This window comes from Equus asinus, chromosome 3 (genome assembly GCF_041296235.1).
Source record: "Equus asinus isolate D_3611 breed Donkey chromosome 3, EquAss-T2T_v2, whole genome shotgun sequence".
Classification (NCBI taxonomy): domain Eukaryota; kingdom Metazoa; phylum Chordata; class Mammalia; order Perissodactyla; family Equidae; genus Equus; species Equus asinus.
Genome location: NC_091792.1, coordinates 125712119 through 125856297, shown reverse-complemented (window position 1 = coordinate 125856297; position 144179 = coordinate 125712119). Strand labels below are relative to the sequence as shown.

At 35.8% G+C, this 144179-nt stretch overlaps 1 long non-coding RNA gene across 2 annotated transcripts; it reads left to right on the top strand.

Annotated features, from left to right (window-relative positions):
- Positions 1–64926: 64926 nt before the first annotated feature.
- LOC123284347 (uncharacterized) lies at positions 64927–120514 on the top strand. Of its 2 annotated transcripts, XR_006525202.2 has the most exons (4): positions 64927–65054; positions 65255–65362; positions 119961–120064; positions 120387–120514. It is a non-coding gene; the product is annotated as an uncharacterized lncRNA (long non-coding RNA). The 2 variants fall into 2 exon arrangements; XR_006526110.2 differs by lacking the exons at positions 119961–120064; positions 120387–120514 and adding an exon at positions 103989–104124.
- The last annotated feature ends 23665 nt before the right edge of the window (positions 120515–144179 follow it).

Here is a 144179-nt window from a genome sequence, read left to right as displayed (position 1 = left end):
GATGAAATCGATATCTATCTCATTGGGTTGTTGTGAGAATTAAATTTATAAATATCTATAGACTGTTTAAAAAGTTCCTGTCACTAGAGTAAGTGCTTAATACATGCTACGTGTCATTTTCTTAATCTCCCTCTAGCTCCTTCTGATTTGTCTCTCTCTCTTGCTTTCTCTGTGTTCTTCCTGAAAGTACGTTACAGAATGTAAATGTAAAGAAAAAACGGGACAGAGAAGCAAAAGTGAAAGTTGAGATACTAGCTAGGAGCTTATTTCAATTATTCATGCAGTGACAAAGAAAAGCTTTATCTAAGTAAAGTGTGAGGATGGAAAGCAAGGGCTCATGATAAGAGCTGACATTGATCGAGCATTTACAGTGTGCTGGGCACTGTTTTAAGTGGTTTCTTAAATTTATTCTGCCACAGATTTTGTTCTAGGTACATCTGTCAACTATTAAGGACACTGGAGTTTACTGAGGTAAAATAATTTCACATTTATTAATCAGTGGCAGATTTGGAATTTTCATCAAGGTGTTTGAGAATCCCACACCTGTGGCCTTCACTGCTATACACTGTTTCTCTCCAGGGCAAATATGTATCCAAGTATTTGACCTGAAGGAATCAAGAAAGGCCAATCAATATGGCTTGAGCTATTTGAAAAAGCTGTCAGAGATTACATTTTAACTTTTTGTCTTACTGTTTCAATAGCCAGAATGAAGGCTTTCATCAGAAGCAGCTTCCTTTTTGATCTCAAAAAACCATAGAAGTCTTATCAACAACAGAACACCCAGACAGAAATAAAGGAGGATTCATTAGCCCTATCTCTGTAGATGGGCTCAACCACCAGCTACCTGGAGTTGTCTCTTACTATTTTATCTAGTAAATAGGAAAACTGCTCTTCAAAAATAACCCTTTTCCCATAACTCTTTTTCAACCTTTCTGCTTCCTGGTCAGTAGTATCTGAGGAAATTAAATTAAGCCTACCACCTTTTGCTCTAAAGGAGAAGCAATGACAGATACCTTTTATAAACAATCCTCTTCTTTGCACAAAAGAAATGTCACATCTTAACAAAATGTATAGCAACTCTTACTATTTATTTCTCTGAATTTGCACATTAGTCCAATCAATCAGGGAATTCACACCCCAGGGGCTGAGGATAAACTTGAATTTTGGTTGATCTAATTCTTCTTGATTACAGATATTGGAAAGAGAATTAGTTTGGCAAGTAAATATCTCTAAATAGATTTCTATTTTATGAGCACCATATAACATATTATACTCAAAGGTTTAAGAGGAAAACCCAAAACATTTTTATACCTGCAAGCACAGACATTACACATGTATAAAAATATAGAGGTTCATATATGCAGCTTTGTTAAATTGCGTTTGTGAATTTTGGATAAATTCAACAATCTGTAACATTTTATAAAATGTCAAGTTCTTATAAGGGAATTTTCTTTAATTATCAACTCTTTCCAATGCAATGCATGTTTCTCTTTTCCCTATAGATTTGGTAAGTTTCTCCCCATGCTCAATATAGAAGATTCACTTTTAAAAGTATCCATAGTTCAGTCATTTCTGATAAATAAACAATATTTTATATTTTTATATTATATAAGCTATAATATATTATTATAAGATTATATTAATTATGAATATAATTGATTATATTAATATTAATAATTTTAACATAATAATATAAGCTTTTATAAGATTTTATATTCTATAACTTTTATTCCATAAATATGTATCAAAGGCCAAATATGTGCACTCTTCTACTCACTGTAAAGAAAGCAATGAGGAAAACAAAGTCTCTGTGCCATTGGATGTTGCATTCTGGTGGAGAAAGACAGGCAATAAATAGGCAAACAAATATGTCATGGTGCTAAGTGTTATGACAAACAATGAAGTCAGACAAGGGTAATAGTTATCAGGCTTCTATTATACACTGGGGATCTGTGGTTAAAAAAGTCTTCCCTGAGAAAATTCTTCACCTATCTATGAAAGAACAAGCATTGTTGTCTAAGACACCACTCTTTTCAAAAGAAGACATTTCACAAAGGAGGCAACAGAAAGTAAACCAACACCTAATCATTAATGGAGCTTGGACACAAGGCCCATGTCTACCGAGATCAGTAGAGGTCTATTTTTGCCTAGGTACAAGTTCCAAGTGGACCATTTTACACAAGGCCAAAATACTTCATAGGATTTACAATTCCAATTGCGTTAAAAAAACCAAACCAAAGTGTCTGAGGAAACAGAATGAATAGGAAGAGTAAGCTTGCCACTGATAGCTAGAGCAAAAGCCAAACAGCTCAGGAGCTTTGGTAAGGGATAGTTGTTTCCCACAGTTGTGGAAAAAAGAAAGTGCAAAATGAATAGAAATATAGCAGAGGGCACTTGTGTTGGTGTGCTTGTTTCTTCTTCTTCAGCTGCATTGGAGTATTCGACAATTGCTTAGATCTTTAATTCCATTTGAAAAATCTATCTCCAGAAAACAGTTCCTAAGCACTGTCTTCAGAGGTGATTACACAAGCATTTCTGAAATGTTGAACTAAGTCCCTCCAAAAACCCACACTTCCATAAAAGCAATGAAAACAGTGGCAAAAATTTCCAAAATTGACTATTTCAGAACTCTCTCTGGAAATTAAGCAAATACTTGTAACAATATGAGGAAACATGTATTTTTAAAAAATGGATGAATCTTAGTAAGAATGGTGAACTTTTTAGCATTTTAACTTGCTCTATCCCCGTCTTCTTCTCCCCGGGTCCTCAGTAGCCTTGAAAACAGCAATTTTACAACCACAGTAACTGTGAAAACCAGGAGCCTGCAAGCCACTGGAAGAGGCAGACAGTTTTTGGAGATCCCCACAAGTCCCATTCTCAGAGATTTATCATTCTTTGGCAGCACTCTGGAAAAACACCAGTCACAGGGCTTGCCTTTATTTGATCTAATGCAGCACTCACTTATTGAGAAAAGATCTGTCCTCAGGAGGGTTTGTTTAAAAAAATCAGTGATATTGTTTAACATTGCAGTTGCCAGAGCTGTGATAACAAGATTGGGTATAACAAGAGACTGGCAAAAAATCTCAAAACAAAAATCTGGGGAATTAGATGTACATAGGAGGCTCTAAAAAGTTTTGGCATATTTCTGGGGGGTCTAGTAAGTTGTTCTCATGCATAGAGCTGTGTGCATGCTTAGGAAATATTTAATCGGGCCCAAATCGTTCATCACTAGATCACCTTGAGACTGTATGCAAGTGGGAAGTAAAGATTCAGGTAGATTTGTAAAATACTGAAAGGTTAAAGGCATCCTCTAATACACAGATCCCGAGAACAAAGACTGAGAGACTTATTGGTTTGAGGCATTTAAAGAAATCCCTGTCAATCATTAGCAGACCATTAAGCAAACCAAGCAGAGACTTCAGTGGTCACACACAACAAAGAATACAGACTTTACGGAATTAACTTAGGAAAGTCACTAAACAAGCAAAAAGAAACAGCAGCAGCAGCAGCGATAACAACAACAACAAACAGCAGTAACAACAAATCCTAAGCAGGAGGAGGAATCTGATTTCTAGAGCTGCCACATTATCTTACTTAAAATGTCCAATTTTCAACAAAATTTACAAGGACCCACAAAGGAACAGGAAAGTATGGCCAATATACAGGAAAAACTCCAAAGCAGTCAGTATAAACTCTCCTTGAGGTAGCCCAGATGTTGGACTTACAAGACAAAGATTTTAGATCAACTGTTATAAATATGTTTTAAAAAAGAGAAAGAGAATCATCTCTAAAAATTAAAGGAAAATGCATCACTAAATAAAGATATCAAAAAACTGATAGAAGTTTTTAAAGAACCAAATAGAAGTTTGGAAGTTGAAAAGTACAATAGTGGAAGTGGACATTTCTCTAGAGGAGAACAGAATCAGTTTGAGCAGGTAGAAGTAAGAATCATCCAACTTGAGAAGAGGTCAATTGAGATTATCTAGGCTGAGGGTCAAGATACAAAAAAGAATGAAAAAAAGTGAACAGAGCCTTGGGGACCTCTGTGACATCATCTGGCACACCAACATGGATATTATTGTTGTCCCAGAAGGAGAGGAGAGAGAAAAAGGGGCAGAAAGAATATTTGAAGAAATAGTGGCTGAAATTTCCAAAACTAAATGAAAAACATTAAAGTATGCATCCAAGTAGCTCAATGAGATCTAGGTAGAATAAACTCAAAGAGATACACACCTAATCAGGTTATAATCAAACTGTTGAAAGCCAAAGCCGAAGAGAGAATCTTGAAAGGACATCCGGATATCCAAATGCAAAAGAAGGAATTTGACCCTTACCTCGTATTATATACAAATATTAACTAAAAATGGATTGTAGACTTAAATGTAAGAGCTGAAAACCTAAAAATCTTACAAGAAAACATAGGATAACATAGGAGTAAATCTTCATGATCCTGGTGAGGAAATTGTTTATCTGTCACCAAAAACACTAGCAATTGAAGAAAATATGGGTAAAATGGGCTTCATCCAAAGTAAAAAAAAATGTGCTTCAAAGGTTACCATCAAGAAAGTGAAAAGACAAGCTACAAAATGGGAGAAAATATTTGTGAATTATATATCTGATAAGGATTTGTATCCAGAATACATTAAAAAAAAATCTTATAACTCAACCATAAAAAGACAATTCAATTAACATATGGGCAATGGCTTTTGAATGGGCGTTTACCCAAATAATACATGTAGATGGCCAATAGGCACATGAAAAGATGTTCAATATCATTATTTACTAGGTAAATATTCAAAACCAAAATCAGAGACCTCTTCACACCCACCAGAATGGCTAAAAGACAGATAAAAAAAGTGTTGGCCAGGATGTGGAAAAGTTGGTACTCTCATTCAATGCTGGTGGGATTGTAAAATGTTCAGCTACTTTGGAAAACAGTTTGGTAGTTGCTCAAACATTAAATATAGAGTTATCCTGTGATACAGCAATTTTAATTTTTACATATATATATATATATATATATCTCCAAGAGAATTGAAAATATATGCCCATACCAAACTTGTATGTGAATGTTCATAGCAGAATTATTCATATTAGCCTAAATATGGAAGCAACGCAAAAGTCCATCAACAGAAGAATGGATAAACAAATGTGGTATATCTATACAATGCAATGTTATTAGGCAAGAAATAGGAATGGAATACTGATACACGCTACATCACGGCTGAACTTTGAAACATTATGCTAAGTGAAAGAAGCCAGTCACAAAAGGCCACATATTATATGACTCCATTTATAGAAAATGTCCAGCATAGGAAAATCTGTAGGGACGAAGAGCAGATTAGTGGCTTTCTAGGGCCAGGGAATTGGGGTGGGTTTTGATGGGGAGCAACTGCTAATGGGCATGAATTTTCATTTGGGTGCAAGATTTTGGTTGACTATTAAAATGTCTTAAAATTAGAGAATAGCAGTGTTTGCACAGCTCTGTGAATAGACTAAAAACCGATGATTTGTACAGTTTAAAAAGGCAAATTTTATGGTATGTAAATTATGTCAATAAAGCTTTTATTGAAAAAAATGATGTTTACAACATTTATCAATATTAAATTCATCTGGACTTGTAAAAGCAACCAAAAGGTATTAATTTAGAATGAACTGAAGTATCAATATATCAGTATAATTAGTCTTTGTCTTAACTGATCTTCCGGCCTCATTGTACTTGTTCATCTGTCTCTTCCTGCACCTCGAAGCGCTCTATGGACCGTGGTGATCACTCTGCTGGATTAGTTATCTCCTGTGTTAGTGTTGGCAAAACGATTACTGGACGATTTTAGTCCATGTCTAATACACATACTTCCTCACCTGCATTTCTATTACCTTGACTGTTTGTTTCTGTTCACTAATACCCAGATCCTGTGATTAAGAACATTTACTCTATTCCAATGTACACTTGCCAGAATTGCTTGTTTGTAGTCATATGAAATGCTCTTGTCTCTCTATAGTGCATTGGTGGTAAAAATTATATAGGTACTCCTGTATTTTAATAAGAAAATAACAACTATGTTTGAATGCTTCCTGAAAAAGTTTTATCGTGATAGGAGTTTATGTTTACTCATTTTGTTGTGTCATTTTACATGGCACATTCCCACCTCATTTTCCTTTGTTATTTTCTTATCAACTGTAGCAAGTCCATTAATGAGTATATTAGTTCTCCAGGGAAACAGAACCAATAGGAGATATATATAATATATTATATATATATATTATATATATGAGGAGATTTGTATAGGAATTGGCTCATGTGGTTATGGAGGCTGAGGATTCCCACAATCTGCTGTCTGTAACCTGGAGAACCAGAAAGCCAGTGATATAATTCAGTCCAAGTCAGAAGGGCCAGTAGTATAAGTTCTATAGTCCAAAGCAAGAGAACCAGGAGCTCTGATGTCTGACGGCAGAAGATGGACATCCTAGCTCAAGAAGAGAGAGAGAATTCACCTTTCCTCTGCCTTTTTGTTCAATTCAAGCCCTCGGCAGATTGAGTAAGGCTTGCCCGTGTTGGTGAGGGTGGATCTTCTTTACTTAGTCCACTGATGCAAACGCTAATTTCTTCCAGAAATGCTTTCTTGGATGCACCCAGAAATAATGTTTTACCAGCTGCCTGGGCATCCCTTAGTCCAGTCAAGTTGATGTATAATATTAACTATCACAATAGGTGATTGTTACACAAAATGGACAAAATAATTATATCTCTAATGTAGGACTGAAACAGAGATATTGTTACTGGAAGTAGATAGGCAAGTATGTGTGCATTCTCTACTTTACATATATCTCATAGAGTAGTATTATGTTGCTATTAGACTTCTTTAAACTTTTTTGTGTTTCTGTTGAATATAGGGCATGGCAAATGCAACAGATGACTCGAGATTGGGCTCAAAGAAATTTACAGATGCAGGGCTGGTAATGCATGAGTCTCTCTTGAGTGAGGTGGGGCTATACACTCCATAGGTTTTGCTCTAGAAGAAAACCTGGTTTCCGTGCTACTTCTCATATTGGAGGAGGTTTGGAAGAGGGCAAGGATCATCCTAACTGGAATACTTTGAATTTAGTAATCTTGGTTTTGGCCTTGCAGGCATGAAAACTTACTGTGCTCTGATGTCTCTTTGCTTATCAGCACCGAGCTTAGCTGGAGGCCTTGCCACTCCCTACCTCTCAGCCCAGAGAGCTGATTCCTAGGCTCCCTGGGGAATTACTGCTGGGGTCATCCAGGGAACCAACTGTTTTTCACTTTCTCTGTCTTGCATACTATCTTGAAGATTATCTAAAGTCCCCTCCTAAAATTTGTCAGCATTTTGTATAGACTTAGTCTCTAAATTTGTTTCCCAAATGTTTTATCCCAACATGAGGTTACTAATGCACTGAGTATCGGCGAATAAGAGTTATATAATTCTGGCTTTGCCTGAATTTCAAAACTTCAGTCAAATAATTTCTATGAGATTCATTTAATCACTAGTAAGATGCGGAAGTAAAACAAGATTAAGGTGGTCTGTCATCTTTTATAAATCTGTGATTTGGTAACAACAACCAGTATTGGATACATTTACTAAAGGAAATAACTCAATTTCTATGTGTCTACACAGCATCTCTTTACAACTTTTTCTTTGAAAATATCTCTCTTTATTCCAGACTTCTATTTACATTATCATCCCTGTCTTTCAGAAACTGTAAGGTAACAAAGCAAGAGATTGGTATCTCTTGGTTTGGAAGATAATACGTTAAATTTCTCGAGCTATATTTTAAATTCACTAAATCCAAATGTCTTTACCATAATTGCATCTCCAAAGTTCTCAGCACTGCTGTCGTACAGTCTTTTCTCTCTTAATGGATATAAAATTGGCTACCAGAAAAAAACCCACTTTGTAACACTTTATATATACCGAGACCAAATCAAATGTCATTTGTGTAGCTATCACCAGTAAAATGATCATATAGTATAGTTAGCACCATATCATGTGAGTTCTGCCTGCTCTTAGGAAACAAACTTCTTAATGCACCTAATAAATGACTAAAAATCACCTCATGTTAGATGACGTCAGTAAAACGACCATGTCTATTTTTCTTCCTTTAGCATCTGTTTATTGGACTTAAGTGAATCATTGAGTACTATAAGACGTTTATTCTTCATCAATAAACATAAAATGAACTAGGCAATAGGAGTGTCTTTTAAGTACAAATTAGTTTATACCATAGAAACAATTCTTTTCAGAATAAGTATGAAGTACTGATAACATTTCAATAAAAAATTTCTCAAGATATTTTTTTCAATCATAGTGTATTTTTACAGGGGCCCAGGATGAACCATACTTATTTCAAAGAGTTTGCCATTATTTTAACTTAGGGAAATGCAAATCAATGTAAAAGAGATTTCTGAATCTGAGTTTAACTGTGTGTGAAATTCTTTTTAGAAATAAGTGGTGTTGGCAGCTCCTTTAGCCTCAGAGTGGGAACTTTAGAACTGAAGTTTCCGTTCTTCAGGGCAAGTGAGAGTAGAAACATCCTTACACTGAGTCTCTGCTGAGAATATCTGTAAAATGTTACAAAGGCATGACATGAAAAAATTTAATGGGTAAACTGTAATTCTAAATGGACAACTATAGATTTTTCTAGGCCTGGGTTTCTCAACTTCAGCACTTCTGACATTTGGGGCCAGACAATTCTTTGCTGTGGGGGGCTGTCTTGTGCATTGTAGAATGTTTAGGAGCACTCTACTCACTAGAGGACAGCACCTTTGTAGTTGTGACAACCAAACATGTCTCCAGACAGGATCAAAGGTGTCCTGAAGGGCAAAATTGCTCCTCCTTCCTCTGCTCCCTTGAAAATCACTGCTTTAGGCAAAGTGATGATATAACATGTTTTCTCTGATTTGGGTGCTGCTGCATGGTTCTGATAGGGGCTCTATTGTGGAAAAAAACACTTGGGATGAATTGTGAGTTCTTTAAATATTTTGGATGTTAACCCCTTGTCAAATATATGATTTGCAAATATTTTCTCCCAGCGATGACCGATAGTCTGGTGTGCATAGAGGGACGGTCAGGCTTATTGGTATTTCTGTACAGGTCCCAGGGAGCTGGGGTTGGTCCTTGATAGCTGTAAAGAGTTCTACAGTCTCTTTATCTAGGTTTTCTGAAGTGTATACTATCACTTCTAGAAAGTTGGATTATGGTCCCTCCATTGGCAATTTCTGAAAAGGCCGTTAGGTTTCCATTATTTATCTCTTCAAAGCTCCACAGAAGTCACTAACACTCCCTTCAAAGTCCTTCCAGCTTCTGCCTGCTTCCTGGGTACTCTCCCCTCTTCAAAGCTACTCCCCCATTTTCTTTTGTTTTTGTCACAGAGGCACTCCATTTCAAGATAACAAAATGTTTGGTTATCTATTGTTACATAACAAATTACTCCAAAACTTAGTGGCTTAAAACAATAATAAACTTTCGGAATCTCACACAATAGTGATAGTTAGAAATTAGGAACTACTTAGCTGAATGGTTCTAACTTGGTACTTTTTGTGAGGTTGCAGTCAAGACATCAGCCAGGACTACAGTCTTACGAACCTTTGGCTGGAACCAGAGGATCCATTTCCGAGATAGCTCTCCTAAAGCGGTGAGCAGGACTCTTCAGTCCCTTGCTGGCTGTTGGCAGGAGGCTTTACATGAACTTCCATGAGGCTGCTTGGGAATCCTCATGACATGGCAGCTGGCTTCCCCCAGAGTGGATGATCCAAGAAGCAATAAGGTAGAAGCTATAAATAGTCTTTTATGACTTAATCTTAGAAGTCACACTTGTTATTTCTGCTGTAATCAATTGATTACAAAGTCGGCCCCCTTCAGCATGAGAGAGGACTACACAAGGATGAAATACCAGGAGGCAGGCATCATTGGGGACCATCTTGGTAGCTGGCTACCACAATCTCTGAGTTTGTCTCTGTTGTTTGGTTTTCTCTTGATTATCAGTCACACTTTCTCCCTTTTTGTACGTCTAGTAATATTCAATCGGGTGATGGCCTTCGTGTTTAAAGAGACATCGTGTTGATGTTCCAAATGACATTATCTTTTACCTGAAAGGCAGATAGGGTGAGGGGCTCATTACCTCAATCTAGTTATGGAGTGGGTTGGATCAGGGCTTGATTGCAGTTTTGTTAAGACTCTACCTATCTTTGAATTTTCCTTCCCCTGATGTGTCCTGTCTAGGCTTTTTATCGAGAACCTGGAGAGTCACCATGTCCTCCATGAAAGATAACAAATATACCATGGGGAAAGTCTAATTCCATGTTTAGGGTTCCTAGCATTTCCAAATTATTACACAAGTGCTGCATGACTGTCAAAAGCTTTTCTGATTTCTCTTTCCCCCAGTACAGTACCTCTTTGTGGGACGAGCCATCCTTAGCTTGCACCCAGAATTGGCAAATGTCCCCACAGAATGGGGTTGCTTGGAAACCCTGCTACAGAGGAAAATGTCCAGTAACAGATTGCTCCCTCACAGAGGCTCTCCTCTTTCTGATATTATGACATTTCAGTTCATTGTTCCTCTTTTCTACAGCTCTCATGAATGTTTTGGCATATATACAAGTAGGTGCAGTGGGAGCACAGTCTGCCATGGAACCTAATATTGTTACAGCCTAGTTGGAACTAGAAGTCTCTACAGTTCATTATTTGGGAGAAGAAAAGATAAGGGGGGTTATATTTTTATGTCTATAAAAAAATTCTCTGGTTTTCTCATCTGTATAATCCAACAAGTAGGATTGCTGTGCATGTATGCTTGTGCTAGTATGGTGTGTGTGTGTGTTTGTTTTTTCCACTCTTTCCCACTTTGGAAAGCAAAGTCTTAGATTTCTTTGGTAATGTTGTTTACAGCCCTTATCAATAACTCTAAGGCCTGACACCCTGTAAGGATCTTCTGTAGCCCTTGCAGAAGTTCCCTTTTTAGGCTTGTACATCATAAGGATCATATGGCCCTGTGACATGAGATTTATGTGCTCTGCTCCTTATTTTAGCTCTAATGATGGCATGTGTAAAATTATGGTGCTCGATTGTAATGAGAGCAAACTGACTAGTATGGAGCAAATATTGAACAACTTTTCCAGTGTGAGCATCCTGCAAGTTAGGCAGCATCACAATCACAAACAGGATACTTTATGCTCACCGTGTCTGCAGATGTGTTTAGGACATACTTTTTAAAATTTGATTGTATTCTTACTAAATTTATCCTTGAAAACTAAATTTATTTACTAGGGCTCAAATGATGAAATTGGTCTTCGAAATTAGTGGTATATACTTGTCATTACTCCCAACAAATTCCAGCAGTTATGCTAATTAGAAGTCTCCTAAGGCTCTTGGGTTGACATTTGAGGTTAAGTAGCTGTATTTAATTAGAAATTAGGTATTTATAAATCCAAATGGGTCACTAAGGCCAAACCATAAGAATAGAGTATTGCTCATTAATTGCACACAATGAAATATGTGTTGTACATTCTAAGATGTGCAATTGCTATTCTTCTTTCAAGGGAATCACAGAATCAAAGAACTGGAACAGATTTCAGGGATAACCTAAGAAGAATTCTATTCACTAGAAGTCACCTACTTGTTCTGCCACTGTAAGCCCTGTGAGATCCTGATGGTTGGTGTGCCTCTTTTCATTCGTGCCCTCACACCTTTCTTCCCACCATTGTCACTATCTTCAACTGTATCAACTCTGTTAAACTAAAATCAGTCCCTTCTTCCCTTCCCTTCCTTTTCTCTCTTCTACCATGTTTTGTGGGAACTCATATTTAAATCACCAAATTTCTTTCTTTTCCTGATATACTTCCTCTACCTCTTGATGTTAACTGAATCCTAGCATTTCTCTTGAGACAATTTACGCTTACAGTTCTCTTTAAGGCTTGGTTTTTATTTTTTATTTACATTAATACTAGACTTCTCAGGTCCTTCACATTTCTTGTTCCTTCTACTGAGGACCCTCTTCTGCTTGCTAAGATCTAGGAGGACCGAAATCATATGGCTGTCTACCTCTGAGGAGTGGACACCTTAGATAGACATCTGCCATAGTGCTGGGAATAGTGTGTATAGTAGGCCCTCATATTTGTTGAATTAACTGGTCAGTGAGTGAGTGAGTTAATAATAAACTAATTAAAAAATGTGGCCCATATTTACTGTTTATATTTTTCCACTTTCTTTCTCTCTACAAACTTTTTAATATTGCCTGTCCCTTCCAGGGGAATGATTGTCTCAAAAGATTGAAAATGACCTTTAGACCATCAAATTTCTGAATCCCACAGTCCCTTTTTATAACTCATCCTACTAATTTCTCTTTCTCTTCACCTTGTTTTACCATTGCATCCTTTAAAGGAAAAGAATGCTTCCATTAACTCTTACCTTTTTTTTTCATTGTTGGAACAAAGTGATTCCTAAAACTCTTTTGACAGAGTTGTATGCTTTACTTTGGTAAGTTAACATTATGTTAGCTTGTGGTAATTATAGTTTTATATCTATTCTTATTTTCCCTGTTAGGTTATGGATTCCTTGTGGATATTAATAATGGCTAATATTTACAGACCAGTGAGAGGCATTATTCTAAGTGCTATGTAAACAATAACTTAGTCTTCATAACTCCATAAATAAGGTATATTATTATCATTATTTCCACTTTACAGAGGAGGAAACTCAACCAAGAGAGATTGAGTAAGTGCCCAAGGTCATGTAGCTAGTAAACAGCAGAACCGGGAGTAGAACACACACAGTTTGGCTCAATAGTCTGTGTGCTTACCCGCTACTATACATCGGCCTTTCACAACATGGCCTGTGTTTTGTTTCTTTTTATATGCTCAACTACTAGCTCAGTGCATAAGATATAGTCTGTATGTAATAAATTTTGGGGGGATGAAATTATATTGAATTATATGTGTCAATCCATTTATTTTACTTCTTTGAGAGTCACATAAAATTATACTGTAGAATCAGAATTAAAAGTAAGATCTCTCATCACCTTCTTCAGAGCTCTTTCCACTGTCTCTAGAACATTATAGAAGCACAAGGTATTATTGTATTATCAATAACCTTTACTTGATGTGAGCCTATTGACAAATCTTTGATACATTATACTTCAATACACCTTTTCATAATTCCAATTTTAATTCTAATCACATATGTCTCCAAGTTAAATTGGGTTAAGGTTTGATTTCTGGTTGCAGCTCTGTCACTAATTAGCTGAGTGACCTGAACAAGTCTCTTGACCTTTCAAAGTCTAGTATACTAAGCATACAAATTAGATTAAAATGATCTTTAAATTTCTTCCAGCTAAAATTCTTATTTTTTTATCTTGTGTTCTTAGCAACCTAATACTGATTCCTTAATGGAATAATTCATTTAACAAACATTTATTGAAGCCTACTAGGTACAAGAGATTGTATACCATCTTCAAAGAGAGGAAGATAAAAGTACATATCCTTTTGTATTATCAGGCTGCATGTTTTTCTCAGAATATTCCTTGATATTCATTTGAAAAAAATAGAGCCCAGTTTTCTTTTCTGCAGCCCACGGACATATCTGTGATTTTAGATCCCCCTGGGGTTTAGATATTTCTGACTTTAATTATTTTTCCAAATAGATTCATCCCTTTGTCTAATTCAACATTTTTTTTCTGATAAGAATCATTTTAGTAAGTGTTCTGTATATACAATTGTCTTAATAGTATATCCAATTTGGTGTCATCTAGGGAATCATATAGCTTTATATTTAAAAAGGAGCTGCAGGTGTTGTAGGGAGAGAAGCCCAGTGGGAATGGGCCCAAAGAGCATGTCTGCAGAGCTGGGGTATCTGCAATGCAATGAGTTCCAGTAATTGCCATTACAGTGAGGGCTCTGTCAGTAATATTACTACTTAAGTAGTAATATTAAGTAGCAATATAAACTGCTATTTATTGAATATATAATTATACACCAGCTGGTGTTCTAAGTACTTTATAAATATTACTGCATTTAATTCTCACAAGTCTGTAAGGTGGATTTTGTTATCATTCTGATTTTTCTTATGAAGAGTGTTAAGCAGCTTCCCTAAGGTCATATAGCTAGCAGCAAGAAATAGAGCAGGAATTTTTATCCCAGTATGACTAACTTCAATCTGCTATTAGCCTTTATTGTAACTACTGAGTACCATTTTAACTCTTAATTATATATTATTCACTAATTCTCTCCATATAAATCTTGTTTTCTTTCACTGACTAAAGTAGACCCTCTATTTAAACCAGCTTTGTGAATCTACATTCCATTTATTATTTAAGATATGTATAATTTTATATGTGAAATCTAAAAGTTTTTAAAGAACCATATTAAAATATATATGTCAAAGTCAATGTTATTTCATTCCAAAATTTAACTTGGGTGTCTAAGTACTTATATATGGGAAATACAGCCATTTCTCAAAATGGTTTTGGAACAAATTTTCCCTTGGGAACACTTTTTTGGTATTCATTTTCCTGTTTAGGCACAGAAAGATAAAATGCTCTCATTTATGCACAGATAATTACAGTATTCACATAACCTTTAGAAGTCTTTATTATTATTTTCTTTCCCTTCAGAGTTTCTGTATTTACTGAATTTTATATCAGCCTAAGCACAGGGAATTCTTCCAGCTTGCACTTAAACTAATTTTTGAGAGAAAGCAGCATAATTTGTACCTTATATTGCATAGTACTTATGAAGCTGCATTTATTAAAGCTTTGCAGAAAAACGTGTTCAGGGCTTGGCATTTTTTCCTGGTTTGGATCGATTATTCAGTGCTGATTTATGGCATCTTCCCTCTTCACATCTCTGGGTATTTCTCCGCTAGTAATGAGGAAAATCACGTAAGTACAACATTTATTGTAGAAATATGATTTCTCAGCCTCTCTTTTATATAACAAGTTTAGGGATCTCTTTTTTTCTCTTAACATATTATTTATTAGAACAATTTGTAGCTTTTCTATGTCTTCTTTCTGTGTTCTGTCAATTAATATGCAAAACAGAATAATTCCTTCCTATTACCTACTCCAGGATGTTCAAAGAGTCAGTATAGAGCAGTGTGTAGAGATGGGCTATGGAGTCAAAATACCTGATTTAAATCCTACTTTTACATTTCAAAATTGTATGACCTTCATGTTAACTAACTTCCCTGAGCCTCAGTTTTCTCATCTGTAAAGTGGGACTAATGCAAATAAGAGCTAACGTTAATTGAGCACTTTTGTATGTGAAGCATTATTTTTAAAGCTTTACATTCATTAACATACTCACAACGATGCTATGTGGAAGTGCAATTATCATCTCCATTTTACAGAGAACTAAATTAAGGCACAGAGAGGTTAAGTAGTTTGCTGAAATTCTCATGGGATTGCTGAGAGGATTAAAAACTTGTCAAATAACTAACAGAGTGCTGAACAAACAGAAGACACTGAAGAAAGGTATTTTCTCAAGCAGTCAGCGAGAGCTCTTGCTCACATATTTATGTACCTTTAATAATAAATCAAAGGAGTATAGGCTGTTCTCTGGTCTCTACATGAGAACTTGATTGTCTAGGTTAAAGCTTCTGGAAATTTGACGGAGACCAGTCATCTCATTTTATATGTGAAGAAGTAGAGACTTTGTCAGGTTACGTGACTTGGTTAAGGTTTCAGAGAAAATAGGTTGCAGTTCAAAGACTAGAACCCAGATTTTCTGTCTTACCCATGGAAAGCGCTCATAAGCCTGATGAGATAGCTCCTCACATTGCTATCAACTTGTTATTGGCAATTCATTTTTTAGTTAGAAATATCCAGGGTCAAAGAGATATGCTTGTCATGTCCTTCTACTTTCCAGGAAATAGTGGAGACACATTACCTTGGTACCAGAGTTACAAACTTTTGGCAAGAAAGAAAAGTGATTTATATTTTTACTTGGTTCCCAATAACCACAATTTATGTTTGGATAAAAGAATGTAAAATACTTTCTTTCGTTGCCTTTCTCTATTGTGAGAGTGTGGAAGGTCTATTTCATTAATCTTTCGTATTGTCTTATTAATAAATCAACATTTTTATTTAGTACTTTCTCTCTGTAGGGCACTATGTAGGAAACCTAAATGTCAGATAATGGCTGTAAAGTAAAGGGTCAGACAAAGCAGATAACGATTAATATATTATGTGCAAAGTTTTCTAAAGGTAAGAGAAATCTAGGATTCATTTTATTGGTTGTGATTTGCTTTATGGTTTTGAAGTGAAGATAGCAATAGCACTTCAAAACTAAAAAGAAAACGAACTCCAGAAATTTAGGCTTGTGAGGAGCATTCCTATACACTCAAGTCCAAAGTTATTACTCAACCTTTGGATATCACCAAACTGTCCCAGAAATGGTGAATGTCATGGTTAACCTGACAACCGGTCTTTGTGTGTATGGTATGTCCTCAGAATTCTCCAAGTCCCAAAGGCAACTGAATTGATGGATTTATTTTAACTTTTCACATAAACACAAGCTTACATTGAATTGGAACTTTTTCTTTCCCTTTATGTTCTTTTCGATTCTCTGGTTGAGAGTGATCTTTCTCTTTACTGTTACTTTCTCAGTATGCCCAGATGTAGATATTCATAGTCTAAATCAGATCGTCAGAGGTGCTATAAGAGAGGGAGTTTCTAAGTGAGATTAAATTAATTCAGTCAAAATTGATTCTTACTCCACTACAATATATAAAAACCAAGTTGCCTGGACTTTGAGGATTTTTATACTACTTTTATCTGACTCTTTCCCCTGGCATTTAAAAATCTAACAATTTTATCAAATACAAAAACATTCATTTAGTTTTTTGTGGATATTATAATTGAATAGATATTTGTCAAATATGTGGGCAAAATGACATAATCTTGGTGGTTAAGTATTCGAGCTCTTAGGAGGCCCCATCTCCAAATACAGCCCTGTATTTGGAGGGGGTTAGGGCTTTAACATATGCATTTGGGGAGACACAAACATTCAGTCCATAAAAGTTATGAAAGCTTAAAAAAAAATGAAAAACTGTTCCATATTAAAAGAAGTTAAAGAAACATGATAACTAAATGTAATATGTGCTCCTAGATACGATATTATCTAAGCAATTGGAAAAACTTAAGTAAGGCCTAAAGAATAAATATTAATACTGAATCAATGTTAATTCCCTGGTTTTGATAATTTCATTGTAGTTATAAAAGAGAATGTCTTTGTTTTCAGGTAATGAACATTGAAGTATTTACTTGTAAAGGGGCATCACGTATGCAACTTACTCTCAAATGGTTCATATATGTATATATGTGGCTTGCACATACACAGAGGAAAGGCCATGGGACGACACAGGGAGATGGTGGCCATCTGCGATCCAGGAAGAGAGCCCTCACTAGAAACCAACCCTGCTTGACCTTGATCACAGACTTTTAGCCTCCAGAACTGTGAGAAAATAAGTTTTTGTTGTTTAAGCCACCAGTCTATGGTATTTTGTTATGGCAGCCAGAGCTGACTAATGTGATGACCTTGACATTTTTTAATAACGCAGACCAGTTAAAGTGCTTAGTCTTCAGATTTAACATCCACCAAATCTATGATCAGCTAAGAGGCTACTGCAATTATACAGGCAATACATGATGGTGGATTGGTCTAAGATGCTGGCAATGACATGGGGAGATGGTTCATATTCAGGATGTATTTGATATTAAATCCAACAGCTTTCCTAATGCATTGATTATGAGGCATGAGGGAAAGACAGGACACCTAGTTTAAGCAAACATAATAAAGATCATACCTCCAAATGGGTATCAGATCTACGATCGTTTATATATTTTAACAAAGCCATTTCTATTTTGAAATAATTTTCAGTCCTGGTGGCATAATATTTTTTACAGATGTCCTATGTAAGTTTATTGAATGAAAGATGGTTGGTTGGGTGAATAAATAACTTTATTCATAGCAAATCTCTATTTCAGAGTAAATTTCACTTTAGGAATAATCCAAAAGCCATAGGGAAAATAATTTAGATGACCACTTTAAGCAATAACATTTGCAGCCAAAAAGATAAGTAATAACTCTGGTTTCTTTGCTTGTTCTTAACCTGATTTTGAAAGCACTTCCAAGGGAGAATTTTCAAAAAAGCTTTTAAGCAATAATAGCATCATTAGCAAAAGTGGCTATATGTTAATGATTGTTTTTCTCTGGTGTGGTAATTAGAGAAATACCTATACCTAACCTATACCTTTATTATCTACATTTATATACATGTACCTCCATATGTATGACTATTATGAAGAGGCCTTTCTTTTTCATCTGATAATTGCTGCTGCATTGTTTACTAATTTCCTTTAGACTCATGAATCTGGAAAGAATTTAGAAGTCATCTACTCAAACATTCTAATCTAGTACATGAGGAAACTGATTTTTTTTTTCCCAAATAGAACATTAACTAGGATTCCATTTAGGTTAAGAACCCAGGTTTCCTCTCTCCTGGTGGAGTGCTCTTTCTAATCTATTAGAATGAAAGTTAGGATACTATTAAAAGAAGGAAAATTATTCCTAGTGTTGTAACTTAGTTTAAGAGTTTGGGGTACACTGACTTCTACTTCAGATATTTTGAGAAATCCCTGGTCAGTATCGTAACTCCAAAGGGTCCACAAAAGGTCAGAGTTACAAAAGATAATCCATTGCTGTAAAGCCAGTGACCTCAATCAATGTCACAGTAGACACGGTGTTAAGACAGTTAGGTGAACTGCAGTAAATTATGAGCTAACACAGGGCTTTTCTCACCAAAAATAACTCCCTTTGTAATTAGGGGACTCTAGGGCTCTGAAAAATACTCAGGGATATTCTCAGTCTGGAGATGGGCAAGAGAATGTGGAGATAAAAACATTTCTTAAGCATCTACTGTTTGGCAGTCACTTTTTATACATCATTATTATTGAACACTCACAATTCTAAATTTGTTGAAATTCTGGCTCCAAGAGAATTTTTAAATAAAAATTCTGAGTTAAATATTCATTATTTTAAAGTTAAATACTCATTATTATTTTCTTACTTTCACATCAAATACTGAAGTATGCTAAATGATTGATAAGTTATTAGAAACATAATCTGAACATTTTTGTAATGAAATCTCCCTGTTAGAAATAAACTGATGATGAGTTAAAAGAAAGTATTACATCTTTTGTATCTCTATAAATGAAAATAATTAATCGGCATCGTTATTCAACAATTATTTATCAAGTGTTTGCTCTGGGCCCAAAATTGGCACATGATCTGACTATTCAGAACAAAATCAGATTGTCTTAGGTCAGGCTGCCATAACAAAATACCATAGATTCAGTGGCTTAAATAACAGACATTTTTTTTCTCACAGTTCTGGAGGCTGGGAAGTCCAGAATCAAGGTTCTGGCCAATTTGGTTCCCAGTAAGAACTTTCTTCCCAGCTTGTAGCCTGTCACCTTCTTGCAGCGTCCTCACACAGCTGAGAGCAAGTGCTCTGGTCTCTCTTCCTCTATTTATGAGGACACTAATTCCATCATGGGGGTCCCACCCTCATGACCTCTGAACCTAATTACCTTCCATTTGCTCCACCTTCAGTTACCATCACATTGGAGATTAGGGCTTCAACATACGAATTTGGGGGGGGGGGCACAAACATTCAGTTCATAACATATATCAATGCATTTTCTTCTGAGATGGAGCTTACAGTCAGTGGGAAAAGTGTAAATAAAAATTCTCATGACCAGTGTTACAAAGTGGCAGAATAAGGTCCATAAGAGAGAAAGACGAGGAGAAGCAACTTTAGGACAGTTTTCAGGAAAGCCCACCCCAAGAAAATGATTTTTGAGATCCCAAGGGTCCTGAGCTAGCCTTGCAGAGGGAGCTTGGCAGAGAGCTCCCCAGACAGAGGGAATTTCACTTGCCAAGGCCTTAAGGAGGGAGAGATTATGTCTGGGAAACGGAAAGAAAGTTTTCTGTCTAGGGCATAGAGAAAGAGGGATGCAAGACACTGGAGTCAGAGCCCAGGTGTGTAGGATGTCTCAGGCCACACCAAATGTGAGTAGATGTGACCAATTTTGTATTTTCAAAGGTCACTCTGCTTGCTTTGACAGCCACTAGAAAACTTAAATGAACAAACAAACAACGAACAATTAAAATGCTGGCTGAGGAAAAGAAATACAATTTGCTAATTTGTCTCATTTTATTTAAAATAGGCTTTGTCATGTTTTATTTGACAAACATGGAAAAGATTTTAATGATAGCCAAATATCTTGGAACAATTGTTTGGTAAGAAGCCACCTAAGAGGCCACATGACTAATTAATGGTAGCCTGTACATGGAGCTTAAGCCATATCTTCAAATCTGCATTGTCATCTTCAGAGTTGAGAGGAAAAACATTAAAAAAAAAATGGAAACTGGGCCTCTGAAAATGTGGACCCTCTAGGCTCAGTTTCCAGTAGAGTTTTTTGGTTTATGTTATTGACTCTGTTGGTGGTGTTCTCTCTGAGTCCTAGCAAGCCACTCTAGACTGGCAGGAGGAAGGCAGGAGAACGTGATGTTTTCTCACACAATTAGGCACTGGCTTAAATCTCAGGCAAAAGGCAGCCTGGGGCTCTGCGCTGAGGCACCATCTGTTCTTCTGATTTTGGAAATGATTTAAAGGATTTGAAATATTCCATTTCCTCATGTGTAGAAAGCCAAGCCGACAGTTTTTTTTAACCAGTGACCAATATATTCCTTGAAGACATATAGTTTCAGCTTAAAGTCAAGACAGGGAAACAATTCAATAAGGTTAATTCTGTGAGGAAAGAAAATTTTATTTCATAATGAAAATATACTTGCAAAGATGTTATCATATTTTTCTATCTCCTCTGTTGAATATATCCGCCTAGTTGAAGGAACGGACTTTTCTCTTTCTGAAAGTTTAAATAGCCATCATATTTGAAGAGAAGACACGACTGCTTCAAATGCAGTATTTTGTTTGTACACAAAACATTTCTTCTGAAAGGTTAATAAACACATGTTTTGGATCTATCAGAATGATGGATGTCTATGCTTTCTACAGTGAAAACATTCTCTGAAGAATAAAATCTTGTCAGCTCTACTGTAAATTTGAGTATGGGAAATTTGCAATGAATTTGAAAAATGCAAGCCTAACCATGTTATTTTATCTTTTCCCTAACTTATCTGGAAATTGAGGCAACGTGAAAGAAATATACTTACATTTAAAAATAACTGTATCTCAATTGAATTTGTATAATTTGAGATTTAACCAGTGAATATGGACAGAACAGATAGATGTTTTTAATAGGAAGGGTTGAAGTATTGCTTGAAGGCCTCGTTCATACAGTACTTTATTGTGGGGGAAAGAAAAAAGGTTGACATTTTTATTTCCTCCGTGCAAAAAAAAAGAATACGAAGTGCATGTGGTTTAATTTAAAATGTTTAAAAGACTTGACTCCAATAAGTTAATTCTTATTAATTTTTAATCACTTTCTTTTGTTCTGCAAAACGGGAAAATAATTTGCATTTTAATGCACATCATATTCCTTAAACACAACATACTTTAAACCACTAATGCACAGAGGGATAGATGTTTATTTCTTCTGAGGACCCAGAAATAAGACAGCTTAAAGGTGTTTAAACAAGCACTGGCTAGTCAGGTTTAAATATGCTTCCTTCCACAGTGTTCTTTCTATTGTAAATGAAATGGTAAACATATTCAGTTTACAAATACTTATTAAGCAGCTACTATGTGCCATGAATCGTGCTCAACACTAAACATAAAAAAGATGGCTATGACTATAGCACTTGCTTCATGGAATTTTTAGTCTTATTTGGAATAAAAATACTTAAAATTTCAAGTAAGTAACTGTTCCTGATTTTAAAAAAATCAGTTTTCCTATCATTATGAATTATCTTGTTATATGCTATATTTTTTCCTTTTTTTTACAGCTTTATTGAAGTATAATTGAAACATAATAAACTATATATAAAGTGTACAAATATGTTAAGTTTTGATATATGTGTGTACTGTGAACATGTCCTCCATCATTAAAAGTCTCCTTGTCTTTTTGTGATCCCTCCCTCTTGCTAATTCCTTCGCACTCCCCATTCCCAGGCAACTACTGATATTTCTGTTACTATGTTCTAGTTTATACTTCTTGGAATTTTATACAATTCTAGGTTGTATTCTTTTTTATATGGTTTCTTTCATTCAACATAATTATTTTGAGACTCATCCATTTTGTTGCAAATAGTTCATTTGGTTTTTTTGCTATGAGCATTCCAGTGTATGGATATACTACAATTTGCTCATCCATTCATCTGTGGATGGGCATTTGTGTTGCTTCCAGCTTTTAATGATGATTATGAACAAAGCTGCTATGAACATCTGTGTACCATGTTTACGTCTATGTACAGGAATCTTTGTGTGGACATATCTCATTTTCTTGGGTGCATAGCTTAACATAGAATGACTGGTTGATATGGAAGCTGTACATAGACATTTTTAAGAAATTGCCAAACTTTCCAGAGTTGTTGACCATTTCCCATTACCATGAGCAGTATATGAGAATTCTAGTTGCTCCAAATTTTTCACCAACACCTGGTATGGCCAGTCTCTTTAAATATTAGACATCTGAGGGGTTGAAGTGGTATTTTATTGAGGTTTTAATTTGCATACCCTTTTTGAAAAATGATGTTGGGCATTTCCCATGTGCTTATTTCCATGTTGCCATCCATATATTTTCTAATTCAAATTTCTTGCCCAATTTTAAAAATTTTGTTTGTTCTTATTGAGCTTTGAAAATTCTTTACATATTCTGGGTATAAATTCTCTATTAGATATGTGATTTGCAAATAATTTCTTCTAGTCTTTGGCCTTTATGTTTATTCTCTTAGCATCTTTTAAAGACCAGAAGCTATTAATTCTGATGACCAATTTATCAATTGTTTTTCTCTGTGGAAAGTGTTTGCCTAATCCAATGTCAAAAAATATCTTCTCTTATGTTTTCTTCTGGAAGTTTTATAGTTTTAGTGTTTGCCATTGGGCCTATGATCTATTTGGGTTAATTTTTGTGTACAGTGTAACCTATAGATTGAAATGATTCTTCTTTTTTTTGAATATAGATATGTGTCATTTGTTGATAGGACTATCTCTCTCCACAGAACTATCTTTGCATCTCTTTCAAAAATAAATCTATTGTGGACTCTATATTCTATTTCATTGAACTCTTTGTATGGATACCAATACTGCACTGATTTGATTACTGTAGCTTTTTATAGTACTTGATATCAGATACTGTAGTCCAAATTACCTTTAGGAACTTATTTTTTTACTAAGACTTTATTTTCTTTGAGCAGTTTTAAATTCACAGCAAAATTAAGGGGAAGATACAAAGAGTTCCCAAACACCCTCTGCCCACACACATGCACAGCCTCCTCCATTATCAAATTCCCCACCAGAGTGGGACATTTGTTACAATGATGTACCCAGATTGACATGTCATAATCACCTAAAGTCCATAGTTTACATTAGGCTTCACTCTTGGTGTTTCACATTCTATAAGTTTGCGTAAATGTATAATAACATGTATCCATCATTATGGTACCATACAGAGTATTTTCACTGCCCTCAAAATCCCCAGTGCTCAGCTTGTTCATCCCTCCCTGCACCCAACCTCTGGCAGCCTCTGATCATTTTACTGGCTCCATAGTTTTGCCTTCTCCAGAGTGTCATATAGTTGGAATCATACCGTATGTAGCATTTTTAGATTGACTTCTTTCACTTAGTGATATGTATTTAAGTTTCTTCCATGTCTTTTCATGGCTTAATAGCTCTTTTCTTTTTAGTGCTGAATAATGTTCTATATTTATTTATGCATTCGCCTATTGAAGGGCATCTTGGTTGCTTCTAATTTTGGTAATTGCCAATAAAGCTACTGTAAACATGGGTGTGCAAGTTCTTGTGTAAACAGAAGTTTTCAACTCCTTTGGGTAAATACTAAGGAGTGCTGTTACTGGATTGTATGGTAAGGGAATGTTTAGTTTTGTAAGAAACCTCCAAACTGTCTTCCAAGGTGGCTGTAGCACTTTGCATTCCTACCAGCAATGAATTAGCATTTCTCCACATCATTGTCAGCATTTGGTTGTGTCAGTGTTTTGGATCTGGGCTATTCTAATAGGTATGTAGTGGAATCTCATGGTTTTAATTTGCAATTCCCTAATGACATATGATGTGAAGCATCTTTTCACATGCTTGTATGCCAGCTGTATATCTTCTTTGGTGAAATATCTGTTAAGGTCTTTGGCTCCTGTTTAAATTAGGTTGTTTGTTTTCTTACTGTTGAGTTTTAAGAATTCTTTGTACAGTTCGGATAACAGTCCTGTAACGGATGTGTCTTTTGCAAACATTTTCTCCCAGTTTGTGGCTTGCCTTCTCCTTCCCTTGACATCATCTTTTGCAGAGCAAAAGTTTTTGATTTTAATGAAGTTCAGTTTATCAATTATTTCTTTCATGATTTGTGCCTTTGGTGTTGTATCTGAAAAGTCATTGCCATACTTAAGGTCATCTAGGTTTTCTTCTATGTTATCCTCCAGGAATTTTACAGTTTCCTGTTTTACATTTAGGTCTAGTTTTGTGAAGGATGTAAGATCTGTATCTAGATTCTTTTTTTTCCTTTTTTTGCATGTGACTGTCTAGTTGTTCCAGCACCACTGTTGAAAACACTATCTTTGCAGCATTGTATTGCCTTTGTTCCTTTGTCAAAGATCAGTTGACTGCATTTATGTGGGTCTGTTTCTGGGCTCTCTTTTCTGTTTCATTGATCTATTTGTCTATTCTTTTGCCAATACTACACTGTCTTGATTACTGTAGCATTATAGCAAGTCTTGAAGTTGGATAGTATCAGTCCTCCAAATTTGTTAGATTTTTCATAGATGCCCTTCACCAGGTGAGAATTACTTTTTTTATTCATAGTTAATAAGAGTTTTTGTTTGTTTGTTTTAAAGAAGGAATAGATGTTGCATTTTGTCAAATGTTTTTCTTGCGTCTATTGAGATAATCATAGGGTTTTCTTTTTCATTCTGTTAATAGGATGAATTATATTGATTGATTTTCAAATATTAAACCAGTCTTATATTCCTAGACTAAACCCTATTGGGTCATGATATATTATACTTTTTTACATTTTTTGTATTTAATTTGATAAAATTTGCTAAGAATTTTTGCATCGATTTTTATGAGAGTTAGTGGACTGTAGTTTTTTTTGTCCTGCAATGTTTTTGTCTAGATTTGCCGTTATGGTAATTCTGGCTTCATAGAATTAATTATATAGTGTTTCCTTGCTGCAGGAGATCACAGCAGCATTCTTGCTAGGCTTTAAGCCTAAGGAAAAATAAATTCCAAATGGGTGACTGGGGGGCTATGTGATCTGCTGACTCTCATAATTATTATACCAGATTGCTTGTGCTTTGGACTCTCAGGCCGGAGGGGAATATGTTATGGGGCATAAAGGCAAGGGGCTTAGGAACCAGCCCTTGCAGGAACAGAATGCTGCCTGCATACCTTGCTGATTGTCCTTAAGATACTCCCCAAGGGAATGACCTGGGATGGGCTGGTGTGCTTTGGGGGATGAAGAATAGAACCTTTGGACTCTGGCCTGCATGTCCCTGCAGGCATGAGTTTCTGCTATTGTAATTGTTTGCGATTCTTTACCCACAAATAACTGTGTGGCGATCCGAGGGACCTCACCTCAGTCCTTGAGGCTGATGGTCCCCTGTCCCATTGAATAATATAGATTGTGTTCTGTCTATTAATTCCATCCACCCCTTCGGCTGGCTGCCTACCTGGTCTCAGCAGCATTTCCTCTTCTTTTAGTTTCTAAAAGAGTTTGTACAGAATTGCAATTACTTCTTCCTTAGATGTTTGGGAAAATGGTAAAGCCATGTGCACCTTGAGTTTTCTTTGTGGGAGGGTTTATAATTGTAAATTTAATTTTAAAAATAGATATAGGGCTTTCAATCTGTATATTTACCCAGCTCCCAGTGTTCTTCACTCCTCTGGGTTCATCTAGATTTTTATCTTATACCATTGTTCTTCAGAACTCCTTTAATATTTCTTGTAATACAGGCTTGCTGGCGATAGACTCCCTCAGCTTTTATGTCTGAAAAGCCTTTATTTCACCTTTGTTTTTAAATGATATAGAATTCTACGTTGACAGGCTTTTTTTTTTTCCATTATTTTAAAGTGTTGCTTCTCTATTTTATGGCTGTTAATCTTATTTTGTACCTTTCTTTTTTCTCTGTCTTCTTTTAAGATTTTATCTTTATCATTGGGTTTGAACAATTTGATTATGATGTGCCTTGGTTTAGTTTTTTTTCACATCTCTTGTACTTGGGCTTTGTGGAACATTTTCAAGCTTTGGGTCTATAGTTTTCTTCAAACTTGGAAAATTTTTGGCATTAGTTTCTTCAAATAATTTTTTGTCACCTACTCTCTTTCAGAAGCTCAAATTACATGAGCATTGGGCCATTTGAAGTTGTCCCACAGCTCTTTTAATTTTTAGTAAGCCTATGCCTCTGGACTGTGAACTTCACAAGTGTTAGTTTTTTTCTCCTCCCTCCTCTTTAGGTGGGACAGGATGGCTGGAGTGGGCTGGAGTTGGGTATTTCCCTTCCTTCAGGTCAGTTAGGCTCTAATAATATCCACCTGGTTAGGCTCTGTTAACTAGTTTCTCTTGAGGGCAGGCCTTATTAAGAAGAGTGCTCTGGTATGTTTAAAAATGGTTCCTTTTCCTCTCTCCATTCTAGAAGTCTGATGAAATTTTTCTCAGCTATTTACTGTGAGAACCTGGACGAGCTCCTGGAGGTAAAACTCAACAAAAATGGGTGAATGTTTTACATTATTGACTGCTGGATATTTTTGTATTCTATAAATATTCTTGAGCTTTATTCTGGGATACAGTTAATTTACTTGGAAATAATTTGATTCCTCTTGAGTCTTGTTTTTGAGCTTAGTTAGGTGGCCTGTGTTGCATTACTCTAGAGCTAATTTTGCCACATAGTAAGAGCTTTTCTGAGTAGTCTACTTGATGTTGCTTGCATTCTGAGGTTTTCCAGTAAGCTTGTGGGAACAGGAACTATTCTGGTACTACTGGAGATTATTTGCTCTAATGCCTTTTCTGGCCTCAGGTGATTTCCTCACATGCCTGAGTTAATGATTACTTGGCTGAGGTCTCTAGGGGACCCTCCATAAATCTCTGGAGCTCTCTATGTAGTTCTAGCTACTGTGGACTTTCTTGTCTTCCAGCTCTATCTGCTCACCTCAGGGAGACTGCTAAGCTCTTCCTGATTTCCCTTTTCCTCACCACATCCTGTGAACTTTTTCAGAAATGACTCTCCCTAGTCGCCTGATGTACAATATCTGAGAACTTTTGTTTTATACATTCCCTGCCCCACCGTGGTCTTTTTAGTAGTTTTAAGTGAGAGGGAAAATCTGATCCCTGTTACTCAAGCTTGGCCAGAAGAAAAATTTCCTCATTTTTAATTTTGTTTTTAAGAGTTGTCTTTATCGAGTGGTTATGATTTATGTGCATGGGGGTTTATGTAAATCAGTGGCATTAAAAATATAAATTATGTAAATTTAAGGTAAGATAATTTAAGAATTTTAATTAATGCTTTCTTCATGTTTAAATTTTACATAATGCAAATAAATTCTCCCAAAAAAGAACTAACAAACTTTAGGAATTGTATATTTTCAAAACTAGACAGGCCACATGGATTGTAAAATATGTTCATGCTATTGACACATTTTGGCGCCATCTTTTGTTTAACTTAGTTGAAATATTTTGGGTTTGAATTTTGCAAAGTATTTAGTAATGAGTCCTGTATATAAAATGTTATCTTCTTGTTTATATAAGTTTATCTCTTGAAAGGGAGGCATTATTTTTATCACATAAGTGTAAAAGCTGAGCATTTGACATTTACTTAACTTTGTGTAGCTGAGAGAATCAGAACAAGTAAGGAGACTGAAGAATTACAGAGTTCAGAGAGTAAATGCTTTCTGCTAGTCCACCTTGATTCAATAGTTCCTCTAAATTCTCAGCTAAATTAGTGAATTAACAATGCAAATGTAATGAGCTTAATGTATTTGCAAAAGAGTTGAAGAAGCCATATAATTTATGCTAGCTCCCTGTTTTGTTCCAGGAGGCTATAAGTTTTTCTGTGTCTTGATGCTTATTAAGCCCCTCTAAAGGGGAGGGACCTCCCATTTTACTTCCCCAAAAGGGATCAGTCTCTTTCTCTCTAATCTTCTTGCTTTCCTCAAAAGTAGGAGTGACCCTGTGACTAACAGTATTTGGAAAAGAGAGTCTGAGCTTGGGCCTGAGTTGCTTCACCCTTTCCTGGTTCTATCCCTTTCCCTCCCATCTCTTTTGCTCTGTTTTGCCTCTTGTTCTTGCTTCCTGTGGAGAATCTGGGTCAGAGTACTATTCAGGCCCTTTCCAGACTGCCAAACTCTCACTTATCCTCTTTCTTCTACCTCCTCTCTTGGATTCTTGGGCTCTTTGGATTTGGTGTCTTAAAGGGAAGTCACCAGGATCCTCCAGTGACTGACTGGTAAGGCTTCAGTTGCAATTCTTGGGGAATTCCTTTGGGCTTTAGTTCCGAACCACATATTCCATCCAGCTTTGCCAGCAATAGATCTGATGTTTATGTCTTAAAGGTGAAAGGGATATGATAGATCATCTGCTTCACAAACCACAACAGCTGTCTTCAAATAATTATTTCCTAAGAGTAAGAAAGAAATTTAAGTAATCATGTGTTTATTGACCAGGCCCCATATATTTAGCAAATATGCACTGGTACAGCTATACTGGCTGTTAAATGTTGAAATACTTTCACAATTTAGTAAGATCTAGTTCCCCAAGTTCCTAAGTACTCACCCACTGTCCCAGCACCCATAACCCCTCCTTCAGGGCCATCCTGACCTCCCCCAATATAACAACTAAATGGTAAATAGCTGGCATTGCAGGATACTGCCATGACTCTATTTAAACACTACGGCTGGCGTCCATTTTGATTGTCGGACCCGATGCAAATTAGCTGTTGATCATTACCCCTGCCTAACATATTGAAAGGAAGGCAAACTTAAAGAAAAAAAATGCAACATACTGTAAAATACGCTAGAGAAGATAAAAACAATTTTTATTTAATAAAATTGATGTATCACAATTTTTCAAAGTTTTTATGTGGAAGCTGCATTAAGTGAATCTTTTCTTCTCTATTGGTTCCTATAAAAACAATATGAGATTTAATACAAAAGAGGAAAAATAAGCTGTTTACTCAAAACCTGCCTTTTTGACAAAAAGATTTGAAGTGGCTTATGGGAAATGTATAAAATGAAATATAAATTTTAATAGCAACCGAAGTGGAATGAAACCCCAAATATAGATTTATTGGCTTTCTGGACTATGCAGTTCCTTAAGGTGGGCAATAAATTTTGTTCTAAGACTCTGAGCAAGCAAAGTTTAAAGAAATCCAACAACAGAAGAAGTACAAAAAATTTGTTAAATACTTTTATATCTGAATGAATGATGACTTTTTTTAGCTTAAAATCAATAGATGAAATCATGATGGAAAAATGTCAGGTTTACTACATGTCATTTTAAATTTATGTTATATGAAAAATAAAAATATAATCTCTTTAAAAGAACATAACAGGCTCAGAGAAATATTTCTAGAATATATGACAGTGTTTTTTTGAGGATTTCCAAAAGCTGCTTAAGAACTCAGGATTGTCCTTAGTAGGTTTGTAAGTCTTTCAAATATTTCTAATGTCTGACAAAACAGACTTACAAACCTTCTAAGTGACCCAGTTAGTTTTCGCCAGTTCCCCACCCCGTTCTGGAGCTTTGTCCTAGGATGCATTCTTGTGGTAAAGTTCTACTTTACACAGAAATCACAGGTTAGTTGTTTTTCTTCCGAGTATTTTTCATTGCTCAGATATCCTTGTTACCCTACCTGTAGCCATAAATAATTGAACAGCTGACTTAAGCCAATGAACCTTTTGCAGAAGGACTTTGAAACTGAATCCAGGTGATTCCAATCAGTCTGGCGTTACTCTTGACAGGAGAAAATGTGCTGGGGGCTATTAGTGATGATCACTTTCTGTCATGAGTGCTATAAAGCAGATAAAACTCATTTTCAGAGTGGGAAAAGAGTGAAGCAGATCACTGGAGGGGAGAGTGAGAGAAAGATGATTTGTGATTTTCCTGTGGCTTTTCAATGATTGATTGCATGCTCTTCTCTGACCTCAGCTGAAACAGTGCCCCTCGCTTCCCTGAGAAACATTTGTATCTCTACGATAGGCGTCCCTCTCCGTTAAAGTTAGCTGTCAGACGGTTTCCATGAAAACATGGATCTTTTGGAAATTTTGATGTGTATCCTTGCCTAAATCATGGCTGAGATTACAACCTCCCCTCTGTGCCTTGATTTCTAGTTGTTCCTCAAGAGTTTGCGTCTGACACTCTATTACCTGCCCCAACACCTCGCTCAGGTGTGCATGGCTTGTGTTAGCCTGAATGCCCCTCTTTCTGACTTCTCCATGTTACTTTTAGGTTCTCCTCGCTTCCATAATTCCCCACACTCCCATCTGACACACAATGAAGTGAATTAAAAAATTTTGAGTTTTCTGGTAAAGACAGCCCTAGAAATTTTTTTCAAATATTTTTACATGACAATAAGACTTAAAACTTCAAAGTTAAATTTAAATATCCATTATTTTATTGCATCTGTATGCCATTTTGCTGTATTTTAATTCTGACAACACTAGATTATTCTAGTCCACTAATTTGAAATTAATCATTTTATGAAAATATGCCTTAGTTGAAAGTCCCTTTATGTAATAAGAATTCCAATTTATTCTTGTAGGGTTCCAGCATCTGCTGGGCTCATTAGAACACAAAATGAGAAATCAGCAGAACGTTTTGAAGAATGATGACTAATTCATAATTCCTTAAAAAGATCGTGTACAGAAATAATGCATTGCTTTTATAATATAAATTCTTATTTTTATATAGTACAGTAGGGATTATAAGGGAAAATACTGTCATTCTGCATAGTGCAGTAAGGTGTTATTATCTTGTTGGAAGAATTCTGTACACATTGTTTTAGAGATTTAATGACGAGGAGGAATTTTCTTATTCAAGCCTCTACCACTGTTAGAAAAAAGTGAAGTTTGTCTTCAATCTGCAGTCCTTTAAGAGTCCTTTGTTCAATAATTTATCATTTTGATTACTATAGTTAAGACGGCTGAGAACCTTTTAAATGCTGCACATATTTGAAAAATTTTTGGAGTCAATTTCTTAGGCAAATATAAAATAATACAGCATCATTGCTACTTGTTATAATTGATGCAAAACAGTGTTCAAAAAGGGACCAATGAGAAAAAAGTACATTTGTCATTAACATACATTTAAATTCTTTGCACTCAAGATAAATTTGTGAAAGACTACCCCTTCCCAACCACTTCTCCTTAAAAACCCTAGTGCCCAAGCTGGGGAGACCCCTACCTGGGAGGCACCTGTACTGTTGGGCATGTAGGAACATAGGAAAACCAAACCAAACCACATCACATCCTGTCATTTAAACAAACACGTTAGCCTTATTAAAAGCCAATGGTATCCAGGAAAAATGATCATATGTTGAGAAAAAACTTCTCGTGGCGCTGGAATGATGTTTGATTGCTTTCAGCTGTTTGTTCTCTAATCCAAAGCCAGAGAGCTGCTTCCTCCCTCAGGGAAAACAACTCCACAGCAGCTCATTTTATACCAAAACGATTAACTGAACTTAATTGGGCATAGCATTTAATAAAAAAGAGCCTCCTTTGGGAAAAACAATTTTTTGTGTGTCTGCAATTGCACGGACTAAAATTGCTATGATTTGTGTATGTGTAAGTATTTTAGAAACAACTTTATAAAAGACTCTAGAAACCAACATAACTTCTACATGGTGTTTGTCAAATTGTTGACTATTAGAAAATGATGTGAATTTCTCTTTCTACACTTTTATGTGAGACTTCATCATCTCCTGATCAATGATGTATCAAATTCCACAGGACCGGAATAAAGATAAATTTTGTTTGAAGAGTCTTCCTCTTTGAAGTATCTCATATGGACTCCTCTGTGGGACATGTATTTCCAACCTTATTGTCTATGATACAAGGGCAATTCCTCTCTTATATCTGAAAAATGACTTAAAAACTTAAAAAGAAATTGATGAAGTAAAGTACCCTTACAGATTGTGATACAATTTACTGTTGTTCTCTCAGAATATTCTCTTGCTTGTCCATTAAATTTTAAAATATGACATTCTGCCCCAGGGTTATGGTATTCATCCTCTTTGACATAGACAAACATGTTTACCACTATGTTGTACAGAAATTTCAGTTTATGCATCATCTGTACGTATTATACTTTAGTTTAATAATATAAATGAAATAACTTTGAATTCTTAAAATGCCCTAAAGAAATAATAAGTTCTGAGGAAAAAATGAGACTTAAAAAAAGATAAAATTAGTCTTCTGAGTGTCAACGAAGGGATAATGTACATACATGAGAATATATGAAAAATACGCTTATTTGTCATTATTTATCATTTTTAAAACCCAATTTGAGTGGACTGGAAAAGAGAAGCTTTTTTATTCTGATTCTCTTTTTGCAGTAAATTTAATAGCTCATAAAATTTTGGAAATGTTATTTCAGGACACATTGGCATAAATATTTGTAAAATTCTTGCCTTCAAGTAAGAACTAAAACGTTTCTCAGAGGAAATGTATTTCTGTCACAGATAAGAGCATTCTAAAATAATCTGTTTTAAAGTAAATATAAAATATAGAATGTTTGGTCTCTGCTGCTTTGTATTCAAATATAAATTCCAGTGCCCTGAAGTTATTGAGACTCGCCAACTCCAGCAGTCAAAGTCTCCACTTAGGCCTCTGTTCCTCTAGCCATAGTAAAAACCGAAGCCTGAGTTCTGAAAGAGATCGTGTGCATAATGCTATAGAGTCCCTCCATCTCATCCTTAAATATATCTAGGTCGAGTGAGTCAATTGACGTGCCCACCATCAAATTCACAAAAGCCAGGAAATAATTATCAATAGCTAACAAATAATTTGTTTTCAATTGGTCTTTCTGCTGCTTCTGATTTTTGTGTTGAACTGTGATTATGACAATCATCTATGGAGTGCCTGTCTGGGTTCAAATTCCAGCTTGGCTCCCTACAAATTATGTGATCTTGAGCAAGTACTTAACCACTCTCTGCCTCAGTTTCCTTATGCTTAAAATGGGGATATAACAGTATTTACTTCCTAAGATTGTCATGAAGGTTAAATGATTTAAAATCATTTTCAAAAGTGCCTAGAATGAAAATAGTACATTAAACTGGATAAGCCCAATACAAATGAATAATTGTCCTCTACCTTTCTTATGATGACAAAGCCCCATTAAAGTCTTCATTTGTGCTCCTGTTATTTTTTTATACAAATATTCAAAGCAATTTTACTTTTAATTGCCAGAATGTGAAATCAATCCAGATGTTCTTCAATGGATAAATGACCCATAATACATGGCACACACAGACCATGGAGTACTACTCAACAACAAAAAGGAACAAAGTGTTGATACACACTGCAACTCAGATGTCTCTCTAGGGAATATTCTGAGTGAAATAAACTGCTTCCAAAGATTAAATACTGTGTTGTTCCATTTATGTAACACTTTTGAAATGAGGAAATTGCTAGAAGTTAGAGATGGGGGCTGAGTGGGAGGAGGTGGACGTGGTTATAAAAGGGCAACATGACGGATTCTTGTAGTGAGAGAACTCTCCGGTATCTTGACTGTGGTGGTAGATACACAAGCCTACAATTGTGATAATATTATCTAGAAGTAAATACACCCCGCCCACACATAGACATACACATGCACAGATGAGTACAGGTAAAACTAGGGAAATTGGAATAAGATGTGTGAATTGTATCTATTCAATATTCTTGTATTTTGCAAAATGTTGTTATATATTATACTGCATAAGGTGACTGTGGGATTTCTATATTACTTCTTACAACTATGTGAACTGCATTACAACTGCATTTGAATCTACAACCATCTCCATGATAATTTCACTTAACAAAAATAGCAGAGGAAGAAGGAGCCTGCTTGGGATCTGAAAATTAATATTAATAATCTATGTGTAGGAGATAGACAGTTGACAATTAAAAGTAGACTACTATATAGAATAAAATATATAAAATAGAGTAGAATAAAATAGAACATGAATAAAATCATAGAATCCAAAAGACATCTGAGAGACCATCTCATCCGGTAACCAGTCCAAGATGAAGGTTTTCTTATTCTGTGGCAAAATGGGAAATATAATGGCCATTGTGGCAGTGGCAGTAGTGGTGGTGCGTGTCTGTGAGAGAGACGTTGCCACAAATGTATGAATTGTCCTATTGTGGGAAGAAACTGTTCTTTATTCTGAGATCATGCCCTTTCTAACTTTTGATGCTATAATCTTCTTTCTTTTACAAAATAATAGTTATAGTAGTTGTTTTTGTAATGTCCTTTCTTGACAAAATAAAAAGTTGATAAACTTAAAAAAAAAACAAACCTGTGTATCAAGATACCCCCTACACTCACCCACCCCCCAAAAAGGACCAGGAAAAACAGAAAAGTAACACCAATCAGAAAAAAAAAAAATAGCACTTGAGTGGAAAAGAGAAGTGATACTGAATATAAAAAGATAAAAAGTAATATACAAGGGCAAAAGAGAGACAGGAAAGGTGGGGAGACAAAGGGGAAAAAGCATGAGATGGCAGAGCCAGAAATGAAATGGTGAGAAGGAAAAAGAGGAAGAGATGAAGAGTGCAACAAGGGAATTTCCACACTGATCACATGCACAGAATTCCTCTTTAGGAGTCATGTTTTGAGACTGGCTTCTGCTCTGGGAGGTTGCACTGCCTGTACATATTGAGTCTCTTCAGCAGAAACTTTCTGATGTTTATAGTCATTCTATGTTTTAAAAATTGCCTACATTATTTGAACTCAAATATTTCCTTTCCTTATGAATTTCCACAGTATATTTAGGATTGGATTCTAGCTGAAAGATTAAACCATGTTCACAAATTCATGGGACTTATCTTCTGATTGAGTTCTTTTGAGTACGGAGAACATTCTGGCAAATTTTCCACATTCATTATTTTTATATGATTTCTCACCATCACTGGTTCTCAGATAATTGCTTAAATCTAAATTATTATGAAAGATTTTAATATGAGGCATGTTAATGAAATCACCTGGGGAGAAAGCTGACTGAAATTCTCACCGTTTTCCACAAGCTCATCCTTCCCCCAGACTCTCACGAGTAAGAGCTTTCCTTTGGGTGAATGTCCTTTCCTCTGAATGTCTCCTTCTCCATCTGGTCTTTATGACCCCCAAACCACTCCACAGTAACATGACCAAGACTCTTTCCTCTTGTCTTTTTATTTTCAAACCATATGATGGGTAATCATTAAAATTGCCCTATTCGAGATTGCTTCTTTTATTTGGAGTACCTTTGCAAAATCTACACACTGCCCATCAAGCTACAGTTCCTCATCCAGTGCCTCCACGTTTCCCTGGGTGGAGCCTGAGAACTCATGGCAGCTAGGTGAACTCAAACAAGAAAATGCCGCAGAGCTCAGCCTCCTGTGATGGCATGCACCCAGACACACACACATGCACACCAGTTGCTTGTTTTTTAATCTCCATTCATACAGGATAGTTAAAGTATTATAAAAAGCGATAGAGCTCAGTTTTTCCTCTTAGTAGTAGAGTGTCATGGATTTAGTACCAAGTATGCTTTCTGAATACAGTGGATATTTTGGAAGTAGACTATACACTCAAAGTATAGATATTGTCAGTGATAATGGATGGCCATGAAGAAATATTTAGACGGATGCCTGCAGTATTAAAATTGCCAAATCAGGTTTCTTCAATTAAGAAAAATAAGATTTCCAAATGACTATATTGAGAAAGAGTTTGTACTCAGAATATCTGTTTGTTACAAAATTACCAGAGAGTCAGTCTGTCAATCTTTATACCAAAGTGATACAAACTTGGTTTGTCCCCTCATATAGTATATTCAACTTTTTCATGAGTTAATCCCAAAATGAACTCTTGCTGTTTTGCAGTTAAAGAAGTAGCTAATTTTACACTTAAGTGTTACTTAAAATATTTTTGTAAAGATTCTATATATTGTGTATTATTACACATCAATTCAGTTGACATCAGATTTAGTAAACTAGTTGTCCTGATTATTCTCTTTGATCTATCAAACCCTTATAGTATTTTTGATCCATACAATGCTTAGCTTCTTTCTTACTTGCTTGCATTTGTCCACGCGCTTCAGCTAAAGATCACCAGGACTGCATGTGTAGTGGAACAAGTAGAGTTTATTGCTCTTGTAATGAGAGAGACTGCACACCATGGGATACTGAGTAGCATCTCTAACAGGGTGGTAGAGAGGACTTATTGTAGGGTTTGGGCTCATGGTAGATGATTTTGGGGAGAGTTTAAAGAAGCTAGACTTTGCCCTGATTGGATGCTATAGGAAGTGTGGGTAATTCTATGATTTGGGTTTTTTTTTTTTCTTTCTTTCTTTCTGGTTGTTTTGGTGAGGAAGATTGACCCTGAGGTAAGATCTGTTGCCAATCTTCCTCTTTTTGCTTGAGGAAGATTGTTGCTAAGGTAACATCTGTGCCAACCTTTCTCTGTTTTGTATGTGGGACGCTGCCACAGCATGGCTTGATGAGCAGTGTGTAGGTTCACGCCCAGGATCCTAACCCACAAACCCTGGACTGCAAAAGTGGAATATGTGAACCTAACTACTATGCCACTAGGCCAGCCCCCATGATTTGGCATTTTAATATATCTTATCTAGAAGGAGAGAATACCAGAGCTAGGCTAAAGCTGCAATTGATAAAGAAGCAGCAGTTACTCATATGAGCCAGGATAGTGGGATATTGGGTTATTTTTGTGGTTTGAACAATGTTCTTATTCAGATGTGTATAGGGATTGGTTTTGTTTTTTTGTCTTGATCCATCATGACCACAGAGTGATCTTGTCAGATGTTGATGTTTTGTATAGGAGATCACCAAGACCTAGCCGTAAGTGCCAGGTAACCTCCTAGCAACACCAGGGTTCAGCTAATAGTCCCAGGCCAGCACGAAATGTTAAAGTCAGCTTTTCTTTTTCTCACACTTATTTCCTGCATCTTCCTTCCATTTCTAAAAGATAAGGATGCCTATTTTCAAGACTAGGTTGTTCTCTGCTCAGGTATCATCTTGCCCATGCCGTAAGGAAGATTTCAACAGAAGTAATGAAGCTATTTTGGGCTCTACTTAAGTGGCAGAGGCCTCTTTTCAATGTTGCTCTATGTAATCATTCTTTCTCATAGTGACACAGGGTTCATCACTTGTCTGGGCCTCCTTTTTTCATCCTGCAGGGCTTTATCTGTGAAACAGAATCAACTAGCGATAATCCATAGTACCTTTCAACGTAGAATATTTTCTCTTCAACTTACCTCTAGTTGATATGTAGAATCTATATAATTTAAGAATTTGATTTGGTGATACTGGATATGTTTAAGGAACCCAAAAGCCAAGGTTAAGAGGTGACTGTCACAAGATTCTGAGAGCTCACTAAAGGCAAGCCAAGAGGAGATCTCACAGGGCAAGACTTGAGCGAAGGATAAAGTTCACTTGGCAAGATGAGGGGATTTATTTTCTCTTTTGTATGCTTGCTTTGCTCTGAATGTCTCTTCCAGAGTAGATTCAGTTCTCTTGGAGCTGTGAGCACCATGGCATTAATAAAATCATCCAAGCTTTTGTAAGTCAAACTGTAGTTTGATTTCTTTTATGTTAAGTTATCCTTGGACTCCTAAAAGCTCCTTCAACTATTAAGGATCTCCAGGCCTCAGTAGCAGAGGGAACTTTTCCCTCTCTTCTCACTGTCTTCTTGTGCCTCAAAAAACATTTTGGTATCACCTGAGAATAACATAGGATTATATACCATTTAAATAGTTATAGAGTAAAGCTTCCTACCTTTCTTTTAATGCTGAGCAGTGCTTCTGTGGCCTTTCTATGTATGCAACAAGCATTCTTATATCATCTTTTCTCTGTCATTGGAAAAACTATAATGTTATAGATCAAAAGCGTGAACTCTGGAGCCAGACTGAGTTCAAATCTTGGCTCTACAAATCCTGGTTGTGTGACCTTGGGCAAGTTACTCAATCTCTCTGTGCTTCTGCTTTCTCATCTGTAATATTAGGTAATAATATTAATAATTAATAATAACCCTCTATTGGGTTACTGTGAGAATTAAATAAATTTTTATATATTTATAAAGCATTTAAGACAGTTCCCAGCTCAGAGTAAGCATTCAATAAATTCTAGCTATTGTTTCCCTCTTAAAAATATCTATTTGATTACCAGTTAAATAACTTTGTCGGTTATCTTTTGCCTCATTAGAAATTATACCAAACTTAGTGGTATAAAACCACAATAATCATTTATTATTATTATTATTTCTTACTGTTCTGAGGACTGACTGGGCTTAGCTATTTGGTTTTGTCAAGCTTTCTTATATGGTTGCTGTTGGATGTTGGCTGGAGTTATCTCAAAGGCTTCTCCTCTCGTAATTTGACTAGTAGCTGGGATCTCAGCAGAGCTATTGTCTAGAACACCTACTTGTGGTCTCTGGCTGCAGCCTGGGATTCTCAGAGTATAGTGGCTGGGTTTCAAGGGCAAGCTTCCCAAGAGTAGGAGCTGGAGGAAGCTGTTTCTTGTTTTCTAATTTAATCTTGCCTTAGAAGCAAGTTAAGACCAGCCCATATTCAAAGAAAGTGGAATTCAACTTCATCGCTTGATGGGAAGAGAGTCAAGGGATATGTGGACATGTTTTAAAACCGTCACACCAACTGTAAGTAATTAAAGCAAAAAAAAAAAGTGAAAAATAGAAATTTATTATAGATCTCTCAAAATTCTTCTCAACTCTTTCAGAATATTTGGATTTCAATAAATGGGCCAGCACTTCTTTAACACATGCCCCACCCCACCCCAAATAACTGGGAGATAAAAGGACTACAGCATATTGATCTAATAGTCTAGTTTTCATAATGGCTTATTTTGATTTGTATATGATTAAAATTCACTGGAGAACTACAATATGAAATGCTATATCTCTGAAATAATTACTTTGAGTGTCTATTATCTTGAACTGCCATGATGGTTAAATTTTATGAGTCAACTTAGCTAGGCTCTGGTGTCTAGTTGTTTGGTCAAACTAACTAAATACTAATCTAGATTTTCCTGTGAAGGTACATATTTGTAGATGTGATTGAAATCTATATTTAGTAAACTGAGTAAAGGAGACTACTGTTGATAATGTACATGGGCCTCATCTAATCAGTTGAAAGTCTTAAGATCAAAAACTGAGTTTTCTCAGAGAAGGAATTCTACCTCAAGACTGTAATATAGAAAGGCTGCCTGAGTTTCCAGCCTGCTGGTCTCCCATACAAATTTCAAACTTCCGGGCTTCCCACAATTGTGTGAGTCAATTATTTAATATACATTTACATGTATCCTATTGGTTCTATTTCTTTGAAGAACTCTGACTGATACAACTGCTATTTAGTGCTTTGTAACTGTGATTTTTATATCTTTAAGTACGTGATAGGAACTTTGAGTGCCGGGAATGTTATATTCTTCAGAACTACTCTCTATGAATACTTATTGAATGAATCAATGGAAATTTGGTGACACTTTCCCCGTAAGTTATAATGCTCTTTATTTCGTTAGTCTTCACTGATGGTTAAAGGACCTGAGGGTCAGATTAGTTTTTCTAAATCAACACAAAGTCATTTATATGTTAATTTAAAATTCAGACTTTATCTGTATTTTGAGTAAGACTAGATATAGGAGCTAGGTTAATGATGACTGGGTTGACTCTGAAAAGTGAAATTGAAATATTTGAAAATGCAAGCAGACTTCTCATTTTCTGCCCTAATCTACTCCATTTATTAATGTGTGTGCTACTGAGAAGTATACGCCTCCTAATTTACATGTATGACCAGGGCCAGAAAGTCACAGTGTAACTGTGCACAGTTGATATTTTTGAACCGGCCACTACCTGCAAATAGGATTTGGTTATCATTGTATTGAGTTGATTTTTATTTATTTTCCACTAATTTATATGCATCTTCCCAACTTAAATCTTTTTGGCTGTTTCATGCATCCAATTTTAATGTGAATTTAAAAAGTGATAGTTGTTTGAAGTACACGAATCTAAAATGTCAGGACATAAGATGGCAGAAATTTAATTTGATTCTATGTTAAATCTTATTAGCATACGTAAGTGAGACTGGACAAATCATGACACACACCTTCTCTGCATTCTTTTTATTCACGCTCCCAATATCTATGGTGAGTGTTCCCTATACCTTTTACCCTTTATCTAATGTCCTAGTAGAATTTCCTTATGCAAAAAGAACTACTTTATTCAAAATTTTAAAACAAAATTAAATGTTACTATTGAAAGCTGAGTTTCTAAGAGGCTGACCATCAGGAATATATGGAATTCTTACAGCTTCTATCACAGTGACTCCTGAGTTTTCCAGATTCTGTTGTTTCTGAACCACCCCAGGTTACTTCATTCATCTGCTAGTTCAGCTTTTGCAAGGTAAGAGCTGCATTTGTGTGTAGGCTCTCTCCGTAGGACCAGATCTAAGCCCAATCTATTGCCCAATCTGTGCTCTCTGCCCAGGTCACGTTCCCTCTTGTTTTTTTTTTTTCCTTTTTGTCTGATTCCTTATCCTTCAGAATATGACATCATTTTACACACATACACACACTCTTAGGCTGGGTTCAGAGTCCTTGCTCTGTGATCCTATGGCACTTTGTACTTCCCTTAGCTTAGCTCTTAGCACACTATACAGATGCTGTACACACTTGTCTCTTCCCCATCTGAAAGCTCCATGTCCACAATGCTGATTAAATCCTTGATGCCTGGCAAAGAGCCTGGTACAGTGTAGACACTAATAAACAAATAAATCAACATCAGTGATTTTTACAAGCCATTTTCATTCAGGATGGAGAAAATGCTTCTTTCAGGGAAGGCAAAAATGTTTAGTGACCAAAAGCTAGTGAAGAAATATTTGGAGTTTTTGACCAATTGCTAATTCCTATTGTTTTGTCAAGCCTTATTCTTTTTATAACCTGAATTAAATGTGTTGTTTTTCTATATTAACCAAAAGAGAATGTAAGCAATGAATCTATATAGTATACGCTTGTTAAGAAATGTAAAAAAACAAAATGAAGCACCCATGCCATCTTTATACTGTGAATTGTGGCATTGAATTTTGTTTGGTGTTTTTTGTATATGTTTGCATTTTCAAAAAATCATCTGGTCTATATTAAGTGATGAAAAGGATATTATTTTAGGATATAAACCAAATATAAAATTATATACATATATATCAATATGCTTATATTTTTAATCAATATATATTTGTATATATATTTTTGTGTGTGTATATATAATAGTATATACATAAAATAGTACATATTTCATAGGGTCATTATGAGGATTGAATATAAAATACTTTGAACAGTGCTTGGAACATAAAAATACTGTATGCATTTTATTATGATTATCCATGATTTATAAATATTTTTGGGTTGAGGCAAATATTCTTTCTCTTTTAAGTCTTACAGGAAATAAGAGGTAAAATATTTTCTGGTTATCAAATCTAATAGGTTATAATGAGAATTTATGTTTTGGGAGTTGATAGACCAAAAGTGGCATCCATGTCGGGTCAAGCTGAAAAGATTATGTATCAGGGCTTGCAATCAAAAAGCTGTCACCCCTTCCATCCCTTTCTTTGTCTGGACAGAGAAAAGTTTTCTCTCTGGGGTCACACTCAAGTGGGGGCTTTACTTCTAGTGGCAATCTTTTGTGAGTTTATCCAAGTTCCAAAATTGCAGCTATGCATCTCCTGGAACTTAAAGGTTTTTTGAAATTTTCATCTAAACTTTTTTTTCTAGAAAGCTCACTCCAGTTTTATTTCTCTTGATGTATATCTTTGCTTTCTCTCTCAAGAAGTTGGAATAAACTAGGAATTCCAGATATATTATTACTTCAACAGGTGTCTCTATACACACTCTAAACATTCATTTCTACAATATTCATTAGCATGCTTTTTCTGCTTTATTTCGCTTAATGGAGTTTAGCTCAAAAAACTAAAGACAATGGATGGTCACTATATACAAATTTTATTTAAATGGAATAAATGTGTTTAAATTCTTTACTTTTATTTTAGGAACTTAAAGGTACATTTTATAAAAATTGTCCATCTTCCTTCTTATTCTTTCTTCTTTGGAAAAAAAATTGTATTCAAAGTATCTCTTTTGTATTTTTTATTACTCTCTCTTTTCTCAATTTTTATATTTTTAAAACACAGCTGGACTTATCCTACAATTGTAAGTTGTACGGTGATTTACAGTTTTTAAACCTCTTTTGGGCTTTAATCCCTACAAAGACCATAAGAGATCATGATGTCAGGGAACAACGCCCCCTGCCCCTTTTTCTAAAATAGGGTTAAAACTGTTTACTGACCTGACAGTGTTAAGCTTCCTAATGTATATTTCACAGTGATTCAGTCTTAGATCGTCAGTCTCTCAAATATATCCATTGCATCATGTTATGTCCAGTGCTGAAAAGGGCTTAATATAGAGAGATGACATTGATCTAAAAGTAAAAATGTACAAAAAGGGATTTAAAGACATAATTTTAGTAATTACCCTTGTCCTGCATTACTTCTTTGTGTTAACAAGAAGAAGCAGGGTAAGAAGACTGAGCTTCTCCCAAGTTGCCTTCGTGAGTTCTGCAAACTCATTAACGTTAATGACAGTCAAAATAGGAAGAGAGGCCTGCTTCTCCCATGTGGTGAAGATGGAGGAAAAGGAGAAAGGACTTTTGAATCTGCCTATTTACCCAGTGTTCCCAGGCTGGTACCTTGGCAGGACACTGTATCGCAAGTGCAAGTGTTTTCCTTCTTGGTGAGTGTGGTTAGAGGTGACCGTGGCCCCTTTCGCCCACTGATTTATTTCTGTTTGCCCTCTCCTCCACCCCAACCCCTCTTCTGCTGCACAGAAGAATCCATTGATCCTCACTGGTCCCTAAGGATTAGCACCTAGATGATAATGACTTTTCTTATTTTCTTACAAGATCTACTCAGCAAAGTAGAGTTCTCTTAGATCAATTGCTTTATATTGCTTCAGAAAACAAATTTTAGAAAAACAAACGAACCAGGTCATTTTTGTCGTTAGTTAATGATAAGCAGCTCAAAATTTTCTGAGGCATTTATTCAAAAGCAAATTAGATTTAGAATACTTCTGTTATATTAATTTTAATTATACAAGCAGCACATTAATTGCATTGCCTTTGTTAATAATTAAAGCATCCCAGATAAAAATCCAAGTCCCCTACGTCATGACTGAAATCTTGGCCCCTTCATATTTCCCCAGAAGTAACTGCAGAAATAACTTCTCATGTGTGTCCTTCTAGTGTCCTTCCCTCATATTTGAATTGCGTGAATATGCATAACTATGGAAAATACAAAGAATTGTTTTGTTTTTGATATAAAAATACATTATTCTGAAATTCACTTGCACTCCTCACACTTGAAAATATCTTTTGAAGATCTCTTTATGGCAGAACATAAAGATCTACCTCATTCCTTTTATCTGTTTTACTGTATTCCAGAATATGATATCCTCTTCTCTATTAACTGTCATTTAGTTTATTTTCCATTTTTACTGTTAAAAATCAAGCCACAATAAGCATCCGTGAACATGACTTCTTAACTTCAAGTGCCAGAGTCTTTCAATAATATATATGGAGAATTGGAAAATGAAGATGATAGGGTACACATAGTATCAACTGTAATAGATATTGCTAAATTTCCCCATAAAGTTACTATCACAAATAATATTCCATGAGCAGTGCCCATTTTCCACAGTCTCAGTAACATTTGGTGTAAACTTCCAATTTTTGCCACTTGGGTAAATGAAAAATGGTTTCATGTTAACTCTTCCTTCTTTTTCCAGGGTGGGATAATCATAATAAAAACCTCTAAAAATGATGTCATGTGGTGCATTAAGCAAGAAGCAAGTTGACATTAAATTTTTTCTTTATTTCTAATTCATTACATCACACACTGAGATGCCCTTGCTCAGACACTGCTTTAAGACTCTCGCTTTAGGGCAGAAGTCCCTCTCTCATCGCAGTAGGACTGTTAATTGGTTTTTGAATCTGATTACTGATACAAATTGGATCGACGGTAAAAGCACTGAGCAATTTATTTCATTTTCACAGTCCACTGCCAAGAAAAACAGCTGATAAGTTCCCATGAAACCAAGAGATCGTCCATCCTCCTAAAAAGCAAGCAAAAAAAGAAAAAAAATCCTAAGCAGATGTAACTGACAACTCATTAAAGAAGCCTTTCCTTATAGGTTTGGGATTATGGGAAGAGTTGGAGCATCTTCAGGTTCCTGCTGCCCTTTGCATTGTATGCAGCTATCTGCTTTCACTTAGGATAAAAGCTAGAGGTGAGCTTTGGGGCCTGTCAAGACCTGGGCTTGAACAATCAAATTAAGTTATTTTTAGCACTCAGGATGCATCCACAGCTTCAGTGGCAGTGCTGTGTGGGTGATAAGGAGGCCCAGCGGCCCAGAGATTCAGGCTTTTGAGCAAGAATAAAAAGGGAATTCCTTATCTCAATAGAGGGGAAAAAGATGCTGAGCTCTTCATGATCCACAGCAGCGCCAAAGCAGAGGAGAGGTGGACTCTCTCGTGCATTCAGTGAGGAACAATGTAGTCATATGTTGTGATACTTATCATAGGTAAAAGAAAGATACATTTTATAAAGGTAAGTGTGTTTCATTGAATGAATGCATGCATGCATCAATGAATGAGTGAACATGGCAGCATAGTTTAATTATTAAACCATACTGAAATTGACACCACAGTAGTAGATAAGCTTTATGTTATATACCCTATCCCCCTTATAGCTTTGTGCAAGGATTTAATCTCTTTAATTTTTTGTTTACTTATGTATAAAATGGAGTTACTTATATATATATATTTTTTTTAAGATTTTTTTTATTTTTTTTTTTTATTTTTTCCTTTTTCTCCCCAAAGCCCCCCGGTACATAGTTGTGTATTCTTCATTGTGGGCTCCTCTAGTTGTGGCATGTGGGATGCTGCCTCAGCGTGGTCTGATGAGCAGTGCCATGTCCACGCCCAGGATTCGGACTAACGAAACACTGGGCCACCTGCAGCGGAGTGCGCGAACTTAACCACTCGGCCACGGGGCCAGCCCTTGGAGTTACTTATATTTTATTGACAAATTCATAGGGCTTTGAGAGTCAGAAGAGAGCATATAAATGTCATATTGAGTAACATCTAAAGTACAGTTATAGAATCATTCATTTATTAATCTATTCAACAAATAGTTAAGTATATATTATGTTCCAGAAATATACACACCCACACACATCATAATATATGTAGTCAATTTGGATAAATGCTGGGGAGGAATGTGGGCTATTAGCTATTATGAGAACCCGTAGCAAGGATCCTTATCTGAGAGGATAGATTCAGGCTAACGAAAGAGAATGATAATTAAAGTAATTGCAGAAGGGTGAGGTCAAATTACTAAAGCCAAGATGGTGGGGTTTAAGGGGGCAGAGGCAAGCAGCACTTCCTGTAGAAAAAAGAGCATGCACCATGCCTTAGACAAAAAAATTATTGTCTAGGAAGTCCGTTGAGCTTTTCTGTATTTATTTTTATGGTAATTTCCAACTCTTGTATAATGTACATACAATTCAGGGTATTTGCTTTAAAAGCCTTCATTTTAGGAAAAAAATATTAAAACGGCTAATTCTTACTTGAATTATTATGTTCCAATGGCTGGTAGAAGGTTTCTAATATCCTTAACTCACATCCTATTGTTACTTAGGAGTTTCATGCATATATGTACATTTGTTCTATTTCTTTCAGGTTTTTTTTGGTGAGGAAAATTGGCCCTGAGCTAACACCTGTTGCTAATCTTCTTTTTGCTTGAGGAAGAGCATCCCTAAGCTAACATCCATGCCAATCTTCTGTTTCGTATGTGGGATGCCTCCACAGCATGGCTTGATAAGCGGTGTTTAGGTCAGCACCCAGGATCCAAACCCACGTGCCCCAGGCTGCCAAAGTAGAGAGTGTAAACTTAACCACTACACCACCGGGCTGGCCCTGTTCTGTTTCTTTAAAACTAAAGGCAAAACACCCTTTAGCACTTCCAGCCTATATAATGGCTATATCTACAGCAGCCTTAGTTAGTCCCTTTCTCAAATGAAAACTTATATGAGGTATAATTCTATAGGTATATTGAGTTAGTAATTCTAGTTGTACAGTTAAGCATCACTTCATGACAGGGATGTGGTCTGAGAAATGCATTGTTAGGTGATTTCGTAATTGTGTGAACATCATAGAGTGTACTTACGCAAACCTGGATGGTATAGCCTACTACATACCTAGGCTATATGGTCTAATTTTATTGGACCACTGTTGTATATAACGTATGTTGTCAACTGAAACATTGTTAAACAATGCATGACTGTATTCCTTTAACTAGTATGTTACATAACATTTGGTTTTTAGATGATACTCATCTAAAATTAACATTTATTTTTTCTGGGTATAAAAATGATATAGAAGGGCCACCTCATGGCCTAGTGGTTAAGTTCGGCATGCTCCACCTTGGTGGCCTGGGTTCAGTTCCCAGGTGCGGACCTATATCACTCATTGGCAGCCATGCTGTGGAGGTGACCCACATATAAAATAGAGGAAGATTGGCACAGATGGCAGTTCAGGGCAAATCTTTCTCAAGCAAAAAGAGGCAGATTGGCAATGGATACTAGCTCAGGAGCTCAGAGTGAATCTTCCTCAGCAAAAAAAAAAAAAAAAAAAGATAGATGGATACGTAGATATGTAGATAGATACTGTAGTCACCCCTTACCCACAGTTTCACTTTCCATGGTTTCAGTTATGTGGTCAACTGTGGTCTGAAAATATTAAATGGAAAATTCCAGAAATAAAAAAATCATGCATTTTAAAGTGCATGCCCTTCTGAAATCTCACATTATCCCACTCTGTCCTACCTGGGATATAAATCATCTCTTTCTCCAGCATATCCACACTGTATACACTCCCTGTCTGTTAGTCACTTAGTAGCCCTCTTGGTTATCAGATCAACAGTCGCAGTAACACAGTGCTTGTGTTCAAGTAACCTTTATTTTACTTAATAATGGTGCCAAAGCACAAGAGTAGAGATGCTGAGATATGCCAAAGAGAAGCTGTAAAGCTTCCTTTAAGTGAAAAGGTGAAAGTTCTTGACTTAATAAGAAAAAAAATCCTATCCTGTGCTTACTAAAATCTATGGTAACTTTTATTACAGTATATTGTTATAATTCTATTTTATTATTAGTTATCGTAGTTAATCTCTTACTGTGCCTAATTTATAAATTAAACTTTATCGTAGGTACGTATTATAGTAAAACATAGTATATATAGGGTTTGGTACTATGCATGGTTTCAGGCATCCAGTGGCAGTCTTGGAACACATTCTCTACAAATAAGGGGGGACTACTGTACTATAGATATAGAAAACTGATATCGGAAAAGTATAACATATTATATACAACTCTCATGATGCTACCACCCAGAGGCAGACATTGCTAACATTTTGGAGCATACATTTATAATCTTAATTATTTTTTGTCATAAGCATATATGTGTACCTAGACAAAATTGAAATAGCTTGGAATATGCAGAAATGTATCCAACTCTTTCTAATATCTATGATAGTTATCTTATTAATAAATATTCCTTAGAGCTCTTTGAATATCTGCAAAATGTTCAACAAAGTTTATCTAAAAACAAAACTTACTTAATTTACCTATTGCTGAATATTTAAGTAGTTTCAACTTCTTACTAATTTAAATAATGCTATCATAAATCTCTATGTATATGAATGTTTGTGTATATATCCAATTTATTCCTGACAGTTAATTCCCAGGAATTTAATTGCTAGATTAAAAATAACAAGCGCTCAATATGTATTGCCAAATTGCCCTCCAGAAATAATGTACAAATTTATGTTTTTGTCAGTAGTTTTTGTGTGTTCACATATTCAACAATAGTAGGTAGTCACCTATTTTTAAATTCTCTGCCACATGATAGTCTTCAACATGTATACTTTCCTTAAATTTAAATTTTCTGGGATAAAAGACTGAATTTTAATTAATTTTTGACATGAAAAAGCTGTACATAATTAATGTGTAAAATTTTGTGAATTTGGAAGTAAGTATAGTCAGCCCTGGTGGTCTAGTGGTTTAGATCGGGCACTCTCACCATGATAGCCTGGCTTCATTTCTGGGTCAGAGAACCACATCACCCATCTGTCGGTTGTCATACTGTGCCGGTTGCATGTTGCTGTGATGCTGAAAGCTATGCCAACGGTATTTCAAATACCAGCAGAGTCACCCATGGTGGACAGGTTTCAGCAGAGCTTCCAGACTAAGATAGACTAGGGAGAAGGACCTAGCCACCCATTTCAGAAAAAAATTAGTGATGAAAACACTGTGGAGAGCAGCGGAACTTTGTCTGATACTGCGCTAGAAGATGAGAGGATGGTGCAAAAAGACCAGGCAGAGTTCTGCTCTGCTGTACACGGGGTTGCTAAGAGTCAGAACTGATTTGATGGCACTAACAACAAACAGTCTGCCCCCAGTATCTGTGGGTTCTGCCTATGCAGATTCAACCAGCCACGGATCAAAAGTCCTATAATTGTTGCGTTTGTACTGAACATGTACAGACTTCTTTATCTTATCATTATTCCCCAAACAATGCAGTATAACACAGAATTTACATTATGTTAGGTATTATCAGTGACCTAGAGATGATTTAAAATATATGAGAGGAGGTGCATAGGTTATATGCAAATACTACACCCTTTTATATAAGGGACTTGAACATCCTTGGATTTTGGTATGGGGGGTCATGTCCTGGAACCAATCCCCCATGGATACTGAGGGATGACTATATACATGGGGGAAGCTATCACAACAACTTATGCCATCAACTTATCTATTGCCTGCGAAAGTTTCCTCTCAGCTTATTATTATTTTTTGTGATAATACGTAACGTAAGTTCTACCCTCTTGTCAAATTTTTAAGTATGCAATACATTATTGTTGACTATAGGCACTATGCTGTACAGTAGATCTCTCAGACTTCTTCATCTTGTATAAACAAAACTTTGTACCTTTTGTCTATTATCTCCTCGTTTACCTCTCCCTCCAGCCCCTGGCAACCGCCATTCCGGTCTCTGCTTCTGTAAGTCTCACTATTTTAGATTCTTCATATAATGATATCTGTCCTCCTGTGTCTTGCTTATTTCATTTGTATAACGTCCTCCAGATTCATCCATGTTGTCACAAATGGCAGAATTTCCATCTTTTTGTGGCTGAGTAATATTTCTATTGTTGTAGATACCAATTTTCTTTATCCATTCATCTGTTGATAGACGTTTAGATTGTTTCCATATCTTGACTATTGTGAATTGTGCTGCAGTGAACATGGGAGTGCTAATATCTCTTTGAGATTCTGATTTCAATTCTTTTGGATAAATAATATAAATTATTATATTATAATAATTATATATTTATCATTATTATATATTATTATAATTATAAAAATTATAAACAATTTTTTGGATAAATTCTTTTGGATAAAAAAGTGAGGTTGCTAGATCATATGGTGGTTCTATTTTTAGTTTTTTGAGGAACTGCGTAATATTTTCCATAGTGGCCGGACCAATTTACATTCCCACCAGCAGTACACAAGAGTTTCCTTTTTTCCCCATCCTATCCAACATTTGCTACTTATTGATTTATTTTTAATAATATCCATCCTAACAGGTATAATGTCTCATGTTTTGATTTACATTTCCCTGATGATTAGTTATGTTGAGTACCTTTTCATATGTCTGTTTGGTATTTGTATGATTTCTTTGGAGAAATTTCTGTTCAGTTCCTTTGCCCATTTTTTTAAATTGGGTTATTTTTGCTATTGAGTTTAAGTTGTTCCTTATATATTTTGGATGTTGCCCTATTATCGGATACATGGTTTGTAAATATTTTCTCTCATTCTGTAGGTTGTTTTTTCATTTTGCTGATTGTTTCCTTTGCTGTGGAGAAGCTTTTTAGTTTGACATAATCCCACTTTTTTGCTTTTTTGGTGCCTGTGCTTTTTGATGTTATATCCAAGAAATCATTGCCAAAGCCAATGTCAAGAAGCTTTTTTCTTCTAGAAATCTTATGATTTCAGGCCTTACATTTAAACCTTTAATCCATTTTGAGTTGATTTTGGGGTATGATGTGAAATATCAAGTTTTCCCAGCACCGTTCATTGGAGACACTCTCCTTTTCTCATTGTGTATTCTTGGCTCCCTTGTCAAAGATTACTTTGCTGCATGTGGGTTTATTTCTGGGCTCTCTATTCAGTCCATTGGTCTCTGTGCCTGTTTTTATTGGAGTACTATGCTATTTTGATTACTGTAGCCTTGTAATACATTTTGAAATCAGAAAGTGTGATGCCACCAGCTTTGTTCTTTTGCAAGATTGCTTTGGTCATGCAGTGTCTTGTAATTCCACATGAATTTTAGGAAACTTTTTTCTGTTTCTTTCAAGAATATCATTGGGATTTTGATGGGATATCATTGAATCTGTAGATCACTTTGGGCAATATGGACATGTTAATAATATGAATTCTTCCAACTAATGAACTTGGATGTCTTTTTATTTGTGAAGAAAGACTGACTTTTTCCCTGCATTTACTTTTGCTTGTATATGTCCTTTTGTGACCTGTTCGTGTTATTTTCCCATTTTTCTTTCTGCTATTCATAGTATTCTTATCGACTTATGAGTCCTGTAGAGATGGAAGCTTTTAACAATTTTGTGTGTAGTATTTGCAGAAAATAGTATTCCTATTTATTGTTTTGTGGTGTTATCAACTTGGGAAAGGAAGAAATATTTGATAAATGGTGCTAATAAATTATTTTGCAGGAAGAATGAGAGGAGAAGAGACTTGAGGTGGGTGTTAAACATTTGTGCATTCAAAAAAGTCCACTTTAGGTGGATTGAAAAGGCAAGTATAAGAGAAAAAACTCATGAAATAATTAAGAGGAAATCATAGGATAATATCTCTGATCTAAAATTGATGAAGGCCTTTTTAAGCATAAAGACCTGAAAGAAATTTGTAAAGGAAAAAATTAAGGTAGGGCTGCATTAGCAAAAATTAGAACCTACAGGTGTAATATTCTTTAAAAAGATTTTGAAGAGGAAATGACTTATTTTAAATGTAAAGTCATAATAATAATGAATGGAACCAAACAATATAAAGATACTATCTAGCTCTTTTTCACAATTGATAATACTTTAAATAATCTCATATTCTAAAATACAGAACCATTTTATAGTATGATTCAAGTGTAATTGGAATTTCATATATAATAATGATAATCTTTTTCGAAGTAAATTGTTTGTATTTTGGTGATGTTTTATTACAGGAAGATATTGCCCTTTTAATTGGTATGAGTTTACTTTCAGAGAGCCCTTCCTCTGTTTAGCATCTCTTGAACTGAAGCCCAGGTGGAAGTGCCTACTATGGAGCCCACGCTAATGTCACCCATGCCCTGAGGACTGATGACCGCCATCCCAATCTCTTTCTTAGGCCACAGGCTGGTGTTTCTAATTGTATATTAGAACACCATTCTGGGATGTCAGACTGTAAATTAATACATCCCAAACCTAAGGGATCATTCTCTGCCTCCAACCTGCTCCTCCTTAAATAACCCCTCTCAGTTAATGATATCGTTGATCACCTTGATTCCTGTTCTTGCTGTCGTTCTGCACTCCCCCTTATCTGCCGTTGCACAGATCTAATTATCTCCCAATAATTATTTGTCATTCCACTTTAGAAATCTAATTTTCTTTTTTCCCTCCCTTTTTTTAATGGTATTTCACTAGGTTTGGGCCCCTCATTGATCACCTCACTCTTCTAAGAACTTGCTAATTTGTCTTGTTATCTCTTCTCTTCCTCCCACTCTGAAACCTAGTTAGATGCTCAGAAAACATCTGTGAGGAAACCCTCCTTGTATGTTCTGGAATATTCACAACTATGAAAAGAACTTTAAGAAAATATGCTCTTTATACATCTCATTCAAACCTCTCTCCATATTCACTCACACTTTTTGTTTTTTTAATCTTGGAAGTTGCAAGTGTTTCCCTAAGCAGAAGTAGTTTTGCCAAGTAAGATACAGAGATAAATTAAAGGAATGACTGGGTGCTTGCCAATGATTGTGGGTGAAGGACAGGAAGAGGAGAACCTGAGAGGAGAGTTAATTAGTATTCACTCCTTCCTTCCACCTCCTACCCAGCTTTGTCTCATCTCCTCCCTCCTCCTCTTGGTCTTACTCTTAACTCTTTAGACCAAGGAGCATGGTTGCCTTTACTGTAGAGTACACTGGCAAGGGAGGCAAAAAATAAGATGAAATTTAACCAAACATGGGTCAACTGCTGCAATGAACCCCTGAAACAGAGAAAATCTTTTTAATTCCTTGTGAGTTGTGTCTCTTTCTCTAGATTTGCCGTAATGAAGCACTGCACAGATACAACTTCCTTAAAGAAGTTACCTTCCCTCAAAGTAAGGAACTGTAGTATTGTCCAGGACATTGAGATTACAGTGATTTTTGATGTTGATTGTTGAGTAATACTGGATTCATCATGTAGTAAATTGTTGGGACAGATGTCTAATAAAAGCTAATGAAATTAGTGAACTTATCACCTTAAAGGGAACAAAATGCTTAGCAATTCTTTGACCTCAGTCCATCCATCATGATTTTGCAGTGAAATTATCAGCAGAATAAAGAAGGCAGTATATATTTAAATATAGTAAGCCTTTCAGATTGTATATTTTCTTTTTTTAGTTGAAGTGCAATTGAGATAGAACCTTATATTAGTTTGAGTTGTACAGCACAATTATTTGGCATTTGTATACATTGTGAAATGATCACCACATTAAGTCTTTTTACCATCTGTTACCATACAAAGTAACTACATTTCTTTCTTATGATGGGAATTTTTAAGATTTGCATTCTTAGCAACTGTCAAACTTGCAATACGATATTATTGACCATAGTCCCTGTGCTGTACATTACATCCCCATGACTTATTTATTTTATAATTGGAAGTTTGTACCTCTTAATCCCCTTCATCTATTTTGCATACCCCCATCATCCCTTCCCTCTGGCAACCACCTATCCTTATCTCCATATCTATGAGTTTTGTTTTGTTTTTTATATTCCAGATATAAGTGAAATCTTAAGGTATTTTTCTTTCTTTGTCTCACTTATTTCGCTTTGCATAATACTCCTGAGGTCCATCCATGTTGTTGCAAATAGTAAGATTTTATTTCTTTTATGGCTGAGTAGTATTACATTGTATACATATATCACATCTTCTTTATTTATTTATCCATCAATGGACATTTAGGTTGTTTCCGTATCTTGTCTTTTGTAAGTAATGCTGCAACAAACATAGTGTATATGTATTTTCAAACTAGCATTTTCATTTTCTTCAGATAAATACCCATAAGTGGAATTGCTGGATCATATGGTAGTTCTATTTTTAATTTTTAGAAGAAATTCCATACTGTTTTCCATAGTGGCTGTACCAATTTACATTCCCACAAACAAGCGTTCCCTTTTCTCCATATCCTCTCCAAGATTTATTTCTTGTCCTTTTGATAATAGCCATTCAGAGAGGTGTGAGGTGATATTGTGTTTTTGATTTGCATTTCCCTGATGATGGTGATGTTGAGCATCTTTTCATGTGCCTGTTGCCCATCTGTGTGTCTTCTTTGGAAAAACATCTATTCAGATCCTCTGCCCATTTTTTAATTAGATAGTTTTTTTTGTTATTGAGTTGCATGAGTTCTTTATATATTTTGGATATTAACCCCTTTGTGGATATACGATTTGCAAATATCCTCTCTCATTTGGTAGTTTGCCTTTTTATTTTGCTGGTGGTTTCCCATCAAACTGAAAACTGTGCAGAAGCTTTTTAGTTTGATGTAGTCTCATTTGTTTATTTTTGCTTTTGTTGCCATTACTTCTGGAGTCAGATCCAAGAAGATATTGCTAAGACCACTGTCAAGGAGCTTACCAGCTATGTTTTCTTCCAGGAGTCTTATGTTTTCTGATCTTATATTCAAGTCTTTAATCCTCTTTGAGTTAATTTTTATGTATGATGTAAGATAGTGGTCCAGTTTCATTCTTTTGCATGTGGCTGTCCAGTTTTCCCAACACTGTTCAAGAGACTGTCCTTTCATCATTGTATATTTTTGCCTCCTTTGTTGTAAATTAATTGACCATATATGTGTGGGTCTATTTCTAGGCTCTCTATCCTGGTTCATTCATCTATGTGTCTGTTTTCATGCCAATACCATATGGTCTCGATTACTATAGCTTTGTAGTACACAGTCATGCATCACTTAACGATGGGGATACATTCTGAGAAGTGCATGATTAGGCAATGTCATCACTGTATGACCATCGTAGAGTGTGCTGAGGGGGAACAAATTTGCCATCCCAAAATATATCTCTTTAACATAAGTATTATTTTAGACCAGTTATTTTTAAGAAACAAAAGACTCAGTTTTTCTTGTTATATCCCCCTTAACTGCCTAAAAGAATTCAGGTAAAAAACCTATCTCAGGAAGCAAGCTAGCAATTTAGCATGACTCAAACTAGGTGGTAGATAGGGAGGGACCTGGAAAACCCTGCTCATTGTGCTCCCCTCTCTGTTCTTCTGTTTCTGTGTGGCCAAATGAACACTTGTTTTCCAAATGTTTGCTCCTTTCTACCTACCTGTGAATTGCCTTCTTTCTTTCCCTTTAAGTCCCTAACTCTCCTCACCTCCAACATCTTTTGTCTTTTACTGTGGATGGCATTTAAGGCGAAAGCTTAGTCTATTTTGTCCAGTTACTCAGTTTTCCTAGGTTTCCCCCCGGTATACATGTTATTAAGCTTTTGTTTGTTTTCCTTCTGTTAATCTGTCTCATGTCAATTTAATTCTTAGTCCAGTCAGAAGAAACAAGAAGGATAGAAGAAAATTTCTTCCTTCCCTACAGTGTTTACACAAACCTTGATGGTATAGCCTACTACACACCTAGGCTGTGGACTAATCTTATGGGACCACCATCATATATGGGGTCTGTCAGTGACCAAAATGTCATTACATAATCCATGACTATAGTTTGAAATCAAGAAGAAGTGTTGCCTCCAGCTTTGTTCCTTCTCAAGATTGCTTTAGCTATTTGGGATCTTTTGTGGTTTCATATAAATTTTAGGATTATTTGTTCAAAATACAAAAGTACCATTGGAAATTTGATAGGGCTTACATTGAATCTTTACATTGCTTTGGGTAATATGAACATTTAACAATACTAATTCTTCCAATCCATGAGTATAGAATAGCTTTCCTATTATTTAAGTATCCTTTTGTGTATTTCCTAAATATCTATTTGTGTCTTCTTCAATTTCTCTCATCCATGTCTTAAAGTTTTCAGTGTACAAGTCTTTCACTTCCTCCAATTTGTTCCTAGGCATTTTATTCTTTTTGATGCAATTCTCGAGGCGATTTTTTTCTTAATTTCTCTTTCTGATGGTTTGCTGTTAGTGTATAAAAGTGCAACAGATTTTTGTATATTGATTTTGTATCCTAAAACTTTACTGAATTTGTTTATTAGTTCTAACAGTTGTTTGGTGGCATCTTTAGGATTTTCTATGCATAAAAACATGTTGCCCACAAATAGTGACAGTTTTACTTCTTCTGTAATTTGATACCTTTATTTCTTTTTCCCACCTAATTGCTCTGGCTAGGACTTCCAGTACTATGTTGAATAAAAACGATGAGAATGAGCATCCTTGTCTTGTTCCTGATCTTAAAGGAGAAGCTTTAAGCTTTTCACCATTGGGTATGATGTTAGATGTGGGCTTGTCATATAGGGCCTTTATTATGTTATGTTACATTCCATCTATACCTACTTTGTTGAGAGTTTTTATCATAAATCAATGCTAATTTTGTCAAATGCTTTTTCTGTGTCTATTGAGATGATCATATGATTTTTATCCTTCATTTCATTAATGTGTACCACATTGATTGATTTGCTGATGTTGAACCATCCTGGCATCTCTGGATTAAATCCCATTTGATCGTGGTGTATGACCCTTTTAATGTGTTGTTGAATTCAGTTTGCTAGTATTTTGTTGAGGATTTTTGCATTTATGTTCATCAGGGATATTGGCCTGTAATTTTCTCTTTTTGTGCTATCCTCATCTGGTTCTTATTTTTTTCCCCAAGTAATTTTATTGAGATCATGATGGTTTATAACATTGTGAAATTTTGAGTGTACATTATTGTTTATCAGTTTCTGAATACATGTCATTGTGCTCACTCCTAGTAGTCTAATTTTTATCCATCACCAAACATAAAGGCCATATATGACAAATCCACAGCCAACATCGTACTTAATGGTGAAAAACTGGAGGCCATCCCTCTGAGAACAAGAATAAGACAAGGGTGCCCACTCTTACCACTCCTGTTCAGCTTAGTACTGGAGGTTCTGGCCAGAGCAATTAGGCAAGAAAAAGAAGTAAAAAGAATCCAAATTGGAAAGGAGGAGGTGAAAATTTCACTATTTGCAAATGACATAATTCTATAGATATAAAACCCTAAAGAATCCACAAGAAAACTATTAGAAATATAATCAACAACTACAGCAAAGTTGCAGGGTACAAAATCAATTTTAAAAAGTCAGTTGCATTTCTATACACTAACAATGAATAGCAGAAAGAGAAACCAAGAATACAATCCCATCAAAAAGAATAAAATATTTAGGAATAAACTTAACCAAAGAGGTGAAAGACCTATACACTGAAAACTATGACATTATTGAAAGAAATTGAAGAAGACATAAAGAAATGGAAAAATATTCCACGTTCATGGGTTGGAAGAATAAACATAATTAAAATATCCATACGACTCAAAGCAATCTACAGATTCACTGCAATCCTAATCAGAAACCCAATGACATTCTTCACAGAAACAGAACACAGAACCCAAAAATTTATATGGAACAACAAAAGACCCCAAATAGCCAAAGCAATCACAAGAAAAAAAAGAACAAAGCTAGTGGTATCACAATCCCTGACTTCAAAACCTATTACAAAGCTATGGTAATCAAAACAGCATGGTACTGGCACAAAAACAGACAAACAGATCAGTGGAACAGAATCGAAAGCCCAGAAATAAAACCACACATCTATGGACAGTCAATCTTTGACACAGGAGCCAAGAACATACAACGGAGAAAAGAAAGTCTCTTCAATAAATGGTGTTGAGAAAACTGGACAGCCACATGCTAAAGAATGAAAGTAGAGCATTATCTTGCACTGTACACAAAACTTAACTCAAAATGAATTAAAGATTTCAATGTAAGACCCAAAACCATAAAACTCCTAGAAGAAAATATAGGCAGTACACTCTTTTACATTGGTCTTACCAACGTCTTTTCAAATACCATGTCTACTCAGGCAAGGGAAACAAAGAAAAAGTTAACAAATGGGACTAAAAAGCTTCTGCAAAGCGAAGGAAACCATGAACAAAATGAAAGGACAACCCACCAACTTGGAGAAAATATTTGTAAATCATTTATCAGACAAGCAATTGATCTCCAAAGTGTATAAAGAATGCATACAACTCAACAACAACAACGAAAACAACCCAATCAAAAAATGGGCAGAGGAGATGAACAGATGTTTTTCCAAAGAAGATATACAGATGGCCAACAGACACATGAAACGATGTTCAACATCACTAATTATCAGGGAAATTCAAATCAAAACTACAATGAGATATCACCTTATACCAGTCAGAATGGCTATAATTACCAAGACAAAAAACAACAAAAGTTGGAGAGGATGTGGTGAAAAGGGAACACTCAAACACTGCTGGTGGGAATGCAACCTGATACAGCCACTATGGAGAACAGTATGGAGATTTCTCAAAAAATTGAAAATGGAAATACCCTGTCTAGTTTTGATATCAGGATAATGCTAGCCTCATAAAATGAGTTTGGAAGCATTCCCTTCTCTTCAGTTTTTTGGAAGAGTTTGAGAAAGATGGGTATTAAATCTTCTTTGAATGTTGGTAGAATTCACTAGTGAAGCTGTCTGGTCCTAGATTTTGTTCGTTGACAGTTTTTTGATTACTGATTCAGTCTCCTTACTAGTAATCTGCCTATTCAGATTTTCTATTTCTTCATGATTCAGTCTTGGAAGAGTATATGTTTCTAGGAATCTTTTCATTTCTTCTATGTTGTCCAGTTTGTTGGTGTATATTTTCTTATTTATAAAAATTTTTGATTTATAAATATATCAAATTCTTCATACACTAAATAACCAACTTGATAGTTTGTCATATTCATGTAATTAAAGTGAAATGACCAACAATTCTCTTCATTACTCTACACTTGAGATTTTTCTCTATAAAATAGGAGGTAATGCTCAGTTTGATAGAAATTTATTTTGGTAATAATAAAATTATTAACTATCTTGTATGAGTTTCTGTGGAACTTTTTATGAGATCAAAAGTCTAGTCTTCCCTATGTACATATTTATTTGATAAAAAAAAGAAAATGACATTTTCCTTCAGAACAAAACGTAGAATTAATAAAAAGTGATACAATTTAAGCATGTTTGCTTAGGCTGTTCAAAAGTATATTTCTTTGGGGTAGCCACACTGTGGAATTTTAAGAAACTTATGGCACTCTCTCTGTAAAGTATTTTAAAGGAAAGAGGGCCCCCTTGCCTCTCCCTAATAACTGATCTTTGGTGTGTTCTTAGAAAAATGGAGCTTAAGCTTTTCTTACTTTTGTTCTTTGAGTCTCATATGCTTATCATGATTGTACCAGAGTTTAATTTCCTGAGTCTTATAATAAAACAAAAAAGTGAAGAGAAGCCAAAAACCATACAGAAGGAAAAATAATCTTCCATCTCCTTTTTTATACATTCAGAATTACGGGGATTAATTCTGAAGACTGATGGAAAATTCTATATAAGAAGGTATTTAGATAGAAAAATTTAAGACTATGGATAATAACTACTTATTGAGAACCCTCTATGTGCCCAGCACCATGCTAAATACTTTACAGACAACAGCTCAATTAATCCTTACCACAGCTCTTTCCAATGCATTATTAAAGAAAAATGGTAATCTGGCACATACTAAAACAAATGAACCATACATTTAAATGATTTCTTTAACTACACTTAAAGGAGTTGTTGAATGCCTCTATGATTAGATGTCAAGGCTAGAAGAATAGTCTGCAATGGTCCCCTGATTCTTGAGAAGAAATGATCACAAAGAAAAAACAAAGTTGTCAGTTGAATTTAGGCAAATATATTTCGGAATAGGCAAGGAACAAAAGCAAATCCGGACAAAAACAATAAATGATTCTTTTCAACTCCCGCCCTTGACTTTGCCTACTCTGCCATTCCACACTACCTCCCAGTGCTGCATCTTCTCTCCCCATAGTAGAACTCCTCTCAGATAACTCCATCCTCTGCTTCCCTCTTCACATTATCTTCATCAAGCATGTCTGGTCTGTATCCTATTCTATTAGGGTACTTTTATCTACCATTAGCTATGACAGTGAACTAATTGGACAAACTAGTTCTTACTTTTGTGTTAATAAACAGCGGCTTATAAGATATTCCTCACAGGTAACAGGTAATATTGTCATTGAACTCCTCTTGTAATGAAATGCCAAAGTATTTCTAGGAACTGACAAAGGGTGACAGGAGAGCAATTTAGGGACAGAGTAAAAAGGGCATTTAGTTCCCTTCAGAGTATACTCACCTACAAATTGTTCATTTAATAAATTTTCTTTCCTTCATTCAACAAATACAGCACCTGTCATATGCAAGTCCAGTTTTAGGTGGTGGGGATACAATGGTGAATAAGACAGTATAACCCTCAGGCAGGCCTCATCTACGTCTGTTACATATTTCTAGGGTCTGCAAAGTCCTCAGAGGTGAATAAGTTATAGACTCCCTGCTCAAGGAGTTTGCAGGCTCAGAATCCACAACTGAGACTTTTCTTTTTTGAGGAAAATTAGCCCTGAGCTAACATCCATGCCCATTTTCCTCTACTTTATATGTGGGATGCCTACCACAGTATGGCTTGTCAAGCAGGCATAGGTCCGTACCTGGGATCCGAACTGATGAACCCACGGCCACCGAGGCAGAACAAGTGAACTTAACTGCTGCGCCACTGGGTCGGCCCCTCACAACTAAGCTATTTTGATGATGCTTTTTCTTCTTTATCTATTTATAAAGTTGGTCGTATATAGGATAAGCACTGAGCTTTACTTGCTCTTTAACAAAGTATGCTGAAGACTGCTGAAGGACAACACCCAACAGCAGTGCTTTAGGGAACTGTCTTCTCTGCTCACTCTGTTAGGAATCTAAATTAGGCTTCACAAACTCAAATATATGCGTGGGCCAAATAGGCAAAAAAAAAAAAAAAAATTGGTGATGTCAACTGAGTATAAGACAAGATGGGTTGTTGGGGACTGTGTTAAGTGGAAAAATATGTATGTTACTTAATGGCATTCAAATACAAAACTTAAGAATACAGTGCCAGCCAACTAAAGTACTACCCATGGGCCCAGAATAATTCAATTTCCATGTCATGACATTTTTATCTCTGATTGGTAGGATTGACTGTTCAAAAGATGGAAGACCTTTAACAATTCTATGAATTCTTGTTATATTTCTAGTTCCATTGGGATGGATAACTACAAATTAGCTTAAGTAATGTTATATTAATCTATTAAAAAATACTTATTTCATGCCTTCAATGTCCTGGACTCTGTTCTAGGTGCTTGGGATACGTATGTGGCAAGCTAGATGAAAACCTCTGTCTTTATGGGTTTACATTCTAGCAAGATAAAGAAACAAATAACAGGGATAATTTTAAAAAGTACTATGACAAAAGAGAAAAGGGGGGCAGTTTAATGGCAAGTAGGAGATACTTGTAGCGGTTATAATTTTTAATAGGAGATCAAGAAGAACATATTGAAAAAGTAGATTTGAGCCAGTTCTTTAGAGTCATGATGGAGTTACCATGAAGATAGTTGGGATGTACATGCCAGGCTGAGGGAAGAGCCACTTGAAAAGATAATTTGTGATTGTCTGAGGCCTGTTCAAGTGACATTAAGGAGGCCAGTGGCTGGTGAAGTGAATGAGGGGTAGAGTAAAAGGCCAAGGGCTTTATAAACCATTTTAAAGTCTTGCTTTTCTCTCAGTGAAATGGGAGTTGTTACATGGCTTTGTTCAGAGAAAATGATCTAAGTTATGTTTTATGAAGATTATTCCAGCTACAGTGTTGAGGATAAACTCTATGTGAACAAAGGAGGAAATGTGGAGATAAATTTGGAGGCTATTTTAATAATCCAGGCAAAAGATGATAGCTTATAAAATATCCCTCCCAGGTGATATGTAACATTCTCACTGAACTCGTCTGGTGATAAGGTGTCAAAGTATTTCCAGGAAAGGACAAATGGCTCAGATCATTGTGGTACCTGGGATTTATAATTGTTGAGAAATTTGACAAATCTACTAGGGTGGTAAATGACAGCAACACTGAATTATCACATGACGACATGTGATTAAAAGTCTTGTAGTATTAGGGAAGAGGGATCAAGAATGTTCTGAAAGCAGGAATGAGGACTAAGGAAGACAAGTATGTTGTCTTCAGACCCACTAGCACAAAGGCTGTGTGTGAAGGGGCTGGGAATGGCCACTGCAGAGAGCTATGGGAAGACAGTCCTCAGGAAGGAACTAGACTTCAATTTCAAAAAGAAAATAGACTATTAAGAGAGGGGTTGGAGAATGAAGATAGAGGATTTTGCTGATGATGAACAATGTATCTCAGAGGGTGTAGTGAAAGTTTTTAGGAATTGAGTAGGGCTAGGAGAAAGATACAGCAGAGGCAGGGTAAATATATAATTTATCTTCCACACAGGACATTTCTTAAAGTGTAAGGGGGGGGACCATTGATGCAAATGCCATTACACAGCAAGCACAAATAGGAACCAGGTCAGGCCCACCTGGAGTCATGGTAGAGGTGATGGCCCTAATTGCCTCCTGAGGATTAGAGTGTGAGAGATGAGGGGTGCCCTGGAATCTGTTTCTTGAAGTGACAGCCTTGAAGAGGGTTAAAGGGCCTAATGAGATTAGTCTTGCTGAAGTCAAGCAGATAGCGGCAGAGCTGGAGTGTAGAGAGGGAAGTTGCATATTTGAGCTGAGACCTAAATGATAAGCAGAAGCAGCCTTATTTCAATGTAGAAGAATAGAAAAAGAGTTCCAATAGAGGGAACAGCAGGGGGAAAAGCTTGGCATCTTTGTGGAATATAAAGGCCTGGAGTATAATGAACACTGGAGATTAGGGGAGTAAAGCAGACAGTGGCTGGATGTAGCATCTTTTAGGCTAAGCCTCTATTTATCCAAGTTATGAATAATCATGTAAACTAAGAATCTTTTGAGAATAAAAGGGGGTTCTATTGTTGATTATGCTATGACAAGAACGTAAACCTGGCCTGTTGAAGGCACACTGGGATGTAAGGTCATCTAAATTTTGAGGCTGGTGAGAAGTGACTCTAAATTGCTGAGGTTAGACTATCTTTCTTATATTATCCACCTGGTGGCAGTATAGGACAAGACAGGATATTTTTTGCCTATCTGACCTGATATTGACCTTTTCAGGAAGTCTGTGTGTGTGTTTCCAAAACCTTCTGCGATTTGTTAATTGTGTTCATGGAATGCATCCATGCTTTTTTATTCTGCGGTAACATTTATAGACACTGTAAAAAACCGGAATACCCACCCTAATGGACAAATAGTCTTTTATTCAAAACAGATATAAATATTTTCCAAAATACTAGTCATACTTCCTTAAAAGGAAAGCCTTGTTGCTTTATAACAAGATTATGAACAAAGTGTATACATTTAGAAATCAGATATGGACTAAGAGCTGACTGTTCTTTGGGTTGTCGCTGAGTCAGCCTAACATAGCAAATTTAAGCTGATCAGAGAGTCAAGACTTCTAAGTCATCATGTCTTTTTAATTCCAACTTAAAAATTTAATGTCAGATTTTCCTCAAATGGAAGTGTCTCGACTCTGTTATTGGTTGTGAGATAAGCCAGCCTGGGAATCAGAGCCAGCAAGGGCCTCTTGATGGGAGATGCAGATGGGTCAATTGTCATCACCGAGGAAGTCAGGGACAGCCAGGCAGACAGGTGGCTTTCTTGGCAGGTTAGTGGAACATGGCAGGAGAAGCATTTGGCAGCAAGTAACAGATAAAGCTCCAGGAAATTTGTCTACGTCTGGGAAACTTGGTAGTAGAGAAGGGTCTTAATCACATGAACAGAGATTTAGTCCTTGGATAAGGAAGAAGAACAGCTATTTTTAATCACATCTCCCCAATTACCATGCTCAAGGGCAAGAGTTATTGGAATACTGACCAATTCCCTCTAATTGTCCCTAGGAGAGTCTCAGAACGGCCTTTATGGAGTTGGATGTGAATTCTGAACAGGTGGATGGAGGGTAGGACCAGACAAATATTGACAGACCATTACACTATGGCACTAAGAACTTCTGCTTAAATAGCTGTGGGCTTTACTCTGGTGTGTTAACCTCCTAAACCACTAGAACTCCCTTTTGTAGTGCAACGATGATAGGATTCATTCTCTTTTTTGGGTATCATGCATTATAAGGACCAAAATACTAGATGGGATCCCCACGTTTTCAACTAGGGCACTTAACTGACAATGGGAGATTGACTAAGGGGCTTGGAAAATAGGATTTCTAGAGGCCTAGGGTTGAGCAGACCCAGAGTCACCAAACCTGGTTTTGTTTTGGTGAGGAAGATTGGCTCTGAGCTAACATCTGTTGCCAATATCCTTCTTTTTGCTCGAGGAAGATTGTTCTGGAGCTAACATCCCTGCCAATCTTTCTCCAATTTGTATATGGGGCACCGCCAAAGTGTGGTTTGATGAGCAGTGTGTAGGTCTGCGCCCAGGATCTGAACCCACGAACCCTGGGCCGCCGAAGTGATGCACATGAACCCAACCACTACACCACTGGGCTGGTCCCTCTAAACTCAGTTTTTACTTCTTTAAATTTATCTCCATATTACTGAGCTAAGAGAAAAATAAAGCTATGTTTCTGTAATATATTCGGCATCATCACATACACAGAAATCTCTGTGAAAACCTGGCAAAATGTTAACAAACATGAAAGTAACTTTAATGAAATTTAGCCCTTTTACTGGATTTTCCTTTGGCTTGCCTTTTCCTCTTGGCACTGGGCAGGTAGGCAGGAAAATGCTCACAGCTGTGTTGATCGTTGTTATTAATAGCAAATCCTGCCTTAATCCTTAGCTAGAAATAATCCACTCCCTTTCCAGAAGCTCAGTAGTTAATTTTATCTTTCATTTACTGCCTAAGAGTTTTGTCATTATGATGATTGTAATTATTATTAGCTACAAAAATAATCAGGATACTTAAAAATGCAGAAGAGATTTTGGGAAGGAAGAGAAGATAAAAATAGTACATCTCAAACATATTATGAGAGACAAAGTTCATTTTTTCTCTTGCAGACTCAGATATATTTGTGAAGTTTTTTCCATTTTCACTCTCAGGTAAACAGCAATGCTGGTTGTACAAATTCATCTTTAGTGTGATTTTTGAAAAAACAGGAAGATAACAAGTGTTGTTCTGTGTTGGCTTCGGCTTGACCTGTGATGGGAGCCTGTTATAAATTATACAGAAGTTTTAGAAAATGTTCATTCCAGTTACATAATATGCCCATTTATTAAAGTCATATGGTGCTTTCTTCTAGGAAGATCAAAGTGGTGTTTAGAGAATGATCATGAAGTGAATGCTGACTCCTTTCACGCCGTGACGAGTGTGATGACTAAACAGGGGAGAAGACACTGAGTGCTGAGAGGTAAGAGAGATGTGGAAAAGCACTGAACAACAGGAGTGAAAAAAGTACTTTTTAAAAGGTGCTATAGAGCATCTTTTAGTCATCTTTGTATGTTTGAAAAGCTGTACTTCTGTGTGATACTGAAAGAGGTAATTGCGTATTAGGGTATTGAATCACGACACTACAGTTAAAAGCTGTTCACTTTTTAAGTAGCAATCCTGACAGGGGCAAAAATCACATGATAGGTGCACAACAGTAGCTTTTAATGCTGAGAAAAATAACAACAAAAGGTGTCAAGAAGGAGTCATCCATTTGCCTTAGTGCCTCACCTCAGGGCTAACCCATCTTTATGATAACAAGGCTAATAATTGATCTGTCCCTTCAAAGAAAACTTAAAGCTATGCTTAAATAAGCTGAATTGAACGATGCAGACTTGGGAATTCTATGGCCATTTTCATATTGGCTGCTTCTTGTGTTAGCTTTGGAATTCACAAATTACTAGCTTTATCTCTACGAACTGCTTTTTCTGGCACTTAAAATGTGCATAATGTGGGTGGTTGTGAACACTTTATTTGCTTAACAGCTGGCCCCAGAATTAATTCGGGAGGACACTTTTTTTTTTAGAACAGTGGTAGCCCACTGGTTACCTGCAAACCTTATGGAGCCTATAGACATAATGACCTGAATGATATGTATTAAAATAAGCCAATAATTTAAATTTAGGAGATTTTACATAAACTTCAGACTCCTATATTCCTTGAAAGGCCAGATCGGTGTGCACACATATCAAACACTTTTTGTAGCTAAATATTACAGCTGTCCCCCTTAGACCCAGCATGCCCTTTGCAGTTTGCCATGGTCCCATCAGTTTCTGTTAGCTTCCCAACACTGAAGCAGGGTGTCAGTTGCCATGTTTCCTTGGACTTGCATTGCTTTTTACTGACATTCAGTTTACTTTAGTCATTCATATTATCATCTCTTCTTGATGAGTATTTGTATTTTTGCCCTCTTTTATTTTAGAAAAATACCTTTATAGAAGATAATAGATATCTTGAAGGCAGGAGCCTTCAAGCAATCAAAGCAAATTGATGTAGCAGTTCATTTGAGACAGAAAACAAAAAGAATTTGATTTCTGCTTCTAAGACGGAAGAAGAGAGAAGAAAAGGAATGGCAGGAGCCAGGGAGGGTGGATAATTATAAAATATTTTGTAGCACTAGCAGTACAACATGGGGTGGTGTGGCCCAAGGAACTTCCCCGATATTAGAGAGGCCATGGGTCATTTCAACAGGAGGGTCATCTAATCATCAAGTTCTAGTTTATGTTAGCCTGTATAGGATGGCTGGATGGTCCATTAACTGAACATCTTCTTTTGAAGCATAAAGCTAGAAATCAGAGGAAACACCAATATTGTTAGGCACCCCAGAAATTCAAAGAAAGCAGGGAGAGGCCTTGTGTCTTGTACAGGGTTTAGAAGGGAGTTTCAGGGAGATTTTATTTAGGTTACAGGTTACTGGCAGATCCCTTTTGACATGTTTTACATTATGATCCCCCTTTGGATTATAAAGACCTTTGTATAACCTTAGAGTTTGAGAGCCCTGAGAAGAGGAAATAGTAAAGAACTCGATTCTTTAAAAATATTCATTAAAAATGAGCCAAGTTGTATTAATCTTACTTTTTTCTTTGAGAGAAGATTAGGGAAATGTGGCACATACAATGCGTCTGGACACCAGCTTTTGACAAGGATTCATGATATTGTGTAATAGGCTGGAAAGTATACTTAGTAATCATTTAAAAACTGTTGAGTTACTCTCAGCTGATGTTCTCAATATTGGTTAAATATTGAGTCAATGGTATCCAAAGGTAGATAGCTATAAAATTGTGAAGTTTCTGGACAACAAGCATCTGTTGAATTGAAATTTGTTGTTAACTTATTTGATGGAAAGATAAAAATAACTCATCAAATTTGTAGATGACTTGATGCTGAAGATGAAGTTGAAGTCTATTGTATGAGAGCTTGATTCAAATGTCTCTGTAGGTTAAAATACAAGTTAAACATAAGAGCTTCCTTAGTAAGAAAAAATTTCATAACGTTCTAAACTTGCCAGTGTGGCTTCATAGCAACATAGATGAAAGAATGTTTACATATCTTGTAGAAAAATAAGCTCACTATGAGTTACTAGTTTTATGTGATTGCCAAAATGGCTTTGTTAGTCTCAGAATCTATCAAAAGAAACATAGCATCTACAATAGGTATGAAGAATTGATTTCATCTCACATGTCAACTCTGATTAGTGATAGGTCCTGCCTAGCATGCAGTGTTGAGGGGGAATCTGAGACTGTATCTAAGCTTGGCAGGAGAGCATTGCTATCAATCAGTGACACCTGTCGTGACCACAGCATGGAGAGGTGGCACTTCTATGCGCCTACTGTCCTTGGTGGAGAATGAGGGAGATGATGGACAAGCCTTGCTTTGCTCTGTAATGGTTATACAGCATTTGGAACCTTTATTTTTGTGACAGCTTCCACTCTTAAAAATGTTTGAGTTTCTCAATGTATATGTGTATTAAATCATCATGTTGTAGATCCTAAATATATACAATTTTTATTTGTCAGTTATACCTCAATTGGCTGAGAAATATAGTTTGAGTCCTTGTCATTCTTAGATGGGAGTGAGTGGAAGAGGGAAATGAGACCTGGGAATCGGAGATGGTGCCTTTCCTTTTAAAACATCCCCCCCCCCCCTTTTTTGCTTCTGGATGTGTGTCACTTGGTACATTTTACTTTTTTTATCAGGTTCATTGCTACATCCTGCCTCTCCCTTTTTGATTTTGTCTGCTGTAGTCTTTTGCTTAGACCTCAAATCTTCTATTCTGGTAATTTTTCTCTTGTATATAGATGGAAGATTTTCCGTCCTTGTCCCCAAAGCAGTGGTTCTTAACCCAGGGTGATTATGACCTGTGGAAGATGTAATTTTTGGTTATCACAACTGAGGAGTTGCTACTGATACCTAGGGGCTAGAGGCCAGGGATGCTGCTAAATATCCTGAAATGCACAGAGGCCTTAACAGCAAAGAATTATCCAGCCCCGAATGTCAATTGGGCCAAAGTTGATAAAACTTGCCCTAAAGGACCGATCCTGCTTTCTCAGTCAAAAACAGGCTGGCTCCAGTAGGTCACTGTTCCTCTTCCTGTGGGTTCTGTCTAGTTTAAAAGCTCAGATGAGCTGGCACAAATTGTCTTCTTATTAATATCTACTACCCTTCTGACATGACAGACCTTCGATTATTTAAACAGTTCTATTATGAGAGACAGTAGGATGTAAAAGAAAGACTCTGAACCTGACGGTCTTAGTTCAAATCCAAATGCCCCCACTCATTAGATGTATATCTTAGTTTCTGTTTTTGTAAAAGAAAAATCATCATCATAATAAAGTAATAGATGATAGTAATTACAATATTTATCACATAGGTTTGTTTTAAGAATTAAGTGGGAGAATATACATATGTGTGTGTACATATGTGTGTACCTAGCCAAATGACAATGTTAACCTTGACTGCATCGAGAGGCATAGCATCATTAACAGGGATGAAAAATAGATTAGATTTAGAGCAGTTATGTACTATATAAGTAGTAATATTCTTTATCCTGAGGTTCTTTTTTTTCTAGACTAAATCATTTCACTTATTTCAACTCTCTAGTAAAGAACATGGTTTGTGGCAACTCTCACGGGTCCTTAATTTCAGGTCAGTCGATAGGTTGTCAGTGTCTTCCTGACATGGAAAAAATCAAGATTCTGCGTTAGGTTCTAAAGTTAATCTGTTAGAACCATTTATTTATTAAACTGTTCAAATATTTTTGCTTTTTTTTAAGGAGAAAGACCTTAAGGCTTTTCTCTTATTTTAAAGGAATTCACACAATTTCCTATAATTGATTGAATTAATCATGAGATTAGTAAGGTCAGAATTGATGGGTTAATATTTACAAGCTTAGTGAATACAATCAACTTCCTGTGACAGAGAATATTTACAACTTGAAAAAAAGCGATTTTCTACAACAAAATTTTAACAAATGCAGTTTCTTACTACAGAAATTAACAGTCTCAAGGATATAAGTCCATAATTTTTAGAGACATCATAGACTTTTGCCCTTTTTAGTTAAATTAGAAACTTAACTTTGTGTTGATAATATCCGTAATGTGAATAGATTTAATGTAAATATAGTGGTAATTGATAGGTAAATATTCACTAACTTTATTCTTATTAATCTAAAGGAAAGCTAATGTTTAAATATGTGCTTTGCATTTTCAAAATCACTTGTGTCAACAGCTTGTTAAAGTTTTTCATTAAAATATTTCTTATTAAAAATTGAAGGGCTAGCCTGGTGGCGTAGTGGGTAGATTTACATGCTCCACTTCAGTGACCCAGGGGTTTGGATCAAGCCATGCTGTGACGACATCCCACATATAAAACAGAGGAATATTGGCACAGATGTTAGCTCAGGGCCAGTCTTCCTCACCAAAAGAAAACAAAAAGGAATTGAGACTTGTGGCCTCTTATTTAAATTTACTTTTAGTTAAGATTCAATAAAAAATATTAAAGCTTGTAATAATTTTTGCATTCCACAAATGTAAGGCCAAACCAACATATTATACTATTGAATTAAAGGCAACATTTCCAAATTTTGACGTAAATATCACTCTTAAGTCATCCTTCTTATCTTGTACTTTTACATTTGGTTACAGAAAATGCTACATTTAGTAATACTACTGGGGTATATTTTGTATTATAACTAAATTTTCTTTGTGTCAATTGAAGCGTACACAGTGAGTGGTAAAGATGTAGACACAGGAGCCAGGCAGCCTGGATTCTAGCTGTCTTACCTTCAGCAAGTTACTGAACACCTCTTTGACTCTGTTTCCTGATATGTAGGTTGGTGATACTAATAGTGACTTTCTATTAGGATTTTTGTCTTGATTAAATGCATTCATATATTTAAAAGCACTTAGAACTCTGACTGGCTAAGTGGCTAGTAAGTCTTAATTATACACAATTTCAGAATATTATATTTCCTGCAAACTCAGAAAAAAATCTGTAACTGTTTCATGCAACTACAACCTTCCCCCCGTTTTTAAATCGAGATAGATACCAGCATTTTTCAAAAGAGAAGGAAGAGGAAATTATGGAAAACTTTGTTTTACTCATTTGCAGTCTCAAAACACTAGACAAGAATGCATTTATGAGTTAGTGATTGAAAACCATCACTTTCAACTGTTACCAAATATTCAGGATTGAGGAGAACAATAATATTGACTAGGTAAAGAGGATGACTTTTAAGTCTGACTACACCATTCTCCTGACCTTGAGATGCACAAAATCATTGTAACAAAATGTTTAAATTTAATTCGAACTCAGAATAGTACTATAGCTGCATGGCTAAAAATTACTAAATCCTTTAAGATCACCTACATTATGCTGAGGTTGAGGTCTCCTAGGATGTCCATGACCAATAAATGTGTACTTTTTCTAGCTTAGTATTTCTGTGTAAGCTAAACATGGAACTAACTTTTTTATTATTCATCCTATAGCAAATGGTCAGACAGTTCTAATAACAGAGTAATAATGCTGGGCATTATTAATGGAGATTTTACTTCTAAGCACTGCGTACTTTGTATAGTTGTTTCATAAATAATTGTTGAATTGAAGTTTAACAAAAAGTCTTATGATTTTTAAGAACTTTCAAATGAAATATATATTTCCATATGTGTTTAGTTTCTCCTTTACATGCAAGGAGATATCCTTTAAGTATTCTGTGACTGAAGAGTCTTGGGTTGAGTTCCCTTAAGGCAGAGCCTGAGACAGGGATTTGGTGCATGAGATTTACTGAGCTGTGCTCTTCAGGAAAGGCCTGTAAGGGAAGAAGTAAAGCAAGATAGAGGAGGGAAAGACTACAAGAACATGTAGCCTCATGTCAAGTGCCATTTCTGAAGCATAAACTGTCCCTACAAAGTTGTTTCCCCTTGAGGCAAGATGGCCAGCCATTTGTCAATTGTATCACTCAGACACTGGCTATAAGTCACCTTGGGAGTGGCAGGGAGGCACAGTCTCCCTGCTGTGGCTGCTTTGGGGGCAATCTCTTGAGAAGTGAGCAGCTCTCTTCCATTAGCATCCAACAATCACAGCAGCAAGGGTATGGGTGCATCACCCAGTAAAGCATCTATGCTAAAAGAACAAATTAGTCTTTACAGTATTTTCACACCAGCTAGCCTTCTGCAGCCAAAGCTGTGATTTAAATATCAACAATGAGTTGCTTCAAGTGATCAAACATTTTATGAAGTATTCAAGCAAATACATATTAAAATTGACTTAATTGTTAAAGATAATATTAGGAATTGTTTTTAATATGCTTTTCCTTTCTAGAGCAGTTTGTTTTAGAGATGCTGTTGACATAGGAGGAAAATACATTATGAAACAGAAGGTACTCATCTTGGAAGTATGTCTTCAAGAATATTTCGAAGAATGGGAAGAAGGGAGTGATGACATTAAAACTCAGTGATAGAACTAATGGAACAAATTAGTATTGTCCCTTGAATATTTATTTATTTAAGGTTCTTAAAGTGATTTTAAAGCCAGTCATAGTGGAGGAGTTTAAAGATTCTGAGAAACAGAAGAAATCCTGTGTGTAATGTACATATTTTGGGTTTATCAGAAGTTGAACTCTGTGAAGATTTATAAACTAATTTATTTGGCAGGTATTGAAGCTGAATCAGATAGAACTCTTCCTGTAAAATATTTCTTTTCATACTGCCAAGTTCAATCATCTGTTTTTTGAGAATATAAATGTACAACCACAATAATGGAAGAGAGAAAGTGAAAAGTTTTGTTGAGAAGTGGAAGATTTATTTTCAGCTAGTACTTGTGCTACAAATCTCCTGGGTTTAGGTTTTAAGTGTAGAAATATAAGTGATGGTTGGGCTGCTACTGCTTTTGAATACATTACAGAGCAAACACTATCCTTGGAAACTGATGTTATTGGAAAGTCAATTTTAGATAGTAAATGACATTAATAAATGCCTTTCAATCTTATAGAGTCTTCAAAATGCAGATATATATATATATATATATATATATATATATATATATATATATAGTCATGTATTTCTTAACTATGGAATTACATTCTGAGAACTGCGTCCTTAGGTGATTTCATCATTGTTCAAACAGCATAGAGTATACACAAACCTGGATGGTATAGCCTATTCCTCACCTAAGCTATATGGTACTAGTCTTATGGGACCACCGTTGTATATCAGTCTGTGATAGGCCAAAATGTGCATGACTGGGTATAAATTATATATTTATATATATGCATATAAAATATAGTTATACATATATATATTATATGTATATATATATATAGTCCAATTTGATCTTTATAGCAATCCTGGTGAAGTGGACATATTAAAGTATTTTCATATACCTCTTGGAAATGAGGAATATCTTTGAGACTCGGTTATAAGTAACCCATGTCTTGTAGAAAAGTAAAGTGAGAGAACTTGGTTTCCCCCATGATTGCTGATTGCTCTATGCAGACTGTTTTGGTCAAACCACACACTAGATTCATGTCCTGTGTCCTTGCCTCTCATATTCTTCTATCTCTGCACCACTTATTTCTATCTCCACACTGCTTTCAGAATTTTCTTCTTAAAACCCACTGTCTTCCTTAAAGTCTTCAATGCTTCCCCGTTACCCATGGAATGAAGTCTAAATTCCTTATGAGGATAGTCATCACCCTCAGAATTGGGCTTTAACTTGCCTACTCCTTTTTTTTTTTTTTTTAAAGATTTTATTTTTTTCCTTTTTCTCCCCAAGGCCCCCCGGTACATAGTTGTATATTCTTAGTTGTGGGTCCTTCCAGCTGTGGCATGTGGGACGCTGCCCCAGCGTGGTTTGATGAGCAGTGCTATGTTCACGCCCAGGATTCGAACCAACGAAACACTGGGCCATCTGTAGCGGAGTGCGTGAACTTAACCACTCGGCCACGGGGCCAGCCCCTTGCCTACTCTTTTTTACACACTTGATAAGCCATCCTGAACTAGTCAAAAAGCCACTCAGTCATCTTCAATACCTTTAATAGATTAAAATATGTATCTGTTTCTATTGTTATATTACATCCTCTGACCTACTCACTATTTTTCAAGCTGTGCATATCCTAGGGTATCATTCATCTCCTACACATGGCTAATAGGACCTGATACACACATATCACCCAATACAGGCCAATACAGTATCTTGACAGAAAGCAGTTCCACGCTGTAGAGAGGAGTCAGAAAACTTTCATGTTGAGTCACAGCAAGAAAAGTTGGTAGAATTCAGTCAACGGAAGAAAAAAAAGCAAAATGGACTAGCTCAGGGAAAGCAATTCTAGTAAATCCTTATGTAGCACTTACTATAGGCCTGGCACTATCTAAGCCCCTTTCATACGTTGGCATCATTTAATCCTCACAACTTTATTTCACTATTTTTAAGATGAAGAAACTGAAGCAGAAAGAAGGTAAATGACTTACCTCAGGTCACACAGCTAAGGAGTGGGTAAGCTGGAATCTGAACCCAGGAACCCTGGCTGCTCTGGAGCGATTGATACCCAGGATATGGTGAAGAAAGCCACTATTCCAATTTCCAGTTCCAGTTCCCTTCACACCCAGATGTGCTTTGTTTCTTATCTTGGATTTTGTGTGGGTGTATGTTATATGATACAGCCTCCTTTTGTTGACCTAATTTAAATACACTTACATTTGTTTCATCAAAAATAGCCTTAATGAGACCTGCCAAATTTTATTTAAAAAAAAAGTTCTAATGTACCCTCTAATTGGAATGCCTTTTCCACCATATTTATCTGTTGAAATTGTACTAATGCTTCATGATCTAGCTCAAGTACTGCTTATTTGTGGCTTTTCTGAATTCCAGCTCCAAATTAGCATTGTTTTTCCTCCTCTTTGTTCTTAGTGCACTTCTCAGTCTATTCAAGGACTTGAGAATTTCTAGTTTTGATATTGTAAGTTCTGTACATATTTTCCATAATATTACTTTGAACCATATGAAATTGTCAACCTTCAAGTATTTTCAATTTAGGAAAATGGCAATTTCATGTGGTTCAATTTAATACATTGGAAGGAAACTGATTGACCCAGAGGTAGCTTAATGATCTTTTCACCCTGAATATCTGGTAGATAGTAAGGTCTCAATAAATTTTGATGGAATTAACTATTTCTGAGGAATAAAATCTTAGTAACTTGGCAGAATTTTCCCCAAATATTCTCCTGGGGATAATAAAGTGTTCAGTAGAAGAAATCCACCATTATCCCTGTTTTCTACTTCTGACATTGTGTCCATTTCCCCCCCCCCACCCCCCAAAAAAACCCTAAAAGTAGTTATTCAGCGTTCTTGTGTGTGGATAACCAAAACTGGAGACTTTAATTTGTCTGCACAAGATAAAACAAGTTCACGTTTACTAAAAGTACATTTATAAGGATTTTTGAACTGTTGTTTTCTAGTAGTGTCCTGGTAAATGGGTCAGATTATTACAAATAAACAAGGTCCCAGTCTCTGAAGTTTATGGAATAGTAAGGGACCGCATATAGGTGCAGTTCTTGGAAAGGTCAGAAGAATGGCACTTATCATGGGAGATTTCACAAAGAAGTGGCTGAGTAGGAGTTAGTCAGAACCGGAAGGAATATGGGGTGTTGTCTTGCAGAATATTATAGGCAGAGTGAATAAAGAGCTTATGAAAGCTTGGGAGAGTTGCAAATAGAACCATGTAGATAGAATATATGGGATGCAGGGTGAGTTGGGGGAAATGACAAAGAGGAGTCACTTGAACATTTTATGTAGTGTATTAACATTGCCAGATTTGTGCTTTCTAAAGGTAAAAAAGAAATGAGAATGTAGAAACTGCTGAGTTAAATGAACTGACCACTCTGACTATATTGCAAAGGAGGATGAAAAGAGAGCTAGGGGGACCAGATAGGTGATTACTGCTATGATCTGAGCAAGGGCGATGAGGATCTTGAATAAAGATGTGGTCACTGAAACCATTTGGAAAGTGGATTCAAATAATATAGGAAAGTAGAATTGATAGGAATTGGAGTCAATCAGAGTCTGGGAGTAATCCCATTTTTTGTTTTCTGCCAATTATATCTAAGTAATTTTTTTATTTAAAATAGGCATGGATCATTTTGAGCTCAACTTAGTTGTGAATGATCCTTGCAACAAAGTCTTCTGTGAACTGAATACTTTATTCAAAATATGTATACGTAGCCCAGAATAAATTGTTGCTTCTCCGGAGGCACTCTTGAATGAAGTTTTATATAAATTAAACATTTCGTGATGATGAGCAAAACACACATCAAATTAAAACATGCAACAATATTAATTAAACAGAGGAAAGTTGTAAATTGGTGTTGGCATGCATCTTCACTTTCATTTATTTTTATGAAACTGCATTATTAATGTTTCTTTTAAAAATGAATGATGAAATAGCATTTTGTCATTAAAATATGTGTGCCAAGCCTGCTGTCATCAAAGAAGGTGATTATGCCACTGTTATCAGAAACAAGCTGAGCCTGGAAGAGGCTTGTTTTGTCAGCTTCATGTTTTGTTTTGTTTGTTTTTTTGAATTAGCAGTATGTAATACTCAGAAAAAGGTGTTTTGTATTTATATTTTTTGGCCTTTCATTTGGTTGAAGTTGAATAGCTTTTCTTAAAGAATTAAAAACTTAATTTCTTTACAACCGTTAAAGGATATTTGTCTTAAAAAATCAAAATGTGTGTTGTGATGTTGTACAAAAGAGTTTCCAGTCAGAATGCGTATATTATAAATCATTGGAAAAAAATTTCGTTAAAGTATAAAATCATAAATCTCATACAAATGTAAAATAAACGTGTCAAGTTCATTAATGAGAGAATTAATAAATTCAGAGGAAAATTTAAAGAACACACACATATGTAGGCAATCAGGAATGTTAAATGCATTTACAAATAGGTGTAAAACTGTTTAATATATAGATATAGATATAGATATAGATACACATGGAAATAATCTACTGCCATCCACTGGGCACAATTCATTTGCATTACTATCAGTTTTCTATAACTTAGAGTTTTAAAATAGCTCAAAGATGATAAAGGCAGGTTTCACCCATTTCAAAGTCTTTCACAATTTTTCTTGACATTGGAAAAGATCACAACAGGAATAAAAATCTTAGAAACACACGATCAGAGAGACTTCTTCACAACAGCTTTCAACAAATCTCCTTTTCCTTGCTGAGATGTCTGTAGTACATCTTAAGTCCACGTCCAATTTTTAGTAGGAGAATAAACATTTTTGACAAAAGAAACAGTGTGATAAACTATATATTAAGAATTTAGCATGTACCATTTGCTGAGTGATTGCTCATTGGTGCTATAACAGTAACAGTAAATATAAAGAAACAATATTGTGCCTGCCTTCATGGACGTTAAATTCTAGAAGGCAATACAGACAAGTGGCCAGGCAATCATCTTACTGTGGTAAAACCAGGGTGATGGAGCAGTGAGGAGCAGTGAGGTATCTTAGAGAAAATAAACTTAGGCAGACATCTGAAAATGAGTGGGAATGACGCTGGATATTAAGATAAAGGAGGTTAGAAGCATTCCAGAAAGAGGGCATATGTGGTGGATAGGCCAGGGTATGCGAGAGCACCAAGATTTAAAAGTGCTTATAGAACTTCAACGTCTCACATTCACTTAATGCCTCATAAATCACCTTGCTGTTTGGCACACATGTATTGCAAAGGGTAGGAAGAAATTTCAAATGTCACTTGCCATTTTTCTTTGTCTGAAATTTTCTTTTTATTTAACTTATAAATTACTGTCATTTTTATAATTTATCCTGAAATGATGAAACAACTTAGGGAAAATAATCCAAACTTTTAAAGTTTAGGACTAAATTCATTTTAGTTTTCCATACTGGCCTATCCTTATCATTACAGTCTGTTCTCCTCAGTTCTTTCACAAATCCCTTAAATGCTCTACCCATGAGCAATAACTCCTTTTTTAAATAGAGAGAGCTTCCTTTTCTTCTGAGAAAAGGCTATTTTTGTATCCCTGTGTGTTTTACAAAAGTAGCAGGGTAAAAGAGTTCATTTATTCACATAGTTCACAATGCAATAAGAAAATAACAAGTTCAGGTTAATGTTGGGAGAAGAGTAAACGTAGAAGTTACAATTTTAACAATAGAAGTAACGTGAAATAATAAACCTCCACTTTTCACAGTAGAGAGGTAGGTGCATTCAAGTTCACACACTATGTTTGTATGAAATCTCTAAGGCCATTTAAAAACATTTTGTCTTAGGGCTTTCAAACTACTTTGAAACACTTGATTATATGTTTGTTCAGATGATAGAAGATTAAAAATCTGAGATTATTAATTATTAAACGCAGGTAAATAGTAAATGGATCAGCAGATAGGTTAAAGTATGGAAAAGAGTGAAAAAAATCCACTATTACATCATAATGCAGTAAATAATGGCTGCAATAATGTTCCTAAATCAAGAAAAGAGTAATTGTTTTCAGTATCCACTATTTAAAGAAAATATGTCATGCATTTTATAGTTTTAAGGTCAAAATTGTTAATTAGAAAATTAGCTAAAACTTAATTCTTTTTGTATCTGTCTTGGTAATTACATTGGTGATACCTCTTAATTCCCTAATGGTGGCCAGTCATATGTGATAGAACATGCCTCTTGCTATTAATAGCGTAAAAAGGCTTAATATATTAGCAAAGTTGGAGAGTAGAGTGTTTGGGTGAAAGGGTGAAGGATCATTAGGAGAAACACAGGACAATATTCTGGTAAACAGAGCAAATAAGGAGAAACATGGGATGTCTAGCAAAAGTAATTAAAGGGTTCCCCCACCCCTCATGCAGCTTCGGAAAGGGTTTGTTGCTGTGGTTGGAAGAAGATCCAAATAAACCGCCAGCATTTACTGCAGCAACTTAACCCTTCTGGCAAGTGGCCACCTCAGCAGATTGCTTTATAAGTGTGCAGGAGATTGCTTTGTATCAGAAAGGCAGTGATGTCTTGAAGAAGACAAAAGTAAGTGTGTTGGAGATCCACGGTAGTATGGTCAAATGGGGAGTCCACAGGACTAAGCGAGGCACAAGTGTTAAGTAAAGGTGGGTGATGGGGCTGTAGGCACTGACTGCCACCAGTCTACCCTTTAGATGTTTAGAAATGTTATGTCATATCTTTTATCAAATTTAAAATAAATCTGTGTGAAAAGTGACAGTCGGGCATTTCAGATAGTCCCATGAGAGCTAAGAAAAGGGAATATGCCTCCATCACTCTCTGGCAGCTGTCACCGTGATTTATTTTCTTCACAGCCCTCTTTATTCCCTGGTAAGATGAGGTAAGCAAAATAATAGCCCCCAAAGATGTCCACCTCCTAATCCTCAGGATCTGAACATGCTATCTCACATAGCAAAAGGGACTTTACAGATGTGATTAAGTTAAGGACCTTAAAATGGGGAGATTATTTTGGATTTTCTGGGTAAACCCAATCTAATCCCATGGGTCCTTAAAGGCAGAGAGAATCTTTCCTCATTGTAGTCAAAGGGAGATGCGACTACAGAAAGAAGATCAGGGACGTGCAACATTGTTGGCTTTTAAGATGAAGGAAAGGGGTCATGTGGGATGTTTGTAGCAGCAAGAAAAGACAAGAAAACTGATTCCTAGAGCTTCCAGAATGCAGCCAACACCCTAATCTCAGCCCAGTGAGACCTGTGTTGAAATTCTAACTTAAAGAATTATAAGATAATAAATTGTCTTGTTTTAAGCCACTAAGTTTGTGGTAATTTGATGCAGCAGCCATAGAAATGAATACTTTTGGTATCTATTTTTCTCATTCTCTCTCTCCCTGTTTCCCATATATATACACCAGAATGTAAACCTAAAAAGTGGATGAAATACCCTTTTCTGCAGTGCTCCATCCCTAGGATATTGTGAAATGTAGCAGGTGTGCAGTAAATGTGTATTTAATGAATAGATGATTGAATGTGAAAACTATTTGACAAGAATTTATGAAAATTTGTTCCAATAAATGTGTTAAAATAACAATATCAAATGATGCATTCTTATGATAATTTTGAAGCACTTTTGTCTACATTATTTTATTTGAGCTTCAAGAACACTTCTTATATCATGTTTTACAAATGTGGAAATAGATATTCACAAACACTAAGAAACATACTGCATTCTAATTATTTATCAAGACTAACAGCAAACTAACATTTCAAAAGCAACTTAAAAGTCTAGGAACTAAATAAGTACCATGTGATTTGATAAAGTTAAGAAACCAAGAGAGGGATTTCACATGAGGAGGAGAGCTGACATCCCAGAGATGCTTCACGAAGTGGTAGCAACTTGGAGTTGTTTCTGCAGTCCAGAGTGTTGGCCTTGCCTTCACAAATCTAGACAAGGCAGGCAGTTCTTGTATTTGGAAGCAGTCAGGCTCTTAAGAGACAAGCCTCATTCATTCATTCAACATTGGTGAGTGCTTGCGATGTGCTAGGTACTAGGGATACAGCAAGATACAAAGTAGACATAAATTCTAACCCTCATGAAAACAGCATTGCAGTAGAGGAGATAGACAATAAACAATAAATAGTGAAAATATGATGTATATTATGGTAATTAGACCTGGGGAGAAATATGACACGGCGAGTTGAGTGGGGAGAGAGTATGTATGGTGTTTCCTTTTTATAAGGAGGGTGTCTAGAGAAATCTTCAATGAGCAGGTGAAATTGGAACAAGACTTAAGAGAGTTATCATTTGGAGAAATCAGGAAAGTGAGCCATGACACTTGGGGAAAAGTATTCCAGGGAGTGGGAACAGTAAATGCAAAGCCTTGAGGTAGAGTGAGTCTGGTGTATTTGAGGACGTGCAAGACCATTGTTTATTTATAGTACTTAAAATTAATTAATTTTAGTGTAAAATGTAACATAAAAACGTTGAACTTTATTGAAGACCTTTAAACCAGACAGCGTAGCATGACCCAAAGAAATATTTTCCAATTTAATATATCAAAATGCTTCGTTTTTCCAGCTGGATCTGAGTCTATTGTTTAATTACCAAGTTTCCAACTGGCAGGTCAGACTTCTCCACATTTCTTGGTATTCTGGGATGGTTGGACCAAAAGCAGTATTTCATTAAGTGACCTACCAACAGAAAGGCCATTTATTGACATCTGTCGTAGGATTTCTTTGTCATTAATAATGAAGAGACTTTTAAGAGTATGGCCTGAGTGTTCTACATATGCCCGTAATCTTTTGAGGTCTGATATCTGAAGGAGGTGAAATCATCATTGCTTCAAGTCTTTGTTTTGAGAGATAATGATCCAAGTCAAATGAGTATGCTGTGAATGAAGAGAACACACCATCACTTTCTTATTTTTTGATCTGAATTACTCAATTCTATTACAAAAAGCAATAATTTCATTTCGACACAAAATGTGAAGTTAAGTGAGAAAAACAATCCAGGTTTTCCACAATAATTAGTTCACATGAGCTCTTTAAATTCTGTAATTATCATAGCTCTTCATTCTCAACAAGGTTCTGCCTTAGAAATCTTGGTTTTGCTGATGTGCATGGAGTGGTCAAACACCAACATGAGAGATGCTTCACTGGGGTCAGAGAAGACGTATTTTGAATTATTGAGTATTTGAATGAAATGACAACTATATAACTTGTAATGGAGGATATAACTTTTCAGCGCCTATACATACCACTGTTTTTGGCTTTTATTTTTGAGGAAGATTAGCCCTGAGCTAACTACTGCCAATCCTCCTCTTTTTGCTGAGGAAGGCTGGCCCTGAGCTAACATCCATGCCCATCTTCCTCTACTTTATACGTGGGACACCTACCACAACATGGCTTTTGCCAAGCAGTGCCATGTCCGCACCCAGGATCCGAACTGGCGAACCCCAGGCTGCCGAGAAGCGGAACGTGCATTTAACTGCTGGGCCACTGGGCCAGCCCCCTATACATACCACTTTTGCCTAGAAGAATGGCTCACTCATGGACAGGTGTTTTAGGCATGGAATCAGATCAATGGCAGACAGTATGTCAAAAGAAATATTTAATCCTAGCTATAGTAAGGACAAATGTATTTTCTGTGCCCCAAATGTGTATCCTACTTATTCATTCATTTGATGAATATTTACTGAGCATGTACGTAATACCAGGCACTGTTTTTTGGGCTAAGGATGTGGAAGTGAAGAAAGCAGACAGAAGTCCCTACCCTCATGAAGCTTATACTCCAGTGGGAGAAGAAAGATACTCAGTGACAATTTTTTAAAAATAGGTTTTGATTTTTCAAATAAATTCTTTCACTTTAGCTTGTTTGTTGAATTCTTTTCTATAGTGTCTCTGACTTGGACAGTGCTGGATAGATAAATATTTTTCTGCTTGGTTCCCTCTTTTATAGTTTCTATGAAGACGATTGTGTTTTGGTTTGGCCAAGTTTTTTACACTCCATTTATTTATGTTATGGCTTCAGCTATGTCGATACACATATATGTCCATGCTTATGTGTTCCTACATTTTCCCCAATTACCCATTTGCTGACTGCTTTCTTAAGGTGTATTTCTAAAATGTCTGCTCTCATCTACTACACTGAAAATATCCTTTTAAAACTGAAAACAGAATCTATAGGCATTGTTAAAACTTCAAAATACAGAGTGTATAAGATAGAAAATAAAATCTACTCCCCATTCCCTCATCTTCTCTCACCTGGATCTCTGCTAGTGTCTCTTCTCAGAAGTTTGGCACGTATCTTTCCATGTAACTTCCTCTGAACACACCTTGCTTTTTTTTCCCCCAAAACAAAAATCCTATGTTACATTTTTATTTTTTCTTTTTCCACAGTTTAGCCATTACTTGACTTTTTTTGGAATATAGGAATGTTCCCCATTTATTAATACATGTTCATGTCTATATTCATATGTGAATGCCTGTCTTCCCCCTTCTCTCTCTCTTCTATTATAAAACTAAAGAAGGAAGAAATAATTCTCAATCTAAAAACTTTATGATTCCCCAGTAGTAATTTTCTGGGGAATTGATTTTTAAATATATACAGCTTCTCTAGATCAGGTTATTTTAGCTAAATGGTCCCTGCCTTGAGTTTTATTTTTATTATCTTTAATTTGTTAAAATATACTTTTTGAATGTCTAGATGCTTGTTAAAATTAACTTCACGTGGACTGTATGTAGTCACCAAATTATTTCAGTAGATTTCAAATTGCAAATAACTCTTCAGTATCAGGAGCTAAATGAAGCTTGCATAGATTCTTAAATAAAGGCCTCGGAAATGTAAGCACTGAGAACTATTTGGCCATGGTACAGATGTTCTGATCATTATAGAAATTGTGTCTTTAATTACATTTGTACTCTTGTGCCAGTTCAAAAACTTCGTTTTTCACATAAAACCCAATTATATAGTCAAAATGATGTTCATGCTTCAATGAGTTCAAATTCAAGAAGAAAAGTGTTATAGTATTAATGCAAGCTTTTTATTCAAATACAGTTGTTACTACACTGTATTAGAGAAACTGTCTGTTATTGCCAATATTGAAATGTACAGATGACCGCAATAAATGGGAGGGAGAGCTATAGAGTCTTTATTCCAAAATTAGATAATTTAAGGGTACAGAATACTAATGTTTTTAACTAGATGATAAAAATATCTCTATGGAGTCAGAGTTTATTCTGCAACAATAAAATACTATTCAAACCATGTGGAAATTAACTTAAAATTTAAAGCTAAGTTTTCAATATGTTGACATTTTATTCTTTTTCCATCCATTTATCAATATCTGTTTAAGATACAAGGCATGCTATTTTACCATCTTGAATTTGTACTTTAGGTAACAAAAATTCTCCTCAGGTTTGAATCATTTCCACTTTCAATTCAAATAGCCTAAGGATTTTGGAGAAGATCAAATAAATTGAAAAGCAAGTAACATTTTTATTGCTCTGATCCAGAATTAATGCTATGAAAAGTAGAGTAGATGGAAAAATTATAGTATCTATTTAATGTAATTTGAATGAAAAGGCTGAAGATATTGTCCATAATGCAGTTATCAATAATGTCCACCAAACTTACACAACACAGCTCTGTATACAGTTATGCCCCAAAACTTCAAGGAAGAATGAAAACTTGATATTTTAAATATTAAACTCAAATTCGTCTTTGGACTGTGGACTAAAGAATGTAGAAATTCTGATTGTTTTGCAGTGGTGCATTTTATTAAAAATATTATAATTCTGTAATGTCAAAATCTTGGGCCTTTTTGTTTACGTGGTTTCCCTGTGAGTAGATTTTCCAGGGAAGTAAAAAGAAAAATGATAGAAATAATTTGCAAAAATGAAATATTTTGGTGTCTTTTAAAACTTTTGAAAAAAATCATTATTCAGTTATGCTGGTAAGTCCAGTTTTATTAGGTTAGTACTTTGCCTTTTTTATTCTTTTGAGGAATTTAGAATGCAATGATCTAGGATCCAGTTATAGAACCTCTTTGAGCCAATTTACTAAGGTTTCCTTGTGCTCCAGTTCATTTAAGTGTATTAATAATATATATTAATATATTAAGGTAACCATTGACATAAGCTTGAAGAGCCTGAAGGAAGATCTTACTTATATGTAACATTTTCTTAGGGCAACCTAGGCAAAACTCCCATTTCTCTAAAACTGGCTAGTAAAGTCCACATGGAAATCAAAGTGAGATAAATCTGAGAAAAATAAGTTGCTGATTTTAACTCTTGAATGTAACTCCAGTAATTCAAAGAGGATACTTCAAGGCATCTCCATTTCCAGGAATGACAAAATATTTTCCAATCACCTCCCTCCACCACTCCAATTCTATTATCTACTGCCCTGCAATGAACATAACATTTTTCTTACTTTTAAAATATATTCTCTATATTTGAGGTTGGAGTTGGGGAACATTAACATGAGGACATTTACTCTAATTCTCTAATGTTGGTGATCATAGTCCTAATTCCACCCACTTCAAAAAAGGAAATACGGGTATGAATAAATGACTTGGTATTGTTAGTGACTGTATCTGTAGTTCTTTTGTGTGTTGAAAGTGTAGGGGTCTGGAATTGGCCACCCCAACATATGTCTCTTTGGCATGAGGATTATTTGAGGCTGATTGCTTTTGATAAAATGGGACAGGGAAGGAGGCTCTGAAAAGTAGAATTTACTTACCCTTTGTAAGAGACAATTACATTGTAAAGGAACTCTCCATCTGTAAAGATGTCTCTAGAAACTCTTAATCAATGGGGAAGGCAAGGACTTAAGTCTGCATTTGTTTATTGTGCTTGTCTGGTGACCTCCTGTAACTGACTTCCCTCCCCCTCCCAATGTTGGCATTTCCTTCAGGATTAAGCATCTTTCCTCAGGCTAGGAACTGATTGCTGCGCTCACCTGTGACCACCCAGCTTGCCTCCTGCTATGCCCACTGAGATAGCAGACCCACTACCTGCTGTGTCCATCAAGCGCTGTGCAATCTTGTGACTATTGTGGGAGGGACATTTCAATCATATGTGAAACACCCTGTTTGGGGGTATATAACCACTCTGTGTACCCCACTTCTTCGGTGCCCTTTCTTCCTTCGGGAAGAAAGGCCCCGGGCCATGGTTCCTCATAAAGCTTTGTTTAATTTTCTCTTGCTATTCTATCTCATGCGAATTTAATTCTTTCTCCAGCCAGACGAACCCACATTGGATAGAGGAAATGTCTTCTTCCCTTACAAAAGTGAGATTTCTAAATTGCATTTGGGTTGTTTCTCCTTGTTAGGATCAGTTAGGCTAACTTTCTTGAGCAGAGAGAGGCACAGTCCAGAGACAAGTAATCGAACGATTAGAAACCTGTGTGTCAGGGCAATGCAAGGCTGGCATCCTCAGCTGGCTGCAGTTTTCTAACCCCTGATTTTCCATTCTCTGCTTAAACCACATGCAGTTTCCCCCGGATTTTGGAAATTTTCTGTGTTATTGGTATTGCTGCCTTTCCTAGCTTTGAAGCCCTTGAAAAGAACAAGATCAATTGGTTTGCAGAATTTTAAGAAACGTTATTGACCTTCAGATGCTGGCTGATGTCATGGGAATGTCAATTGCAAGGCAACGTCTCAAACTTAAAGTAGTAATTTTACATTGATTAAATCCTTATCCACTTTATACAACACCTTCTCATTTAACTCCTTCCAAATACCACATCAACCTCAACGGGCATAGAATTATCATAGAAGAAAATGAAGCCAGCCTGCAAATGTAGCCTGCTTCACCTCCCCACCACATCGCCTGTTCTTTAGAGATATGTGTCCTTAGTGCTTCCTTTCTTTTTGGTTCATGACAAATAATGACATCAGTGTCAATCTATTAATGCTGGAATACTTCACAGATAGTTCTAATTATTTCTAGACATATATGTCTTCCCCAATGTCCAGACTATGATGTCTTTATTCCTCATATCAAATTAGAAAAAGATGTCACCTATGTGACCAAAAGAAGTAGTTTATGCATGAATGTGCCTAGCCACAGATGTTGAAATATAGCATATGAGGGAATGAGGACAAATATTTATGTATTAAAACAAAATTCAGGCTATGGCTGTTTTTAGGCATTAGCAGACTGCTTAGCTCTGTTGAAGTAGTTGGTACTTACTATATTGCAATTCAATACTGTTTGGGTCCCTTATTTTAAATGCACTCCAGTCTTTTGCTATTGCTACTACTACTTTTATAGCTCACTGGCCATCCATACATGTAGCTACAAAACGATACTTTGGCAAACATTTCTACATATTCACCCAAATCCCCGTTCTTCTCTTCTCTTTGGGGACACAGGTAGATAATATTTCTCAATCTCATTTACCATTAAGTGTGCTCATGTGACTGGCTTCTAGCTAAAAGATTATGAGTAGAAGAGATGTGTGCATTTCCAGCTCAAGCCCTTTATGAAAGTAATGTGCCTCTCCTCACTCACTTCCTCTTCACTGGCTAAAGGCAAATGATGTTGGGGCTCTAGGGAATGACAGACTTCATAAAGAGAAGGAGCCTAGGTCCCTAAACCAGCAAGTAAAAAGAATCTAATGTTGACCAGGAATACCTCTTTGGATTGTGAATGTGAGTAAAAATTAAACTCCCATTGTGATTGAGTCACTATACATTTTGGAGCCTATTTGTCACAACAGTTAGCTTCCTCTAATAGATATCAACTTGGAAAATTTTATTAACTGGACATTTTCATTAATACTAAACTAAAAGAGTAAAGCTACTAAAGTTGTGAATGTCATGAGTATTGTTGCAACCATAAGAAAAGCCATAGACATAAGATTTATGAATTGGTTTAAACGTTAAAGACATAAATTAAAACTCCTAGTGCCTGTTAGAGTTACTAGGCAAATATTTTTTAATTTTATAAAAGTCTTAGCTCTCCCCAGAGCCTACTTTCTAAACTAATCCTGAGTATTGGATTCCAAGACTATACCCATCCCTGCAGGCCTATTCGTGACTTGGCCCATCTGTTATTGCAAGTCTGTTTTTGATTTCCGGGCCTTCTTAGTAACTATAGATAGGTACTTTGTAGGTTTCAGCCCATCCTGTATGATGTGGCAGATGCTCCCTTTGCTGTTCTTTACTATTTCTTTGCCTTTGGTCTCAAATATCCAGTGCACAGTTAACTTTCCTCTGCCCTGAGTGATTTATCTTTGTTAATTACATGCAATAACCAATTCGAAGGATGATTCCCATTTTGGCTGAGCTAGCATTTTTTACTCAGAGCTCTCATTGAGTGATCTAGGACATGGTTTCTCTAGGCATCATGTGGTCTCAGTGATGTTTGTTCACTTTACATAGACTCTTCAGGACTGTGTCAGATAGCTTCTTACTACTTTAAAACTAGGGCTCCCATTTCCCGCCTGAGTGGTGCTTCTAGCTCTTAGATCATCTGCAGATTTGGTGCAATTTGACATACCCGAGATCAGTTAATGACAGACTTTTCAGTTACTTGTCCCACCCACTTCTTCAATTTCTGTTCATTGTTGAGTCGTGTTGCAATGATTAGAGAGGAGCAGCGGCTGTAAAGTAATGGAAAGAAGCCTAGACTGGAATTTAGGCAACTTGGGTTCAGTTCAGGTCTACTACCTATCAACTATGTATATTCTTGAGATTTCATTATCTCAGCTAAAAATTAGGAATAAAAATACTTCTTACTGCAAGTTAAATAAGAGCTTAACTTGGGTTGCTGCAAAGACTAAATAAAATCGTGTACCTGGAAGCGCTTAACAAATGTTATACATATACGTTATTTTATTTATATAGTATGTATCAGTATAATGTTTCCAAAGTCCCTCAGCGTCATTAGAGTATATACTATTTTAAACACATGATAACAATGAGATCACGTGTTGCTTAACGAAGGGGATACATTCTGAGAAATGCGTCCCTTATGCGTCCTTAGGAGATTTCATTGTTGTACAAACATCATAGAGTGTACTTACACAAACCTAGATGGTATAACCTACTACACACCTAGGCCATATGGTACTAATCTTATGGGACCACCGTTGTATGTGTGGTCTCTTGTTGACCGAAATGTCATTGTGCGATGCATGACTGTATATAAGAAGTTCACAAAATGTAAGTGGAAGTTGTCTGTCATATTTTGTGGAGTATTTTTCTCTCTACATAATCAAATGATTGCTCTGGCTTTCCTTTTTCACAGATATTCCAAATAAACAAAGATGTAATATAAAGGACATCGAGTAGATGGGGATCTTTGGGATGAATCCTGGATGCCCAGTGAATTTCAGCAGTAGAAAAACAATCCCTGAAGTCTACTGGGCCTTAGACACATCCGTCTGCCTGAGTCATAGCCTCTTGATGTACAGAATATTGTTTTGGAAGGATAACTTTGTAGCTGAGCAGCAAGGCCTCCTGTCTTGGGATATGAGCTGAGACACTTTGGAAGATTTCTACCACAACCAAGAGCATAGGCAGGTGCTATTAACTCAATCCAGCAGGAGCCATGAATAAGTTACATACTTTGAAACCTTTTTGTGAACTGAATTTTCCAAAGATTCTGCTTCACGTTATGCTCCATTTCTTTTAGCTGCTCCTTTTTCTTTTTCCCTTGCCTTAACAATGCTGAGGATTTTTGCCAATGATGCATTTTATTTGGGAATAAAAAAGATAACACACAGGCTCTTTAGATGAGTTAAAAATGAGATATCGTATTTTCCACAAATAGCGATGGAATCCCTTTACCACTCTGTATTGTAAGATATTTCGTAGGTTTAACATTGTGCACCAATTATCTAACCTGGGCCCATAGCATAGTTCCTGACACATAGAAGCCATTTAATATGTAATTTTAAATGAATGATAATAATATACAGTATTAGTTCAGAATTATTGCTTGCAATTTTTTCTACACATACCTAAAAAAGATAAAGAAAATTATCGTCTCCTAAATTTTTCTTCAGATAAAGGATCTATTTTTCATATATATAGATAATTTTGTGAAGATTTCCATTGAAAAAGATGTCCATTCCCTGAAAGATAGAATAGATTTTCAAATAGTAGCTTCAGTGTGGTTGTCAATAATATGTGCCTCCAATAAATAGTTAAAAATTGACCTGCTTATTTGAGGCAGATAAATATTTGCCTAAAACTTTAATCTTAAATAAAATAGAAGAGATCCATTGAAAAAACTAAAGGGTAGCTATTTTGGTTGCCTGACAGCCGTCTGTCTGCTGACTAGACTTTTAAAAACAATGTTTGTCATTCAGAAGATAGTTCTTTTATGACGTGATTTTTTTGGAAATAATTCCTAAAATTGTTTCACTTTTAAAATTTCATTGGAGAAATGGTACAAATGGATTTCTTCTATGGAAGATTTCCTTAATATCTTGTCTTAGCTTGGGCTGCTAAAACAAAATATTATAGATGAGTATCTTAAAACAACAGAAATTTATTTCTCACAGTTCTGGAGGCTGGGATGTCCAAGATCAAGGTGCTAGACAATTTGGTTTCTGGTGAGGGCCATTTTCCGAGTTTGAGGACAGCTATCCTCTTGCTGTATCTTCACATGATAGGGGAAAAGAAAGAGATGGACAATGGGGGCAGTGGCGGTGAGGGATTTCTGGTGACTCTTCTTATAAAGGCACTAATCCCATCACAGAGACTCCATCTCATGCCCTCATCTAAGGCTAATTATCTCCCGAAGGCCCTAACTCCTAATACCATCACACTGGGGATCAGGGCTTCAACATATGAATTTGGGGGGAGACACAAACACTCAGTCCATAGCATACCCCAAGGGAACCTGTGCAATCGCTTTACTGAAGGAGAAACGGCCACATCATGGTTAATCGTAAGTGCTCAGATATAATAAAGCAAGTTTCAGAAGAGCTTCTAAGGGTTGCTCATTGAGAAACTTGATTAAGATTATCTAATGGTTTACAATTAAGAATCAGGGCCAGGGTAAACACTTCTCAAATCTTACAATGTAAAGTCAACACAAAATGACGTTAATGTAATTATCTGTAATGGTCCTTGACTTAAGTAAATGAAGTGGAAACAATAATAATTCTTTCACTTTTACTGTATTTACTCTTATTACTTTCTATTTATGGCTAATGATACTGGTTGTCCATTTAAGGTATTCATTTAAACAACTCCTTTTGAAATATAAATTATTCTAGAAAAAGAAGTCATTTGATTTAAAACATATTAAGTTCTTAGATATGACAAAATCCTAAAGGTGGTACATTAGAAAATAAAGTATAGGAAAACTGGATTATCATAATTTTTAAGTATTCCTTCTATAAACGCCCCTGCCAATTCCTTTCGTGACCTTTTGCAACAGACAACAATTCTTATGGACAATAGCTCTTATTTTATTGATTCAAGATTTTATTTGTTGCACTTTGAGCTAATTTCATCTTGCAGTTTTCCATCATGTTTACCACTACCCAATTACATACACTGAGCCATTTTACCCACTACTGGGATTATAGCAAAATATATAAAACTAACTCTACAACCTGGTTGGGTTGGTAAGACATATCTGCAAGAGAGGCTGATTACCATGAATTTGCCTTTACCTAGTTGCAGGATGCTAGAAAGATGATAATCTTAGTGTTACATGCAATGTGTACAATAAATTGTCTTAGCAATTGCCTAAAAGTTATAAGGGGAATATGATCACATGCATATAATCTTCTAAATATGTTTCCTTTGGCCTGAAATTCTGATCTTTAAAGTCATTCATAAAAAGCATACTATCTTATATAAGTTAAAGTCTTACAAGAAATAGCAGGTAGCTCAAACAATTGTTCATATCAGTTTCTCAAAGAGGGAAAAGATGCTTGTCCAGATATAGAAAGTAAGAGAGCAAACATTGAAAGAGGAAGTGTCAAACTTGAGGGAGAAAAGCACAGTTGCTTTTTTTTTTTTTTGTAACTCAGTGGCATTTCTGTCTTCCTAATTGTCTCTTTCCCTGGTGGTATTTTCAAACTTCTCAAAAGATGGCTTCAAGAAACTTATTTTAATTTTAATTCTTTAATTCTTTTTAAGAAAAAGAACGTTGCAGGGCCAGCTCCATGGCCTAGTGGTTAAGTTCGGCGCCTTGTTTCAGTGGCCCGGGTTCGGTTCTCAGGAGTGGACCTACACCAATCGTTGGCGGCCATGCTGTGGTGGCTATGCACATACGAAACAGAGGAAGATTGGCACAATGTTAGCTCAGGGCGAATCTCTCTCAGCAGGAAAAAAAAAGAATGTCCTATACATTTTTGAGGAAAAGAGAAGGCCTCACCAGACCAAATATAGGATCAAATATAGGATATCAAGTTGTCTCAATTCAAAACAGGTTGATAATCAAAGGTTTTTGATATTGTATACTAAGAGAAAATAATCTTTAGCCATAGATTAATGTTATAATACAATTTGTTTCTATTGTTCAACTAGATAGCAATTTTTACTGATATTCTACATACTTTAAAAAAAGATTTTATATCCTGGGATAAATATTGCTGAATATTTTTTTCTGATGCCTCATTTCCAAACAGCTATATTTAAAAAAAATGTATAGAGGTTAAAAAAAATACCTTAGTCTAATGATGGTGTAATGCTGTATAACCACCCAACAATATAACAACAAATAGTTCTACGTCAGTGTGATCAAAAATCACATTTCACTTGGTACAGAGGTCAGAAACCAAAGTAAAGAGGCACTATCCTGTTATAGAGAAAAAGAAAATCAGTGCCTTTCAAAATATGAATCACTAAAGTAAATGGGTTATGATTGCCCCAGGAATACACACACACACACACACACACGCACACAGAGCACTGAATCTATCACTTTTCCAAGAAGGAATGGAAATGACAAAATAAGACTAGCCTAATGTAAGGAAAATAAAATAGCTTATCTTTGTCACTTGCACCCCATTTAAGAACTGTTTGCTCTTTGGTGTGGGTTCTGTTATTACTTTGAAAGCTTGTTTTATCTTGTGTAGAAGGACACAACGTTTGGATGTTCCATCATGATCTTGCTGGCACCCTGCTTTAAGCACAGTTTCTTTGAGAGTTCTTCAAAAAGAGGTCAGATGATTAATCTGACTTTGCTTCACTGGGAACACTCATTAGCAGAGTAGGAGGACCAGAACACTTCTGTTTTATTCTCTTGGCATCATTGTTATTCATACTAGAGGTGATGCGAACAGTTCATCTACAAGAGTCTGTGTGGCAGCCATTTTGGTCACAGAGATGCATCTCTGTAAAAGAAACAGGAATCTGAACTTTTCCCTTTCTTTTTTTAAAGATTTTATTTTTTCCTTTTTCTCCCCAACCCCCCCCCCCCCCCCCCCGCCAGTACATAGTTGTATATTCTTTGTGGTGGGTCCTTCTAGTTGTGGTATGTGGGACGCTGCCTCAGCGTGGTTTGATGAGCAGTGCCATGTCTGTGCCCAGGATTCAAACCAACAAAACACTGGGCCGCTTGCAGCGGAGCCTGCGAACTTAACCACTCGGCCAAGGGGCCAGCCCCAGAACTTTTCCCTTCTTATTAATAAAAAATAATCTGTTTATTTTCTACTGGGCTATACAATTTTGTGGGTGACTAAAAGCAGATATGATCAGCTTAGTCCTTAGAATAGTGTCCTATTTGCTCAGCAATGACATCTAGATAATGATTATGAAATATTAAGGTCTTTTGAGGTCCTGAAAGTTTATTGCTAAAAATAACAATTTGTAGATTGGCCAGCATATGTTTAGTCAGTGTTTGTGTTGAACATTGACTGTTAGACATATCAGACTATTCTCTCTATATTCGCATTCCTTATAGCACAGACATGAACAAAATGAATGGATGTACATACAGACTCTCAGAGGAGACAGGACATACATCCCCTGACACACACCAAAGCCTCCTACCCATCTACAAAGACGTACCTCATCTTTATAGTAAGTCTTTTGTTCTTGTGTACAGCCTTGCCATTTCCTCCCCTCAAATATTTAGCCTTAGCCCCCCATTGATTGTGTCCCCTGCCTCTCTTGAGAACATTAAATTAAGCAACATACCACTGCAGGCATCTCTCCTTCAGCATTCCTGAGTTGACCTTCCAATTTCTAATTTGGTATTTTTGAGGCATCCCATGTCGTTATTTCACAGCTCAGATTTACGGAGGAGGGTTATTCCCCAGTCTCTCCTTATACCCAGACACTTCTCTGCTTGACCAGATTGTGTTTTCTTTAAAGGAGGACATGTCAGTTTGGTTAGTTCAAGTTCATAACAATTGACACGCCACACTGATGTGGATACTGCGCCTGAGTGGGAGATCCCATTGTCTCATTGCTCACTTTTACTTGATGTGGTTGAATGAGTCAAGAAACTCAGAATGGGCTCTCTCTTTCACTTCCTTCTTCTAAGCAAGTAAATAAGTGATTAGAGGGGGCCAGAGCCTAGTGTAATGATGAAGATGTCTTGATGGTGATGATAACGACGATCATCATCATGACAAGGGAGAAATTGACCAAGAGATGCAGAAACTGATGGAGATATTTTGCCTAAAGAGTCTTTAAGATCTAGAAATTCAAATCAGTATTTCCTTGATGTTGTTAAAGCGAATATGCATTCTTTTTCCTTTTCCTACTGAACTTACAAGCTGAGTTTGAACACCTAATATTGGATACAGTTAAACATTTGTTTATTATTGCCAGTGCTCCAGAGTATGTAGCTACAGTGCTGACTAGCAGAAGTAACAGTAAGAGTACTTGGAAAAGAAAAGCTAGACTTAAAAAGAGAGGAAATGTCTTCCTGTAGCTTTGGAGACAGTTGGGGCCTCAGCAACTGACAGTATTAAAAAAGGCTAGAGTAGAAGAGATAATTCTTGGATGCCCTGTGGTTGCTAATTGACATGGTCATGAACATCCAGGAAATACACTGCAGGATGATTGGGACAATTTTGGCAGAAATGTCTTGCTTAATACTGGAAATCCTGCACTAGCAGGTGGGCAGTGAGGGAAGAGAGCCAGAAAGTATATTTTTCTAAATTTGACCCTTTTTCAAACCCTTGTCTTGCTTGGCCATGTAAAAATGGGTTGTACATGTCGGGAAATCACTTCTAAACTCCCATTGAATTACATGAGCCTCCAATCACTACAAAGAAATATTAATAATAGAAATTGCCTGTTTAATTAAGGAATCATTTATGAGCACATGTGTATACAGTACTGTGCTAGGTGCCTGGGACAATTGGAAAGATCCAATGCTTTTAGGGAGAAAATGGCAAGCAAACATGAACATTTTATATAATGAGCAGCAATTCATTGTTTAGAAAAATAAATATTTAGGATATATTTTCCCAGAGAAGGAAAAAATACAAGTGATTTGGCAATGTGTTTTAAAAAGTGGCATTAGAGATAGAATGCTTGATAAAGAATTTAAAAGATAAATAGGATTTGGATGAGAAGAGAGAAAAACAATAGCCCAGGTGCAAATTTTAAACTCTAGAATGTAAGTTCCACAAAGTTTTTTTTTTTGTTTTGTTCAGCACTGTATTCTCAGAACCCAGAACATGTCTGGCACATAACAGATATTTAGCAAATGTTTGTTAAATGGATGAATGCTGAATTGTTAAAACACTTTAAAACAATTGCATTCCTTTTTGTGATAACATTTGAAATAATCTAATTAGAAGTTTTTCTCTTTGGATTTATACTTGGGAGTGAATGTGGCTAAGGTTGGCTAATTTCTATCTCTTATCAATTAAATCTTTCATGGGTTTTTACTCAAATGCAGTCATTAATGAGCAGCTGCCCAGAGCAATGATAATGATGATGATAATACATTGCCCTTACAGCAGCTCCCTTATCCATGGAAACCTAAGTGCTTCACCAACAGTAATTATCATAGCTCTTATGGGAGGTAGGAAAGAATAATTAACACCATTTATAGATGAAAATGGAAATAGATAGCAAGCTTTGAAAACCATTAGTGACCAATATCTGATAACTGTTCAAACCATGAGTTTGTTTGTCTCCTTGGGGGATGGTAGTGAGTTGACAAAGGAAGATAAATTTTGAAGTTTATCAATGTACTCCTTGAGACCTAATCTGAAATTTTGTACAAATTCATGGGTGCTAACAGGTTAAGGAAAGTATACATCTCTTGGAAATCTTCTCCATAAGTTTCCTGGGCTCATACAAATTTAGGAATGTAATAATTATTCAGTTCTCAAGTTGAAATGATTGCATTATCACATGCTTGGTTCCCTGTTCTCAAAGCTCATCTGCTTTTTTCTCTTCACTTGAAAAATAGCCCCACCCCAGACACTAAGATCAATCTTGTTATTTGTCAGGTGAGTTACATTGATTCACCATTAAGATGTGCTTACTTCTGAGTTTAATTTGATCTTGTTTTCCACTTCTAGTGATGAAAACTCTCCATTGAAGTGTCTGTATGCATGTGTGTGACAGAGAGTGTGTGTGCGTGTATGTGTGTTTGGGGGAAACACCAAGGATTTGTTTCCCTCTTCTTCTGTTAATGGTACACTTGAATCAGAATATTTCTGACATAAGTGACTGAAAATCAAAACCAAATGAATATAAGCAAAAAGTAATTTATTGGTTCTTTTTATTAAAAACTTCGGGGGTAGAACTGGCTTCAAGTATGGTCGCCTTGAGCTCAAACAATGTCATCAAGATCCAGTTTTTCTTCCTCTCTTGCTCAACTTTCATCAGTGCATTGGCTTTACTCTTGGGCTACGTGTGGTAGCGAGATGATATCAGCAGCTTCAGTTAAAGGTTCAAGTTCAGTAGTGGAGAGAATTGCAAGAATCCTTAAGCCTCATCAGAAGTTCCATTGTACCCTTTTGGCTCTGACTGTGTGACTTGTTTATCATGATCAAATCTTCTTGTCCATGGAATGCTATCCAATACACTAGTTTGGAAAAATTAGACTCATTCTTGATGTGGGGTTGTAGTAAATCCTCACTCAAACCGTAATGCTAGTTGTAACACTATAATTTTTACCTCCCTCCTAACCTTTGGGGAATTATTCCTTCACCCAATGCAGCTATATGATTGGTGGAGCTGCCAATCATAGTATTCCACAGTAGTAGTATTTCTAACGCAACACCCCCAGCGTAGGATATATGATCTAGAGGGTGGATATTAATGCTGATCCTCCCATATAAAGTGATTGGTCCAATGCCCAATGCCAGTTAAATCAGTGTCTGTTCCTGAGATGGATACATATAATGAAAGTAGAAAGTTGTCTTAGACAAGAGGCAGATACTTAGAGATAATCTAAGGTGAGGTTTGAGAAATTGTATTTGTACAGATATCTGCTGGTTTTAGGCGCTGAAATTACTGGAACATCCTTGGTTTCTGCAGTGTTTCCATTGATTCTGTGACTTACCCTAGTATCACTCCAAAACTCTTTTTTGCTGTTTGTCTAAACGAATTATATCTATGTTTCTATCACTAACAATAAAAAGAGTCATTGGTAACACTCTCTTGTTCTTGAGACTTCTCTTTCTTCCTTCTTCCAGTAAGGAGGTCCTTGTCTTACTTCCTTATGTCTGAGTACCTCCTTTGAAAGATTGCCTAGTAAAGAGACCTTTTATATTTTTACTGTGACCTATATTCAGACTTACAAAAATGTCTGTAATAGTACAAAGGATTTCTTTATACCCTGATCACCCAAATACTAAATGTTGCTTCATCCTTTCCTTTCTCTCTATATACATTATTTTTGTACAGATTGAAACTAAGTTGCATACACAAGTCCCCTTGACTCCTAAATCTTCAGGGTGTTCTTGATAAAAAAACAAACAAACAGGTGTGTCATCTTGCATAATTGCAGTAAATAAAAATCAGAAAATTAAAATAGACAATCGCATCTAAGCTACTGTCCTTATTCAGATTTTACCAGCTGTCTCAGTTATGGTCTTTATAGCAAAAGAATATGCTGGATCATACATTGCTTCCATCAGTCATATCTATTTAATGTCCTTTAATCTGGTACAATTCTTTTCTCTTCCTTTTCTTTCCAAACATTGGCACTTTTGAAGATACAGGACAGGTATTTTGTACCATATCATATGATGCTGTTGTACCTCAATGCTGATGGGACCTTTGATCCCTTGGTTAAAGTGGAATCTGCTAGTGCCTTCGCAATAAAATTTGCCAATTTTATTTCTTTGTAATTAATACATGTTGTAGGGAGGTACTTTAAAATCCTTTGACTTCTGTTGGGGATCAGGGCAGGCCACCCCAAAGTATGCCATTTTGGCATATTGATTACTTTGAATTAGATTTACTTAAGAAATGGCTAGTGCAAGAAAGACACTCTGACCTGACAGTAGGAAATAAATTCTCCCATGTGAAATGTACCGTCCCTGTACCAGGAGGTAGAGAGACATCGTCTCTTAGAGAATTCAGGGCCAAGAATTCTGTATAAACAGAGTTCGTGACTTCCTCACTAATTTACTACCTCAAACCCAAATTTCTTTGTCCTGTAAACTCTTCACAAATTTATTGTTTCTTTGTCTAAAAGATGTGAAAGCTATGTGCTTTGGTCACTTCTCTGGCTCTTATATCTTTGGGGCCCACATTAGTACAAAATTAGTTTTCTCCTGTTAATCTCTCTTTTATTACAGGGGGTGTCTCAGCCAAGGACCTAGAAAGGTAGAGGGAAAATTATTTTTCCTCCTCTACACTCATACTTTCACCCACTCAGTTTTGCATCCCTAGGTCTTTATAAATTGTGCCCCTTCTTTACCCTCACCAATTTCCTCTATGAGTGATCATCTACTTTCTCCCACTTTGCAGTCCCCACCACCACCCGCCCAAACACACAACATATGTCCTGTTTTTAGTGCCCATTCTTCAACTAGAGCCTTGCCATTCACTGTTAGAATGTGCTGACTGCTCTTTGCCTGACATCGTCTTAGGCTCCTTGTCATCATCCTAGGCACCTTCACATCTTAGATACCTTGTTAGCCACCTTGTTGCTCATCTGCTGGATTTGTCATTTGGGATCTGTTAAGACTAGTCTGTATTTCTGCCTATTTGTTATCTATGGCTTTATCTTCCAAATAATTGACTCTGCTTAACTAATTGGATGAACTATCTGTAGCTAGCTCCCCCTCCAATTTGTGTATGTATTTGTGTGTGAATGTGTGTTTTGTTTTTACTTTTAGATTTTCCAGATCTCTTTGCTGTCCTAGTCTAACTAGCCCTCAATATCTTTCTCAGATAATAGAGAAATAAATATCTGTCCCTGGCTGCTCAATAGCTGCTAAATTAATAAACATGCAAAATATTGTGGAGCAATTCTATTGTCTGGCAGTAATGATGATAGTATTCCCAGTAGGCAACCTTTGTATTGCACCATTTTGAACTTTAGAATTTTACCATAAAGTTGTGAAATCTAATCTATATGGTTATATAAATTACATGCACAGAGGAATGAGTGACGTTCAATCCTGAAATTCTCATAAAGAAAATTGACCAACTGAAGCAATGGGGGAATCAAAGTTTGTCTTGATTACATTATCAGTTTTTCTGTTAAATTCAGCACAAGGTCGGAAACACTGGGATGGTGGAGGAGGAGCGGGAAACACCCTCCTTCTACTAACCCAAGGAGGAAAGTAGAACATCGAAACCAGAGGAGGCTTTCTGTTGCCATCATAGCAAGGAAGTACAAAACAGTTCACTTGGGATATTTTCTCTAAGAATTTAGTAACATTTCTTAAGCTTTGTGAGTTCCTTGATGTTTATTATTTTTGTTATCTATTTCCTTGTGACAAATAGTAATAAAACTCTTAGCAACAAGTATGGCCCTCTGTAGACCAGCAGAAAAGGGAGAGCTAAAGAAAGGGGCTCCTATTCTAAAGAGCGATACCAATGTCAGGAGGAAATAACAGATTATGTCCCTAGTGCCTGAGAAAAGGCAGATGAAGACAGTGTAGACAGAGATTGTCTGGTCTGAGAAGCAGTCCCTGGTTTACCCACAAACGGCCCACAAGGGCTTCCTGGCACTGACTGCTAAGATTATTTCAAACTCACAGAATTCTGGCTCTTTATTCATGTTTGTACTTCAGTCACAACATTATCATAGACTCTAGATTCTATGTATCTGCCTTTTGGGGAGTTTTATAGGCAATTTTCATATTAATTGTCCTAGCATCAGTGAAAAAGATAAATGGTATGTTTTTATTTGCATAGGGTTATTATGACTGCAAAACTGAAGAGTTCTGAATAACACTTTTCAGTCTGTAAGCCCCGTGAGGACAAGTGCCTCTATTATTTACTACAGTATTCCAGCCATAGTGCTATTACATAGCATGTAGCCAATAAGTATATAGTCACTCACTACAAGAGGCTTGCATGAATACAGAGCTTGCTGGCTGCAGATTACAGCATTTTGCCTTTTTTTTCCTCCTCTCTAGTAAGGAGCTTAATAAATAATATGTTTAACTTTGTGAGAAGACATACAAGAGCTTAGAGAAACCTGACATATTAATTATTACAAACTGCTGAAGGAACTAGTTTAGATAGGTTATAAACCAAGTCAAACCAGATCTGTTTATTCTAAACTGTAGAATACAACTATGTATTGAAGAAATGATCAGGATAGCCAGAGCGTATCAGGGTAGGCTGTAAATTAGTAGAGTTTGGAGGCTGACTTCTTGCCTTTAATTCAAAGCCCTGTTTTCTATAAGGTCATAGAGGAAAAATATGCCAAATTCCGGACCAAATGAATGATACTCAGCTCTATTCCTTTCCCTTCTTGTCATAGAGTCTGCTCTCAAACTTAATAGAGAGCAACCTCATCCAGATATATACTTTTAATTAATGCAAATTCCAGCCTTAACTTAAAGTTGCTGTATTATCAATATTGGTAACATCCAGCCTAGAGAAAAATGTGAAGAGTCTTCATGATTGACTCTGCCTTGGCTGGGCAGGGTTCAGAGATAAGACCGTGTGGGTTACATTAGCTCTCTCTGTTCTCACCTCCAGGGTTTGATCTCAGTGCTCCTGTTTAGCAAACCTCAATCACAGGTTTGTAAAACTATTGTTGCATTTTAATCCTTCTCAAATTCTAATTAAGTTATGGTCTTAATGAAAAGTACTTATGTTTACTGACAGACCTATGATTAATGCAAGCCACAAAGCAATTAGCTGTAGAGAGACAAAAATATGGTTAATATCATTGTCATACTGGTCCTAAGCAGAATTAACATTATCTTTGAAATATGGACCCTTCTGCACAGATTGTTGACATGGTTGTCATAGAAACTCCCTGTTTTGTCATTACTGCAGTCCCCAGACATCTGTTCCTGGTTCAAACACTCATTGACATATGCATTCATTTGGTCAGATAAGATATTTTATCTCAGGCACCTCTATCATCCGTGAGTATGTTGGCTTCCTTTAAATAATGAATCACAAATTAAAAATTAGTAACCACAGATGTGTCAGCATTTAGAGTTTTGATTGACGACTGCTGATAGCATCACTGAGATATAATTGTGGCTACTGTTATAAGGATTTTATAGTCAACTGTAAATTATTTGCGATACAGTATAAAATCCTGGGCTTCAAGAAATATCAGTAGTTTTTCTTTTTTTTTTTTACCTAAGTGGAAAAATTCTTAGAATTCTTTCTAAGTGTTTTTATTGACAGGCTTGAATATAGCCCAAAAGAGATTGATGTTGGAAAAATTCATGACATTTCAAATTAATAATGAATTAATAATAGAAAGCTCTGGTCGCAGAGAATTAGTAAAGATATTCAATTTCCCCCATTATTCATCTGCTTAAATTTCCTAACTGCTTCAGCCACTGCTAGGAATAGATGCCATTAGCCTTCACATTGGCATTTTGAGAAGAATAATTCTTAATTTTGCAGGACTTTATTTAGCATTTTAGGAAGTTTATCATCCCTTACCTCCAAACAGTAAATGCCAGTATTAACTCCCTGCTCCAGTCATAGTAGCAACAAATATGAGCCCACACATTTCCAAATGTCCCTGTGGAGAGTGAGGTAGAGCGGGAGAGGTTGGGAAGCATTGAAAAGGTCTTAGCAGAGATGTCTTTTCTAGTTCTGTCATTTCTTATCTTGTTACATTTAAATTTGTCAGGTGTGAGTTTCCTATTAATTGCAGACTGTAAAGTGGCAATTGCTTCAAGCTGTCAAGAATATCAAGAAAAGAAAAAAAAGCAAAGTTAAAATGATTTGGTACCTAAAAAGAAACTGATAAAGGGAAGGGAAATGACTAGAATACTAAATACTAAATAGAGTAGTATAGAATAGAATAATTAAGGATTTGCATTTCTCTCTGCAGAAAGCTGCAAATAATATAGGAGTGGATTAAGTATTAGAAAGAAATATAAGACAAATAGATGGCAGGACTGAGAGTCTGTTATATGGAAGGAATTCACAGCAGTTGTAGAAAAGACAAGCCATGGGCTGGGAGGAAATATGTTGTGATTTTTATACCAAAGAATCTTGGATCAGTAGGTCTTTTAGGAAAGATACCTGGTGGAGGCATGCCTCATATTTTTCCTGCAATTTCAAAATTCCCGCAATGAAAGAAACTACACTCCTTGAGTCTAGTGAATAGCAGAAAAGTATTTTTCTTTTGTCTATGAAAACTGGCATATTTCATTGATTTACAATTTTCTGCTGCTGAATGTTCAGTAAAGAATTGCCACTAATTTAGTATAATTACTATAAAATATTTGTTGCAACAATTATTGTCTTGGTGCACAATAAATAATAATTGATTAAAATAAGCCCAGGGGAGGCTAGAAATATGAAAGACCTTAGAGACAGTCTAACATAATTTTCTCTGTATAGGAGAGGAAATTAACGTTGAAAGATATTATTCAAAATAGCCTCTCAGCTACTTATCTGCAGTAGCTTGCTGAAAAATTCAGGAGATATATTTGGAATCAAAATATAGACTTGGGAGCCATCAGATTCCTGTGTAATTAAAATGCAGCTATTTCTTAGGATGTGCTTAGAAATGATGCTGGAGTAGGCAGCTTTGGAATCCAGAGGCCTGAGCTTGGTAGATATCAATTTGGGAGACTATCAAGAACTTTTCCTTAGCCACTGAGCATCAGTTAATAACGGCAAGAGAGAAGAGATGGAAGAAAGCTGGTTAGGGTAGGAGAACAAGTGCTATCCTGTGTTAATATTGAAGATTATGACATTTCAGTAGCACCAATCTGAATGACTCTGGTTTTTCATTGCTGTGTTTATTACTTGAGAGTAGCCAGAGAAATGATGAATTCTTTGATTTCAAGACAAATTTTGATGGAAATAAGCTGGTGCTAGAAGCATAAGCTAGAAGGATAGGGTGTTTTGATCAGAGTGAAATCTTTTTTAATTCAAGATTTCAGAAGCAGAGGTGTTGGGTGATCACTTAGTCCAGGATGTGGACATCAGAATGGACAGGGGGAATGGAATGTGCAGGAAATAACTGGAATTTTGGAAAATTAGAAAATGAAGGTTCAAAAGTCAGATAACTTTGTCACCACGTCATTAAGTTTATTGAGGATGATGGAAGATGTTGGAATAAAAAGAAAGACGGTATGCAAGGAGCCGAGGTCAATGATGAGTAAATCAGGTTGATAGGAAGCTACGTTGATGCAGAGGAGGAATGGCAGAGGATAAAGCAGTGATTGTCCAAAATGAACCCTGTAAAGTGAATGACTATCTTGAAGTTCCCGTGCTTCGGGTCACTGAAGAAAGTGGAGTATGGGAGACTGTGAGGGGAGTGCTCCTCATAGGGTTTTGTAAGAGAAGTAGTGTTTTGTCTGCCAGCAATCCGTCAGGAAAACAGAAGCCTCTAGGTATTTCAAAGAAGGGATTAAATACAAAGAATTAGAGGCTTACAAAAACAAGGAAGCTGCTCTGTTCATTCAGGAAATTACTATAGAAAAAAACTGAGGAAACCTCTGCTAATAATCTTAGCAGCCTGCAGACCTGAAGTAGGAAATTAACAGGGGGAAGCACTGGTTCACTGGATATGTCTCATATCCACAAGTAGGCCAAATGCCGATTTACTACTGCTCTTCTTCTAGCTTCCCAATCTTGTACAAATGACTCTTGTTAGTGGCCTCTAAACCAGAACACTGGTGGTACATGCGTCTGGAAATAATTTTCCCAACCTCTATCCCTCATGATACGTGGTGGTTGGCTGCTTAGCAGGTAGGAATAGTACTAAATGTGAACAGATAATATCAAGGAGACATATGTTCAAGTAAGATGAGTTAAGACGGGGAGGTAGAAAAGACGTTAGTTAATGGGTTAAGTAGAGATTTATTTGTTATTGTGAGACAAAGACTAAAGAGGTCAGAAGAAAAAGTTTTGAAAGAGAGAGGGACAGTGGGAAATTGCATCAAAACCAAGAAAGCACAGAGCAGTGTGACTCTGAAACTTTATGGGACCAGAAAAAGACTAGAGGGGATCATTTTTTGGTGGTTAATTAAATATCATAGTGAAATAAGGCATAGTAGGACTAGCTGACTTCAAATTTCCTTAAAAAGAAAAGGTTTCACTTTCTTTTTTTTTTTCCTGATGAAAAGGAAAACTTAGATCTTCTGGATGAAATTGGCAACATGGATTGTTTACGTATCTATGGAAATTCTAACCTGGCATACAGACAATGAAACAGCGACTTTCTAGGATCCTAATTATGTGTTAGAAACAGTGGCAACCACTGATAAATGAAATGGCAACACTCTTCTAATGGAAATGGAAGTTGACTTTAAAGGCCTGTCATATTTTACTTCAAAAGTCTGTAAAATGTTTAACAAATATGTGAATATCAGAGAGAAGGATATAGTGTGGTGCATGAATTAAATTGTGTTATTTTTCCAATTATTTATGAGTTCTTTTATAAGATTATGCTTCCTACTCCATTAACCTGGTTTTGGCAAAAAGAAAAGAAATTGAGTGGATGTGTGCTACTTAGGAACCAAAGTTTAATATGCATCATGTATTTCCACTATCCCTCTTTTTCCTGTCACCAGCCCAGCATGTCCCAGATAGGGACTGCTCTCTAACCTGAGTCCCTGAAAGAAGACATGAGGAGAGCGGCAGCTGACCAGTGATAAGCCGACGTGAGAAGACAATCCACCTTTGTTTTTTACCTACTGAGATTTTGAGGTTGTCTGTAATTGCATCAATACTTACTCGAACCATAAACATTCTATTCCGCAAATGTATTGGCCATGGAAATCTTTACTTGTTCATTTATTTTTAATCTCAGAGAATCTAGTGGGACATGTTTCATTGAAAACATGGGGAAATACTGGCTACTGGCTTAAAGTTATTAACTGTGTTTTCTCTTAAAATATATATTTTTAAGAAAAAAAAGAAATTGGTCCCTAAATTTTTGATCTTCAAAATGCAGTAAATGAAATTATCTTAATTACGTTTCTAGACAAACTCTCTAGTAACTTAACAAGTTGTATGTCATTACTACCACACAGTAACATTAATAGTATTTAAAATGTTTTTTGGATTGTTTTGTAACTTTGCTTGGTTTTTGTTACACGTGTGACCTTAAATTGGTTGTTTTGTGGATTTCCTTGTTGACTTTGGTGTGATAAAATCACAGTTAGGGAAAAACAGAAGATCAAATCTCTCACTCCAGCCCCTCTCAATTTGAGTCATGGATGAAGATTTCCATTGTTAGGCTCAGATGTGAGCTAACTCTGACTGGGAGAGGTAAAGATATGCAAGTAACAGGAGTGTGCTGGTAAATGTTTAACAACAGGCTCTTTCGGGGGAAAAAAAAAAAGAAAGCCCTGATTTGTAACATTACCAAATTTTCAAGGCATAAATACTCTTGCCATAGCCAATTTCAAGCTACTGTCTTAGTCACTGACCTGGAGTTGGGAAGAGATGTGCACACTTACTGGCTCTCCTGACTGTTCAAGCCAGCTTCCCCACACCCTGGTAAAGAGCCTGAGCCTTCTAACTGAGGTCTGGATTTCATGGTGGTGTTGTTGAGATGGTATTTATACAGTAAGCCTTGGATACCCTCAAGTATTAAATGTTACATCTCATATTTTTTTCATACCACTTTTGCCAAATAAAAATGAGACAGCTTCTGTTCTCTTGCTTCTTTATACTGTTTCGGTTTGGCTTCAAGTCCAGAGTCCTGTGGCAAATCACAACCCCGTCTTCTAGAAACCCGACAGTGCTTGCTTTTGAAGCCCTCTTCCCTCTGGAGCTGAATTCTCTACTTCCTACCTTCAACCACTCATCCGTCTTTCTGTAAATAGATCATCTGCCTAAGATATAGATTCTTCTTCGTACCGTGTCTTCAAGAATTGGTTCTTTCCACTCCTCATTCGATCCTACCATTCCCTCCCTCCTGAATTTAACTTTTACAGTCATTGACACCTGTCCACATCAGCTTTTATTTGCCCATCTGAACATTTCATCAGCCTGCCCCGTTATCTTGTTGTAATGATACTACGTATTTTCATTATCTTCGGTGACTGAGATCAAAGTGTGCCTCACCCTAAGCTCCTGAATTATAACAATAACTGTTGTGGGTAAATGCAACATAGATGCTTTAGACCATTTGATTAATACTTTTTATTAATGTATTCAAAAGACTCAAGGCAATTAAAATCTCATGTTTATCAAATTTTTATGTAGTTGAATTTCTGAGATACAGTATCATCATAAATGTAAAAACAATGCTATTTGAAAGGTATTTTGTGTAAATTCTTGGTTTGGAAAACTATGGGAAAGAAAAAATAATGATATACATAATATAGGAGGTAAAAATATGAATAAGTTCTCTCAAGATTATGTAATCTGTTATTTTCAATTCTTGTCCAGTTAATATTAAAACTTTTCATTAAAATAAGATAGCAAACAGGAGACGTACTTGCAGCTATGCCTTTTAGACGACAGCAAACCTTAAGAATTCAGAGTAGCAATGCATTATACAGTGATACTTTCAAAAGAAGTTAGCAGGAAAGTGTTACTAAAAACTTGCAGCATCGGTAACGCACCATTAGAGAGTGTGACTTGAGTAATGAAAATGGGAAATGTGTTATTTGAACAGGTGTTGCAGCCTATTTGGAGAGGTGTACCCACTCACCTACGTATATACTTATCTTCAAATGGCCGGACTGACCCTGCTTGACATGAAGAAAATCCTTTTTAAGAGAGACACACCTAAATTCAAAATAGTTTCTGCTGTGCCCTCGCTCATGCTTGCATTATATTAAAGTGAGCCTACTGGAATAAACAAATGTAAAACCCATGAGTCATTAAGTTCTTGAAAGATTTTGAGTGTTCAATCAAATATTATATGGTATGGAATCCAAACATGGTATCATTTAGTAACAACTTTTAAAGTCTTTAATGAAAAAAGATGTTACATAAAATAAAGCAATATATTGATTGAAAAGAAAAATTTCTCAGTTAACTCACCTCTTCCTTGGTTTTTGGTAATGAGAAAGCAATCTTAAAGGAAATGTGGGAGCTTGGAGAAAAAACATCTATTAAAAACAAAACATGACAAAACAACCAGGAGTAAGAAGCAAGGAGAGTGTTGTATCCACTGTTATTATTATTTCTGTGAATGGTAAACACAACACTTTCTAGCATTCAAGAGCTGTTTTCTTACCTGAGATGTGTAAAGAACAAAAAAGAAGAAATGCAGAAGTGAAAATACAGCATCTGCACATTATTTCCTCCAAAATAGGGCCAAGTGGGAATATGAGAAATGTTTTTAATACTAAAAGTGACTCATATAATGTTTCCTTACAAGTGACTTAGTGACGAATTTTATTTCTTACCCACCTTGTTCTTATGCAATATTTATTCAGGAAGCATTTGTTAAGCACTTAAACATTTTGCCAGACATTATAAACGATTATTAGATACACAATTATTTAGAAACAATTCTGCCCTCAAGTAATTTAAAATTAGAAGGAAAGATGTTGAGAGAATAGGTATATGTGATACAGAGAGATGAGTCCCTTAATAAGACTAAGTAGGGGAAAGATGCGGGAACAGTTCACAGCAGGAATGGTGAGCCCAGTCTTGGAGGAATCAACAAAGGCTACCTTGGGTAAATGCTTCTAGTAATGTGCATATGTGAGTTTCTCTGTAAAATATGTTACTAGAAATGAAACTCAAAAGTATTTGGGTATCTAATTTTGAATACCTTCTCAATTAATCTTTGAAGGTTTTGCACCAGTTTATGTGACCTCTAAATGTTTTACACCCTCACTAAATTTGTATACTATCAAGAATTTGAGCTCTGATATTCTGATGCTTTTATCTTTCCATATCTTTTATTTTGAGCAAGATAAGGTAACTCTTCATAGAGTTATAAACCATCCATATATCTGTGTATTTTTACTGAATTGCTTTGGCCTTAGTGACTTGGAAACTTTCATTATATATTTAGGAAACTTTTTTTTTATCATATCTGTTGTAAAATTATCCTGCAGGTTGTTTGTCTTTTGACTTAATAGCAATTTTTTCTGAACAGAAGTATTGTATTTTTATGTATGTAGTTTTCTATGTTAAGGGATTATTTCTCTATTCCAGGAATTGATATTAGGATTAAATGTTTTGTATTATATTTTATATTAATGGGAATTATATTATGCATTCTCTTCTGCAAAAAGCTCCCCTTCTTCAACCCACTTAACTTATATACTTACTTAAGTATATGCAAAATTTACTTATATATACTTAGGTATAAAATATACTTACTTAAGTATAATGCAAAATTTGGAATATCTATAACCTTAGCTTAATCTGTATAAACACTGCAGACATTTCTCTCATATGTATTTACAATAATTTATGTAACGAATCCCTTATTATTGTGCATATAACTTTGGCATCTACAGAGATGAATGTAAGGCTTTCACTCTTTGACAAATATTACAAACTCTGTTAATGGATTTTTAATAGTGAACTATTTGCCTCCCTATTTTATGTACTTCTAGTTTCATTGCTCATATTTTATTTCAGATTCTTAATATATCTTTTATTTATTTGCTTATTTGAATACTCTTCATGAGACTAGATTGATTATTTTTTAGTGCGTAATCTTTGTCAGGTTGAGGTCAGTATTATGCTGATCTCACTAGATCGGTGGACTTACTTTTCTTTACGGTCTGCATCAATTTAGAGAGAATTATTATTTTATCTTCTTGAAAGTTAGAGGGAACTATGTAGCTATCTCTGGGCCTAGAGCTTGCTTAAGGGGCAGTGACTTGATATTCTCAAATTTTCAAATTTCTAGATTCTCTAGAATAGAATTTGAGAGTTTCTATTTGATGTCAGATAAGCTATGGTAATTTATATTAGCTAGAAAATAATAATTTCATATTAATATTCAAATTTATTTCATAATGTTGGTTAATTTAAGATTTTTAAAATTGATTTGTATCTGGGATTTTTCCCTACTTATTTATGTATTTTAGCTTTTTTCTTGTTTAGTTTTTCTGATGCTCACTTATTCTATTTTAATTTTACTTATTTTGTTGATTTTTCTCATAAAAATCAGCTCTTGGATTTATTTACTTTTTTTGTACTTTAAAATTAATTTCTTCTTTTTCCTTCACCAATTCTTATATTTTCCTTGGCTTATATATTTTAGATATATTTTTCCTAAATTTTGAATTGGTTACTTAACTCATTTATTTTTATTCTTCGTAAATTAGCTATTTAAATCCCTTTTCCTCTGATTACAAATTTAGTTATTTGCCACAAATGTAGTTAGACTTTGAAAAATATTTTATTCTCTAGATATTTTGTAAATTTTTGCCAATGCTTTGAGCAATATTTGCTTCAGAGTATTTTTGAATGGTTCATTATTACTATGTTTTTGTACTTAGTATTCATTGCAGTTTATAATTTATAAGTTTTTATGCTTTCATTTTTGGTGCATAAAGCTTTATGACATATTTTTTGTGACATATATTCTTTACAATTATAACTTGGCCTTAAAAATATCTATTTACTGCTATTGAATGTGAATTAAGTCTTATTTGGTAATCAAACCATGGTTCTCATTTCAGACTCTTTTGGATCACTTGTATATAATATATCCCTGCGTTTTGTCTTGAGCCATTTTTAGAGGGGTTTTTTTTTGTTTACTAAGATAATTTTTTCACTTGATATGTCAGAAAAGTTTCTACTTATGCCTATAATTTTTTTCTTATACTTTCTCTTTTTATTGTGCCTTTAAAAAGATTGGTCCCTCTACTTTGGTTCTACTTGAGTTGTTATGGGTGCATGTGTTTATTTATTTTTTATAATGTGAAGCTTTATAATGTGCTTTCTTCAAGTGGTTACATCATAGCTATTTATCAGTAATCTTTAAGCTTTTTTGATCATATGCCATTACATATACCATTATTAGTAAGAAAAAACTCCACAACACAGTCCTAATGTGTAAAAAATTGTTTTAATGCTTTTTATATGTAAAATTCTCAATATTTATGTTAAATAAATGAAAAATAAATTTATATCATATTCCAGATACAAACAATTACAGATTGAAGTGGTAATATTTTATTTCAATACTCCAAGAAATATTTGTACATATTTCCTATGGTATGGAGAATACTGGATCTTAATGTAGTCATTTTAGACATTATCTATTGATTTCACACTCCAGAAGAAGTTTAATGTGTATGCTTTCATTTCCTTTCACCTTCCTTAACCTTAACCATCTCATTATATTATTATTATTTATTATTATTTAATCTTTACCATCTGATTATATTATTTCTAGCTCTTCTGTTGGTAACGTTTATACCTTAAATGAAATACTTAGGCTTCTTTTACTGAACTTATTACTTTTAAATAGTTTTCAATAAATTCTTACTCCTCATTCTGAAAAATGGAATAATCAGTTTATAGCAGAAGCTATTCTAACAGATCTCTACTTACATGACTTGTTTTAAGCATTGTAGTCTGTTCTCTCTATAAAACATAACTGATGGATGTCCACTATGTGTGAAAAACTTATTTCTAGGTGACCCCTATGTATCTTGCTCTAGTAGATTGTATTTTCCAAAGATGGATGAAACAATATCTTTCATCCCATATGCCCTTCAACAATCTGACCTTGCCAACCTGCCATCTATGCCCTCTCTGCTTGGACCTGGGCAAACTTAATGTGTTACCCTTAATCAATAGAATGCAATGGAAATAATGTTGTGTTACATCGAAGACTAGATTACACAAGGCCGTGGAGCTTCAGCTTCTTATTTTGAGACATTTTTTGGGTGACAATCAGCAGCCATGGAAGAAGTGTAATCATTGTGCTAGGAAGACTACATCTAAATCTAAGATATCCATAAATTTTCTTTTGCCTTTATTTTTGGGAGCCCCCCCCAACCCCGGTTTTCTTCTTACTACATAACCAGCTCACCGTTGAAGTTCTTCTGTTGTTATATAATTTCTTTGTTGATATCTTGCAGCTATGCCTTAAGTTCTTATTTTTTATAGATATCATGTTTTCTTCCATGTCATGGTTTAGTTAAAAAAATATTAGTCACAATTTTGACTAGTTACATACAAACTTTTTCTCATGTGCTCCCTAGCTACCTTTGGTGTGTGATTTTTCTCTTCTTCTTTTTAGTATTGTAATTTTACATAGATATTTCTAAGTTACTACTTATATTTGGATTGAGATCATTCTGGGATTAGATAATTTATTCATCCATAAATAATGTAAGGTATGCCTGCAGAGTGAGCAGTTATTGCAGGCAGCTTGATCTTCTTTCTGTGATCTGTGGAAACTTTCTTATCAACACTTCTTTGTCCTTTTGACTTGATTCGGCTTCCTGTGAGTTGAAAGTCCTGCTGATTCAGAATGAAGGCTTGTAGGTTTTTGTTTTTCAGGGTTTTTTTTCTTTCTTCTTCTCCCTCCTAATACATCCTTTTCTTCAGATGACAAAAATTGGTAGGTGCAAAGCTTCTTGTGACTTAGAATTTTCCCTCTTTTCTTACATGAAGATAACCTGTTAGCAAAGATGGGTATAACTAATTTCCAAATTCAGTGATATTTCTGCCATGCGATGGTATTAAGTCTAGTTCAGGGAATATGATATTGTGATTTATAATAAGAAATATATATTTGGTCTTCATCCTCATTTCTGGCACCGAGCTCCTAAAACTCTTGGAATTTCCTAAGTGGTAAAAGCCATAGATGTGTCGTTTATTATATTAATGAGGTGAATTTTGGACTACACCTAGGGAGTTATTAGAAGGTTGGAACTTTCAGTCCCATTCCCCAGACTACCAGGGAGAGGAGAAGAGCTGGAGGTTGAATCAATTGCCAATGGCCAATGATTTAATCAACCATGCCTATGTAATGAAGCCTCCATAAAACCTCCAAAGGATAGGGTTCAGAGAGCTTCTGGGTTGATGAACACGAGGAGATGCTGGGGGAGTGGCACTCCTAGAGATTAACGTGAAAGTTCTGTGCCCTCTCCCCATACCTTGCCCTGTGCATCTCTTCCATCTGGCTGTTCCTGAATTATATCCTTTTATAATAAACTGGTGATTTAGTGAGTAAAATGTTTCTCCGAGTTCTGTGAGCCATTCTAGCAAATTAATCAAACCAAAAGAGGAGGTTGTGGGAACCTCTGATCTATAGTCAGTCGATCAGAAATACAGGTAACAACCTGGGTTTGCAATGGGAGTCTGAAGTGAGGATGAGGGGCAGACTTGTAGAATTAAACCCTTAACCTGTGGAATCTGATGCTATCTCCAGGTAGATAGTGTCAGAGTTGAGTTGAATTGTAGGATACCCAGCTGACATCCAGAACATTGCTTGTTGTTGGTATGGGGGAACCCCTCTCCCACATACACACATTGAAATTGGGTTCACGATCACCAAAGAAGGAGACTTCTGGAGACAGCCCCTGCTTTTTATTCATGAGGTCCTTTTTGTAACCTTGTAGGAAGGAAGAAAATAATGACCATCCACTTGGGGTACAGTGACAGTTTACCTGAGACATTCTTTGATATAAAACTGAGTAATTATAGAGATGTCTCCAGCTTTTCCTGTGGCACACCTGTGAAGAGATGTGGTTTTCTACATCTAATATTTTATTTATGTCCTTTTTTAAGAATTTAATTTTATTATTAGCCTGTTAACCTTCCCTTATTAATTTCAAATTCCAGATAAAATAAATTTAGGCAGCGCCTTATTGGGTAGCTTCACTTACTGTAGAAAAATCTTACCCTGAAAACTTTGTCTAGAAGAATGTAAGAGTTCTAGACTTTATCAGTTTAAATTTTTATGAGCTTTACTATCTTTGGCAGTTATTATTCATAGTGTATGATTTGAGATTTTATTTAATTCACTGGTTTCATTGAATATTTTTTCCATTTTGTTGATTTTGGTGGGAGTCTAGGTAGAAGATAAAATTAAAATTGATGGAGTCTCACAACATTTATTTTGAAGCCACCCAAGATTTTCATGTTAAAGAAGTTCTCTCTGATAATTGATTATTGAGGTAGAGAAAGAGGATAATGAAGGCTGGAAAGCTAGTCTGAAGGCTTTTAATAAGAGGAAGTGTTGACTAATATAATGGCATTGGTAATAAAGAGGATAAAAATAATTTGAGACACGTTAAAGAAGTAGAACTGGAAGAATTGCATGGTTCTTTTCATACTGGGCTTGAGGGAAACAACAGAATCAAGCATAAAAATTAGTTTGGTGTAGAGACACTAGATTAATTTTCTCCCATATCCTGGATTAAGGAAATTAGAATGAAAGTGATTATGTTGTAAGAGATGATGAGTTTATTGTTGAAAAGGGTGAGTTTCAATGTCTCTAAACATCAAACTGGTTATTTTTACCCCCAGACAACATTTGTCAATGTCTGGAGACATTTTTTGTCACAACTGGGGCTCAGTGCTAGTGGCATCTAGTGAGTAGGGGCCAGGGATGCTGCTAAAAATCCTATAATATACAGGAAATCCCCTTAACAAAGAATTATCTAGCCCAAAATATCAATAAGGTTGAGGTTGAGAAACTGTGATATAGGTGGAAATGTCCAAGAAGAAGGCAGTTCAGTATTCAGTTCTGGAGTTCAGTGGAGAGACCAATTTTGGAGCCACAGTTTTGGAAGCGATCTCCAGTTGGTCACAATTCTTTATTTGTCCTTACTAGATACATAGGTAGACTTCATTTCTCAGCTTGCCTTCTGTTAGGTGAGCCTTTGTGACTTACTTCTAACTAATGAAATGGAGCAGGAGAATGGGGAGAAGGAGAATTTGAGACCAAGCATGGAAGCCACAGTCTTTTATAACCTAATTTGGGAATGGTATACCATCACTCTGCCATATGCCATGGGCAGACCAAGCCTGGTGCATTGTGGGTGGGGGCTAGTTAAGAGTAGGTCCACCTCAGATTTTAGAGATTGGCTATCACGGAGGTTTATCTTTTATAGCAGGTAGTGCCACCCTTGTCAATATCAATAATTCTATTTTTCTTTCAATAAGAATCAGTAGTGGTTCTTGCACTGGGAGAGTTTGACTTGGAGGTGAATGAAAGTCTAATGAAAAACTGACAAAAATTGTCACAAATAATAAGTGTTTTAAGTATCTGCTAAGGAGTGAATTATGTCCCTTCCAAATTCATATGTTGAAACTGTAACCCTCAATTTGACTGTATTTGGAGATAAGGCCTTTATGGAAGTAACTAAGGTTGGATGAGATGATAAGTGTGGGGCCTTGACCCGATAGGATTAGTGTTCTTATAAGCAGAGACATCAGAAATGTTGTTCTCTTTCTGCCATGTGTGGACACAGCAAGAAGGTGGCCAGGGCATGTACAAACCAAGAAGAGAGCTCTTACCAGAACCAATCATGGTAGCATCTTGATTTCAGACTTCTAGCCTCCAGAACAGTGAGGAAATAAATTTGTTGTTTAAACCACGCAGTCTATGGTATTTTGTTACGGCAGCCCCAGCTGACTAATACAGTATCCATTTGTGGAAGGTCCATCCAATGCTATACCAGAGTAACAGAGATATATCCTGACAAGAGTCATTGTCATGCAGGAGAAAAGCTAGGTTTTTGGTGTGAAAGTAACCAGATTAGGCTCAAGATGAAGTTGTTCGTGCTAAGCCCTGTGACCAGCAAATCAAAACTTAAGTAAGTTTCTATGTTCAGCTCTCAGGAAAGGAAGGCCTAGATCAACCAATCAGTGCTTGCCTGCTCAGCACAAGCTCCCTAACCCAGCTCCCAGACTTCCCTTTACTCCATATAAGGAAAGTAACCCAGCTTTAACCAATCAACAAATGCCCAGTATAATTTCCCGTTCCTGCTCACTTTGGTCTATAACATTTCATCAAATATGTATCAAGTGTTTGTACAGCTTGTGTAGCTCTTTAGAGCTCCTTTCTATCTGCGAGATTGGATGCTGCTTGATTCATGAGTCATTGAATAAAAGCCTACTAGATGAGTAAATTTTAGAAAGTTTCTTATAACATAGGAAAATCGGTACTAGGAATGTCCCACGGACAGACTGTTGAGAAACCTTAGAGTTAGATCTAGAAGGAAGGGGTAGAACCTAGAAATGGAGCCTAAGTCAAATCTACAGTGCCTGAATGGAAGGTGATGGAATTCAAGAAACAAGAGCCCCAAAAGCAAGGAGCAAGAAAAACTAGAAAGTAGAATAGCCTCGTGGTTAAAGATGGGCTTTGATTTCTGACAGATACTGGTTTGAATTTCATCTTCACTAGTAACTGTAACTTTGAGTGAATTTACTTGATTTGAGTTTTCCCACCCCTAAAATTAGGATATTAAAATATACTTCATGAGATTGTTTTAAGATATAAACTACCATGCATATAAAATACCAAGTACAGCGTCATTACAGAGGAGCATTTTATACATATTTGATGAAGTGTTTAACAAATTATTTGAGTATATGGTTTAAAGTAAACTGAATATTATAGATTCCTCTAGATTCTTTAATAGTCCTTATTTCCAGTAAGGAATTATGTTGCATAATCACAATACATAATTTTTTATATCTTTCATTTTTAATGGAGAAGGTGAAGAATATGAATGAAATATTGACAAATTAATCTTTTGAAATTTTAAGTATTGAAGTTTTGTTGCAGTCAAGTTTAATGATGGAATATTGATTTTTCAAGTCCAAATGTATACAGCATGATAGAAAATAATAACTAATATGGAGTTCATAAATAACTTCATACAAATAATCTCATTAAATGTTCATCACTGCTTTTTTGATAGACATTTGGTATTATGTTCCTCTTTATTTATAAAGAAATAGAAGCTTAGAATGATTGTCAAAGATAATAATCAGTCACTGGCAAAGAAAGAATTCAAGTGCAAGACTTCTGACTATCTAAAAAATAAGGATATAATAGCCTTATATATATATATTCTTATATATAGATCCTTATATATCCTTATATATATATCCTTTTTATATATATTATAATAATATAATTCTATTGTAAGCATTAGAATAGAGAGAACCTGCAGAATGGCAAAACACCAAGTAGAGTGCCTACCACACATTAAATGGGAAAATCAACCATCCCTCCCACCTGCTTTTAGTCCCCACATATCAAATGCTTTCTATCACACCATGATTCTTAAGCTGGTGTCCAGAATCTGCATTATAAAAGAGGTTAGAAAAACCTGAATAGAGTCTGCTTAAATAAGAGATTATAGGTTTTAGATATCAACCTATTGCCTGAATCACAATCAAATTAGACGTTGCATGATAGATCCCGACCCCAGTTCTCCTTAAAGAATTTCATTATTGACCTGGACAGAGAGTATACTCATTAAGTTTGCAGCTGACAGATGTTAAAAGTGAGGGTTAAAAGGAAAGTGATGTATGACAGAGAGATTTGAACTACAAAGTGAAAGGAATAATTTGGAGAAGAAATCAGGGCAAAGTGAATAATTTGCTTAAATATCCACACGACAAATATTTATTGAGTATTTACTATGTGCACTGGGAATTCAGCAATGAGAAAGCAATACAAAATGCAACACAATGTCCCTGCTTTCATAAAGCTTATGTTCTAACAATAAAAGGTCTTTAACAAACCTATATGGTATATCAGATGACTGAGTGCTTTGAAAAAAAAAATAAGGGAGAGAAAGGGAGATATGGGCATCTGGGGATTGATTTTTATCTAGGATGGTCAAGGAAAGGCCTCATTGCCAAGTAATGTTACTCAGTCATTTACTGAATTTTTTAATTGATTCCATAATATTTACTCTGAGCATACACTGAACAGTCTCTTATGGTTTAATAAGTAGTTGTGGTCATGTTTGCAAGAGATAATTCAGTTTGGCAATGATTCTTAACATTTTTGGCAACTAATTTGCCTTTGAGAATCTTTTTTCCCTGTGAGGAAGATTGGCCCGCCAGTCTTCCTCTATTTTATATGTGGGACACTGCCATAGCATGGCTTCATGAGTGGTGTGTAGATCTGCACCTGGGATCTGAACTCGTGAACCCCAGGCTACTGAAGTGGAGCATATGAACTTAACCACTATGCCACTGGGCCAGCCCTGAGCATCTTTTAAATGCTATGAATGCTCTCCCAAGAAAATGCCTACATGTACATATACATAGCATTGTCAACTTTAAGGATTCCTTGAAACTAAAACTTGAGGTTAAGAGGTCCTTATTTGGGGTTGAAATTATAACCTAGCTAAAAACTGGCAACATGGAGCCATTCCTCAATTTCAAGTGAATCATAAGTAGTCTTGTATTTAGGATGCACAAAATTACTGTATATAATTATGGCATTCTGTACTTAAGAGGAGAAAAGAACCATGAGCATGGTTAAATGTTTGTAAATAGCATCTATGAGGACTCTACGTTGGGAGAAAAGAAGTTAGAAAAAAGAAACCCACCATTCTTGAAGTGAACAAATGGTTATTTTGTAGTAGATTTACTTCCTATGAAATGTATCATAATTTTTATGTAATTATAGTATGAAGTGGTAAGTGTAGATATAAAAAACATATTTATAAAGCTAACTTTTTCTAATTTCTTCTTTTTTCCCTCTACTTTGCTTCAAGCCTCCCTTGCTGGGTTCAAACTATTCACAAACCGATTCTGATGGTAGTGTCCAGTGCATTTTGTTGTTGTTTTTATAGAATCATAAACTTTCAAATCCAGATGTAACATCGCATGATCACATTGTCTAACTATTTTATAACTGAAGTAATTGAGACAAAAGATAGCGACTTGCCTAAGTTCACACATCCAGTTATATTATTAAATAATGTCTAACATATAATACAAAGGTAATATGAGCCAGGGGCTGAGGAAGCTAGGCACTAAGGCAATACTCACTTTAAGTTTTGGAAACTGAGCCAGAAAGATGGCACACTATTTGCCCAGGATTACAGGATTAGTAAGGAGCAGAGTTGGGATTTAAGGCCAGGATTCCTGACTTCACAGCCCACCCAGGACTGCGTGTCACTCAAGTCTTCTGGCTCCAGTTATCTGCAATTTACACAACTCTAGACTGCCTCCATCTTAAACTCCCAGCCGCCTCTTCATTTATACTCTAAACCTTGGTTCCCTAAATACAGCTGCCAGGGACAGGTGGAAGACTGTTGAGAAAAGAACAGGCAGCAACGTTCTTGTTTAGCCTCTTTTTATAACTATTTTTTTCCTACAGATTGGAGTATTTTTCTCAATTATGCATACTTATTCATTCTGCCAAAAAATTCTTTTAAGGCTGTTAAAGCTGTAGTCAATTTTCTCAGTTTGATGTTCCAAAGGAACCTGCTGTGTCTTTTTTATTCTGTGCAAAAATAGGCATGGTAGGATCCACCAGCTGCTAAAGTCATTGGGTAGCTTAAAAACTTTCTATTTGTTTTCTCCATTGTTATATTTTCATAGTTTCAGAATTTGAGCAGCATTTAATTTCTCTCTGCTTTACATTTTTCTTTAGAGAAAGAGCACACTGGTATTTGTTTGTAGATGTTGGAGGAATACTCTCAAAGAGAGAAATTATTCTTCAAATATCCACGACCACTGAATACTAAATAGTACTGCAGTATACTGGGGGGAAAAAACCCCAAACCAACCAAACAACAAAAAATCCTGCAAACCAAAAGTTCAGGAGTCTCAGGAGAAGAATATGACAGTTATTCTTGTAAACTGAAATGTAAAGACATTTTACTATATCCTCTCTGGAGAGAATTCTTACAGTATTTACCAAAGACCCTAAATGTATTCACATCTTTTGACTCAGCAATTACACACCTTAAAATACATACAAAATTATATAATGTTGTATTTTTTTGTTAAAGGAAACAATCAGAGCCTAAATGTTCAACAGTAAGGTATTCATTTAATGAATTGTGATACCATCACACAAGAAAGTCTTTTTTTTTTTAAAGATTTTATTTTTTCCTTTTTCTCCCCAAAGCCCCTGGGTACATAGTTGTATATTCTTAGTTGTGGGTCTTTCTAGTTGTGGCATGTGGGACGCCACCTCAGCGTGGCTCGATGAGCAATGCCGTGTCCGCGCCCAGGATTCGAACCAACGAAACTCTGGGCCGCCTGCAGCAGAGTGCGTGGACTTAACCACTCAGCCACAGGGCCGGCCCCAAGAAAGTCTTACAGAACCATTATAATGCTGTTTTAAATACCAGTGTTTATTGATATTTACTTATTAATATGGCAAGTCTGATAATTTGTGGTTAAGCCATAAAACTAAACAAAAAGTTTATGAAATAGTATGTACAACATCATCCCATATTTTCATAAGGAAAAAGACTTGAAAAAGTTACTGCCAAATAGTTTCATTTTGCACAAATGTCTTCTCTGATCACTATTTTTGCCACTTTTTGTATCTTTGAACCTAATCTACTGACTTTGTGTGTGTGTGTGAGGAATATTGGCCCTGAGCTAACATCTGTTACCAATCCTCCTCTTTTTGCTTGAGGAAGATTGTTGCCGAGCTAACATCTGTACCAATCTTCCTCTGTTTTATGTTGGATGCTGCCACAGCATGGCTTGATGAGTGGTGCCAGGTCTGTGCTCAGGATCCAAACCTGCAAACCCCAGGCCACAGAGGCAGAGCACGTGAGCGTAACCACTATGCCACTGGGCCAGCCCCTCTGCTGACTTCTTGCTCACAATATTTTCTACACGTTGGGGGAGTAAAAAGGGAATTAGAACAAATATGATCTGTCCTTGCTTTTATGATGCTTGCCAATTACCAAGGATGCAGGTGTTAAGTAAAGAATCAAAAAAATAGAAGTATGAGGCCTGTTAGGAAGTCAAATGACAGGATGCTTTCTGAGTACATAATAGCAATCCTTGGAAGCCTAACTTCTAGGGTTAATTTTCACAAAGGGCTTCAAGAGAGAAGACATTCGCCTATCTGGAAGGAAAAGAAATATGATTGTCTACTTTGTAAACTTGAGCTTATTAGGCATTGCCTTGTTTATTGATTAGATTTGTGTAGTTTGAAGTCAAGCCCCATTCATTTTTGCTCTTCTGAAGCCTGGCATGATTTTCCTCTTTTGAACTTCTCTGGTACCATTTGTCAGCTAACTCATTTGGTACCCAGAAAATACCATGTTTTTATGTGTATATCACCTTTCTTCTCAACATAATGGGAAATTCCTTCAAAGCAAAAATAGCCATTTACCCTGACTCTTCACAGAATTTCTCATGGAACCCAATAAGTAATAGATACTAAATAAATGACTGTTGAACAAAACCCTCAAAGCTGGTTACAACTGATACGTGTTCTGTACAAAGGCAAGGTAAATTTACATTGTCTCTTTAGGAAAGCATATATAATCTCTTACTCTTTTAATTCTATCCTCAAAGATCTCCCAGTTAAGATAGTTTCTATACACATACCTCTAATGGGATAAAACTCAACCTTGAGGAAGCATGCTAGAGAGGATAGAATGTGATCTTTAGGATCAGACACATCTACGTTTGAATTCTAGCTCCTGAATTTCTGGCTCTGTGACCTTATACATGAATTAAAGTCAACATGGGAAAACAGTAGCAGACCTAAAATGTTGTCCGGGGATTTCGTGAAATAATCTTGGTGAGTACCTTAATTCCATTATTTCTATAACATATAATGACTGATTCTCATGGCCTCTATTGTACTGTAAGTAGCATCACTTTTCCTTGGATAATGCAATAGCCTTCTAAATGACCTCCCGGCTTTCACCCTTGCCCCATCGCGTTTTATTCCTGTTATGGGCTGAATTACGCTGGCTAACAATTCGTATATTGAAGTCCTAACCTCTAGTACCTCAGAACATGACTGTATTTGGAGATGGGCTCTTTAATGAGATAATTAAGTTAAAATGAGGTCATTTGAGTAGGTCTTAATCCAACCTAACTGGTATCCTTATAAAAAGGGGGACTTGGACATGACCCGTGCAGAGGTAAGACGATGTGAAGACAAAAAGAGCAGATGGCCATTTACAAGAGAAGGAGAGAGACCTCAGAAGAAACCAACTCTGAAGACACCTTGATCTTGGACTTCTAGCCTCCAGAATGGTGCAAATATAAATTTTTGTTTTTTTAAGCTATTCAGTCTGTGGTACTTTGTTTTGGCAGCCATAGCAAACTAGTAGAATTCTCTACTCAAGTAACAGGGACATATTTTAAAACTTTAAAATATCTAAGTCATATCATAACCTACCTGTGCCCCCTCCCTGCCCCCCAACACACACACCACAAAGTCTTCACTTAGAGCAGAATTCTAAGGCCCACAGCAGCACAGGTAAATACACCATGAGACTCTGGGTTACTTCTCTCACCTCATTTTCTATCTCTCTTCTAGTCACTCAGTCTGATCCTGTTTTATCGGCCTTCTTATTCTTACTCAAACACACTAAATTAGTTTCTATCTTAGATATCTTTTTTTTCAATCTTAGAAATTTTTTTACTTGTCATTATTTCAGCCTGGAAGATCTTCTTCCACATATTTACATGCTCACTCTCCCATGTCATTCTGGTCTCTGTTCAAATGTCATCACCTCAGAGAGGACTTCGCTGACCACCCTACCTAAAATAGGCCATCTCCCATCACTCTCTATCCTCTTAGTTGACCTTATTTCTTTTCCTAGTACTTCTTGATGACAGATATATTATACACATATTCTCTTAAATTATTTGTGTATTTACACATTGCCTCCTTCCACTATAATATAAACCCCATGAGAGTAGGGACTCCATTTTGCTCACTCTTGTAATCCTAGTGCCTAGAAATTTTTCCAAAAGGTGTGTACCCTAGAGATACTTATATATTAATAAATTAAATATTAAATGGTGCTCTTTAGTTAATAACATGGAAGGAGTTGCTGTAAATATTTCATTTAATAAGCATATAAAGAAAAAAAACGGGGTCAGCTCGGTAGCATAGTGGTTAAGTTTGTGTCCTCTGCTTTGACAGCCTGGGTTTGCCGGTTCAGATCCTGAACGTGGACCTGGTACCACTCATCAAGCAATGCTGAGGCAGTGTCCCACACAGAAGAACTAGAAGGACCTACAAGTAGGATATACAACTATGTACCGGGGCTTTGGGGAGGAAAAATAAAATACAAGGAAGATTGGCAACAAATGTTAGCTCAGGGTCAATCTCCAAAAAATAAGGAGCCCCACAGTGGCCACTGTAATTTAAAAGAAAGAAAAAAAATACATGAGTCAGTGTTTTTTATTGTAATGAAGCATAATTTACAGTAGCAAAGCAGTAAAACCAAAACAAAAACATACAAAAACACCCCCAATATTACCCAAATCTAATCAATAGATCACGTTGGTTTTGTCACGTCCAACTTGTCATATCAGATTATTATTAATCACTATATGGTCAATTATAGTTATTGGGGCTGTAAGAAAATTTTATAATTCATTTGGTTTGGCCACTTCTTTACAGTCTTATACAAGTATAAAACTTGGTTCTCATTTTAGTTCGTCATTTAGTAAAACAATGATCTGGGGTAAATCTTTTAACACTACTAAACCTAACTGCTTCATCTGTAAACCATGAATGGTATTTGTCCTGCCTGTCCCATAGGGTTCTAGCAAATTTTCATTTTAATAATGCATTTATTTATTACCTGAAAAGCACTCTGTAATGATGAGTGGCAGTGTGGTCTTAGGGACAGTCCAATCAAAATTGGGAACAAAAAACATTTTCTGTCCTTAGCCTTTGCATTGCTGTGACGCAGTCCTCAGACTAGCACCAGATTTTAATCCAAAGAGTAATATAATAGGAAATTTTTGTACTATTAGATGTAAGGATATTTTACCTGATATGATAAAATATTAATCTAGTGACCCTCACCAGATAATTAGCATGGAATGTATTATTCATTGCCTTTCAAGGGTCTAAGAGGACTTGCAAATTTGATGTGAAGACAGGCACTGCACCAGCAAAGTCTAGCAGGGACGAGATCTATTGACATCTCTGGGGGCGGGGGGAGTGGTTAGAGTATACCCTGACTCTGTGCGTGGCTGGGATGTTGTGTCACAGAGAAGTGGATCACAGAGTGACAAAGTGTACCTGGAGCTTATATTCTAGTTAATAGAGAAAACAATAAACAAAGCTAATACATAAAATATTTAGCATATTAAATGATGGGAAGTTCTGTGGTAAAAAATAAAGGAAGAGGGATGGGGCTAAGGGAGATTTCATTTTAAACAGAGTATCCAGGAAAAGTTGCACTGAAGTAATATTTCCACAAAGATCTGAAGCAGGTGAAGGAATAATCTAGGCAAACATCTGGGGGAGGGATTTTCTGGACATTTCAAAAACAACAAAAAGGCCAATATGAGTGAAACAGAGGAATGAAGAGATGTGGGTGTGAGTAGCAGATGAAGAGAGAGGAAAAGGAAGTGGGTCATTTGGAGGAGCAGTGCTTCTCAAATTTTAATTTGCATGTAAATCACCTAGGTGTTACATTAAAGTAATTAAAATGATTCAGGAGGTCTAGAGAGTTTGCATTTCTTAAAGCTCCCAGGTGATGTTGATGCTACTGGTCTGTGGTTCACAGTTTGAATAGCAAAAGATTGGAGCTTGTGTGCCATTTAAGGATTTTGGATTTACTTTGAGTGTTGTGGGTTGAATTGTGACACCCTCCCCACACAAAAAAATGCATGCTCAAGTGCTAACTCCCAGTGCCTGTGAATATGACCTTCTTTGGAAATAGGATCTTTGCAAATATAATCAAGTTAAGCTAAGGTCATAGCAGGTTGAAGTAACGCATTAATCCAATGACTAGTTGACTAGTGTCCTTATAAGAAAAGGGAAATTTGGACAAAGAGACACAAGCAGAGAAGACCACGTGAAGATGGAGGCAGAGATTAGAGCAATATATCTACTAGTCAGGGAACTCTAAGGACTGCTAACCACCACCAGAAACTAGGAATAGACAAGGAATGATCCTGCCGCAGAGCCTTCAGAGAGAGGATGGCCCTGCTGATACCTTGATTTCAGACTCCTAGCCTCTAGAACTCTGAGAGAATAAGTTTCGGTTGTTTTAAGCCACCCAGTTTGCAGGAATTTGTTACAGCAGCCCTAGGAAATTAATACATGGAGTGAGGTGGACAATTAAGTCATTGGGGGGGTTTTAAGAAGAAGAGTGGCTTGATTTGACTTATATTCTAAAAGAATCATTCTGTCTGCAGACTTGAGAATAGACTGAAGAAGGGGGCAGCACAGAGGTAGGGAGACTGGTTAGGTGACTATCGCGTAAACCTAACTGGATAGTGGAAGTGACAGTGGTTTGAGTGAGGGGACAGTGGTTTGAATTTGATGCCTCATTGTGGAAGCATAACCTCACTTGGATTTGTATGACTGATATTTAAAAACATCATCCCAGCCTGGGAACGTGGAACTTTCATTATTTAGTACTTTTGACAAATGTCAGTCACTCAAACATGGACCATACCAGGCTTGACAAAGAAGCAGGAGTCATGTTGCATGTAAGAAATATCACCTACTGTTTACTTCGATCACATATATTTTCTGTTTTTATCTTAAGAAGATACTTTCACCTCAGAAAGCATGTTACTATCAAGAATTATTTATGGATGTAGTGATTTAATAATTCTTTTCATTAACATTTTAAGAAAAATCCTATCCTTCCATGGGAACGGGAGATAGGCTGGGGGGATCTGCAGATGTCTAGCACTGCCTGTGGCTGGGAAAGTAGATTTGCCTACAGTAGTAGGAAATCTATTGTTAGTGCAAAGATCCCTAATAGCTCTTTTAAAAAATGAAGTTGGCATTTATATCTCCATCTCTGCTGAATCTTTGCCAACCTCTCCCTCGGTTCAAAACTCTGACAGGGTGTAGGAGCATGTTCATCAATCACTCAAGCCCCAATATGAGCACAGGAGGGAGAAAACCCACTTTTATTGAAGTGGTCAATTAATTCCCCATGAAAAAGCTGTAGCTACAGACCTGGTTTTCTTGTCCATTGCCAAGAAAACAATGGTCTCATCTGACCCCATTTAATTAGGCCGGATTGAACAGCAGAAATCCTACTTGTGCATTTTTCTAGGCATGGGGAATGGCTGGCTGTTCTAGCTAGTGGGTTTCAAATTTTCTCTTCTGAGGAATGTGCTTTTTATGGCAAATGACTAGATAGTTGTCATCTTAAGATGTTAAATCAGTTTAAACCCATGCTAGTTCTAATTGTTTTTATTTATACTTTGGAGTATTTCTAAGGCTGAAAAAATGGTCTTACCACCATTGAATCTACCTGTGATCATCAAGGTAACAGGTAGCATTCTTGTACTACAAAATATACACTTAAGTTGGTTAGTGTGTATATATATATATCTTTTATGATCTCATATAACCTATATGAAAACTGGAGTATGCATTTAAATTCAACATTTGCAGAGTGTCATTTATAGAGTGTTTGCTGAATCCACACATAGTAGTGAGATTTACTCATTTTACACCAGCAAATTGGATGTGGTCAATCCCCAACTGTGTTTGCTCTGACAGTGCATTGATACTGTACCTATTCTGATTGTATTTCACATATTGTCATCCATAGCTGATGCCACATTACCTTATTGATGATAACTTAGCAGTTGTGTTTCCTAAACCTCTTACAATCAACTCAGTCATGAGATCACTTTATTCATTTTAAAAGTTTTTGTTAACATTAGCTCTTTCTGAGACTACGTTTTGTTCAAATAAGATTCTGTCTCATCCTATGCCAGTTATCAAGATTCTCTACATTTAATTATTTCTCTACAGAGATTTAAATCAACATAGTTCCTATCTTCTTATTAAGTGCATCTCAAAAGTATGGTCCCTGGATCAACAGCATCAGTATTACCTGGTTTTGTTAGAAACTAAGATTCTCACATCTTACCACAGACCTACTTTATCTGAGGTGAGCCTCAGGAATTTGTGTTTTTATAAGCCCTCCAGGTGATTCTGATGCATGCTACAGTTAGAGAACCACTGTTGTAGTTGGTTAAACAATCAAAGAAATAGCATAGGCATGGATGTGTATACGTCCTATGAAACTTAATATTTTCTGATTTTCTAAAGAGAGCTCACTGAGAAGCAGGTCTATCTTAAGTCCCATTAATAAATTCTGTTATTGAATATTAAAAATGATTTGCTTGTATGAAGTTGCTATTGTCATTCTATTCCATGGTGTGTGTCTCCTCTGAGGACAAACTCGAACAAGTCGCAAATATACTAAGAAATGATCTAACAGATAAAGAAATAAATGTAATGATTAGGGAACTTTTTTACTTAAAAATACATATTTCAAAACATCTATGAAAAACAGAAAACAAATGGTTTAAACATTCAATTAGTTCTGATATTAAATAAGAACATATGGCCGAAATTATAACCATGAACTAAATTCTAAGCCTATTGGGACTTTTTTCCTTTTCTCTTCTGCACCTGCATAATGGACATGACCCTTAGCAGCTCTATCAATAATAGAAATAATGAGCCCTTCCAGTGAATTTCACCCTTCAGAGTCATTTAATCTAATCACCAACTTGCTCATAAAGGCTCTGGAAAATTGGTAGGTATTACTGACTGCTTCTTGCTGGGGTTTGTTGCCCTCTGATTGCATGTGTGATACTCAGAGAATTACAGTCACTCCCTCAGAAGGTCATTTAGTACTTTGAAGCCCATAGTTTAAAAGAAGATTTTGTTTCCGCTAAAGAAAGACTGAGGCAGGAGAAGAATTAAAAGTAAACTGTTAAATTTAAATGCATTTGAGAACCTTATAGCAGAGGAAGAACGGGGTCACCCCGCCAGTGGGCTGCAAAGGTGGGACTGATGACCAGCGCTGTCTGCCCCTCTCCTGAGCTGCCAGCTTGCGGTCATGCTTACACTGTCTGGTAAAAATCTCCTCCGGGGAGTCTGGCTTCAACTGCTCCTGCTCAATTATGGCCTCCTGTGCCATATGATCTCTCCACGGCCCCCTGGAATAATCAAAACCTTTCAATCTTACCTCACACTGTGAATAACTGAGTATCATATGGTGGTAGTAATTGGGAAAAATGACTCAAACTCTTCCAAAATTTGCAAAGTTTTCATTGTCAGTTTGGGGACCTCTGCCCTTTAAGTGTTTTGGAGTACTTTTTAAAACAACTACTCTCTCTGACTATTGAGCTGTGACAAGTTTTCTACTTTTTAATATTTTTTTCTTTTTTGGTAAGGCAGCCTTGGAAGAGAAAGAAGAATGAAGAAAAGATCAAACTGAGAAAACTCTAGACTGAATATGATTAAGTTTTTATTAGTTCAAAAACTTCAATGTTTTCTAACTACAAAAGTGCAATTTCAGGTTCTCTGTAAAATATCTGGAGAATAGGAGCTCAATTTAGAAATTAAGATATGTTATAGGAAAAACAAATTTTACGTATTTCTGGTATTCTTCAGATTGTATCTGACATCCGTACCCAATGTATTTGTTTTTAAACTTATTGTTCTTCTATTTGTACAAAGGATTATCATCAACATGATGGCCAGCTTTTTTCCTAATCTATAAAGAATCAGATAAGAAATGGACTTAATCATCATTAAAAGATATTCATTTGGCCATAATTAATAACCAAAAAATACTAATTATCAAGATGATTTATTACCAGAACTGGATACCAACGATATTTTCAGCTTAAGTTGAAGGGTTTCTTGAAAGTTTGAGAAATTTTTTTCAAGCTATAATATCTTTTGAGGGTTTAAATAATTTTATTCTTAGCATCTGGAGATTGTTCTGTGTTGATTTTTGTCTCTTTCAGGTGTGCTATTCTATGAATTAGAATTTCTCCATTCTCAATTGAGTGCAAAAACATTTTTGGCTCCCAATAAGTAACAGCCTTGAAAAATAAAGACTAATGAGATACAGTACTCATTCTTAGGGAATTGTGAAAGTTATTTGAAAACATATAGGAGACATTCTACCAGACCATTCCATTTTTAAAGCTTCAGCTCAAGCCTCACCACCCACATGAATGTTTCTCTGATTCTGAGAGGGTGTTTTGTCGTTACCAATGTGGTAGCAATTACTGCATCTGAGCATTGAAAATTATAATACCTTAATATGCATCACCAGCCTTCTGTGAGCCTTTCAGGGCAGGATCTGGGCCTGATTTTTTTTTTTTTTTTTAACCACAAGTAGTGGTAGATTTTTGGCTCTCCAGAAAAATGTGTTAAAAACATGTTTGTAATCATGATCTTAAATGTACACATAATAAAGCCAAAATTTCACACGTTGCACAGAGAGACATTGTCTATGATGTGGGAAGGTAGTATGTTAAAAGGTTATCATACACTCAGAAATTTCTAGAATTTAAAGTATCTTGGAGATGACTTATTTCAATTTTCCCAGATTCCCCAGATAAATAGAGGTTTAGAGGGTTTACATGACTTTACCTAGGATGCAAAGTTAGTTGGTGGCATGTTTTGTGTCCTCTATAAACTTTTGAGTAATGGAAAGTTAATTATACCATACAAATGATTAGATAATATTATTAGATAATTAAACATTATTGGGTAATTAAAACTTCATTAATAAATTTTACTTAAAAACAATACACTGTCCCACTTAGCATAATCGTTCCTTTCTTAAGTATGCCTCTTTTCTACAGGTAGAATCATATTTTTGCTTTGGTTTTAGATTCAACAAAGTTGTTTTAGACAATGACTTCTCACATATAAAAATGGGAGTGAGTGAGTGTGTGTTTGTGTGTGTCTGACTGTACTCTGGATAACCTCTTAGAAAACGCCTGGGACCTAGTTTGTAACATCACAAAATAATCAATGCTACATACTATGTAGGAAATAGTATTACGTACATCAGAGCCATGTGAATCCAAGAGAGTGGACAAAGAGTGTTATCATTGCAAAGCTACTGCACAGCAGGATGGCTTTTGCAAGGACATGGATGACACTGTCTTTTTCTTCCCCTATGAACAAAGAGCTTGTCACCTCCTCAGCACATCCATTCTCCCCTGCATGGGGTTGTATGGCCCATGCTGACTTTCAAACCTTAACCGACAAAAAAACTCTTTAGAAATACGTTTGATTATGATTATTCTTGAGAGAAGTTTGAAAGCTGAATTTAACAGTGAGTCACAGTCATTGTATATGAGATATACTTTGTCTTGGAAAAAGACTATATGCCTAAATCACATTGGCTATTTTTTGTCTTTCTGCTCTTACTCGATCATCACGTGTTCAATATTCATTTTCTATTAATATTTTCTACTTAGGGTTTTGAGAGTGCATTTTCAGCAGCTTTCCAAATCTGAAGTGAGCATCTTAAATGCATTTACTCACTTCTTCACTCAGTTTTCTTTTAGGTCCAACCAGATGCCGGATATTGTCATTTCCCTGATATATATATGAAGCCCTGTAGCTGTTTAATAAAGTTTGAGCTGCTTTGAATATTATTATTAAAAGTCTTCAAACGGTTAAGCTTTTCTTTTCTTCCTTAATTGTTTTTTGTTTTTTTGTTTGGCAAGACTACTTCATAGATAGCATTATGAACTTCCATCAGGGGGCACATAATGCCAGATTGTTCTCTTTTAGTGATGTTAGCAGCCACAGATGATCATTGCCTTCATTCATTAATTCATCAGGCACTGCAAAATCTATTCTAATTATATAGTTCTCTCTTCATTTATCAGTTGGATTATTTTTATAAACAGAAACTTGTCCTCATCAAATTTTGATTACCTTAGGTACATTTTATTGGGGGAAAGGCAGGATAAATGCTTTGTTTTTTCCCCTTTATTTTCCAATTTCCACAGTTGTGATTGGTTCCCTAGCATCTTTTAAAGTTGACCGCTGAGTTTATTTGTTTTTTTTTAAATTACATCATGAGCTGATGGAATTAAATATATTTATTGATTCTTAAGTGGTTCTATCTGGCCCAGTGGGTGCCTATTAAATGGATTCTTTACCAGACCCTAGAAGTCCTTGATGGCTTCCTTAATTTCTGTATGATGAGACATGCCAGACTAATTTTATACATATATTGATCCAGATCAAGAATCTGCCATTTCTCCAAGGTAATCTGGTTTCTTTTAGTGAGAAGTTGTACTTAGTGATGAAAACCTGGATATTAGACGTGCTAATTGTTACTGAGTGGTCATTATTTCTAGGCATTTTCAATAAACACACATATATGATACCTCTGTCTGTCTGTCTGTCTCTCTCTATATAAATACATCAAGAAATTATACTCATATTTATAATTCAGATTTAGGACAACAGGATTTTTATTTAACCTTATTCATCTTAAAATTGTATCTTCTTTCTCCTAAGACAAAAAAACTGGTTTTAGTATCGCCAACAAAATTTCTCATTAGCTTTATCCCACCCCACACCAACAACAGTCTCAGAGTACCATACCAACACTGCCACCAAATATATAATTACTAAAAATATTTTATTTTTCTTGTTCTTTTAGTTCCTACTAAAGGATATATCCCACTGAGGATATATAAACAAATTACCATGGTTTAAGAAGATTTGGAATTCAAAGATTTCTCTTTGTACTTTATGCCACCAACTATTCATATAGGTTCATTTGTTTCACATTACTTTCAGTTTTCAGGAAGTGCTCCTAAAAATTTTATTTTATTTTATATTTAGGCGAAATATGTATATTAGTCTTTACATAAAATTTGTAGAACAATGTTTATTCCAAGAAATCTAGTTTCTATCTTCCCATTCCCTCCACCTCATTTTTGCCTCTCATCATATGTAAACATTTAAAAAAATTTATTGCTTAATCATCTGTATTTTTTAACACTAGCACTGGGCACATATATTGCTATCCTCCCTTTCTGAGATAAATAATAGCACATTGTATACAACTGCATTTTGCTTTTTTCTTTAACGATATATCCTAGAGATCATCTCATACTATATTTAAAAGAATTCCTCATTTTGTTTTTAGCTGCATGATACTGCATTGTATAGATATTCCATAGTTTATTCAACTAGTCCCCTGTGATGGAAATTCAAATTATTTCCTTTTTTTTTCTTCTTACTTATAGAGTGATGGGGGAAAAAATCCTTGAGTAGACTAGACTCTCATGTAGCCTCTAGATCTAATTATCAAATTACTGGAGCATCAGGTGAATGAGGCACCTGTTAAACAATATTCAAGAATATAATCAGTAAAATCTACGTTGTGGGAAACCTCACAGGACAAATGACCTGAATTCTTCAACCACAAAGACAAAAACGAAAGTCAAAAATAAGATGGAGATACAGATTAGAAGAGAATTAAGAGAGATTTTAGCAGTTCTAATGTATGGACCTTATTTTGGATACCAATTAAAACAAACTATCACAGAAGGCAATTGTGGACTGCATTTGATGATGCTAAGGAATTACTTTTAGTGATTTTAGGTGTAATTATTTTTAATTATTTTAGGTACAATAATAGTATTATGGTTATTTTATAGATCTTAAAGATACATGCTGAATACTTACTGATGAAATGATGTATCTGAGATTTGTTTCAAAACAATCTTGGGAGGGTGGAGGTTGGAGTCAATATGGATGCACCAAGATTAGCCTTGTGTTGACAAATTTTGATGCTGGCTGATGAGTTTACAGTGGTCCATTATAATACTTTCTCTTATTTTGTATATCTTTAAATTATATAAAATATAATTATATAAAATGTTATATAAATTATATAACATTATACAAATTATATAAAATGTTATATATAAAATGTTAAATTATATATAAATGTTTTATTTATAACATTTTATATTATATAAAATATATGAATTATGTAAAATGTTAAAATCCATGTAGCTTTGATTAATCAGATATTGCCTTTCAGGACAGGGTTGTCTTATAATATGTAGATAGTGTAATTGTCTCTAAGGATTCTGAAAATCTAAATTCAACAAGATTATTGGCTTTTATTATTCTTTTTTTGAGGAAGATTAGCCCTAAGCTAACATCTGGCACCAATCCTCCTCTTTTTGCTGAGGAAGACTGGCCCTGAGCTAACATCTGTGCCCATCTTCCTCTACTTTATATGTGGGACTTCTGCCACAGTAGGGCTTGTCAAGCGGTGAGTAGGTCTGCACTGAGGATCCAAACCAGCAAACCCTGGGCTGCAGAAGTGGAACATGCAAACCTAACCACTCCGCCACTGGGCTGACCCCCCAAATTGTTAGCTTTATAACGTAAGAATTTGGCTTATTGTATCTCTTACATGCAGGAACTGGTCTATTTTAACTTCTTGATATTATAGTGAATAAAGTATTGTCTGGGATGCTTATAGTATGTAAAATGGAAAGGAAAAGTTAATGAATCAAGATTATGGAAATAAGAAAAATGATAAATTCCAAAATACAATATTCATATATTTCTTTCCTATTTCATCATGATTTATCCTTCCACTGGAAAAAAAAAAAAAACAGATTATGTGCTGTGAAAGTCTTATGTCTTGTTCAAATTCTATGAGCCATAATGAGACTTTGAAGTTGCAGCTGGGCAGATCAATTCAACTGTAGTAGCCATACTAAAAGGATGACAGAGAAGTTGAATGAAAACACATGAAGAGAAGGGGGAAAACATAGCACATAGTGATGTAATTTAGTCCGTCGATGACTTCCAAAGAACCTACTCTGGAAGGTTGGATGATGGGTGATGTGGCACAAATATTTAAGTAGATGCAATACTAGTATTTGAGAGGCTGGGCATTTCCTAGTTACAGAGGATTTTATCAGAACGTCATAGCGCAGAGGCCGGTAATGGGAGGGAGAAGTGTCTACAATTCGGAAACTGAAAAAAATTTTTTTTATCTGTTTATCCAGATCATACAGTTTCTTTTAGTGGTAATTATAGATAGTTTACTATTTAATATAAGATCATTTACATTTTGAAATTCCGCCTATCTCCAAACGAAAAGGAGAGAGGCAGGAAGTCAAAAATTGTCCAGTGCCTGGACTGAACTCCAAGATCCACAGCTGTAGGGAACGTGTCTGCTTTTATACACCTTTATATCCTCAACATCTGGCCTAGAATCTTGGTTACGGCAGATCTGCAGCAAATGCTGTTGTCTAAGTGAATGTGTGCATGCTGAATAGGATGAGAAGGGAGACAAAGTAAAGGAAACAATAAATAAAAACAAATAAATAGATACAAGCATTAATTACCTGACCAGCCCTTTTTTGTTAATGTAGGCCCCATAGCATAAATGCTCATGAATATTCTCAGAATGGTTTGCCACCTTGTGACCTTGATTTCAAAATTCTTTAACTCTCCCTTCCATGGCAGAACACCCAATGAGTGAAACACTGCTTGAACCACATTTGCTGTTTATCAACCTCCACAGAGACTTCTACCTGCAAATTTAGCTTAACCATTTACTCATCCATTCATCCTGTCTAAATTTTTTTTTCTATTTAGAAGCTGACTTTAAAAATTTTATAGTTATATATTAATATAAAGATATACAATTGTTCAAAGATGATATTTAAACGTTTTTGTTTACTCTTCTTGGATAGAAGTCTTTCCTTGATTCAGGTGAGAAAATAAACACAGAATAATCCTTTAATATTTTGGACAATACAAGTATAGAAAGACTTTCTATGTAAAGTCAGTCTAGAAATGTTCAGAAGTGGCTTAGTTAATAAGAACAGCACATCTAGAACCTTAAATCAGGTTTCACCACTGCACGTGAAGCCCTACAAGCATACAGAGCCTATAAATACGTAATGAGAAAGTATCTTCTCATCTTTTGAGAAATATGTTGTAAAGTAAAACCTAACAAAAACCGGTAAATTCCAGAGGCTGAAGTTATACCTATTGAAGTTACATCTGTTGAAGGAGGAGAGGGAGGTAGCAGTTTCATATTCAATATCAATACTATCTTCATATATTAATTATTCGTTCTACAAATACTTACGGGCATATACTGTGTGGCAGGTCATTTTCCAGTTGCTGGAGGTACAGTGGTGAATGAAAAAAAACAAGGCCCTTGCTGTGATTTTAATGTGACTCTAATTTTGGAATGTTGGATACATAGGATGGAGATAGACAATGAACAAATTATAAAGAAATGCAGTAACTTCAGATAACCACAAGGGTATGATTCAAATAGAGTGGAATAAACAACAGAGACCAATTGGGGGTGGATATTGGGAATTGTTTTCAGTAGAGTGTTCAAGAAGGATGTCTCTGAGACATTTCTTTTAGCTAGAGTCTAATGAGACAAGGAGCTCCCCATTTACAGATGTAGGGAGGAAGGTGTTGAATAGAAAGAAAGAGAGTGAGGCTGGGCAAATGCTGTTCTGGCCCAGAGCTTACACACTTCTTTCCTCTGTCCGTGAGTAACTCAAGATTGGAGAGTAGACAGGGCTCCAGCATGAAGAGTCTTTTAAGATATGGTGAAGAGTCTTGTTTTAAAAATTCAAGGGGATGTCACGGAAGAGTTTTAAGACAAAGAGTGATGTGAGCTACTCTTTATATTTCAGAGCCATTCAGCCTGCTATATAGAGAGTGGGTTGAATGGATCCAGCAAAACGAGGAAAATGAGCCCGGAGACCATTCTATTCACCAGGTGAGAGAGCATAGTAGCTTAGAGTGAAATAGACATCTTCTGCCTATATTTTGGAGATACAGCAAAAGGTACCTGTAAATTGATTTGAGTGGGGGTGGGGCTTGTGGATTGAGGCAGTGACTGTATTGGACCAATCAGTTGTCAGACTAACTTTATAGTCAACATTATAGTAGCATCTCTCATTACAGAAAAATGCATTTATCTTCAATGAGAAAGGCAAGATGGGAATGTGACTGGCTCTCTTGAAGCTAAACTGGGCACTAGTGTTCCACTCCAAAGGAATTTCAGTTAAACATTTTTGTTTACGTTTCTGCTCTATAAGACCCTGGTCTAGAAGCTGCAAATAGAAGACCAGTTAATAGTCGTCAATACTTTCGATGTGACAGAAGCTGTTTTAAGTTCTTTACCTGTTAATTCATGTAATAGTCACCATAAGCCTTAGACATATGTAACATTATTATTACCCCTATTTTACCTATGAAGGAACTGAAATGTAGAAAATTTCAGCGAACTTCCCAAATCCCTCAGCCGTAGTGGTGGAGCCAGAACTTAACATAGGCAGTTTGTCCCTCAAACATCACACAATATTGCCTCTTACAGAACAAGATTAAGAATATCCCACATTTACGTTATGTTTCAAGACTTTTCTATGTGTATTAACTCAGATTTTCCATTTTATTCTCATCTAATCCTATTAGTAGCCAAAACATCTCTCTCTGCGTGGGATTTCATTTGGCAAGCTAATGTTTCTTGATGTCCTACTCTGTAATGAATGCTATAAGTGCCAGGCATATGGTGTTGCAACCCTCAAAAAACTGATGTTCTACGCCTGGATTTCTTCTAGTTAGTTATAAGGAGTTAGCAAGGTATAATATCCTCAGATTTCCCTTTACTCAACTATAAAATACAAGACATATTAAATGTTGTTAGTGACTGATTTATACATGGAAATTGATTTTTAACAAGACTAAGTTCTTTGTTCAAGCAAAGTAGCCATATACAACAGGAAAAACAAAAATCAGTAACTTTTCTCATTAACAGCAACAAGCAAATTAGAAAAAGTAATGATAATAATAAGAGTAATACTTAAGGAGTTCTTTCACATTAGTATCAGAAACTCTCAAGTACTCAGCAAACTTGGAGCGTAGAAATCCTAGAAATGAAAGTTTTCAAAAGTTAGTAAAGGGCATTCAAAAATGTGTGCATAAATGGAAATCTTTACTGTGTTTACCAAAGAGAAAACTCAACATTGTCAAGATCAAGATGTTGGTTCTCCCTAAATTCATCTATGTTTTAGTCTCAGTTAAGATTGTTACGAGATTCAGCAAACAGTTTAAAAAATTCGTATCGAAACATAAGACTGGCAATGAAAAATTTTTAAATGAATGAGTAAGAGTGACTTTTTCTACCAGAGAGCAATATATCATAAAGCTGTGGAATTCATAGTGTAGAATATTCATGCATGAATGAACAAGTGGCTGACTAGGATAGAAAGTCCAGAAATAGATGTATGTGTCTATGTAAATGTTGTGTGTGTATATATATTTATATAGTTTTTCATCTTTTATTCATAATTTTATTCATATTTTCATAATTTATTCATTGACCTCAGGTAGGTAATATATATATATAAATAAAAACCAATGAAAAATACCAAAACCAATCAGGAAAAACATTTCAATAAATGTCAAGAAGGCTATCATTATAACATAAAAGTATGATTATAATATAAAACTAAATTCATACCTCATACTATATCTAAATATACCTAAAATTTAAATAAATCTGAAGCTTAAACATAAGGAAGCAAACAACAAAAGATAATTAGGGAAATACAGATTAAAAGAGGAATGCCCTTAATCTTAGAAAAATTTAAACAGCTAATAAAAACAATTGTTTATAGACTTGTGGGAAAAGAGCTACTGACACATACAGAAGGAGTGTGAACTGAGTTAGGCATTTTAGCAGGTACTTTCCCATTATTATTTGAAACAAAAATTAGATTGACCTCAGGTAGGCAATTTCCTTTCTAAATATATATCCTTGACAAACAAAGTAGAGGAGGAAAAAAGAAGCTGTAGAGAGGCACTTTTATTGCAACATTAATTGTAATACTGAAATATTAGATATGACCTAAAAGTCTTTTTGTAGGAAATGGCTGAATGATACTTCTATTCCTACACTGGAATTCTACAAAGAACTTGAAAGAACAGGACTAGACCTATAGGCATTAATGTGGCTACTTCTTTAACATATATTTTGAGATAAAAAACACACAAACAAAAACAACTTGTAAATACTAATTATAGGACAATATAATTTAAGTAAAAAGTGAGCATATAAAGCACGCTTTATATTTACAGTGGTCTGGTAAGCCAAAACATGTTAAAGGTCCAATGATGAAATACAATCGAGAACAATGACCTATGTAATTGTGGTCCAGGGGGAATTTCCTTAGATGTCAGAACTAGGGGGAGATCCACATGAACTGACATGGCTACTTCTAGCCTGTTCTATTGAATGCAGCAAATATCCATTTTCTGTGCTCCTTCAATCAGTGAATCATCACTTCCAAGAGTTTCCACTGAAAACCAAATTTCAAACTTTTGGGATAATTCTACTTCTTCAGGAGTATTTCCATCAGATGGATCCTGGAGTGTGTCAGAAAACTATATTTACCTGCTCCCTTGTATCCTTGATTTTTGCATGTGTCTTTGCATATTTGTTTTCTGATTTATAGCAAATTGAAGTGAAAGTAATCTAAACCTAGTGTCATCTTTTCCAATTTTTAATCTCTCTTCTTTTATCTGTTGGGCAGATATAACAAAATACCATAGACTGGGTAGCTTATAAACGACAACAATTATTTCTCACAGTTCTGGGGGCTGGGAAGTCCAAGATCAAGCCACCAGCAGTAATGGTGTTTCAACATACGGATTTTGAGGGGACAAATATTCAGTCTATGGTAATAACTGGATCACTTTTGTGATATGGCCTGCCTCACATTTATTTTTAAATATTTTAAGAGGTTTAGAAAGATGAACACCAAAATCATAACCATTCAAAACAAAATATTCCTCTGGTAATAGGGGATGAGTGGAAGAGGAGGGTGGAAATCAAAGTGATATTGGACAAAAGGTCTTTGATTTCTTATATTATGCTATATTATGTTAACCGTTTATTTTGAAGTAATTATGAATTAACAGGAAGTTGCAAAGCTAGTACAGAGAGGTCCCATGTTCCCTCTCCCAGTTTCTCGCAATGGTTCTGTGACATTATATGCTAACTCTAGCATAGTATCAAACCTAGGAATTTTACATTGTTACCATGTGTGTCTTTAATTCTATGTCGTTTTATTGCACGTGTAATTCATGTAACTAGTAGCATGTTTTACTGTATTTGTAAAAAATTAGAAAGCATGTATTTACGTTACTTTATTTAATTTTAAAAGGATGATGAAGGGCTGGCCCCATGGCAGAGTGGGTAAGTTCACACGCTCCACTTCGGCGGCCCAGGGTTTCGCTAGTTAGGATCCTGGGCAGGGACATGGCACCGCTCGTCAGGCCATTCTGAGGTGCATCCCACATGCCACAACTAGAAGGACCCACAACTAAAATACACAACTACATACTGGGGGGATTTTGGGAGAAAAAGCAGAAAAAAAAGATGATGAAAATCACTATAATCTCACAATTCAGTCATTCATTCAATAAACATTAATGGTTACCTAGCTTCAACTGTTTGAATGTATCATAATTTAACCAATTCTCTATTCCTAATCATCACCAATTTATTAAATATTATACACAGAAGTAAGATAAACACTAATGTACACATATAGTTGCACACTATTCCCATTGTTTTTTTCTGCAAGCATAATTGTTGAATCAAATCATATGTAAATATTGAAGATATTTCCGGATTGCCTTCCAGAAATGTTCTATCAATTTAAACTCACAGTAGGAGACTGAGAGTCAATATTTTGTTGCAACCACAAAGATCGTGAAAACTTTATGTATTTTTAAATGTTTCAGCACTTAGCAGTGTCCAGCACATAAGGGACATTCCAAAAATATTTATTTAAGAAATAAGTACAGGAAATAAGTTAACAATTTTAAATGGAAAAAAGTAACGTCTCTTGAATGCATTTTTCCTCTAACTTGTGACAAAAGTCAGAAGAGTTTTTATTATGATTCGAAAAAGTTTTTTTATTTCTTCTGTGAATTTTCTTATCATGTCCTTTGCTCATTAAAAAAAAAAAACCCTGTACTTTTTTCCCTTGATTCTTGATATCAATTTTATGTTAAACATTTTTCTTGTCTCTTATAGAATTTGCTAATCTTTCTTCCTAGTTTTCACTTCACTTCAAATTTTGTCTGAGATATCATTGACATAAGATGACTTTCATTTTTGTGTAATCAAAATCTAATCCTTCCTGATATTGATTCTTGCTTTATTGATTAGTAAGTCCCTCCCAATATGAAATAAGTAAGTCTTCACCTGATACAAGCTAACATTTACAATTAACATCTTATTGAACATTTGATTGTACGTCATAATGTAGAGCTCAAACTATTTTTCCCAATTAGTTGGTCTCATATACAAATGCTTTTGTTGAATAAAATTTTCTTCCTCCTCTAATTTGAAGAATAATCCTTGGAAAATGCTAAATTATACCTCATAAAGGAGCTATACCTGAGTTTTTTGTTTTCTTGCATTTTTTCCTTAGCAGTCTCAACTTGTTTTAATAATTGTAGCGTGATAAGATATTTTGATATTTGGCAGTGATATCCACACACTTAATCTTATTTTGGAAAATTGCTATTCCAGTTAACTTTACAAACATTGTATGAAACTCAACAAAACAACGTCTTCATGTTATTTGTGATTTCTCATTCTTCTTTGTAATTAAATCCCAATAAATACATTTTCAAATTTAGCATATTCTTTTGATAAATTCTGGGTAAAACTGTATTGAAAACACAGACATTGAACCAATAATTACTTCCTTACCTCTCCTTTTCCCAAAGAACTAAGAGATTCTAAGGGAAAAGGCAACTGGGAATTGGAGAGGCAGAACAGGAAGATATTTATTTGTGAGAAACTTTGAGAAGTTTCTTCCAATTGAGAAGGCACAGTCCTACCCATGTGAAATAGTAACAAACCCAGGATTTAATGGGAGAAGCCCCCAGCCTAAGTGCCCTTCCTTGGACAGAAGTTTAGGAAAGAGGAGCAAACAAGGACTGAAATACCGTCTCTGTGTTAAAGACACATAAACATTAGACCCATTAAGTCTGAACCCAGGCTTCTATATCCACTGCTTGCTCAACACGTCATCTTGAATGTTTAATTGTCACCTTGATTCCTGACTTGGAAGATGCTACCCGCCTCCACTTCTTAAGCTACTCATTGCTGCATCTCCCCTGTTTCATAAATGAGTTTATCACCAACCCCACAGTTGCTCAGAATAAATACCTGGAGGTTATCAGTTATCCTTTATTCCTTTCTTTCCCTTATACCCACAATGTCTTAGTCAAGTTGGGATGCTATAACAGAATAATGTAGGCTAGGTGGCTTAAACAACAAACATTTATTTCTTATGATTCTAGAGGCTGGGAAGTCTAAGATCAAAACACCAGCAGATTTAATGTTTGGTAAAGACCCTCTTCCTGGTTTCCAGATGGTCACCTCACTGTACCCTCACATGGAGAAAAGAGAGTGAGTTAGCTCTCTGGTTTCTCCTTCTAAGGTCACTAACCCCATTCACGACAGTTCTACCCTTACAATTTAATTACTCCTCAAAGGCTCCACTTCCAAATACCATCACATTGGAGATCAGATTTCGACATATGAATTTTGGGGGAAACCAACATTCAGTCCTTAGCACACAGTTAAACTGTCATCAAGTTCTTTGAGCTGTGTCTTAGTAGTTTATCTCAAATTTGCCTTTCCTCCCCATTTCCATCACTACTTCCTTAATCTGCGCCACCAACTCCTTATCCCTGAATTATTGCAGTCAACCTCTCTGCTTCCATCCTTGTCCTACTACAATTCTCCACTCAACAGTCTGACTTACCTTTTTATAACACAGGTAAGAACATATTATTCCCCTGTCAAGTCCCTCCAGTAATTTTCCCTCACATTTATCCGTGGCCATCCTATTGGCCCTTGTGCATCTCTTATACCATGCCCCATCCACCTCATGCTCTCCACTTCAGTCCAGTTGTATTTCTTGCTGCTCCTCTAATAAGCTTCTTCCCATTTAGGGATGTTGCATTTGCTATTTCCTCTGCCTTTTCCCTTAGTACTCTAGGTGTTCACATCATTCAGACCTTCTCAGAAGTCATTTCCCAAGGAAAGTCTTTCCTAAGCCATTTATTGTATTATGTCCATTTGAGCTATCCACTCACTCAGCAAAGTCTTGTTTATTCTGTTTAATATATCTAGTCCACTTATCTAGTCACTATCTCCTTACTCTGTTTAACTTTTTTCTTCAGTGCACTTAATTTCTACATGTGGTTATAATATATATTTAGTTTTTTCTTTTTTGTTATGTTTTCTGTTTTAGATTGTAACTTCTGTAAGGCAGGGATCTTGGTCTGTCTCATGCATCAAGTGTCTGGCACAGAGTAAACATACAGAAATATTTGTTAAGTAAATTAACAGGCATAAGAATTAAGGTTGTTACACTTGTTTTTGGCATGGTGTGTTACCTAAGTTTTTATATGAAAGAGGAAGAATCCTGTGGAAAAGTAGAGTTTCACCAAGAGCAATAAGTGAATAGATTTTGTTGTATCTAGTGGGATATTTTTTAGGTAGTTTGCAGCCACTTTTGCGTATGGTTAACATACTGCTTGTCAGAATGGCTTCCAAGAATACTGCATGTGCTCATTGTTATAATTTACCTAGCGCATTGACTGAAGGTGAAGAAACGGAGGTCCTATTGTGATGTGAACATGTTTTATGACACTTGGTACCAGAAGAATGTGTGTAGTGGGGAGACACAAATTTGAAATTTTTGAAGTCAGAAGCTATTTTGTCAAAAATTCTTCCAGTCATTAGATGTGCAAAATCATGAGTGTGTCAATTGGTTCTTATTGACACCTGAGCAAAACAGATGTTCCTTCCTGTCTGGAGAATATAAGTAAAGAGAAAATGTAGAGTGCACAATTATGGAGGAATTATACTTTTTTCTTTTTTGATTAAAATCAAAAGAAATAAAATTGATCAGAATTCTTGGGTTCATAGGGCAAAAACGCATAGTAGCACTATAAACAAATAGTATGTTTATGCATGACCTCGACTGTTTTATGCACCACAGATTACAGTATCGGATCATCTTTTGGAGTACCTCACACCTCTTTTGTATAATTTCAGGCAAAATAACAGCAAAATTCCTATTGACACAGAGAAACAGCCAGAAAAAAACAAATTTTTCAGTGACAAAATTTTATGTATTAATCAATAAATCAACATAAGTAATGCCCATAAGTGATCACACATTTATGTAGCTCAATATGCAACGGCAGCAATTTTAAATTGTGTCAAGATTACTCTTGCATGTGCTTTAAATTCAGAATAATTTTGTATATACTTTAAGAATGATTGAATGATTGATTTGGGGCTGGCCCAGTGGCACATCAGTTAAGTGCACACGTTCCGCTTCGGTGGCCTGGGGTTTGCTGGTTCAGATCCTGGGTGCAGACATGGCACCGCTTGGCAAAGCCATGTCGTGGTAGGCATCCCACATATAAAGTAGAGGAAGATGGGCATGGGTGTTAGCTCAGGGCCAGTCTTCCTCAGCAAAAAGAGGAGGATTGGCAGCAGTTAACTCAGGGCTAATCTTCCTCAAAAAAAAAAAGTAACCCCCTCCCCAAAAAAACCAAAAGAATGATTGATTATACAAAAATCATCCTGATGGAAGCCAAAAACATATACCTCTCCTGCCGCCTAAAAAAGATGTGTACAGAAATTCAAAATGTCAAAAACTCTCTAATTATTTCAGCATGGAAACTAAAACCCATCATGGTCAAAAAATACAAAAATATGGGGAAGAATCAGAATTTCTAAGAAAATGCAGATTATTAAAATGACAACAGAATTGACAAAGAGAATTAAGAGAGGCAGTCATCAAAGACAAGAGACAAATGTTGGCAAGATCTGGAGAAAAGAAAACACTGCTGAACTTTTGGTGGGAATGTAAATTGACTTAGCCACTACGGAAATCAGTATGGAGATTCTTCAAAAAAATAAAAATAGAGTGACCATATGGTCCAGCAATCCCACTTTGGGGTATATATCCAAATGAAATAAAATATCTCAAGGAGATATCTGCACTGCCAAGTTCATTGGAGCATTAGCAACAATAACCAAGAACTGGAAACAACCTAAGTGTCTGCCAATGAATGAATAGATAAAGAAGACGTGGAATATATGTATAATGGAAAGCCAGGAGGAAGGACATCCTGCTGTTTGTGACAATATGGATAGACCTTGAGGGTCTTGTGTTAAGTGAAATGTTAGAGAAAGACAAATAATGTATGATCTCACTTGTATGTGGAATCTAAAAAAGCAAAACTCATAGAAACAGAAACTAGAGTGGTGGTTGCCAGGGGCAGGGGGATGGGAGAAATGGGGAGATGTTGGTCAAAGAGTACAAACTTCCAGCTATAAGATGAATAAGTTCTGGGGACCTAATGTACAGCATGGTGATTATAGTTATTAATACTGTATTATGTACTTAAAAGTTGCTAAGAGAGTAGATCTTAAATGTCCTCACCACAAGAAAGAAATGGCAATTATGTAACCACGCATGGTAATTAAGTGATGCAGATGTTAGCTAACACTATGGTGATAATCATTTTGCAATATATAAGTACATGAAATCAACACATTAGCACCTTCAACTTACACAATGTTATCAAATATATCTCAGTAAAACTGGGGGAGAAAAGAGAAAATTATGAGAATGAAGATACACTAAAACAGGGATGGGGGGAGGAAACCAGAAAGAAGATGGCAGTAGTGATAAAGAAAAACAATCTGTATGGTCAAAACACAGCACAAAGAAGAGCAATAGCTTTGCTTGCCTAAATTTGTTGACTTTGATAAGTACAATGATCTTCAATAAGTACCGTAATGAGAAGCAACTTTATTCAATATTGTTTAATGAGTAATGGCTTGTTTATTCACAATCATAGTCCTAGAAATATTTATACAGAATCAAAGAGAAAATATAATTTAAAAAAAGATTATTCTCAAACAGATATTTTGTAAAAATATGGAAAATTTCAAACTCTTACGTGGTCCTCGCTAGCCTATTCCAACTCTAAAACTTGCTTATCTTTTTGGTTATCAGCTGTTTATAAAGAAGACAGACGATATAAACATTAAATTGACCTTTAGACTGGATGAATACATTTAGAATCCTTAAAAGTCACGAAGACAGTGGTTAAAGAAAACTGTTGTTTATTTGGATTTTGAAAATCAAATGAAAATTCATGACAGCAGTATCTTGAAGATAGAAGACAGAACATTCAGTTCGATTTGGAAGTGCTAGAAGGAGGAGTAGTGTTTATTAAGTTTCTAAGTGAACGAGGTTTACCCTTCAGAGGTGAGGATGCAAAAAGGCATTCTTCAAGAAATGGAAATGATATGAAAATGATTGAAATTGATCAATATTTTGCACAAATACTTTTTAAGAAATTTCAGTGAAAAAAATGATTTATTTATCCAAAAGAGTTTATGACCAATGAAACAAAATAATTGGAAAGCATGGACAAAATGAAGTGGTAAATCTAACAAATAAATCAGATACTAAACATTGCTCTAGTATTGTAGTTTCTATGTTGGAAGCAACAAACACTAATTAGTTGATAATTATTGTGCACTACTATTATAATGCAAAACCCTCTCAGTGATTTTTAACTTTCTTGCCAACTGAAAATTATCTATCAGCGATTTTTTTCAACAAATGAAATCTCTTTGGAATCACTGTCAAATGCCCTTTAGCAACATTTGTGGTCAGTCCTTTGACAGAAAGGTGATCACAAAGGGTTGCATACACTCTTTCTGAACATTAACAAGTAGGCAGCACAGGTATAAATCACT